Genomic DNA, 144,179 nt, shown 5'->3' with positions numbered 1-144,179 from the left:
GTACCAAACTCGTTGGATTTTTAAATTAATTTTCGGTGGCACTTATTCCACTTCTGCCGGGAGGTTCTCGGAGTTTCACTTGATGACAGCGAAGTTTGACACACGCCTTGCCTGCTTTCAATCTCCGATACGCATCGGCTTTCGCAACGTACGACCGTCAATTAAAAAAATTATTTTTTCGATTTTCTCCAAGTACGTTGTTTTGAAATATTATAACAGCTCTCCTGTCCCCATAATTGCAGTCAAAACAGATGAAATCTCCAAAGATATATTTTTATTATATAAATATATATTAAAATGTACTGTTTTAGGTGTTATATTGTTGCTTTATAATACGTTCTTCATTTTGGTAACTCTCTAAAGCAGATTATTTGGTTAAGTTCAGAGATGGAGAAAGCTTTTGGTTCGTCCAAAACAAAATCAAACGAAGGAAAAAAATTCTTAAATCTTTACACTTAAAGAAATTTACTTTAATTTTAGAATACATTATACTGAGTACACATTTTTTTTATTCGCATGTAAACTTATAAGTTACTAAGCAATGCTCGAAACAAACTTATCTAATCGTGTAGCCTTCTGCTGTAGGATATCAGTCCACTAAGTTGTAAACTTGTCACGATCAAGCTCAACTGAGAAATTGTTAGAAACACAAATACGCAACAGCTGCGGCAACCTTTCTCTAGTTTGAATGAAACAAGATAAACCAGTTACAGTGGCCACAAACTCTAAAGACACGAAACTACATTCCTGGCAGCATCTTAAAGGCAAGTGCGCCAGCAAATCACAATGTTCATTTATTTACAATAGGGACAGCAGTTATGTTAATTCAAGTACGTTTTAAAAAAATGGGGTGTGACTGTGTCATGGACACGGCCGTGTGTTGTACGTGAATACGTGTACGTAACAGTTAATATTTTCTATACAAAATATAATAGAAACTATTTTTCTATTTTAACACCATATATATTCACGGTAACTATTTAACACTATTTTTTATTTATGCAATCGATAGATTTTGATGAGAGCTGACAATTGAAACTCAAACGAACGTCGTAGCTTCTCCAAATAAAAAGTTATACTAAATAGAAATCTCGAAACGCAGCAAAATGACCTCAAAATGGCGGCGCTTCCCCCTCCACCGCGTGCGATGCGCCACAGTCCTCACTTAGTGTAACGAATTCTTCGAACCTTTAGCTATCCAGTGTTGTAATTAAATATCGGATAGAGATGATAGATATGTAGCTGCAACACCAAACTGTATCCCCCGAGTTTTTTACCATTCGTTTTTTGAATTGCCTCCCACCATGGAAGCAATTTTTAAAGACGTATTCACGTCAAAAGTGTTGCAATAAAAAGAAAAATGCTTTTTGCGCGGCATTCTTAGTAATAAATTTAGCTGTGAGAGTGACGAACGCCTCGCCACTTACGATCTTTTTAATTGTTCAACACTAACAGAGAAACTATGAGAAATCAGAAATGCAGGAGGGGGTCCACGGATAAGATAGGCCTATATGTATTGTGTGATTCACATTAAGGCCACTGCCGCACGCCGCGGGCTCGGTATTAGTTGTTTGCCAGTTGAACGGGGACTTCCCTGGTGGGACCACTCTCGTCGCAGGGTTGCTGACTGCCGCGAAGGTAGCAGAGTCTCGGCATGCTGTCTGTTGGTAAGCCAACGGCTGCGGGCTGCTAGATCATTATCCCTGCTGGGGATCCAGCTCTTACGGCAGATAATCAGAGTTAGAGGGTGGCACGAGCTCCCTGGCCCACTGGTTCCGCCATCCTTTCAAATCTGCGTGAAACTTCTGCGCTTAAGAGGCCGTGTCACAAATTTGCGCTCCTATCTATATCAATGTTATTTTAAAAGGCAGTTTTTCTCAAAGTCTATAAGAGGTAGGGGCCGGAAATTTTGCCTACTGAAAGTATACAATACATTTAACATAACCGCTTTTTTCAAATTTAGTTATCATATCATATATTATTTCTGTGATGAAAATAATATTATCAATATTTTGATTTGTCCAGATACATTGAAATTTTGCTTATATTTATAATTATTTAGCAAAAACTGAAAACGCCATTGAAATGTATTGCACATTACCTTCCGATCAGTGTCTTCATGATCATGATGGGTTTATAAACCTGGGTGTAATCAAGTCTTTAACAATTACATGACAACATTTATACTTAATAATTTGGAGATATGCCTTTTCTATCCTCAGCCCCTGAGCTTTTACTATCTGGTCTGGCGACGGACCTGACACTCTTCAACCACCCCAGGGGTCTCCGATTGCACATCTTATCAAAAAAAAAAAAAAGCTGTTCGTTCATTTGTTTTTGTGTTCGAGCGAAGGTTTACTTCTCCATAAGTGCCACAGACTTCACACATTTATGCCAAGGGAATATTCCGCTGATGTGACGCTATACGAATGTATTATTCGCGACCATACAACTTTTTTGTTTGTCATCGGGAAAATGACGCAACAGTTTGATTTTTTGTGGTGATATAAAATAAATTTTCTTGCTAGGGAATGTTCATTTTGAATTGAGCATTTTTAAATGTCAGCGTAGAATATGCTTATCTGCCCATTTTGTTTCTTTCCATAATAATGAGTAAAGTTAACATTGTCATAGACATTTTATTATATTCGTTTGCCGTCCAAGTACAAATGTCTCACTATATCGCACGTAATTCTATTTTTTACTAATTTGTTAGTTGTCATTTTATTTAAGTTATAAATAACAGTAATAAAAATTATTACTTAATAGTCCAGAATAGAGATTGAGTTATTATTCATTTAATAGGAGTTTAAAATATGGTACTACATACATATTTATATTATCTTGTTGTCTTCTTTGTAACTTTACTGGAAGAATGGCATTTGGTATGTATGTTAACTCACAATGAAAATACTTCAGAAGTACTCAATTAACAGTGAACAACCTAGGGCCTATACTAATTTCATTATGTTCATGAAATATAATTGATATTACTAATAATGAACTGTATGTGTTTTGCGTAGAGATATCGTACGAACTGTATGTGGTCCAGACCAACATTAGCTAAGACTCTGTAAATAAGTAATTTCAGTTAATGTGTAGAGAATATTAAAAGTTAGAAATAATGATATATATATAAAACAATGCAGAGTAATCAGCATAAAAATAGAAGTTGTTTTTACGTAGCGCCTACTGGAATGTATATTTTGTGTTGAATTATGTGGTATGATTAGTATTCTCTTATTGTAAGATGTGTTTTGTTAAAATCTTATAAAACATCACTTACTGTTGAAGGATTTTCATTTTTTTTTGTGATGATCTTACTTAAACAAGTTTTAATTATATTACACATGTATATTTTAAAAGCATTTTAATGTATACTTATAGAATTGTAATAGGCTTTATACGGACTCTCACGATGCATGTGAGCATCTATAATTAATAGAGACCGGAAAAATTCGCGGATTCATCTGGACGAATCTCAACCAATTATAAAACACCAACCAAAGAAGGATCGAATCACAGACAAACAAGCTGAGACGACTAACAAGTCAGCAGCAAATGAACTGCCGTTATTTGCCCGAGTGTACAGGGGAATGTGCAGTCTATCCTGAAGGCCGTCGAAACCGCGAATTTTTCCGGTCCCTAATCTACATCAATATTATGGCCGTTTCACAAGATCAAATATTTATTGAATTCAATCTGTTGCATTCATTGTACATGATTTTCGATATGTACATTGAATTCAATACAAATTGAAGATGTTACTCAACTAAGCTTATTCTTATTAACTTATAAGTATTTTGTTTGTTCAGTACATAAAAGTAAAAAATTCGTTATTATTTAAATAATGAGCATCTTTAAGCAATAACGTTTTCAAAATATTTACATAAACATAATGGAATATATTTTTTAAATACTTTATATCTACGATCACATCAACGGCAGTATTATGTAATCAATGAGGTAATGAAATATCCTGAAAGGATATTTTCTTCTCTGTAAAGTAAATTTGTAATGCAGCCCTCTTAATGTTAGTCTTGTGAGTTATTTCGTCTTCTAATATGCTACAGCAATGTATAAAATTAAGTTTTGTTAGTGTTTTAGTCTTGTGTAATGTGATAAATTCAATATTTTTTTTGTATGTTCGTATTCATAAAGGTAGGCTACATATCGTATTAAGATAAATAGTAATATTTGTAAATTTAAATTCTTTGAAACAACGTCGATAAGAGGTTCACCTACCTCTGTTAAACTGTATGATGGTGCATTGTAAAAAATTAGGTAGTCTGACTTAAGTGAGATTGTATTTAGATTGTGTGTGATGCATATGCAATATCTAAGCATATGCATTTATGTTATTATCCTTTTAAAACGTTACATGATGAATTTCGTATACTTTTTAATGTCAACTAACATTATTTTTCACGGACTATTACATCCAGATAAAGAATAATTACCACATGTTTGAAGATTAATTGTATTCCGATACGTTTAAAGTATTAAAATTTTTAGTTTTAGTTTTAGATACGACTCATACTACATTTGTTAAAGTGAGGTTTCTTGATTCTGAATCCCTGCATCTGCAATTTCCTAGTGAGCCGCCGGTCAGATTGTCATCCTCTCAGATTGTCGAGGAACCAGATACATTTTTCGTCGAGTAAACTCGAGCTGTCAACCTTCCCACTAATCATGTGATAAGGGTATAGTAGCTTTATCACGCGCTGCGGCTACAGTTCCTTCGGTTGAAAAAGCCACTAAATCTCACTGTTAAAAGAGAGAACTTCTAGAGCAGAATATTGGAAATAAACATTTACTGACACGGCCTCTTAAATGAAGAGGATGTTCAACTATTGTGTTAAAACGTCGCATGTATAGGCTAGAACATTTACCTAGTAAAATAAATCTCATGAATATGTGTTAATTGAAAGCACTACTGTTACTAAAGTACGTCCATAAAAGAATGTCCCAGTTATAAATTTTAATAGTGTCAACTCTAACCGTTGTGGAGTTTTGGTTCAAGGTTACAATCAATGAGTAACTCAAACAGTTTTAGATAGGCGTATGCACGAGTACTGCTTGGTTGATTTCTCGCTTGCAGCGCCACCTACGCAAAATGGCTGTTAATAGAAGGTGAAGATGTAAACTTTATTTGGCAACAGGATGGCGCCCCTCCCCATTAGAATTACTTTTTTTTTACAATTTTCTTGAACGTTGAAGTCCCTGACCGTTGAATCGGTCGTAATGGTCGAGACGGCAGAGCTCTTTTTCGCTGGCCTCCACGTTCAATCTGACATAACGCCATGAGATTTTTTTACTTTGGGAATTTATAAAAGATCGAGTCTACATTCCGCAGCTATTTAATGATTTTCCAGAATTGAGACACAGAATTGAAGAGGACTTGTTAACAAAAGTGTGAGAATAATTGTACTTTAGGGTAGATGTGTTCCGTATAAATAAATATGCACATATTGAACATTTGTAAGAAAAACTTAGTTACCTTCAATTTGATGTATGATTTGTTGTAAATAGCCAAAATTAAACTGTTATAGAATACTATTGCAACTGTATGGACATTACGTATAATTTTTTTGCACTTTGGCAACGTCGCTCTCTTCTGACAGTACCAAAGATCGCTAGATGTTGATGTGGTTCTTCATTGAAAGCCATTGTTTCTACCCCTGGCAACCCTGGACGTGTGCAATGGTTTCATTGAAGAAACGTAAACCAATCATGAAATGTATATTCTATAGGTTGTCTAGGTCTACGATCGGCAAATTAGAAAATCATCTTCAGCTGCTATTTCGTGGAGTTTTCTTTTCATTTTATGCGCGATTCTTCAGTTTACTCTTCAAACTTGATAGCTATGAGGAAATAAGTATTATTTTTTTAATCCTAAGGGACGAAAAAGATTTAATGATTTTTTTTTGTTTCCCAGTTAACACGGTATTTTCCCTCTGAAAACAAGTAAATTTTTTAATGAATACCATTCACTAGCAACTTCTCATCATTTCCCAAACGGGTCACGGACTGAAAAGGGCGTAGAATATATATATATATATATATATATATATATATATATATATATATATATATATATATACACACACACACACACACACACACACACACACACACACCTATATAAAATATGAGACTGCCCCGTCTCTGGAGTTTAGCTAAAGAGGAACCACAAGAACAAGAGAAAATTGAAACCATGAAAATCGTAAAAGATATTCATACGTGTTTAAAAATATTGACCAAAAAGTTTATTTTGTGTGTGTTTAAATTAAAGCGCGTACCACAGTTTTTTGTTTAGTGCCTAGAAATTGAGACATGATTCACTTCTTTAAAACACAAATCCTTTTACTCAAAGAAGAAGAAAACTTATTTGAATTAATTGAATTCATAATTTTTTTTGTAGAAATTCATTGTTGGTATACCTTCTGTCACATATTATCATTTCATAATCTGATATTTTGTATTTGAACAAATATATTTTCCCAAAAATTTTTCACAAAACAAAAAGCATAATATAATATTATAAAAAGGGTATAATATCAAATTATAAGAACAAAATAATACATTTACTATCTTATAAGTAAACGATGATCTCAACGATCTTGTTCATCTTGACCCACACATTAAAATTCTGTAAAAACTTAATTTATCAATGGGTTATAAATCGTACGCTTGTTTGGACGATTGGACTGAAAGGGGTGAATATTTCCTATCTTTACTGGTTTTTAAAATTCTTGGGATTCTTGCATCGCTCCTGAAGTTTTCATGGCAATTGATTCTGCGGAGGTTCGCCATTGTTTTCCACAGCATGGAGGAGAAGAGACCACACGTCACTTAAATCCTTGACCCGTATGGGAATCCAACCCAGGACTTCTGGCTCGCCAGCTTGCAGTCCAGAACACCAGACACAACGACAAGACCTCGTTACTGAGAACCAATCAAATGTTTTCGAATGACAAGCTTGCCTACGGTATTTCCCGCTCTCTAATAGAAAACGGGCTGAACGTCAAACAACATTTGTAAGAAAAAAAACTAAGTTAGTTCACCTTCAATCTGATGTACGATTTGTTGTAAAGAGTCAAATTAAACTGTTATAGTATACAATTGCAACTGCATGGACATTATGTGTAATTATTTTGCACGTTTTCGAATGGCAAGCTTGCCTACGGTGATGGCTGTTCGGTTTTCGGTTTCAAAAATGCTTTATTAAACGAGACTTGAGTACAGAGGCCGAGGCCAATATTATATACAAAAATAGGTACCATTAAATAGAATATATCACTAACTTAGGCTACCAGCTACACACAGCAATGCCAAACATCGCGTTTCTTCTTGCCAAATGAAAAACAAAAACAAGAACTGGAAAAGATACAAGCAAAAAATACACTAGACAAGGACATAAGCACGAGGGGAAAAATGTCCTTCAACTCTGCAATGTCCTTACAAGGCCGCGGGTCCTTCCAGGTGACTAAGCCGTCGACATAATGCTCGTTAAAGCCGGAGTAGTGGAAGAGGAAGGGGGGGAACCAGTCGTGTGGGAGGATCGGGAGTTTCTACACGGGCACTACGCTTCGGTTAAGCCTCACGTGGGCAGACTGGTGTCGGAGCGGATCCCCGGTGACAAACATATGAACTCTCTCTCCATGCTCAGTCCGCTTGACCTCTTGAGGGAGCGAGACGCTGTTAGGTCTTTCACAACGGGATCACAAACGACTGGCTGTAAGTAGGGTTGCCGGTTCTGTGGTCGTAGCGAGATTACGCACAGGCTTATAAATTACTCCATATTCAGTGCTCAGGCATTCGCACCCACGGGTAACACAGTCTAATAAGCGCGCATGAGTTCGTACACAAGTTATTTTACGTGCAAAATACACTTCAGCTATCGCGCGAAATGTTTGAGTATCATTTGTTTGTTTTCGTGTTTTGATCTTCTAACGACTGAATGCGATGTTTAAGATATTTCTTTCAATCGACATGCATTTATTCTGTTTTATTTCAAGCATGCCGATCAGGATATTAAACAGGAAATAGAAACGATATTACAGCCGTACTTATCGCCAGGATTGATTTTACATGGGCAGTGCGTAAGGAAAACAGTGCACATTACCTGAACAATTGTATCTTTGGCTATCAAGAGTAAGTATCACTGCAAGTGGATTTTTTCCTAGAGAACCGTGTATGCGCGCGATACACCACATCTTCGTGAACATCATTTTTGATGGTAAAGAAATACATCTCATATTTTATGTATATAACACACATGTAATTACCAAGAGAATAAATATTCACGCAAAATAATTACCCTATGTATTCTTTATTTCCGTATTCTTAATAGAAAAACAAATTTTTACACCCCAGACCACTTTCTAAACACTTTTAGAAACGTATTTTTTTTATCAACTTTGAATTTAAATCTTTAAGCACAATTTTTAAAACCAGACCATGTCTATTGAAACTATTAAAGATTCTAATTACTATTATTTATAGTTTTATCGAAGATGGTCTACTCGGTTCATTTTATGATAATGTAATTTTTTATTTAACAAAATTTATTTCAATTCGCACTCAAATAATTTGAATCTAATAGTTTATTTGATAGTCTACAGACACTGGCTCTCTTAAAGTTCGAACAGCGTCGTCGATAACTAAAAGAATGTTTTTTTTTGCGAACATATTTCAAGACTAGTTACGTGTTAAAACACTGTAGCATCGCCCGTGTTTCGTGACTGGTTGAGTTTCTTTCGTGCACTTGTCTCCCGTTGGCACACGTAGCACAGGTACTCCGTGGGGAAGCAAATGCGTACTGAATGGCCTGGCCAAATAAGGCAAGAGCATCTCTTGCAAACGGCCGGCAATTACAGCGAAGAAATCACTGGCGCGCGTATACCTTATTGCAGTGTCATGGATGCTCAGATCTTATCACGCAAAATACATGCCTTTATCGATAACGTAAGCGCAGACAGATTGTTTGTTATAATAACATCCCGTGAGACGTTTTTGGATATTCAGTCTTAAAAAACACCTCCTTTGTCACAACTCCCGAAAGGCACGCTATTTATTTTTTTTCCCCCAACCTCCGATCGTGACTTTCTACCAAAGCATTCACGCTGCAATATTAATATTTCAGCTTAGTGTGAAAGCAATTGTGACAGATATAAAATATATCTTGAGCTGAGTTTAGAAAGTTTACCCGCGTGTCGGAGTGTGAATCAGGTTGTGACGCGGCCAACTAAAAGCAGAAGAAAAATCATCATGACATTTGTTTTATTAAATGGCTGCACACAAACATTTTGTGATTGTATTGTTTCTTAAAATTTATCGAGATGTAGATGTTGGTTTAATAAAATGGCTGTTTGGTGTTAGATGATAATGTTCGTAGATTTCTCAGTTACTTAGCGTAAAACATTGTGCAAAAATATCTATACAATAGTAGTGTACAGTAATAACAATTTTTGTTGTATAAAACTGCAGTCATTTGTAGGATTTTGGAAAGCTGCTTTCGCATATTTATATTCATCTCTGTTTCAGATGTATTTTAAAATATTGTAGTTTGATTTTTTTGTTTGAGTGTAAGGAAAAAGACTAACAGTAGCACCTCCGTAAAAATTACAGGTGAGAAGCAATTATTAAGTTTCTGTTACCCTTCTCCTTCATCCAGTTCCACCATGATAGCGACTCAATGTGAGTAGTTTAATAGCTATAATATCACCCTCTAGCTAGCACGGATTAACTGACACCTGTCAAAGCGTTTCAGAGCAAGACTTCAGAGCATCGGATCGGAATTTTCAAGAGAAAAGACTCATGCGTCGCGGTTGCAGCAAGATTGTCTCTGTTGCGAAAAGAGAAAATATTGTGGCCATGAGCCCATAACAAATGAAAGACGAAATACGTGGATGAAAGCACACAGAAAACAAACGCAGACAAGCAAAACGTCTGGCGTAAGTAGTCAATAAGCTGTGTACCAAATCCCAACACTATTGTTTTTTTTTGTTTCAAATCTCATTGAAAGGATGGAAATAGAAAGGCATACATACAAGTAAAAAATTGATATATGGTTAGTTTTATTGTTTGTTTTGGCATGAAAAGGAGGGGTGGCGTGATTTATATATATAATAAAACACCTTAATTGCATGGTTTTGCGTCACTTGGTTAAGCACAGAAGATGAGAGTAAAGTGTCCTACAAGATAAAAAAAAAAAACCAGCAAGTCTTTCATTACTCGTCAGTGATGTGTAAACATCTAACCTCGCTAACGAGCAAAATCATGAGTTCTCATGCTGAAAATTACCTTATAGGCCTAATACGAAACTCATACACGAAATTTGACATAGAGTTCTTCAAAATAATGCCGAGTGAGGTAAATATACGCGGACGGGGTATCCAACAACATTTCTTGATGCAAATCAAACATTGTTTACGCACCCGCCCATATAATTCCCTGCCAAGGCAGCGACATTCACTATCGCATAATTCAATTTGCTAAGCGAAATATTAAACTATATAATGTAAATCTCCGATGAAAAAAACTTGAAAAGAATACATACTAAGCAACAAATTAAAAAAATATTATTTTTTTAAAATACTGCCCAAAGAGTAAAAATTAAAAAAATATCGAAATTTAATACTCTAATTCTTTCTTTAGCTTAGTAAATTTTGGTTAGGACCATCCACCAAAGATAGCGGCATTGTGGTTAAACATATCCGTACATGCGACTTCCATTCCATTCACAAAAATTCTCTTACCGAATGCTGTATACCAAAAGCTTGGATATTAAATATTAATAATGTGCTTCAATACTTCAAAACACTTGTTTAAAATAGGCTGCACATAAAAATGTGAAAAAAACGCGAACATACCGCACAAGAAAGACAGCAGAACTCATGGCATCGCGGAACCCGAAGGGAAGGGGTGGAAGAGGGTGCTGTGCTAGAACATCACAAAACGAGCTACCGCGCCTCCTTCCTGCACATAGCGGCCCGCTCCCCGCTCCGTACACCGCGGTCACACAAAACATTGCGGGTCCATCATGTTGGAGAGGGGAGGAATGTAGTGCTGGAACATCACGAGAAAAGCTACCGCGCCTCCTTCCTGCACATAGCGGCCCGCTCCCCGCTCCGTACACCGCGGTCACACAAAACATTGCAGGTCCATCATGTTGGAGAGGGGAGGAATGTAGTGCTGGAACATCACGAGACGAGCTACCAAGCCTCCTTCCTGCACATAGCGGCCCGCTCCCCGTTCCGTACACCGCGGTCACACAAAACATTGCGGGTCCATCATGTTGGAGAGGGGAGTAATGTAGTGTTGGAACATCACGAGACGAGCTACCGCGCCTCCTTCCTGCACATAGCGGCCTGCTCCCCGCTCCGTACACCGTGTTCACACAAAACATTGCGGGTCCATCATGTTGGAAAGGGGAGGAATGTAGTTATGGAACATCACGAGACTAGCTACCGCGCCTCCTTCCTGCACATAGCGGCCCGCTCCCCGCTCCGTACACCGTGGTCACACAAAACATTTCGGGTCCATCATGTTGGAGAGGGGAGAAATGTAGTGCTGGAACATCACGAGACGAGCTACCGCGCCTCCTTCCTGCACATAGCGGCCCGCTCCCCGCTCCATACACCGCGGTCACACAAAACATTGCGGGTCCATCATGTTGGAGAGGGGAGGATTGTAGTGCTGGAACATCACGAGACGAGCTACCGCGCCTCCTTCCTGCACATAGCGGCCCGCTCCCCGCTCCGTACACCGCGGTCACACAAAACATTGCGGGTCCATCATGATGGAGAGGGGAGGATTGTAGTGCTGGAACATCACGAGACGAGCTACCGCGCCTCCTTCCTGCACATAGCGGCCCGCTCCCCGCTCCGTACACCGCGGTCACACAAAACATTGCGGGTCCATCATGTTGGAGAGGGGAGGAATAAGGTGCTGGAATATCACGAGACGAGCTACCGCGCCTCCTTCCTGCACATAGCGGGCCGCTCCCCGCTCCGTACACCGCGGTCACACAAAACATTGCGGGTCCATCATGTTGGAGAGGGGAGGAATGTAGTGCTGAAACATCACGAGACGAGCTACCAAGCCTCCTTCCTGCACATAGCAGCCCGCTCCCCGCTCCGTACACCGTGGTCACACAAAACATTGCGGGTCCATCATGTTGGAGAGGGTAGGAATGTAGTGCTGGAACATCACGATCTGAGCTACAGCGCCTCCTTCCTGCACAAAGCGGCCCGCTCCCCGCTCCGTACACCGCGGTCACACAAAACATTGCGGGTCCATAATGTTGTCGAGGGGAGGAATGTAGTGCTGGAACATCACAATCTGAGCTACCGCGCTTCCTTCCTGCACATAGCGGCCCGCTCCCCACTCCGTACACCGCGGTCACACAAAACATTGCGGGTCTATCATGTTGGAGAGGGGAGGAATGCAGTGCTGGAACATCACGAGACGAGCTACCGCGCCTCTTTCCTGCACATAGCCCCCTCCCTGCTCCGTATACCGCAGTCACACAAAACATTGCGGGTCCATCATGTTAGAGAGGGGAGGAATATATTTCTGGAAAATTTCGATCTGAGCTACCGCGCCTCCTTCCTGCACATAGCGGCCCGCTCCCCGCTCCGTACACCGTGGTCACACAAAAAAATTGCGGGTTCATCATGTTGGAGAGGGGAGGAATGTAGTGCTGGAACATCACGAGACGAGCTACCGCGCCTCCTTCCTGCACATAGCGGCCCGCTCCCCGCTCCGTACACCGTGGTCACACAAAATATTGCGGGTCCATCATGTTGGAGAGGGGAGGAATGTAGTGCTGTAACATCACGATCTGAGCTACCGCGCTTCTTTCCTGCACATATGGGCCCGCTCCCCGCTCCGTACACCGCGGTCACACAAAACATTGCGGGTCCATCATGTTGGAGAGGGGAGGAATGTACTGCTGGAACATCACGATCTGAGCTACCGCGCCTCCATCCTGCACATAACGGCCCGCTCCCCGCTCTGTACACCGCGGTCACACAAAACATTGCGGGTCCATCATGTTGGAGAGGGGAGGAATGTAGTGCTGGAACATCACGATCTGAGCTACCGCGCTTCCTTCCTGCACATAGCGGCCCGCTCCCCGCTCCAATACACAGCGGTCACACAAAACATTGCGGGTCCATCATGTTGGAGAGGGGAGGAATGTAGTACTGGAACATCACGAGACGAGCTAGCGCGCCTCCTTCCTGCACATAGCGGCCCGCTCCCCGCTCCGTACACCGCGGTCACACAAAACATTGCGGGTCCATCATGTTGGAGATGGGAGAAACGTAGTGCTGGAACATCACGAGACGAGCTACCGCGCCTCCTTCCTGCACATAGCGGCCCGCTCCCAGCTCCGTACACCGCGGTCACACAAAACATTGCGGGTCCATCATGTTGGAGAGGGGAGGAATGTAGTGCTGGAACATCACGAGACGAGCTACCGCGCCTCCTTCCTGCACATAGCGGCCTGCTCCCCGCTCCGTACACCGCGGTCACACAAAACATTGCGGGTCCATAATGTTGGAGAGGGGAGGAATGTATTGCTGGAACATCACGAGACGAGCTACCGCGCCTCCTTCCTGCACATAGCGGCCCGCTACACACCCCGTACACCGCGGTCACACAAAACATTGCGGGTCCATCATGTTGGAGAGGGGAGGAATGTAGTGCTGGAACATCACGAGACGAGCTACCGCGCCTCCTTCCTGCACAAAGCGGCCCGCTCCCCGCTCCGTACACCGCGGTCACACAAAACATTGCGGGTCCATAATGTTGTCGAGGGGAGGAATGTAGTGCTGGAACATCACAATCTGAGCTACCGCGCTTCCTTCCTGCACATAGCGGCCCGCTCCCCGCTCCGTACACCGCGGTCACACAAAACATTGCGGGTCTATCATGTTGGAGAGGGGAGGAATGTAGTGCTGGAACATCACGAGACGAGCTACCGCGCCTCCTTCCTGCACATAGCCCCCTCCCTGCTCCGTATACCGCAGTCACACAAAACATTGCGGGTCCATCATGTTAGAGAGGGGAGTAATGTATTTCTGGAAAAAAACGATCTGAGCTACCGCGCCTCCTTCCTGCACATAGCGGCCCGCTCCCCGCTCCGTACACCGCGGTCACACAAAAAAATTGCGGGTTCATCATGTTGGAGAGGGGAGGAATGTAGTGCTGGAACATCACGAGACGAGCTACCGCGCCTCCTTCCTGCACATAGCGGCCCGCTCCCCGCTCCGTACACCGCGGTCACACAAAATATTGCGGGTCCATCATGTTGGAGAGGGGAGGAATGTAGTGCTGGAAAATCACGATCTGAGCTACCGCGCTTCTTTCCTGCACATATGGGCCCGCTCCCCGCTCCGTACACCGCGGTCACACAAAACATTGCGGGTCCATCATGTTGGAGAGGGGAGGAATGTACTGCTGGAACATCACGATCTGAGCTACCGCGCCTCCATCCTGCACATAACGGCCCGCTCCCCGCTCTGTACACCGCGGTCACACAAAACATTGCGGGTCCATTATGTTGGAGAGGGGAGGAATGTAGTGCTGGAACATCACGATCTGAGCTACCGCGCTTCCTTCCTGCACAAAGCGGCCCGCTCCCCGCTCCAATACACCGCGGTCACACAAAACATTGCGGGTCCATCATGTTGGAGAGGGGAGGAATGTAGTGCTGGAACATCACGAGACGAGCTACCGCGCCAGCTTCCTGCACATAGCGGCCCGCTCCCCGCTCCGTACACCGCGGTCACATAAAACATTGCGGGTCCATCATGTTGGAGAGGGGAGAAACGTAGTGCTGGAACATCACGAGACGAGCTACCGCGCCTCCTTTCTGCACATAGCGGCCTGCTCCCCGCTCCGTACACCGCGGTCACACAAAACATTGCGGTTCCATAATGTTGGAGAGGGGAGGAATGTAGTGCTGGAACATCACGAGACGAGCTACCGCGCCTCCTTCCTGCACATAGCGGCCCGCTACACACCCCGTACACCGCGGTCACACAAAACATTGCGGGTCCATCATGTTGGAGAGGGGAGGAATGTAGTGCTGGAACATCACGAGACGAGCTACCGCGCCTCCTTCCTGCACATAGCGGCCCGCTCCCCACTCCGTACACCGCGGTCACTCAAAACATTGCGGGTCCATCATGTTGGAGAGGGGAGGAATGTAGTGCTGGGACATCACGATCTGAGCTACCGCGCCTTCTTCCTGCACATAGCGGCCCGCTCCCCGCTCCATACACCGCGGTCACACAAAACATTGCGGGTCCATCATGTTGGAGAGGGGAGGAATGTAGTGCTGGAACATCACGATCTGAGCTACCGCGCCTCCTTCCTGCATATAGCGGCCCGCTCCCCGCTCCGTACACCGCGGTCACACAAAACATTGCGGGTCCATCATGTTGGAGAGGGGAGGAATGTAGTGCTGGAACATCACGAGACGAGCTACCGCGCCTCCTTCCTGCACATAGCGGCCCGCTCCCCGCTCCGTACACCGTGGTCACACAAAACATTGCGGGTCCATCATGTTGAAGAGGGGAGGATTGTAGTGCTGGAACATCACGAGACGTGCTACCGCGCCTCCTTCCTGCACATAGCGGCCCGCTCCCCGCTCCGTTCACCGCGGTCACACAAAACATTGCGGGTCCATCATGTTGGAGAGGGGAGGAATGTAGTGCTGGAACATCACGATCTGAGCTACCGCGCCTCCTTCCTGCACATAGCGGCTCGCTCCCCGCTCCGTACACCGCGGACACACAAAACATTGCGGGTCCATCATGTTGGAGAGGGGAGGAATGTAGTGCTGGAACATCACGAGACGAGCTACCGCGCCTCCTTCCTGCACATAGCGGCCCGCTCCCGGCTCCGTACACCGCGGTCACACAAAACATTGCGGGTCCATCATGTTGGAGAGGGGAGGAATGTAGTGCTGGAACATCACGATCTGAGCTACCGCGCCTCCTTCCTGCGCATAACGGCCCGCTCTTCACTCCGTACACCGCGGTCACACAAAACATTGCGGGTCCATCATGTTGGAGAGGGGAGGAATGTAGTGCTGGAACATCACGATCTGAGCTACCGCGCCTCCTTCCTGCACATAGCGGCCCGCTCCCCGCTCCGTACACCGCGGTCACACAAAACATTGCGGGTCCATCATGTTGGAGAGGGGAGGAATGTAGTGCTGGAACATCACGAGACGAGCTACCGCGCCTCCTTCCTGCACATAGCGGCCCGCTCCCCGCTCCGTACACCGCGGTCACACAAAACATTGCGGGTCCATCATGTTGGAGAGGGGAGGAATGTAGTGCTGGAACATCACGATCTGAGCTACCGCGCCTCCTTCCTGCGCATAGCTGATCGCTTTCCGTTGCGTACACTACGGTCGCACACAGCTTCGCGCACAAGCACATCTTGCTGCGACTATGGAACATGCGGTTTGTTTATGATCACTGATTTTCCGTATTAAGACACGGTAAACATTGAAGGTTGCCGCAAAACCATCTGCGTAATTTCGAACACATCTTTTTTTATTAAACTCAGTCTATTGGTGACGTCCTTACTGTATGTTTCGTAAATTTTCAGTATGGACACACAATTCGGATGATGTTCATCACATCGGTGCTACGTTATGCGTTACGTATGATTTGGTTGTGTGAAGTGAATACGATGTTCACGAACTTATTGAACTTTATTATGTTTTAAATAATATAAGATTTAAATGCCTCGAATTTATTTTTATTACCGATCGTTTTGACTGCTGAGGAGACTAATTTTTTTAAATATGGTTTTTATTTGAATAATATTTGAGGTTAGGATCTGTTACAGCAATATTTTTATGTATGGTTTAATATTTGCTATGTCCACGGTCATGTAGATGGATCTGACAACTTATCTTCATTCTCCGTCGGCTTAGTGAATCTCGCTGTGAACTAACGGCACTAGTAGTAGTTTTAACCATTAATAACGTTGTGTAAATGGGAGTTTCGTATAAAAGTAGGTGTATTTTTAAAAACTCTGTTTAGTGTTACATTTTAGTTACAGTTAAGCATTTTTTAATTTAGAAAAGTGTTTGGGGTTATATTCATTTAATTAACTTGTAACTTTGCCGCAGTTGTCAATTAAAAGTTGGAGTATTGAGAATGCAGATCCCAAACAAACTGGTATCTCCCATAAGCAAGCATGTGTTTTAAATGTGAAGTGCGTAATTAAATCAAGAACTTTCGTTTGCTATATCATTTAATCTACGAGCAAGTGTCATTCATTTAAATTTTTTTCTCAATCCAGTAAGGGTCTGAGTTGCGGCTCACATAGATTTGGCTTAGACTGTGTGAATAGAAGCAGGAAGGTGCCTCCTTCAACGTCCTGATATATTTCGGGTGATTGTGTCCTAGAAAGCGAGAAAAAGCTCTTTAAATATTTTAAAGTATGTGTTTATCTATATGACCATGGCTACGGCAGTACACATGCATTGCAACGTTGATTACACAAATTTATTTTACTCTATCTTTAAATCAAATAATTATCAAACAAACACCGACAGTTTAAATGCCCGAAATAAAAATAAAATCTAAAAAACAGTGAATATAATTGATCAGTGAAATAAATTATTTGTATTTCACTCATTGACGAATTTATTTAACGCACACGTTAATTATTCAGTGGTTGTTGGTCGTTTGGCGTCACTGATTCATTACGTGGCTCACACGTCTCGCGGAAAATAACGAAACACAAACCCCATGTTGGTTCGTGATTACCAAATGCGGCACGTGATTCCGTGGAGCGTGGGGAACAACACTGCGAGTCTCCGCGAGTGTTCGCAGTCAGCCTGAACAGCCACGTTTCCCGCTTTCATCCACGCCGAAACATTGGACCCTCGGTGGTGTGTCGGCGCCGCCATAGAACCAGACGTAGTCGATTTATGTCAGTATTATTTTATTATTTGTGTTATGCTAATAAAAACAGAAGAAAAAAAATTGGTTGTCTGTAAAGTCGGTTTACGGACGATAGTTTAACGTGACAACGTCATAACAAAAAAATTGATGAAATGAATGCATACTTTTATGAATAAAATTGAATAAATTCTATTTTAATAATAAAAGATTAAATACTTGAAATAATACTAGTAATCAGATTTTTAAAATGCAAGAATAATTAACCTTTATTGCCGAAATTGTTGTTGTAATAAGCAATGAAAACCACATTAACTTTGCACTTCACTTTATAAACAGTCGACGAATCATTTCACGTGTAGATGACTTGTAATTAATTTTAAAAACTGGCGTTTGGCTATAAAGTTTAAATATAATTATGAACAAGTTTTCATATAAATATACTGTAATCTAATATCTATAATCAATTATATGAATCACCGTAATTTTTTAGTCAATTTATTAGCGTAACTTTTTCGTGCGTGCAGCCAGCGTTCATAGTTTTATTAGACGTTATCACGTCAAAATGTTATTTCAGGGAGGGGCATATACGTAATATATTTCTGTAAGCTATCGATAATACCAAGTGATAATTAACAAATATTAAACAACAATATGGTACCTATCTTCAATTAATTACAATCCAAATATTTAATGCATTTTTTTATTAAATTAATTAAATTTTGGAAACAGCAAGTTCCTCTGCCATGCCATAATATGTTTTGGTTTCTACCTGTTGGTAGGTTTGATTGTACTAACATTCGTCGGAAATGTGTGTGACTGTTCTAAAATTTAGCGGAAATGTTTGCGCGCAGGGAGCTCAAGGGACCTATTTACTTGCCAGGGTTTACATTTGTGTCCGTTCTGTCCGCCGGAGCTATTTACCAGTTGGTGTGCGAGAGAGACGTGCTACCGTGAGTGAGTGGATGGAGGTCGTTCGTCGGACGAGCGAGTTGTCGGCCCGAGGGGAGGGGGAAGGATACATATTTCACATTAATAACTCGCTCTCCTTCTCAACGTGTTTGACTTGGACCTCGCCTTGCACACACGACTATATATGTCGCATTAAGTGCCGCGCTTGCAATTACCACCGACGCGACTGATTTCTCGAACCGCCTCGGCACTCTGGGAGGCCCCGCCTCCCGCTCCAGATTGCCACCAACGAACGACTGTGAAAGTCGTCTCGTCCGAGCTGTTCCGCGAATCACAGCACGCCTTCCATTCGGGGCCACGCCTTTTCTCAATAATCGTTCAGCGTATCTTTCCTTAGCTTGTGGAATATTAAATACACATGCCAAGAAATATTGACATTATGGATAAAGATCTAAGATCGAGTTTTTATTTTATTTTTAAGAATATTCCCTTTCCAGATAAGGCACTGAACTTAATTTTGCACAAACAAACTAATAAAACAAAACTGCTTCCTAATAAGAACAATAAAATTGCATTGTTAGATGTCAGTATGAATGACTTCTATTTACATAGTAAAGTTAGTTCCTAATATAGATTTTTAAATATTTATATTGTTAACCTTCTCACTTTTATGCAATAGACGTGTGACCAACAAACTAAAATTTGTTTACAGTTACAAATCACGAACTTATGTCGATCTCAGCTAGGGATATGTACGTAGACACTTCCCCAGTTGCATTACGGATTGCGACGCTCATATTCAATTAAACTCAAATGTGAAATGAAGCCTATATAAATGGCTACTTTAAATTGAGAAACCCAGGTGAGTAATTCATTGACCAGTTTTCCTTACCATCGCCATGAAATTGTTTAAGTTGCAGTCGGTTCCACCTTCGTCACCGACTTCCGGTGCATGCTGTTTGTGAGTGATCTTTAGCGTTATTTAATTAATCACACAAGTAACATCCTCCTCATTAATTCTCGGTATTGCTTACTGACATTGTTGGAACGCGCCATTGACTACAAAAACATTAATTTTTTCTATACCCTAATATTTGTGTTTATAATTATAATTTAATTCAATTAAATGGTGTTTTACCTTAACTGAGGAAACGTTTGATTTTTTTAATGTTATGTAAACTAGAGGTTTTAGTAAATTTCATATTTTTCTTTGTCTTTGTTTATCTCATTTTTGCCAGCTATGTTAATCGTTACGTGGGAAAATCTTGAAAAGTTTATCTTAGACGCTTTGTTTTGGAATGTACGGGCCCATCGTATTCAATTCTAAAGCTTTTAGTTGTTCCATCCAGGTGTCTGCTTGCTCGAAGCGTCTCTCTCTCTTTCTCTCTCTCTCTCTCTCTCTCTCTCTCTCTCTTTCTCTCTCTCTCTCTCTCTCTCTCTCTCTTTCTCTCTCTCTCTCTCTCTCTCTCTCTCTTTCTCTCTCTCTCTCTCTCTCTCTCTCTCTCTTCTCTCTCTCTCTCTCTCTCTCTCTCTCTCTCTCTTTCTCTCTCTCTCTCTCTCTCTCTCTCTCTCTCTCTCTCTCTCTCTCTCTCTCACTGAGCGATCGAGGAAGCTGTTTCGCTAGTCGAGACGTGTTACTGCCTGAACCAGGGGACACACACTAGACAGAAGCTTCGAAGCTCTTATTTCAATTAAGTCCTTTGCTATTACCAACCTCTAAATAAAACACCAACCAGGATGATTTAAATGTATAAGTTGTATTCAAGGAATAAGATTAGTTTTTCGATAATATAAAAATCAATCTTTTGCATCTTTATATAAATAATAGTAACAAAGATATTTACTTTTAGTGTATCGATTACTCTGGAACTATTCTAAAGGGAGGTTGCAATATTGAACTTCATTTGGTTTTTGTGGCAGATTTTTTTAGTCTTTTTTGTTGTTATTTTTGTTGTTAGATAACTTGAAAATTCTAATTCACTTCGTTTCTAACATAAAATATGGGCCGAAAAAGATACTGAGTACGAGCTATGAACAAAAACCTTCCCGAAACGAAAAACTACTTAGAAAAAAGTTAGTTAATGTAAGATAAAATTGTATTATAATGCCACCCTGCACGCCATAAATATATTTTGAACATGTAGGTTTAAATAGTATAAATAATACATTAAACATTTAAAACGATAATATTAATTATTGGCGTTAGTGCGCAGGATATAGGGACTACTTCGTATAAAAATGCTTGTTTTCTTACATATTATATGAAAGTTTGGTTTTTCCGTTGAGGTTGGTAAGTATACAGATACCCAGTACCTCCAAAAGAGACTATCCAATAAGGAACTCTCGCCAACATGGGAGTGACGTCTCTGTCTCTCCTTGCTTTCTCTTTGGTCTGAACCAAGCCACGCCCCCCTCCCCCCTAAAAGTGCACTTGGCTAGAGGTTCCTACACATGGAGGGCTATGCTACGTCCTGCCATCTGGAGGTATGGACTGCTGCAGTCTTGTGCGCGGCTGTAGGAACACTAGCTCGCATAGCGCCGCGTTCCGAAGCGCCAGTCTGCGATCTATAATTTAGCTGTCTGGTTTGTTTGGATTAGATTAGATTTGATTAATACATATTGGTAAGCCACATCTTCGGATTATAATGTTTGGTTAGCTGTAAAAAAATTATTACTTTGCCTGTGACCAAAGATTATCTTAAACATATTAATAATTTCGATTATTGGGCTAATCAAAACATTCAAAACAAGCATTTTGTCCATGCTAAACAGATTTGAGGAATGTCATGAACTGAATCGTAAAGTCATATCAGAATACATCTAAACAAGGATTTTGGTTTCCGACTAATCTGAAGTTATGTTACGGTATCAAATAATAGTTTTTTTTTTGTTTATGTGGATTGTATAAATTTGAACAAATAGTTAGACTATATAGAATAATTTTTTTTTGAAATTAAACTATTTTAGTGCGGGTAAGGTAATTCAAGGCGATGACTCATCAGAGCTTAACGAGCAACGCTTAGTAATGATGGACTTGATTACGGAGAGGGGAAGGGGGAATATTGAGCGCCCCAATCCTCACTTCCGGGCAAGCCTTAGTGAAGCGACAGTTTTCGTTACTCTGGAAACGATAAAGAGGTTTGTTTTTTAGGATTGAATTAAATTCACCTAGAATAGTGGAAATTTGTATTAGTATTACCATTACCAATGAATAAGCTAGGGCTACACGTGTTATTTTTGAAAGAAAGAAATAAAAAATATAATTCACCGCCGATAACAGCTTGGTTAACACGTACCTAACCTAAAATAATATACGAATGTGAAGCTCGTCTGGGACACACTCGTCCTGCTGACCGCCGCTCCCTGTAACAGCCCGTCTCCCAGCTGCACAATGAGCAGACGAGATGTTATTTAGTATGCCACGGTGTCATTTATTGTTTAGTAGCGTTCAAGTGGATTATTTAAGTATAATTTTTCACTTTAACGCGTCGGTTGGTCACGCACCCATATAATTTTGTTAAAAAAACTAAGATACTTGTGAATGATACACTTCACGACATGCAGGGACTTCCCAACCATTTTTTTAAAGAACATACGTATTTCGTGAACAGGGATATTTCTTTCAAAACAAAAGAAAAATACTTTGCTTATTAAATGATTATTGATATTTTGACACACATGTAGTAAAATATGAATAGTAGTGGCATATATTAAATGTAGTATAAACTGCGTTTTTGACTATGAACAAACAGCTTGAAACTATTTTTGAATGTTTTATTAGGTATGTGCTTATGCAAACTAATGTTTTGTTTTAAAAAAAACTTTTTTTAACACTCTTCTATCAGCTTTTACTAATTTTGAAAGACTCTCTGCTAATGTTTTTATTTCCTTTACCTTCTGCATTTTGAAAACATGGTGATGACCAACCAGATACCTACACTCTTGAATACATGCACGATTAAGTTACTCATGTTTCACTACATATTTCTACATATAATAACCATTTTCATGTGAAGAGGGTCGCTTAGCGGAGAGTGTGTGCCCTGACAGCGACGCTCCTGTGACTTGTGACATCACAAAACATTGCCGTCATATCTCTCAAACTAGCGATGGGCTAAACAGTTCATCCTGATTAGGGTATTACTTTGTTCCAGTCCCTGAGTTATAACAGTAACTGAAACCATACAATCACCTTTGTATAACTTCAGCATTTGCTTTGTATTTTATTCCATAAATATGCTATAGAATATACAGCATTTTTCTTGTACTTTAACAAAAATGTAACAATGTTTCACACACATATAAAGTAATGAGCTTTTATATGTTCAAAATTCCTGGTCTCTGCGACGCATCGTGTGACTTAATTTATTTACATAAATATAAGACTACGATGCTGGTCTCCCGCACTTAGAGTGTCTTATGCACGCACACTACCTTGAAATCGAAGCAAAGCGATGGTCTATGTACTTACAGTGTCTGCTGGGTAAATATGTGAATATTCACTCAAATATCACCCGTGAAATAAAGAAAGTGTACTTTTTTGTTTCTGCTTGTGGATATGTGTGAAATTAACTAATGTCTTACGGAGTTCCTTTCTCGAGCTTCTCATACCCGTCAAATGGAGTTTCAATTAAATCTGTGAAATTGTTTAGGACAGTATAATTTCTGGACCTAAAGTGTTCAAACCGTTTCTGAATTCTAAAAGGTGTCTGATTACGAATAGTGTTTACGAGCCCCAACACTTTCCTCTGGTAGTTTTGTTTTAAAGAATTTTTTTAGACTACGAGAAATTCTGAAACGTTTTCACTGATTTAATAGGTATGAAACATTTTTTAGACAATATTTTTAGAAGAATTGGAACGTGGTATTCAATCATAAAATCATACAGTCCCTGCTTAAAATTCCTATATAAATGCGAAGAATGCAGAGTGGCTTGCTCGTAGAGGTAAATATGCGTGTATGCGTGGGCTAATGTCACCCTTAGCGTGCCTTTTAAAGCTCGTGCGCTCAACCAGGTAGCCCCCTTCATAAAATTAAAATAATATTGTCATTTTGGTAAGCAAAAGTAACTACTCTACTAAAAAGTTACTATTAAAATCTTAAACTGTCGTGCTTAAAAAAACTCATTATGGTTTTTATAAAAATTTTAACAAAACCTTTTTTAAAAGCGTGACCCAAAACACTTTCGCCTTCAGATTTGCTTCAATTACGTCCCTCGCCTCTGTTTCTGTTTAACTTCTTTGATTTAATACACTAAAGGTGTATGCTATTGCCTGCCTGCAGCAATACTCACTTCTAATACAAGCTCAAATTTCATGACTCTCACAGTCCAACAATCTTCAGAATTTAATCACAGAAAATTTCCAAAATTATATTTATACCGACGAACTATGACGCATGCCCCGACGTTTTTTTTTAAACAAAATTAAATTAAAAGTGATGGCTATTATAATTCTAAATGAGTACTGGGATGAAGTTTTTAAAATTTACTTTGACGTCAGTGTGAAGCATATCCTGTGTTTGTCAGTAAAATTGAAAATATTTGCTATTATCGTCGTAAATAAATTTTATTCAGTGATAAGATGCCACCAAAAGTGTAACAGCCTTTCCGTGTGTTTGATATATGATGCGGTAATAGTTTCCTATCGCCTATATGGAGTACGATCCCTTTAAGGCAATCTCGCGAAGCAAGTATTCTCAGCAAGCTGCGTGAATTTCCTGCACTCGCCAATACATCATTAATGGACCGTTTTGATTATACGTTGTATTTTTTTCCCATTTCCACATAATAAGGCATAATTTACGTTACGTTGAAACCATTTGTAGCGGCAACGTATCTTTCACTCTCCCGGCCATATGTGTGGCTCTGGTTCTTCGTCAGTGACGATACAGAAGAATATACGTCTGCAGCAATCCTCCACTTATTCCTTTCATTCCCACAACCCAAAAACCGTTATACGTGTTTAACATTGATCGAGTTGTATACATTCTGTTTTAAATGTGTTGCAAATGAAAACTATTTTAATTCCAAAATTCAAATAAAGAAATTCCTGGTTGAACTTTTTATAAACATGATTTCATGCGCAATATTCAATAATGACAACAACTTTCCGTTTGGTTTGCTCGAAAGATTAATTGGCTTTATATGTCCTTAAATAAATGCAGCCTTTTTTCTCACTAATTTTATTTTTAATCTTGCTTCACAAAAATAACTCATATTTACATCAGAACTTTTAAATCTGGATACTAAATATTGTGTGCTGTATTTTATTTTAGTCATATAATATCGTCCCATGATATAGCGTAACGACACCAGATAGCAGTTCCCGTGGCACTACAAGTACATAAGGAGGTAGCTGCCAGCTGATATCGTCTTTGGCCGGTTATTCCTGTTAGTCGCCGCGCAAGATAGTGCGATTCCATAAGAGAATACTTGAACAATTGTGCTTACACACTAGTTGTATATATGGCTTCAAATCAACCTCATTTGCTTTCAATTTCAACCAACTCATTTATCTCGAGCATTACGACAGTACAAAGGATACTAGGTAAAAAAAAAAAAAAAAAAAAAAAAAAAACTTTTTCCCTGCTTCGTTTTAAGCTGTAACTTTTGAATCACTCCAAAGATTTTGTTTCCATTTCAGTCTGAAGTGGCCTTAAAGCTCGGTATTCAACGCTTTGAGGTTCATTTCATTTTATCCTTCATTTCTTCATTCTTCATCTATTCTTCATATCATTCTCTTCTGAAGGCTGTTCCTGTAAATTCACCACTAAATTTGTATCTGCCATTTTATATTTCGTCTCAAATTTTCTCAACAGACATTTATTTTCCAAAGCTTATCTAATAGCGGTAAAATAAGTGACGTAAATGTTCGTAATTATGAATGCTTGCGTGTCCTTTTACAGCTTGAAAATACGTATAGGGAGTATCTGGCGAAAAAATTCGTAACCCAAAAACAAACATGTAAGAGATCTAGTGAAATAAACTTCCAGGAAAAGCATTTAGTTAACAGCAATGACAAGAAAGGTAAATAACAGCTCAGCGTGTGACACAAAAGCTTAACATAAAACAAGAAAATTGGAAGGACTGTTTATAATATAAAAAAAAACTGAAATATATCCCTTTATGAACTATAATGGATGCGATTGTTATTTTTTTAAAGTTTATTGCAGTTTTAAATGTATTTCATAACTTAGATGATTTAAAGCCAACATAAACATAAATTTAAGTGCCAAAGTTGGATATTTTGTTTTAATTTCACAGCTTTTTCTGTAGTGCATTTAGAAAACATACCTAAAAATTGTTTTGTAGTTATGATATTAGAATATATAGTATGTATTTACATACAAGATATAGTTATAGTTTAACATTACTCAATTTTTTTTAAAACAATACTAAACTAAATGAAAACAACAGAAATAAAAACAAACAGGGAGATATAATTTATCTACGTCAATGCATTATTAGGTTAAATTTGCTGTGTGGTTGGACCAGAAACACGTTTCACATCGTAACTTCAGACCTAATTCAAATTTGGCCGAACCGTCAACCATTTCTCAGGCAATGAGCCTAAACATTTTTTTCCCGCACGATAGTTAACAGGACATGAAAGCGTTTTGTTTTATAAAGAAAAAAGTTATAAAATATTTAAATTATTTGAAAAAAGTCCCAAAGTTCCGTTTTTATTGCAAATACAAGAAAAATACAAATATTAATTAGAAAATAAAAATATAATTCTGTAAAAATTTATGTTGTGTTTATAATGTATTATATTCATTTAAGTTTCATATTAATAAAGTATGGTTGCAAAACAGCCACGTTATCCATATTTTTATTTCTTACTAAAAATGAAATATCTTTAAAAGTATTTGAATATTTTATTGGCTGTCTTAATGAGAACTTCAACAAAATGTGTTCAATATTGTGAGCCATTTATAAATACTTTAGGATCAACTGAGAAGTGGAATTTGGTAGCACATTCACACCATGTTTAAATGAAACAGTAATTTGGCAACGTCATCTTAAATTACATAATTAATTACTACCTACTCCTACCCAATTCCAATTATTTTTCCTCGTCTGGGGAATGATATATTTCACGAACCAGGGAAAAAGATTTTGTTTCTAGTAATATCTACAAGTTTTTAAAAAAACATTCTACTCTGATTCGCTACACGGTTATATGCACACCATATGGAGTTGCAAACAAAAACGATTCAGGTATATGTGAAGGATTTTTACAACGTGGAGAAACTCGTTTTTAAGAAAGAATACCATTTTACACCAATTAAATTCTTGGTGAAAAAAAAAGTTGTGTTATATAACATAATTGCAGGCATATTGTTTTCATTAAAATAAACAAGAGACCAGCTTCCGTTCATAACCCCTTTTTTTTCACAGTAGTAAAAAATAAAATATAAAAGTAAGCAAGAAGGTTTTTTTAGAAATTATGTAAGTAACCCTCACAAATTATTTTCCATAAAAGATTTTTTTTATTTTCTTAAGTTTATCATATGCAATTATAATTTTATGCCACCGTAAGAGTTAAATTCAGATAACTACAAAATCCCCCCCCCCTATTATTTACCGTTTTTAGCTGAATACGTAGTTGATACTCGTGCATAGGGAAATGTGATTTTTTTTCCCTTAACCTAACTTATTCTAAGTGTACTGGGTTGGGAGGAGTTCAGGTTAGGGAAGACCCTAAGTGCTTACACGTTACCATGCAGGAAGGGTAGCATCATCACGTAGGTACTTTGTTCGGGAATTGGCCAGCCGTGGCAGCGATTGATGCCACGAATTACTCCCCTATCTTAACTCTAGGCTATAACGAGTTAACGTGGGCCTAGGTAAAACCTGCATAAACACAGGGGAAAACCGGGGCTCAGAAATGTGGTATGCAATATGGCATGCATTAGGTGTGCAAGTTAAGTACGGTAGAAAAGAGCATGGTCCAGGAGAATAATTAGTACCGTGCGTTGTTTGGATGGATTGGACCAGGGGCGCAACAACAGGGGGGGAAGGGTATTTTGCCCCCCCCCCCTCCCCCCTCCGAAACCTTGAAGTGGGGGCAAACGGGTGCAAATAAAGTGCTGTATAATAAATTTTTAGGTAATAAAACTGCTTAAATAGCACCATTTTCCACCTTGAAATACAAATTTTCCCGGGGGAGGACCACCGGACCCCCCCGCTTCAATAGGGGGGATCGATGATTATTTATAAAAAGGTATATTATCCCCCCTTTGGAAATTTAGTTGTTGCGCCCCTGGTTTGGACAATAGGTCCGCTTTAGGTTTGCGTCCGCATCTGTATGCGGTACAACCAGGGGTGCATGCGCCGACGTCACGTGGCGGGGATGTGGTCTTGAACAGGGAGGGGGGGGGGACCCTCCCAGGGTAGTCTGCTCGAGGGGTGGGAAACTGCGTGACACGTCTGCGCCCACCTCGAGGAGGCAGTGACAGCCTAATGACACCAGGGCGTGTGGGTGCTGCGAGTGGCGACTGCAAGTATAATCGGAGCGCGTAGGCTAGCCTCAGTTCGCAGTTCCAAAACCGCCGAGGTCCAAACTTGCTACCGACTTCACCACGGACGCCTTAAACCATCTCACGGCTCTCAATGGAAATTATTATTATTTATTCACTTTTGGGTAGTTCGGCGGATATTAGTCGACGTCTCAAGCCAGGAATTCCGATGTGAGACTCGAACACAGGGCCATTCATCAGAGACACCGATTCTTAACGGCATCGAATCCGGCAGAATCGAATCCGGAGCTGATACACGACTTTCGTAAAATGCGTTATTCAAAACAACAACAATTTTTTTTTGAAAGTTCTGCAGTCCCACGGGCTTGGAACAGGGTCCGGATGTCGCTCATCACGAACGTTTCGACACACTTGGCATTCGGCATCTTCAGGTTGGCAAGCAGTACATTTTTTGATGTGTAACATCTTAGCTCTTGGTATACGGCTTTTGGTGGGCGTAATTTCGTGAATAAAACGGAAGACACGTGGAACGGGAGTGTGTAACAACCACGGTGCTGCCATCTGTGGCGTATGGCGCGGAACAAAGTTCACAGAGACAAAGGAAAACTTTAATGTTTAATGAATTTTTAAAAGTTTGGTAGTATTTTAATAAAATCCCTTGCTGAAAATCAGGCTAATCAAAAGATTATGTAATCGACGTAGCTACTCCGGCAGCAGTATCACGTGTGATTCGCGTCCAGAAATGTAGTTGAAACCACAGTTCGCGTGTATTTTAAAAATTCTGATTATAATTTCGTGTACGATTTTTGTATTACAAGTGTAGTTGCAACATGAGAGCACACGAATGTAATCGTTGGTGTGGTGAGCGCAGAATGACTCGCTCACTATCGTCTCGTAGCTAGTCATCGCAGACGGAAACACAAGAGTACACACATGGCAAAGTCTACCGAGGCAGAAATCAGCCATGGCCAATGGTAATAAAAGAAGCATTTCATGGGAAACAATAGAAAACTGAAAGCGATATTTTTGCACTGAGATTCGAACCCCTCTCCTCCGGCACTCGAGTACACTGTCTTACAGTTGCACCAACTCTCTCTCTGTTACGCTTGCTTCGTCTGCTTAGTTGGTAGCCCTGAGCTAGATGGCGGTAGCAGGGCAAATAAACTAATTAATAATCCCGAGTCAGGAACTTGAATAATGCGCGTTCGAACATCGTCGGAGTTCAAGTACAGTATGTCCGTAAAAGAATGTCATAGTTATAAATTTTAACAGTATCAACTGTAAGCGTTCTAGAGTTTTGATTCAAAATCACAATTCAAGCGTACCTCAAACAGTTTTAGATAAGCACCAGCGGAGAACTGCTTTGTTGTTTTCTCGCTTGCAGCGCCACCTACGCAAAATGGCGATTAGAAGAGGACTAAGCTGTAAACATTTTTTTGGCAACAGGATGGAGCCCCTTCCCATTATAATTTTGTTTACGAGATTGCTTAAACGTTGAAGTCCCTGGCCGTTGGCTTGGTAGTAATGGTCGAGACGACAGAGCTGTTTTTCGCTGGCCTCCACGTTCACCTGACATAAGGCCATAAGATTTTTTTTTCTTTAAGGCTTTATAAAAGATCGTGTCTACGTTCCGCCGCTACCTAATAATTTGCCAGATTTGAGACACATAATTTAACAGGCTAATGCTTCTTTTACTCCGGAGAAGTGTGGGAATAATTTGACTTTAGTTTGGATGTGTGCTGTATAACTGAAGGTGCATTATTTGAACCTTTATAAAAAAAGACAAGGTAAGTTTACCTTCAATTTGATGTATTATTTGTTGTAAATAGTCTAATTAAACGGTTATAATATACCATTGAAACTAGGATATTCTTTTATGGACATTCTGTACAATGAAGGTTAGATAAGGCGTGTTACATCAGTAAAATTATCGCAAAAATTGTTCTTAGTTTTGATTCTTCGGGAGGGTTGGTGTGGGACGTTTAGGTTATTGAACCTTAAAAAAATTGATTATATGTAGTCAGTTAATATAAATTATAACGTAAATATTTTTTGGAGAAATAAATTTCTCGTGAAAATTGTTTTTGTGTGTCCAGAAGGGGTAGGTTCACGCACGTCTAGGTGATCATTACTTAAATGAAATGTTGATAAGTTTAAACCTGTTATACTTTAAATACTCTAAAAACCTGAATATGTATGAAATTTCGGAGGTGGTTGTTTAAGTTATACTTCTTTATGCGCGTCATAAAAAAATTTACTTTTACGATACGCGCACAGCATGCAAAAAAAATTTACAGAATGAAAAATGGCTACATAAAAATTAAAGTTATATATGGGCATTTAAATCACATACTTTAGACATTTATTTTTAATACTGACCAAAATATTAAAAAAAATTTATTTATGTTGAATATTAGATAGCGATAAAAATTGTGTACGTAAACATTTTCAAGTGTATTTATAAAAGTGAAGTTATGTTCACGTTTGTATAACGGTGTCAGGTTGCTTGTAAACTTCCATTGTCACTGGTAGGGAGTGTATTTTATGGGAGTGTTCGTTAGTTTATGTTCCCGTATGTATAATTTATTTTAATTATTACATTGTTATTTACAGGATTTATTTAATAATTACTAACAATAAATTATAACAATAATCCAGCAAAAAAAATATTTTCAATATTAAACAAAATTTAACTATATTATTCTACTACATTAAATAATTGATTGTATACGCGTGTGAATATTAAAATTTAATTCTGAGTATTTATTTAAAATTTTAATTTTATTGAATTAGTATATTACCAAACGTATTTGTAACAATTCTCAAGACCTTTTATTATTTTATTTCTATTAATTATTTGCATGCAAAAAATAGTTTTTTATTACGCCAAGGAATTATAACTTCTAACGCGCGTAAGTAAGTACACGCACCCAATTATTTTTTTTTATGCCGACCGCGAAGTTGTGTGAGGGAGCGGCCAAGTTCGGATAGGTCCAGGGACTGATCGGGGTCAGTGATTCGTAGTCATCAGTAGCGTAGCGAGCTCATGTCGTGGGAGAAATGTGACCGAAAAGTCGACCAACCAGGGGAGTCGTAGGATCTCTGAGGCTCAGCAGCACACAGGAGCGTATGCAGAATTTCTCTGCAGACAGGGTCGCGTGTTTTAGGGTGGGAGGGAGGGTGTTTAACCACTTTGCCCACTGTTTGCTTTAAAATTGTTTCCTTTAGTTTTGGAATGATAGAGAATATTTTTTGTTAGATTTTTTAGGATATCGAGGGTGTGTGGTATAAACACCCCCTCCCCAAAAAAATTGTCGAACGCCCTCTGAAGCATACAACATTTTTTTCTGTTATTACAGAACTTTATTGAAAAAATATTTTAGAAAATTGAATATATAGGAAGATTTGATTGGTTAGCTTATAACAGCTTCCGTCAGTTCTCTGACGTAATTTTTTGAGCCAAAATTTTAATTATTAACACTAGCGTAATTTTTGTACAAACAGCAGATAACATTTACGATATATCTGGCACTAAAATTAGCAACACAAATTAATTTGTAATTCTTAATTAAGGAAACACTCATAAGAAATTTCAAAAAATGACTTAAAAATATAATAAATCTTAAGAATAGAAATTTAAAAATATAATAATCAAGCCTTCTAATAATTTTTTTATGATGCAAAAACAACAATTTACAGTTTTAAAGAGCTTGATTAACTTAAAACTTGAAAGTTTTTCCTTCGGCGTAGTAAATAAGTTTTCTTTGTGGCAGAAAGAAGCTAGTGACAGGTGGTATAATAAGCCAAATTCGCAGTTGGACCCGAGCTTCAAGAGAATTCGGTAGCTCGTTCGTCGGCTGTGCAAAGTTTATAATCGATCTAATAGGCTGGTGGTAGGTTACGTGTTAAATGTCGGCAACGTCGGCTTATTGCGTGTGTTTCAGTATACATTCGTTCATTTGTATTTTGATTTGTTTCTGGTATTTTGGCTGAACATCTCCCCCTCTTTATTCTTTGAAAGATGTGCCCAGTTGTTCAAAAACATTTTTTTTTTTAAGTTTAGATTAAATTTACTGATATTTATAATAGTTTTATAGAGAAAATGTACAATACAAGATTTTTGGGCTACGCCCGTTTCCGGTTTTATGTGTTAACCCCCCCCCCCCCCCTCCCACAACACTTCGCGACCGAGCGTTATAATACGGGATCTCTTTTTGCTTCAAAAATGAAACCACGAAGTTGTGGAATATGTCTTCTCTCTCGCTTGAAGTGGTGTTCCTGACTAAGTGACAGTAAAGTATCGGATTTTAAATGGTTTTTCTGAAATGCAGTTAATCTGAACTCTTTTTCTTCTACGAATTCTCGCTTAGTGTTATGATTCAGTCGTGGAGGTGTTTATGAAGTTCCAAGATGTAGTTTGTTGTAACTGGTATGAACATCTAAATTTTAGCTGAACCGCGTGCAGCTGTCAACAGGATTGACTGTAAGAAGTAAAATCAAACATGTTGAAATTAGCTGGAGTACACTATTGTGTTTGATGGCTTGACCCGATCAGGCGCCGGAACTCTCGACTGGAAGTTTAGCCTACTCTGTACTCCGGGCAGTTGGTCCGCTGTTGCCCCAGCCCGTGCATCCACTCCACGGAGTAATGGAGACGTGCTAGGAATGTAGACCTCTAGACGTTTAAATAATCCCGCCCGTTAATAACAAAAGCATTGCCAGGCCCACGCAGATAAATAAAAGTAATGCACCGCCCAGATAAGAAAGTGGAAACGAGTTGGCCGAGGAGACAAGTTTGGCAACGTGGCGTGTGGGACTGGAAGGAAAGAAGGGACAAAATGTTGACATTCCCGCCGGTACGCTATTAAATGGCACTTTTGCTGCCAACATTTAATTAATGCTGATTGTTGACTGCTCTGCAGGTTTCCCGCGGAGCCGTGTCTAGGAGAGAGTGGCTGGTTGGAGGGCTGCCAGCGACTAGCCCGCGGACTGGAAGGCAGAGAGGCCTGCCCACGTACGACCGCCGCTGATTGTTCCTCGCCAGTTGTGGAAGAGAACGTCAGTATTTCAAGCTCACGACAAAATATAGTTACAGCCGTGAACGATACATTATGCAGGCCGTAATAGATCGCGGCCCCCGAGTTCCACCATATTTTTTTTATTACCATCACAGGCAGGCAACTACCGTTCACATCGCACTGTTCTGTGCCCGCGGTAGCCCAGGAGCGCGCTCGCCTACCGCCGAGACGATCAATCTTCGATTTCCGACGGTAGTCAAACCCGGAACACATCCAGGCGGGAGGCGGAGCGGTCGTTTCTGCGAGCAAATGGGTTCCCCCGAGGTGTTTCCGTTCCAACATCCATTCAACCCATCGGTGTTCCAAATTCCATTCCATCGACTGGCGGGACTATAAGTGTGAGGCTCGCTGGTGCTTCTAGCGCGGTGTCGCCTCTAAGCGCAAGGCTGTGAACTGGCGCGCAGTCTTCTCGTCGTGCATGGGGCGACTGTGGGATCAGAGTGGTGACCATAACATTACGAGTATACGGCGGAGAAACGAAGGTATAGATGTAATAAAAGTTACTTGAGTGCTTTCAAGAATATGTACAGGACGTTTCATGCCTGAACGTTATTCTGAAAAGCGCGTTTTGTCCACTAAGAATACAGTATAAAAATGAGATTTGGAAAGAAAACAAATCCTACCCTCCCATCGTATTCTTAAACGATTTTTTTTCTAAAAAAAATACACTACTCTGGTATTTTTATCAGTTTTTAAATCACGCGTTTTTGTTTCTGAAGCTCTGCACACAGTATGTATACCCGAGTAGGATTGGCTCTTAAATAACTTGGTGTATAAGATAAGTACATATAGATTTCGTTCTATCATTCATTGATTCTTTTTATCTTAGTTCCAATGGAAATATATAAAACCATGCACAAGAAAAAACTCAAAACAATTTCCATAAAGAGAATGGTATCATCTACCAACAATGGTCCGTTGCATCTCTTCTCTGCTGCCTACTGATTCCCTCTTGCCTGATCCGCGCGCATGCGCAGTGCAGCCGGCAGGAGCGTGTCAGCGGTCACTCCGCCTTGCAGGAAGCGAGGCGCCTGCCCGCCCCGGCAGATGTCGCCAGCGCTCGGAGAGCCTCGCGCCTGGGGAGCTGGCTGATAGGCCACCCGCCGAGCAGCGCGCCTCGGCAGGAACTCCGCCAACAGGCGCGGGGACGAGACGCGCAGCAGGACCCGAGACAGCATCGCTCAACCGATACGCTGACAGGAATAACTCACATTCATTTCTCCTTCTATCCTGCCGAGGGTGTTGCCTGATCTAGAGGGAGAAACAGCATAACTCTGTAGGAATCTTACGACACCCTGCACAATAACTTTGTACTCGTGCGCAGTTAGCAAGAGGGAAAAATAAAATCCTCGGTAGTCCTAAAACACTCATAAAAATACTAACAGCGTTAATATAAAAACTCTCAAATCGAACAAATTTATAAAAGTAATAACATAACATCTAAAACTCATGTAAGGATTTTATTTCTCAACTCCAGTAATGAAGTCACCTATAAAAATTTTTCCCGTGTCTAACAATGCCTTTAAAGAGCCCTCCTAGTTCCATTTTGGAAACTTTTTTTCATAAACATGTAGTAACATAAAATATAACAAACCTATATGGTTTATGAAGGTGAGATTTAAACGGAGAATGACTATTGTAGGTTTAAATATTTGTATCATGGTAGCAGCTATGCTCATAACTAGTGTTATTTATAGCGTGTTTTTGAAGACAGCTAAAACTAAAGACTATAATACTACGTAAAATTACATTTAAATGTTACCTGTGTTTCAGGATGGCTGCTAGACTATCGTGTTGCTTACATTTTCTTCGTGTCATGGGCCGTTCTGTGTGAAAAGGACATTTGAGTGAAGGCGAATAGTTGTACGAATGTAAATAACGGTATACTTTTTTATAGTTCATACATAACAATGAATGTCATCACTATGAGAATCGTAAGGGGGTTTTGTAACATAACTAACAAATCTCCACGAATACAAGAACTGTGTTTATGTTTATTAAAAATATTTTTTTTATCTACCTATATTTTAACTATCTTTTTACCTGTCACAGTTTGGGCATGCGCGTGTTCGAATGCAACGTCGTGTCATAATTTCAAAAGCAATCGGAGAACTTTCGGGGATTTAAGATTTAGAACGAACAATTACATTTTTATTTATATAAAATTTTGACATAATTATATAAGTACGAATATTTTATGTATTGAAAAGAGGTCTACAATTCAAGGGTTGCAGGCTTCCGCAGCCATTCTCAGAAGATGATTGTCTTCCCGGCCTCCCGGGTTCTAGCCGCGTCGCTCCGACCGACCTTGCAGTCGCCACCAAGTGCTACCCTGAAGACGGCGACTGCAAGGTCGACTGGAGAGCCGGCGGAGTCTTCACCTGCGACACGCCAAGCCACAGGGGCCGGCGCGGGGCCACGCTGTGGACGAGCCTGTGTCGGGCTCAGTGACGGTAGCACGGCCCCCACACGGGTGGGGCTGGGTGGACCCCTGGGTCCAGGGCCCGGGCCTGGACTGTGTGAAATAAATAAATACTCGCTGTGATTATTTAAAATATATATATATAAAGTTTAGTTTGGACTTATAAAATAGTAACCATAATTATACCCTGTATCTTAAGGTTAAATAACATTCTAAAAAGAGTGTAGGTAAGAAATAATAATTTAATTATAATGTAGCACGTAACTGTAAAATTGGGGGGGAGGGGACCGTCTCCGATCCTGGGCCCAGGGCTTGGAATCGAATGTGGGGGCCCATGGGCGGTAGCCACCCTGGACTTGGGGCTCCGGGCTTTTTTTTTTACTTTTGTAGAGACTTTCCCCAGGAACACTTGAAATATCAACCCCTTTCACACACAATTTTAAGACGACATGGAACTTAAATTTCGAGTGTGATTTCACTAATTGATCTTATAAGAAATTTTGATATTCTTTCCTGACATTCCGGTCAATTTTTTTAAATGCTAACAATATAATTCTGGTGGAATTGCATAATTAACCGTGGCAATACACCCTTTACATATATTTTTTTTCCAACATGAAGCCATAAATTGGAACTGTTCAGCCCTTTAGTTTACGTGCTAATAATTTTTTTTCTTTTTTTTCTTCTTTTCCCATTAATGTCCATATTTTTAGCAGGAGCAGTAGCGGATCCAGAGGGGGTGCTAAGGGGCTCAAGCCCCCTCCAAAAACATCTGGGTCCACTATTGTTTTAGTTTTTGCCTTGATAAAGCCTTGCCTCAGCTGGGTCAAGCCCCTTCCAAACCAAAATCCTAGATCCGCCACTGCGCAATACGAACAAGTAAAATGAAAATAGTAGCGAGACCCTCTGCCCTGGAGCCGCGCCTGGTCAATGGCGACTCGGCCGCGACTGTACCTGCGGCGCGTGTTGCGTCCTGACGGAAAGACGTCTCCTTGTATAGCTTATCTGGCCGGCCGCGCCTCTCCGTCGTCGACACGCGAGGGTGCTCGGGCGGAATGGGCAGCAACCTTCCTTATTCGGGCTGTTTTGGGGTGACCCCGCCTTAATCTCATAACCATTACAGGATGATCTGCTTCTTCCTTTCCCCCCCCCCCTTTTCTTGTTTGTATGTATTCCACCGCATCCGCGCCCGACACCTGCCCTCGCCGCGCCTCCGCAGCGCGCGGTTACGTAACTGGGCCCGGGAGTCCCTGCAGGGGTGGCCAGCGCTGCTCTCGTGGCGTGTCAAGATGGCGTCCAACTCCTGCTCGGCTTCTGGGTCAAGTGGTGCGCCCGCCGGTCCTGCTGACAACTGTCTACGATCAGTCCAGGTCAGGGGCGCAACAACAGGGGGGGGGGGGGGGAAGAGTATTTTGCCCCCCCTCTGAAACCTTGAAGTGGGGGCAAATGGGGGCAAAGAAAGTGCTGTGTAATCAATTTTTAGATAATAAAACTGCTTAAATAGCACCATTTTCCACCTTGAAATACAAATTTTCCCGGGGGAGCACCACCGGACCCCCCGCTTCAATAGGGGGGATCGATGATTCTTTATAAAAAGGTATATTGCTCCCCCTTTGTTCGTTATTGTTAGTTGTTGCGCCCCTGGTCCAGGTGCTCAGTTCAAAATGACAATTTGAACTGAACTGAAACCCTTCCCCACACACCATCAGTCTTGTGGTTGCTGTTGCAGTTGGATGTATCATTTCATCTTGGAATACGGAAGAGACTTTTGGATGTTGCAATTGCATTTGCACTTTTGAGTTAGAAAAAAAAAAGGGGGGGGGGGGGGGAATAGCAAAGCAATCAGAGTATGAAGAAAGATGTCTGCCTCGACATTCAGGTGACGGGCTAGTGGACTGATTTTCTAGACTGACATGACGGTGCGGACTGGCGAGACGCTGTTCCCACACACAGCAGTTCGTACTGAGTGCTCTCGAGCCCACGGTATGACTCGATGGGGTGCCGTCAGTTCGGATTGATCTGTACACCACACTTGCTCACACACTACAGTTCCGACCGTGCATTTATTTCCAACCGATCTGTCCGAACTGATAGTTAGGACTGATCGTGTGTGGGGAACTTAACAGCTGTTAATCGCCCTTGAAGATAGATGCCACAAGGCATGTCGTCATTTACATGGACATTGCCTCAAGACGAACATTGTGAATCTGGCAACGAAATCCTACGATCTAAGTAGCCGATATGATGGCATCTACTATTTAAGTGCGGTATTCGAAGACGTTCGGGTAAGGTAGCGAATAATCACTGCCATGTTGGGATACAACTGTAATCAAGCGTGTCCAAACCGAATCCCAGTAAGGAAACAAATAGACAACCGTTATAGTAAACGATACCCTGCGTGAGGCTAAAAATTGGTTTCAACGCATTCTAGCGGACATTTTGCAACCTTCCATACAAATGTTGCAGCAAAAATTCTAGAGATAGCAAGATCATCGCACAAAAATAAAACTTTTTTTCTAATTTTCTTAAGTAGGCCTACTTTTTAAGCTGCGATTATTTTTTTTTATGAGCATTAAAATGTACAGAATGTATTCCAGGATAGTTTCGCTCTTAGGTATAAGGTGTCATTTGGCACACCAACACACTTGGTTCTTCCCTTTATCATCATAAAAGACTATACGAGTTAACGGCGCCAGTCGCGGGTTTGCCATCTGGATGAAATCAATGGATAGGTAAGCTCTGCGCATGCAATTTGGGCAACAGATCGACAATGGATAGGAAACCAAAATCCGTTTCCTAAAAATAAGGGTCTGGCTGTGTCCTATCGTGCACTAGGAATACAATTAGGGTACAGGTGTAGCAAATTCAGTACCAAAACTCTTATATTTTGAGTCTTGGAATACCGGCCTAAGAACGTGTCGGAAAGTTTATTTCTCTTTCATTTGATGTATGAATTATAATTAAATTTGGAGGGTTAAAGTTGGTTTACTTGCAGTGCCGAATCATGAAAATGCCGTAGGGCCACAAGTTATGTATTCATCTCAACTTCAAAACCATAAACTGCCAAAGTCACCACAGCTTGAAGTGCCATTGCTGCACGCAACACCAAGACTTCATGCCTGCTTGCTGCACTTTGTGAGGAGTCGATGAAGCCCTTACTTAGTATTTCCTCTCTTCTTATTACAAAATCAAGCCCATTAAATAGCACGTAAAAGATCACAATAATCATGACGTGAAAGAAAAAATTTAGAGCTTCATTTAATCCAATTACTTGAGTATTATAAATTTCTAAATAAAGAAAATACTGAAACTGTAGAACACAGGTTACTATATTGTTCTGGTTAAAAAAAAAATATATGACCTCTAAAATAAAAATAATATGTTTTGAAAATACATTACTCATTCAGAAAACATTTAATTATAATACATACTCAAACATTTCAGGTAATGTTCACTTAATGTTTGCATTCAAATTGCATGAAGTTCATACATAAATTATATTAGACTGTCATAATGGAATGAATACAAAAAAATAGTCAGTAAGGAAATTTACTTTCTTAATAACTAACCACATATAGCACCAACCGAGTGACAAATGCCAATGGGCACAGAATGTAGATTACACTAACTTTAAAAGATGACAGTGACTTGCAGTTAGTCAATTGCATGCAATTGCATGAAAGCATTCAGGGGTCATAAACTCCAGAGTACATTGTGCACATGTTAACACTACTTCCTCTATCTCCTTTATCAGTAGCATATAGATTATAGCTTCATTAAGTTTGATCAGTTAAGCCCAGAGCCGATCCAGGTTAACATAAATTTTGTATGTAAAAGACAACGCAATCTTACGGGAGAGAAAAAACAGCGTGGAAAGTGCAAAAAAAGTACTACTGGTTGGACAAATCTAGACCAGGACTTCGTTGATAAGCTGAAATAATTTTCTGCCTTGCATTCCTACATGCTTCTATCAGCTTTATAAGTTAAGCTTCAACACTTCGCTGTTAAAAATGTTAACGAATGCACATTGATTACCAGAATCGAGGGACACAAGCATATAGTTCAGTGTACACCGCTACTGTTTTATAAAAGCGATCATAGGCATTTGTAGTTAAGAAAAACACTGCGCTGTAATGACAAAACACATTCATTAACACACACTGTGCATTTTAGTGTGAGAAACATGTGAATTTTTGAAAGCCATCGGGAGTTATTTGTTTGTCTAGCAAGTTGAAACGAGCGAAATTGAAAAACCTTCTTGTTGTGCCTACAAACAGCGTCATTTATACAGTTTTTTGAGCGCTGTCTACTGGCGAACCTCCCCAGCAGATGTGAGAAATGTGACATGTGTTAAGATAAAAAGGGGTTGTTGGCGATTAGTCGTAGTAGGAGGAAGTGGCTACTTAATTTCTTTTCTTTCTTCTCTCACATTGCTCACATTGCATTTGCTATGTGTCACACGCTGGAAAAGTTGGAATGTGGAGAGAAAGGTCGAGTAGAGTTCTTTCGCGATGAAATAAATATTTTAAGGCCTTGCTAAATTTTTTCACTCAAGAATTTTTGAAGTATTTTTCCAGCATAAATACCCCTTTGTGACTAACAAAGTGTACCTGGTTCATGTTTTTGCAAAAATTTTATGTGTGATGCCTTAATATTTTATACAGTATATATTAACAGTAATTGGTTGTCACCTGAACATTAAAAATAGTCATTTTACCAGGAATGGACTATTATACAACAGTGTGTGGTGTTCTATCTTCTATGGGGAGGAGGGGGTAGGAAGAAGAATCTTGACAGTTTCTCACCTGGAGGTTTATCAATGGGGAAAGTTTAAATTTCAGAAGGGGGGAGACAAGATGGTCTGTGTCTTTGGGAGGGATGCTACCCAGGGGAAGGTGCAGTAAGCCATATGACATAATGAAGCCGCCGCCAGCTGGCCGAAGGCGCTTTGTGCGCCTACCTACGTCACAGTAGCTGATGCCACATTTTTATATGGAATGTCACACTTTTCTGTTCTTCTTATAGGAACATGACAGACAGTATTAAATCCCACAAAAAAAAAAAGTTTATAAACTTTTATTGTAATTTTTTAAATTTTTTTTGCTTATTTATATTTTGGTGTCAAAAATTCAGATTTTTCGACAGTTCCTGAGAATGTACTCGTAAAATTACTGCTTCGTTAAAGCCCGATTTCGTAAAATTGGGGTTCCAGATTATATCACCATTACAAAGTATATAAAATCCTAGGTTTCTCCAGGTTTGTATCAGTGAGATTTCACTTATGTTTTACTGTTTCCCTAGATCAAACTATATGTTTAATACTGTACATTTTATGAAAATTGCAGCTATTTAACCGTCAAAAATTTATTTTTATTTTTTATTCTTTTAATAAGTTTTCCTGCTTAAGAAAGAAGCACATTTTGTTTAGCTTTTCATTTAGTTTGTGTCTGTGAGATATTATTTCAGTAAACAAATCAACAGTAACATTTCTTTGGAATAAACATCATTTTCAGTGCCCAATTTATTTCAGCACGTGTTAATGGAAAAAAAAGTTGACACCTAGGCAAATGCATTTGCTAGTCTGGTGGTCTGGGGTGTGACTAACTGAGAAAAATTATTGCCACTAAAAAAACAAACTATATTTCTGTCTAACAGGACGGTACAATTGGTTGTAAAAATAAGTACTTACTGTGTTTTATCACATAATCGTTGCACATTTTATACTAAAATAATGTTTGAAAAGTAGGGGTGAGACTTTTATGTGGAAAAAGCATTTTATGTTAGGTAAAGTTATTCATAAAAACAAAACCTATTCATAGAAACTATGTTTATTTAAAAAAATAGAGTATATAAAAGTACACCAAACAATTTAAATTAATAAGTCATGCAAAAAAAAAAAAAAACAATTTTGTTCAACTTTAAATATAAAAACGAAAACCGTGACCTGAACATGAGCCGAAACTAACACATAATTGAAGTACACACCACGAAAGAGTACAGGCTATTAAATGTAGTTTACTCGACTCTAGACAGAACACGTGTGTTGCATATAATTGGCGAGATACCAATATCGATATTCGACTACATGCGCGGGCTCTATACGGGAATCAACATAACCAAACATAAATGATGTCAACTGGCGTGAGGTACATTTTTATAAGTGGTACACAGGCGACGAAGATGAACAGATAAAGGTTGCAATGTTTGAAAAGGTCTTTAAAAGAAAATTTACACATCAGACAACTTCATATATATGATAATTAAATAAATAAGCAGTAATATCCAAATGAATATTAGATTTAAACTTTAAAATACACGGTTTTAGTACACAATTGCTCAGAATCTAACGGCGTGACTAAAGACATCATGCAATGTTTATGGGAGAATTTTTTCTTTTCCAAATTTTAATGCCCTAAATAATGGTGCAGTGATTATGCGATAAAACAAGGTATAAAACCTATTTCAGCATTGGTTCTTTGGTAATTTTTGCTTATGGATACACTTTTAAGATGGAGTTATTTTAAAATCATAATATGACTGTAACTTTTGAAGTATTAATTTTAGGAAAACATTGTAAACATTTTCCCACATTTTCGCACCTGTGTTTCCGTACCATGTGCGTCTCTGCCTGAGGACGGGAGCAGATAGCAGTTCCCGAAACGTCGCTTGTTTCTGTTTAGGTAAAACTATTGTATTTGTTTGTTTTTTCGTTTTGTCATGTTTTTTGTCTCGCTTCAACTGTTGTGCTGAATTATTTTGGGTTTCAATATTTTTGTGTTGTCATCATTTGTGGGGATTTTTTCGTTCTCTTAGTACATTTTTCTTTGTTTTTTCTTTGTTTGCTGACCATATTCCTGTTTCGGAATATTTTGTGGTGTTCATATCCTTGTTGACAACAGCAATTGTTTTGCTTAATTTTGTGTGTTTTTTGTATCTTTTTTGAGTATTTTTATTTTTATTTATTTATTTTATTTATTAGTTTTTCTTCAACAGAAAAAGTTCTTAGCAATGGCGTATGTCCAAAAACTTACATCAAGTCATGCACTCCCATTGCACAAATCTTTTAAAGATAACATTTTCCCACTATTTAAAACTCAACTATAATTATATTTAACAAAATGGTTATTTTCTATATAATAAAAAAAATTCAGGAAGGAATGTGTATTTAGGTACACATTGTTTGACGGTACACTTCTACTATTGCATTACTAAAATATTGACCTGAAACATTTTAAAACACATATTGTAACACTAAGTATATGTATGCATATTTGTTTTTGCTTAAATAATAGAAATCAGAACATAAATACTTTATACATAGGTACAAACCTTAACCTTACTGTGCTGATTCAACAATTTAGTTTTACCAGTAAAAACTTCATCACGTAGTTCAATACAAAATATTTGGACAAAGTAATTGTAAAAATTAATAAAATTATATTATCATGATCCAATAATCAATTTATTACTGCCTAATAGTTAGTTTACCGATTCCTGAATGTACATAAATACATTAATGTTTACCAATTAAATTTCTGCTATGTAAATTTTCCCCAGATATACATAATAAAATAATAAATATTATCTTATTTTAAATGCATTTTGCATAGAAAACCTAAAATAATTTTTTTTTTGCAACATATGACATGTGTTGAATACTGCAACATATTCACAAACAGAATTCTTAATAAATAAAACCAATAACACCCAAATCTCAAATTTTAGAAACACAATTAAGGTATTAATAAATATGATAAAATGTTGCCTTTATTAAGGAGGTAAGAAAAGTGAGGAAAGTATTACATTCATACGTTATATATACATCATTTAGTAAAGCCTTCACATGGCCATATCCAGGACATTGGCCAGGGACTTGGGGAACCAAGTGGTCCCGTTGTCGCTGGCGAACACCACGTTGCGGTCTATGTATATCTGTATCTTGCCGCAGCGGTAGACCTGCTTGCCCTCGCGGTACCGGTTGGGCAGCGGCACAAACAGCAGCCCCCGCTCCTCGCAGCGCTTCTGGATCAGCTCCCGGAAGCCCTGCGGGATCTGGCTGGCGGAGCGGACCGCCTCGGCCAGGAGCTAAGGCAAGGCACAGCACAGCACAAGTCAGTAAACTGCACCATTTTTTTTTTTAAATTTTATTTCAAGACCCTATGTAACCTATAAGGTACATTTTATAATGAAAGATCAAAAATTTGTCTCATTACATAATACATAGAGGCACTGGAAAATCGTAAAAATGATATAGGCGCGAATAAAAGCGACAAAATGGTTTACAGACGAATAAACACTACAATCCCGTTTTTAGAAGTAATTATTAAAATTTCAAGTAATATTAAAATTTCCAGTAAATTTTAGGTTTACCTAATATTTTTACATAAACCATTTCTTATTATTAATGGCCTAACCTCATACAATAAAGAACATTCTTTATTTTATGCATCTTCTTAACCATGTTTGAAGCTTACCTAATAAACGGTGACGATGGCGAGCCATGTAAACAATCAACACTATCTATGAATCTTGCAAATAACACGAAACACAATTTAAATATGCATAGGCTCGCGCGGAAACTTTGTTAACGGCAAACATAACGTATGACCCAAACAAATGTAAACGATTAAAAAGAGAGACTTTTATTTACGTGCATGAATATTTTCACGGAAAAGAAAGTGAAAACATTGAAGCGGCCATGTTTGCCAACGTGTGCGTGCGTACGTGCTTGTGTGATATTAAGACAAGTACTCAAATTATTTTCTGTTAAATGACAACAATTAAAATATAAAAATGCATTAATTTAAGTTTTCAACACACGCAGCTTATATTTGGCAACTACAAAAAAAATTACGAAACTCTACTTCAGTCAAATTCGTTAGCACTTTAACGAGAAAAAAAGATGGCAGCAATGTAGCTCTTTGCTTTTGTCGCTCATTTGTTGAACGTACCTAGTGTTTTCCTAATTTCCTAACCCGAAAAACAAACGGTAATCTGTGAAACTGAAATATTGCGCTGCTATTCACAATAAAATTAAGGTTATTAAAATATTAACCAGTGTTGATGTTGAACGGTTGTTTAGCAAATATAATTTAATTGTCACAGATCGAAGAACCAGCATGACTGAAAATACTGTTGAAACATGCTCAATGCTGTCTTTTAATTTTTGTTAGTGGCATATGTGTTTGGTAAAGTTACATTTTATTTAAGAACTCTGTGAAAATTATTTTTGATATTCGGCTTTGTGAAAGTGATTTTGGACACTTATGTTTGTTACTTGAACAACATTGACTGTTTTTTGCATTGATATTTTAACATCTCAGTTGCAAATTTTTATTTTCAGTGTTAATTGATGTAGGATACTTTACAAATGTGATATTTAAACTTTTATGTTACATGTTATTAAGGGGCAATTTTATATTATATGGACAGCTATACCATGGTGAATTGTGTATGTATATAGAAAATTTTCAAAACAGTTTTGAAAATATGGAATAATGAATAATAGAATCACGTAAGAATTTTCTAGTCTATTAAAATTAAAGCTTTATAAATGCTATATGGTAAAATACAAATGCTAAGAACAGCCATTATAAACGCTATTTTCCAGTGCCTCTAATAATACACCATTTAATTTTTTCAAACATATTTTAACCTTTAAATTCTTTACAAATAATTCAAAGGTAAAAAATTAATTATAAATTATAAGAGACTTTGTTTAGAAGTTTTGTTTTATCTAGAAGCTTTACCAGCCTTAATTTTGTAATATATATATTTAAAAATTTTAATTATTTAATAATTTCTACAAATTTCTGGATAAACCGACCATAAATAATATATTTCCTAGCTTTCATATCCCATTGGTTCTTGATTATTATTGACAGCTTAATGTCTGGAGACATCGAAAGAAAATGACATTAATTCATCATCTCATGAGAACATCTACAACTGCCATAGTTAACATACCGGTGTTGACATCAATACAAGCCCAAAGCTAAGTTGTATGCATCATAAAATATGATATAACAGCTTTCTGAAATGTGGTGCTTAAAACCAAGAGGGTAGAGACTAATTCTTCTTAATTTAAAAACATATCCTAGGCCCCCACAAAATCTAAATTTTGGCAAGCAACTTCAAAAATGTAATAATAAATAAAACATTAAATAAATAAGAATCCATTCAGTAATACTAAATGTGTGTTTCTTTTTCAAGCAGGCATAATGTGAGGAACTTCACTGTGTAAAGGAGATATTGATTTTGTGTACCTCATAGAAAGACAGAAATTACCCAATCATGTCAATGAAGAGGAAGCATGAATTAGTTGATGCTACGACTGACCCAGTGGTGGTTCTGTTTGTATGGGACCTGTGTTGTTTATGCCAGAAGAATTCAAAAGAGCGTTTAATCATTCCAAAGTACGAATGTTATTTAACAATGGAGAAGAATCTTGCAATTTTTGCTGAACATGGTGAGCTTCCAAGTGCTGTAAGAAATTTGGATCAGTTGGATGATGGAATTGGTCTTTCACAAACACTAGTAACCCATGCAGCACAATAACACAAATCTTGCAGGAACAAATGACAGTCAAAAGGCAAAAATACTACAGTAAAACCTCAGTATAACAAACTTAAAGGGACTGATTTCGGGTGTGTTTGTTATAGTGAGGTTTCTTTATAACGAGGTGAATTCAAAACTACAAGTGATATGTATACAAAAAATAAATTAAAAAGAATTAAATGCATGACGCTAAGGGCCGCTTGGAGAGTAAGGTAAGTAAATCCAAGCAAAAACTTTGACCGTTAAATGAAATGGAGAAATACTTTATTTTGCATCTAAGTGACAACTATGCAAGCCTGTATAATTTTTTTTTACTAAGACAAACTTTTTTGCCTCCCTAACCAACACCATAGGCTACGTACAGAATTTTTAATTTTGTGTTAAAATATATTGCATTCTTTTTTTTTAATCCATTATTGTAAACAACAAATAATTATAGCACCGAATGAAGTTAAAATGTGTTGTAATCATCACACATGGTTTTGTGCATCCATAACCTAATTTGTATATAAACAAAAGTAATTCATCAAAGCTAACCTCCAAACAACAAAATATACTACATATATTGCCTTCTTTTTTAAAATCCATTATTGTAAACAAAAAATAACTATAGCACCGAAAGAAGTTAAAATGCGTCATAATCATCGTACATGGTTTTGTGCATCCATAACCTAATTTGTATGTATACAAAAGTAATTTATCAAAGCTAACCTCCAAACAATAAAATACTCTAAGTTGAATTTATTTTACCACAATTAGAAAACAACTCTTTGACTCCTGCAAATTTTAGATAAGTAAAACTTCCACAGAATCTAAAATAAATATCAGCATTCATGACAACAAACGAACGAATACATATTTCCACAGAAAAGACGTTACTTTTGTAGGTGGGATTTGTGACAAATTTTCTTGGCGAAGTTCGGAACATTGATTAATTGAATTGAATTTTTTTCCCGCTAGTGGTGGTGCAATGTGTTAGCTTCGAAGTGCGTTTCAGTACGTCAATAGTTCTATGGTCAAAGTCAGCCAATATTATAAGATGCGGGAATATTTGTGTTTGTTTACCGAAACGTAATATTAACGAAGCAAATTGTATAAATATAAAAATTCTAAGGAAATTTTTTGAAAATTTTTAATTGTGCTTTTGCTGTAGCTCGTGGAAATATGAAAAAATACTTCGTTATTTTGAGGTACAAATACATAGGGTTATATGGCGTTTTGGTGGGACCAAACAACTGATTTGTTATAATGAGGATTTCGTTATAAAAGAGGTTTTACTGTATCTGGTGATTGCTCAGACCAAACTCCATCTACATCAAAATTAGCAAGTTCATTATTATTTTGTTCAGATGTGAAAAAGGTGTGTGTGTTTGGTGATGAAGGAGAAGGTAGAGACATACTTGTGACTGCATCCTAGCTGGGTATTGGGCCTAAAATTCAAAGTCATGCTCTACAATTACAAGTTGAAAAACTCTTGAAGTTATCGTCAACAGATTTGGTAGCATTAGAAGCCAAGTATCACAAACTAAGCTATACTCGCTTTCTAACACGTGAAATTGCTGCTGAACATTCTCGAAGGCCAGATTACCATAATCTAATCCTGAAGTTGTTTCTGGTACAGTTATAATGGAATTGGTTCAATACATGCAGATCCTGTACTCGTACAGCAGTACTTCTCCAGTGTTTAAACTTTCTTATTTTACAAAAATAGTGTCTCAGTGCATGATGAACGTGAGAATACAAACGACAAAAAGAATATCAATAGAACAAGTCTAAAGGAACCACTATTACCATTTTAACCTGGTCTGAGAGCAGATAAGTCAGGACGTGAAATTATTTTCAGTTTCGAAGGAGATGTTGGCGATGGCATTCATGATGCCTGTGCATTTAATGACTTTAGTGCCTGGGAAAGGCAGTAGGTTTATACGAAGATATCTCTTTCAAGATTTTCATAAATTTAAAGGATCTTTTAAGAAAGCATTTACTGCTTCCACATCTATACCTGCTGTTCTTCTCCATTTTGTACATATGTTATTAGAGAGCCCCAATATTGACTTGCATGACTCATCATAAATACCTGAACATAATGCAGGATTGTCAATAGTCCAACTGATAAAATATAATAGCATTAAGCATTACAGAAAAGAACATGTTCAGAGTGTACATCACTCTCTGGAGAGAGAAAGACCACTCCCAATATATGTAGGTCTCATGATTCAAGCTATCACTAAGAAGAAGAATATTATAGATGAACTGTGTCGACTGGGTTTGAGTGTTCTATACAATTGAGGGCAAGAAGTATCAGTCAAAGTTACAAATGTGTTGTGTAAACAATATATGGATGGTGTTTACCTGCCAAACTTGTGTCTCACTGTGTTTGTAACATCAGCAATAGATAATATTGCAACGCCAGCAATGGTACGTCATATGATGGATATCATAGTAATGGTTACAACAAAAATAAATGGAAATCAAACACCTGTGATTACATGTATTGCAGTATTAATTTGATAGAGAATGAAAGTGAGATTATAAATATTGATGAAACTCACTAGGCTTCAATTCAATTCAATTTTTCTTTTTTTAAATACAGTAAGTCCTCTATTTACGTCGTACCGATTTACGTCGTTTCGGATTAACGTCGCTAATGTTTGAGTACTCATGTTTCAATTTAAGTTGTCGCCGATTCACAATAACGTCGTTTACAATGACCATAAATCTTTATTTTAACCAAAACACCGTATTGTTACGATCGCGCTCGGCTGCAGTGCATGGCATCGCCGCACTCGTTCGGCCTGTCTGCGCCCCCTTCCACCCGCATCCTCTCCCTGGTATCTCGTGTCATACTATCTCGCTACATCCTGACCGTCGCAGCGCGCACCTGCCTCAGATCGGGTTACTTAAAAGAGGCCGCACTGCGGAATAAAATGACTCAGACGCCTTTATTGGCGTTCTTAGAGCAGCCACCGCGTCCTTCGAGGACTCACGATGCGTTTCTGGGCATTTCGACGGCGAAGGTCGCGCGATATCTCGGAGACATGCCCGATTGTTCTGGATGGGAACCTAAGGGCTATTTAAGGAGGTTGGGCCGACCTTCGAGTCAGTGAGAGAGAGAGTCTGAGTGGGGAGTTCTCCCGCGGCGGAGTTTCCGGGCGATAGTGCCGCGGGTGCGGCAGAGTGGCGAAGTCCTTGGACGAAGGTTCCAGGGCAGGGAGTGAGTTCAGTGGAGTCGGGAGTTTCCGGGCGATAGAGTCGCGGGCGCGGCGGAGTCCCGAGTGAAGTTGCGGGCGAGTCGTCGTGTGGGATCTCGGCGAAGGGTGTGACGGCGGCGGCGGCGGAGTGTGGCGACGGAGTCCCGCGGCGGAGACCCACGAGGGGTGCTGCGGCGAGAGTTGCGCCGGAAGTGCGGTCCAGCGAGGTGTGTGAAACGAGTGACTGGGGAATTGACCTTTTTTAGTGTAATTAATTATCTACCAATTTAGAAGATTATTTGTAAGTGACAAGTAGTAGTAATAAATAAAACTGTGTGTGTGAAATAAAATCTATTTATTGGGCTATCCTTTACGAACCCCCGCAGGTAAATCGTAACAGTATATAATTCGTTTATAATTCTTTGTTTCCTTCGGTAGTTAATTTATGCTATGTAGCGTAAGCTACACGTTCACCGCCTTATCTTATCATACATCATGAGGGACGCTTCTTGCTCTTACGTACAGTATGTACTATATATCTGTTTTTATATTTCAATCAATAAAGGTAATAAAGCAGCTTGTTAAATAACCATTCTATAAAGCTGAGAAGTACTAGTTGGACTTGTTTCCCACGCTGTCGGTTGTCATTTGCTGATAAAATTGCCCGTTGTCACGTCTGTATGCCAGCGCTTCCGGCCGACCTTGGGCCGTGGCCGGCCGGTGGCATGAAACATGGCTCATTTTGCGTCGTTTCTATTTACGTCGCGGTTTTCAGGAACATAACCCCGACGTAAACCGAGGACTTACTGTATATTTACACTTTGGCTGTTATATAAAACAAAATTTTTCATCCAATTTCCATATAATTAAACTCAAAAATAATTTTCTCCTGACTGAAGAGTAAAATGTTGGCCTCATCTTGCATTAGTGTCATCATCTATTTGGGTAAAAATTATAATTATCAGAATTTATTGTACCATCTAATGATGGGTCAGTTTGATTACAACAGCTACCAATTTTTCGATTACAGAATTTCAGTGGTAGAATTAAAAATTATAAACGACTTATCTTCATTCTCAACTTTATCCTGCTCTAAAACCACCTCAAATGTAAGCCAACCGCCATTATTATACTTTATAACAACTCATATACGAAACCTACAAGATAATGACTATGAAATGTATGTCGTGTCCAGATAAATATCAATCATGCACCATGTTTCCCATTAGGCAAGGGATTACGAGAGTGAAGGTGGTGAGGGAGTGAGTGCTGGGAGCAGCAGACAAGAAGGTCTGTTACCTCCAGACGAGACTCGCGCTCTTTGATGTGGGCCTGCTGCTGCGTCTGCTCTATGTTGGTGAGGTAGGACACCGACTCTATGGCGCCCGGCTGCTGGCAGATGGCCTGACCCCCGCAGCTCACCGCCCTGTTCATCAGCTCCAGCGCCCTGTGGAACTGCTCTGCAACACCAGACAAACACCACCCTAGCTGCATGCTCACACCTCTCAAATGCTCTCAGCAGATGGTGCAAACGGTAAATCACTGGACTTCCATTCAGAATGACCAGGGTTCCAATCCTCATTCATCTATTCTGACTTTGGTATCCCATGGATTCCCGAAATCATTCCAGGCAAATGCTGGGATATCTTCTTACCGTAGACAATGGTCGGTTCCTTCCCTCATAACAATTAACAATGATGTTGAGTGTACCCATCTCTAATGACCTCAATGTCAAAAAAACAACAACAACAACAAAAATACAAAACACAATTTAAGAGTAAATAAAATAATAAAGGCAGGTATTTATGCAGCTCAAATGTGCATAGAGGTATAATAGACCAGGGCTGAAGCCTTTGAAAATTGTAAAAAGTGAAAAAAAAAATAATAATAGTAGGATGAAACCCATTGGAAAAGGAAGAGAATATAACAAAAATGAAAGGAAAAATAATTTACGGGCGATCTGAGGTCGGGAAGTGGAAGGGGGTGAGTTTTTAAGGGTAAAAAACTGGTTATCTCGATTTCTGGCAAAACTACAAGTCCTATGAAAAAAAGTTAAATAGCAAAGTTTTAGGTAATAAAAACATCTACAACTTTTGTATTTACACGTTTTTCACATAACCTCAAAATTTATGAGAAAAATTCAAATAACCAAGTTTTTGGTTTTTTATTTTTATCTTTTACAAAAAAAATTTTTTTTCACAAAATTTTTTATGTCCCAAACACACTGTAAATTTTTTGATTTAAGATACATATTTATTTTTTCACCTTATTTTGACTTAATATCGAAAAAGCACCCTAATTTTCAATCAAAAATTCTCATGTCAAACTATCAGCTTTTTAAAATCAGTTGGTGGGCTTTTTGTTTGTTGGAATCTCTACTCTCTGATGGTGTAAAAAAAAAAACATAACTATGGTAAATGTTCTCAGAAAATGCAAAAAAACGAAAATACTCTAATTGGAATTTTTTTAAAAAATCATTATGTAAAATTTTGAGCTATTTATTAAAATTTACACTTTAATTACTTGAAAAACGTAAGATTCCATTTTAAATTGATAAAAAATATTACAAATCCATAAAAATAAAGATTGCAAAAAACATGCGAAATTAGTTCTATATATTAAAGATAGGATTTAAAGGGGATTTCATCTAAGAAATGTAACTGCTGCAATTTTTTTTCAGTAAAAAAGTTGACTTATTACATTAAATGCAGAAATGCAATGATATTTTTGAAGGATTTATATTTGAAACTATTAGACGTAAAAAATAGATACATATTTTACATTTAGAGAACCTGGCTTGAGAAAATAAATGTCATGAATATTTGAATTTAATTGATTCAAAAGGACCAAAAGATCAATATCCACAACAATGACAGTTTTATTAGTATCTCTGGCAATTTCTATCGAGGTATTTCCATGTGAATCATCTGTTCATTTCTGTTCCGGTATCTAATGACAAATATATTCCCGCTATAACAACCAACAGCATCAGACATAAACTTTTGATAGTCCTTATTTTACTTGAAATGTTTTTACTAACACTGTCTAATAAATATATATTTTTTTTTACATTTTAACTTACTTTACTGTGGCAGTTAAAATTGAAAGAGGATATAAATAAGTTTGAGTCAAACTTATCTCTGAAAAAACTGTGCCATGGATTAGGTATTTAGGCACGTTTTATTTAAAATTTTGTTATCTAAAATATTTTTGGAAATTTATTTATTTTTTTACTCCTCTTATATCTTTACCACCAGGCCCTCAGCCTCTGTTCTCAGAGGTGAGCTGATTTTTTTTTGCCAGCTTAATGCTAGGTTAGCAGTCTGGCTAATATTCCACTCGCCTATAGGCACGTCGGAGGCCGGTAACTTAATTTCTCCGCATGACTAAATTTGCATACAGCAGCTTCAGGAGCAGTGCTGAGCCCTGCTAACTCTGTCACGAATCGGTATAAGGTTCACTAGCAGCAAGACATGACAGAAGGATCCCGTGGGCCTTGCGTCCCACAGACCATGCGTTTTTTCAAGCCATTTCCCCACTGCTACCCCACCCTTTTCTTCTCAGAATTGAAGCCAGGAGCAATGACCACTTGTGAACTGCTGGGGACGGTAACCGAATTCAAGGCCATCTCAGGCTTGACAGCCGCAGATACGATTCTGGTCTTTAACGACATCTAGCGACGGCTATGGTCACTAACGCCACTCGTGGGCGTCGGCAGCGACGACACTAGCGCGTTCGCACGGAGGTAACGACAACCTTTCTCCCCCTTATGTCTCGGGCTGCTAGGTGGCAACACTGGTTGCTCCATAAGCCCCTAGCAGTGACACTCTCTTTGGCCACAAGTCGATTTCTTAGTACTGCTTCTCGCCACCAAAAGGTAGCGCCTCAGTCGCGCAGTCACTCCAGTAAGTCCTAATATATTTTATGCCGGACACCTTCGGGTGGGCTTGGTAATTTTCGGCTCAGAGCCTAACCCCCTCCAAGTCTCTAGAGATCCCGCGCTTATGAGATACTGATAATATCCCGCGCTGGAGGGACTTCGGTGCGCGCCTCCTTGCTGACTGGTACCTCTTGTAGCTGCGATCTTTGGCGAATTATCGGCATCGCATCTTGTTTTATGTAGTAGTAGGGATGAAGTCCCTATCTGAAAATTTAGATAAACCAGTCAGTAGATAAGTAAAAAGTAGAGAAACTTAGTTTTTTTATAAATTTTTTCTCTCATATTATGGAGACTTCCGCGTCTACCGCACATCGTGGTTCGGGTTTTACGAAACGAGATGCCTTCTCCTGAGCGCCAGGACCAACACCCTGTTCTGGTAAGTCTTGACGTCATCCCCCCTTTAATTTCCCTCTATTGGCATATTGCACCATATAAGTATACTGTCTGGAAACAGGTCTGATTCTTTGGAATTTGAACTTCTGTTTCAGACAGGGTTCCAAGTTTGGGGCAACCAAAATCCTCTGCCAGAACCTCTAGAGTCGGATTCTGGGCAGAATCCACCATCTTCAGGTCTACTACCTCGATCACCGTCAATCTACAGCCCCGGGTGATAACCGCATCATTAAATCATTTTCTTTACAAACTCAAAAATAGTCTAACCGAGTTAAGGCAGCGGACAGTTAAAGCAGTTTGAGGAGAGGAAATTCATATGATGTTTTGCAAAGACTATATGTACAACCTTTAAAGTTAGCGATGTTAATTTCATTCATTTATTTAATATTGTAATTTTTGTTAAATATTTAGGGCCGACCCTCTCGTAAATAAAGTTAAAGAATATAATTTAATAAGTGTAATTGTAAGGAGTTTTATGTAAGATCACTTATCAATGAAAAACAGATGTTACAAAGGAAAATTTAATGAATTAAAAAAGAAAAGAAAGAACAATTATTAATAAAATAAGGAAGTCTATAAAAGTAACTGTTGTTTTTATTTAATTAATCTATAATAACGATCCTTTTTCTCCCAAGTGTTCATAGGGAGTCACTAAATTTTCTTTGTTTACTCCTAGTGTCGCCTCTGTTGTTGACTTTTGATAGCTATTAAATGAGGGGCACAGTGTTAGGAGTTTCCAAATCTTTTTACCTACTTATTTATTATTTCTTAAGACACTTGGGGTATTACAAAACTAAGTGTAGGTGTTCATCGCACTACCTTTTATGCCTGGCTGCATCAACAGCTTCTCCGAGAACATCTTCTTCCAGCCCATGTACCAGTTAGTGATCTCGTCGTAGTTGGGGGCGTGGCTGAGCCACAGGGTGAGGATCTGCAGCCACTTGGGGAAGAAGTTCTTCTCGAGGAGCGAAGCGAATATGTGCACGGGCAACAGGTCTTCCCACTCCATCACCCACGTCCACTGATCTACACATTCACAAACACCACACACTGTTCACACTGCAATAAACACTAAAAGCCAGCTCACGTACTACGTAACTGCCAAATTCAAGTTAAATGGTTAATAAAATAAAACTTGCTCAAGCAACAAAATAATTAACCAAAGTTAATAAACAAAAGATAATTTCATCTTTTTTTTTGGAAATTAAAAATAAAATGTTATTAATCTTATTTCTAAAATAGTTTAAGAAGTTATCTGAACAATATATATTGCCATAAGTGGAATATTCTGGTAAATCAAGAGCCATGTAAAAATTGAGAGAATATTCCAGGTTATCTTGCGTAGCAGTGGAAGATTATTCAGCATTTATTCTTCCACTTATGTAACACGTATGTTTCTGCACTTACCTATCAGATAACCTACTTAAGGCTCACTTTTAACCTCCATGTTGGGTTGTTGTGTTGGTTACTGTATATTAATTTGTCTGGAATCACCATGATGTAAAAATGACGTTAAACATCAATTCACTAATTTAATGTTAAAGTTATTATAGTTTTATTTTTTTCTACAAATGTTTTGCTATATAAAGTTTCAAATATAAAATTACTAAGTATCTTATTGTTGGTTTTTGCACCAGATACATTTTACTCATTAAATGGTTTTTGTAAAGTCAGGCAAACATTCATAACGGAAATATTTGCCTTAAATATGAACTTGTGTATCATTTAAATTAATTTTCTCCACAGCTGGATAATGCATACAAGTAGCCCTGTGCAAATATCAGTTTTTTTTTTTAGTTTGAATTGAATACAAATACCAAAATATTATTGAATACGAATATAAAATTTGAATACGTAGTAAGAATGAGAAAACTTGGAATCAACTAAAATTTATTATTATTATTATTTTTTTATTTTTTTTCACTTTTGCATTACACATGGTAAATTAGAAAAAAATAATTTAAGAAAAAATTTGGTTTGATTCAATCAGCTACAATACAATAGTAATATGGAATATTTTTGATAAATTATTTCTGAAAATAGGTTTCTCCTTTTTCAGCTAACAAATATAACAAGTCATCATTCATGATATTTCCCAGAAGATGCTAGTCTACATAATGATCCAGGAAATATTAGCAAACCTTCAAACAGCGCGAAATCCGAACCATTTCACGAAAAACACAGTCTTCCCGAAATAGTGTGGAAATGAGATCATATTTACATATACACTCTAGTTATTCACCTTAATTCGTTATTAATGGCAGCTTGTTAAACTGCATTTTAGTTATGCAATGAAGGGGGTCACTCTATTAGCAAATCTTAGTTCCACATTTTTTTATAGGGTTTTTAAGTCTTCTAAGAAATTTAATAAAATATTACTACTGCACGGTAACGTATCGTACAGCATATGCTGAAAATTTTGATATTATAACTCTGTCAGTATATTTTTATCTTTGGCTATAGAATAGACTTATAACTTATAATACTGTGCTAAGCTGCTAATACTTGTACACCTATCCCTCACTTGGCACACCTAATGTGTTCCAAAAATGCTCGTGTTATTCAAAATTGCATATTTTGAAGCATTAGTTTCCATAAATAGCAAGGCTAAATTATTTAATGTGTTCCAAAATTGTGTAGGAAAATTAACGTTAAATATGTCATACCATTATTCTTTATATATGTATCTCCCATTGCACGTTGTATGGCAAATACGACACCGCATAACGGGAGATACTTGGTGATGTACTTTATTGTCAGTCAGCTGGCGGACTTTCCTGCCTGGGTGTCACCTTCAACTCACGTCGCGTACCTTTATAAACCATTCTTTACTGACAGTGAAACCGATATAACCGTCAGGATAATTACATTTCAATTTTTAAAAAATTAAAGTGCTTATTTGCATATCACCACCTGGTTCACACCAATCCTGTCAGACCAATGATTATTTTTTTCATTGCAACATTCATTTAACAACCTTTTCCACGTGAATTATCTGTTCATTTCTGTTCCGGTATCTAATGACAAATATATTCCCGCTATTACAACCAACAGCATCAGACATAAATTTTTGATAGTTCTTAGTTCGTACGATTGTGCGCACAGTTGACTTGCTTAAAACTAAAGTACGACAAACATAAGTGTGGCCTTCATGACAATCTGCATGTCGTAATACTTCTAGTTTTGTCTCAAATACTTTAACACGATGCTTTATATTATCACTTGGAAGCCTGATTCCACTATGATTCCTACTGCAGGTGATTGCGCACATACAGTTACCGGCAAATGAATGGGCCGACGTTGCTTTTGTTTGTGTGAATTCCCTGCCACTGGCTAGACTGAGTTCACGGCCTGGTCTGTGGCTAGGCAACAACGGTACGGCACTGCGTTAAATGCTCGGATGTAAAAAAATTTGGCCCTTTACACTCCATAGCTGCAACTTAACTTGCTATAGCTGATGTTTGTACAACAGCCCATAGTGTAGTTAGACTTGCATGTGCATCTCTTCTCCCCCCCTCTCTTAATCCTAACTGCATGCCACGGCACATCTGTTGTTTACAGAAGTTGAAACAGACTTAGTGGTGTCATGCACCACTTTTTTTTTGCCTGCGGAGATTTCGCGCTAACTGAAATTTGCAGACGTGCTATTCAAGACTGGGGCAGTAATATTAACATCGCGCTAAAAGAATTAGTGCAATCTGAAGATGTGCTAAGTGAGAGATAGGTGTACCTTAAAAGGTTAGGTAATATTTCTAATAATAGAAAAGTTAAGCTTAAGCTGTTTTGATTCTTATTAGTAGAGCCAAGATTTTACGGTTTTATTTTTTGGGAAATTTCGCCCTAAAGATTTTGAGATTTCGTCTATATCATTATAAAAATTCAGATTTTTTTGGTATCGCCTTTATGATTTATATATGAGATTTAAGATGAATAATAGTAAATGTAATTGTAACCCTTTTTATTAATATTTACGATTTTTGCTCAAAGTAAATGAAAACATTGTTCAAAGTAAATAAATATTAACGGTGTAGATTGTGTATTAGAGGAAAGTATAAAAACATTATGAACATAACTAAGGACCTCATAATTTTGGCATTATTCTTCCCATATTTGGGGAATGTGCATTTATATACAGGTGTCAGTATTTTATTTTGGTGAACATTATTCATGATTCATGAGAAAGCAATCATAGTTAGAAGTTCAGCATTCTCAGGCAAAAGAGATCTTCTCCGGTCACTGACAATGACAGAATACTTTGAAAATGACTATTCAGTGTCAACATTTGATGTTGGTATCCACATTAATTTGAGTGCAGCTGCAGCAAACTCAGGAAAGTCACATTTTAGTTGACACAAGAGGTTCCCTATGTCTACACTGACTGTGTGTGGTGTTTGTAGTTCACTGTTTACAAGCTTTTGAAGGGTTATATAACCTGCTGCTATTGCAGTTCTTGGCACATTTTGTAGGAAAGGTAGAGTATCAACCATTTTTGAGAACTTTTTGTCTTCTATGCTGACATTCCCAATATTTTTGGGGTTCAGCAGGGCATCAGTATCACGAAAAAGTGCATGAGAAGGATTACTTGAGACAAAATCATGTAGCTTTAGTAAGCTAAGCTGTGATGACTGTTTGAACTGTTCTTTCAAGGCTGCAGACTGAACACTTTTCATTTTTCTCAGTAACTTTTCAACAGCCTCTGGAAAAATTCCTTTTGTTAGAACTTCCAATGAAATTTGAAGCTTATGAAGCTTTGAATAGAGGAGGTGGGCAGTTGGGTAGGAGGATCCCTCCAAAAAGTTTATTGTGTCAACAAAGCATGCACAATTTTCAGTGACAAACACACACTGAGCTTCAAGGGCTTGTATCTCAGTTTCTTGCAGTCCCTTTATGAATTTCACACAAGCATTATTTTCTTCACTCAATTGTTCGAAGAAGCTAACAATTTATGCAGGTGATCAGCCAGGTTGAAAACAGCATGAAACCACGTTGTACCGATACACGGCCCACATATAAATATATATTGTCAATAGAGCTTATTTAATTAAATATAAACTGTGTTTGAAGGGACCTAGTCAACAATGGTCCGCGGCAGTAGTAAATATTCGACTTTCGAAGTGCCAGTGTGACGGCGCATGCGCGCCAGCGCCAGGAGAATTAGCGGCAATCGGCAACCGACTGAACTTAAAAACGAGCCAATAGGAGAGGCCGCTGGGGACGCTCGGCGGAAGTATAAAAGAGCCTCCTGGCGATTTCTCGGGGAGTCGGTCCGCTGCACTGAGTCGAAGCACGTATCGCTCCGCTTAAGAAATTTTCGCTACCCGCGATTCCGGGCTGCGGAATCACGATTTGAAGTTGAACGTTCGGTATTATCAACCTTTGGGACGGTAATTATCGAATTCATCAACACGTCCGCGGTCCGGGAAACGACTTCGTGCGCGCCGGAACTTCGCCTGTGTGAGTGCTCTGAAAAGTGTGTGATGCCTACTGGTGCATCTCAACGCACTTCCTGGGACAGCCTTCACGCAGTCTGGAGACCGTGGAGCCAGCGCAGCATTCTCAAGGTAAGGCGCGGTCGCCTTGAGTCGGCGCCAGCCCATTGTTGAACTGCAAACTCCCCTCATCTTGCGCGGTGATTCCAGCTACGAGACGTTATCGCAGAGACTGTGCCTCCTAATAGTAAATGTACGCGGTCCCCCCAGAGGTCCTGGGGGTAGAAATAGCCTACCGACAGAGTTTAGCCCGGAGCAAACCCCACCCTTATTGAATGTGTAGGCGGCTTCTACGTGTTGTGTCGGATGTCAACAATAGAGACTGAACTTGAATTGGACTTTTGTCGAGCTGGGTGCCCTTCGTAACGTCCTGCAGTTTCAATAACATTATTATTTTTGCTAGTCACATTGTGCCTCAGAGAACTTTAGCCATTGTCCAATATAAGTCCAATGTTATGTTATTGTTTTGCCTCAAATTCATCAATATTATTAAAATTTCTTTTAAAATCATATATTGTTTATTTGTATTACAGGTTAGTCTCCTTGATAATATTTAAAAGTTATGGCAAACAGGGCCAAGTAATGTTAGGCACTCGTGTATTGACAAATATCATCTACCATTCAGTCAGTCCTGTGTTTGTAAACAAACGAGGTGTTTGTTTACGTTTGGGTCACTCCAATCCAGCATAAGTTGTCTGTCGTATTATTATTAGTGTGTTACAGTACAACGTGTTCCATTGTCACAAGGGGCACTGGAAACATCTTCACGTTATCTTTTCCATTCTTGTCCCTCAAAAAGTTGAGGTAGGCATGCGGTCTCTTTCATGTGTTCAAAAAAGCATTTTTTACATTGATCAACAAAGAGGTTTAAATCCTCCAAACTGTTCTGCCAGATCTGCACTACCAGATTGATTTTATGTGCCCAGCACTGCACGTGGTACACATGTTCACCAAATATACCTTTCAAAGGGCTTGCAGATCTGGTCATATATCTAGCACCGTCAGTTACATATGGAACTTTGTTTTCTTTGATTTCATACTTGGTGCATATGTCAATCACAGCTTTCGAGCAGTTGACATCATTAGCAGCTTCAAGTACACATGATGCTCCAAGTAAAATGCTATGTTCTGCCCCTGGTTGCAATATCTGGAAAAGAATATTGAACACAAAGTTATTTGCTTTATCTGTGGTTTGATCTGCCACTTTTTCTCTGATCTCTGCCTCTTTCTCTTCCCTTAAAAAAGGAATATATTTTTTATACCCAGTCTGCACTAGGTATATGGTATATCACCAGCACCACTGACATGTTTTGCTAGCCATACCGTAAGTTTGTAGTTGTCCAGTTTCTCAACAGGAATTCCAGCCGCAATAAATATTTCAACTATTTCCAGTACAAATTCATCTTTTTGTTCCTTGGCTCGTTTTAGCACTGGCCCTGCCTCATCAATTGAAAGCTGCCGTTTGAAGTTTGTTTCTTTTGCTTCCCATTTTTGTGTGTCTCTGACTGAATGTGTTTGTTTAATGTATCTTTCCTTTCAAAATCTAAATGACAGTCACAAAATTTACACATCAATATTTTACTACCTCTCACATAAAACCCTTCTTTTGAAAATTCTGCTGCACGTGCAGCCACTGTTGGTTTATTTTTAGGCATTATTTGGTTTGTTAACACAATGTTGCTAACCTTTTCTAAGACAGCAACGCAGAAAAAAAATCCACAGAAACTTAACGAACGTAAAAAGTTTTAAAATGTATTGAAAATATAACTCAATTTATGTTGCAGCACGGTAAATACGTCACCGATGCTGTAAAATGCATTTTTTTTTATGTTAAGTGTTTACAAAAATAATGTTGTTTGATGCAATCATGCCAATACACGAAACATTAATTTTCTTTTTTCTTAGCACATGCGATGCGTGCTGCACTTCATCAATATTTTAAAGTTTCGGGTGCTGCGGTACACTTATTTAGTCAGAAAACGATAAATTTTTTCCTGGCTTTTAAATTACGTTATGAAACACGCACGCGGAAAATTATTATGCTCAACACAGTGCGTTTGCGTCGTGTTGGCTAACGGTGTCTATTTAAAATCTTTGCATAATGACAGCACTGTTTTTATAACATGTGTATATAACCAAAATGAAAAAAATTATTATCTGTGTAAAAACTATGAAATATTTAAGTCTTCTGTTAGATTTATATATTGCAAAAGTGTGTTTGAAATGCCTACAAAGATAGTTGTTCCAAGAAACGACATAAACAAGAATTTTTCATCTAACTGGCGATATTATTATGTATTTCGTGTTCATATGGTACGTAATATATTTTTCGCATTTTGGTGGCGTTAACACTCAATATCGTTTTATTTCACGTTATTTTGCGTGCGCGAAAAAATCGTGGCTCTACTTATTAAGACTGACATATATCTTCATTATTGTTTTGTCTCAGAAATGTCTTGAGTGTAGTGAAGGGATTTTCGATACTTCGATACCTCGATACCTTCGATACTTGACGGTATCGCAAAGTATCGAGTATCGAAACTGTAAGTTTGATACATTTTTTCGATACCGGAATGCTTGTTCATTTGTATTGAATTAAGTTTTGAGTTGCCATCGTACAAAATACAAATACAGTAGAACCTCAATGATACGTTCCCATTTCATACATTTTCCCGTGTCATACGCCGATTAATTTTGGTCCTGCCGAAAGCACTATATTTACAATGGTTTACTTTCCCAAAACATACACTTATAAAATCATTAATTTCCCGTTTCATACATTTTTACGAAGCGGAAAAGTCCTAAAATTCACAAATTTTTTGTTACATATATTCCTCCTGATAAATTACGTTTTAATTAATGCTTTTATTTTGAAAAACGTTCATTGTTTACCTTTGCAAACGTAAGAAAAAAACTTTATCGCACCATAGATATGGATAGTATCAGGAAGACTGTGAACTTCGCTAGTAGCATCTATGGCCAGCACAAAGCGAGACTAGTGGCGCAAACTAGCAATGATTATGAAAATGGTGCACGCGCTTTACCAAGGCACGGATCTCATATTTTGTGCATTCATTAATCTTTGAACTGAATATACCAGTTTGTTATTGTTTTCTTACGATCGGATTGTTTTTTATTTTACGTTTCTCAAGTTAAAATTTTATTGAAAATTGTTCTGTTGCATAAATTTGTTTGTAAAATGAAACAAACAAGCAAAAATTTCTGATTTTCTTTTTACAATAGTCAAATTTTTTATTTCTAATTTAGGCTCGGTGACTTTTTCCCCCTTTCAAGAAAGGACTTCAAACATTTTGAAAGGCCACTGTTTCTCATGTCAGCTTTACTTGATTATGGACTGTATTTTACATTTCTGGTGGTTTTATTATATGTATATATAATGATGTTGACATCGTCCCAGGTGCTCCCGTGGCTCGCACAGGTCGTTATGCCACCTCGGTGCCTCACCGGTCATCGTGTGTGGTCGGTGGTAGTGTCTCGAACGGGTGGAGGTCGATTGTCATGGAGAGCGGAGATCGACTCGAGCCCTAACGGGACCTGCCAGGACGCGCCAGTTGGCCTTCACCCATCGGCGCGAGCAGTCGTGTGCGACTCGCGGAGTTCGGCGATCGGTGTTCGTGTGCGGACCGGACAGTCGTGTGCGTGCCGACAACGTTAGTCGTGTGTGTGGTCCAACCACTCCTGCCTGCCACGTGGCGACGTCACGACCACCGAGAGACGGAGTCTCGTGCTGTGAACTAGCCCACAGCAACCACCCCTGTTAAAGGTTAGTTGGCGCCCTCAGACACCACCCAACCACGCATCAACATCGACAGGACGACAAATGGCGCCCATCTAGGTGGCTCATCAAAATTGCAAACAATTCAGGCAAAGAAAAACCGTCAAAATTCCCGTCAAAACTACGGCAAAGTAGTCGAAAAGCGAGCCAGGACAAAGGGGAGGAAAACGTGCGCGCAGGACAAAGGGCGCGTCTGACCAGCGCCCTTAACGGGACCCAAGGGCAAACGAGATCACCCCACCCCCACCCCAGCAACGTGCGCGCTAGAAAGGAGCACCGGCCACCACTTTCCCCTCTCCGCCCGCCGTGCGCGCACGTGCACCAAAGAAGCCAACTCCGGCCGTTCGGCACCCGAGCCTAACCGAGTGGAACCGAAGGCAGCCGAATCGGCACACTCGACCGCGGACCGCGTCCACGGACACATCCCGTCTCCCGGGGCGGCCAGCCACGTTCCACGAGGATGCAGAGAGATCCGGACATAGCCATCGACATGGAGGGATTGTGTGAGGGCTGTTTTAGACCCTTTCCGGAGTCACTCGTAAATAACGAGAGTGCTCAGTGTCAGTGTGCATGCGGCCGCGTCCGCGTCAAAGAGGAGCAGCCGGGAAGCGCCGCAAGGGGTACAACAAACACCTTGTGCACAGCCGCGCGCTGCCGCGCGCAGCCAGGCGAGACGGCCCGATGCCTACAGTGCGGGGTCACAAAACACCGCGCGTGCGCTGAAGTACGTGAGTCCGTGCATTTTCGTGATAGGTTGTTCCTCTGCGTCACCTGCGAGAGCACAATGATGAAAGCGTACCACGCACAGCTTACCCCCGCGCCGCGCGCCGCGAGTGGGCCGATCGTACTGCCGGAGTTCGCGGGTCACGCCCACGAGGACCCAGCCATGTTCTTGCGGGTATGCAAGGAAAAATTAGCACGCCATCACATCGCACCAGAGGAGTGGACAGAACGCGCCAGCAGCCAGTTGCGCGGCGACGCCCGAACCTGGTGGTCTCAGACAGGCGATTACAACACCGCGTGGACTGATTTTGCACGACGCCTGGAGGCACGCTTTGATGACTCGCGCGCACGGGCCTGTTGCATGAACGAGTTGTTCTGCCGAGCCCAGTCTAGCGGGGAAGGAGTAGAAGCATTTGTGCACGGGAAGCTGCGGCTCTACCGACGTCTAACACCCCGCGGTAGGATACAGGATGTGCTACCGAACATAGTCGAGCTCTTGACGCCCGAGGTACGGCCCTTCGTGCGTACTGCAGTGGAGAAGGGACTAGACGCTTTCCTCGCCCTCGCAAGGGAAGTAGAACAGGACCTCAAGGCAGCACGAGACGCCCGGAGCGTCACGACGCCCCAAGTCCCACAGGCGAGGCCTACAAGACGCCTGGAGGACACCCTGGCCGTGGTGCGATATGTGCAACCCCCCCCACCAAGGGAATCCCAACCCCAGTCCAACTTGCTACAGGAGGGGGGAGAGGCATCGCGTCCGAATCAGGGCGGCCAGGCGGCGCGACAAGCACGGGCAGGCAGCCAACGTGGCGGCCCTTCCAGTGAACGTGACGATCATCCGCCACGCTGCCAATACTGCCCGACGCCCGAACACCACTGGCATAGAGTGTGCCCGACCAGAGAGGCGCGGTGGATGGCGTCAAGGGGAGGATCCGCGCCGTCGGGAAACTGCAACTAGGGGGCGACGACGCAGTTGGCCGCCGTCCCCGGACCTCACGCCCTGCCTCCGCCGACACACCGCCTCACCTACCACTCGCCAGTGGAGGCGGCCCACCGCACCCGATGACGGACAGCCCCACGTCGCCAGCGAGCGACACCATTCACCAGGCGTCGCCGGTGACCCGACCCACAGCTAGGGGGGTGAGAGACGCACCGTCTCACCTACCACTCGCCAGTGGAGGCGGCCCACCGCACCCGATGACGGACAGCCCCACGTCGCCAGCGAGCGACACCATTCACCAGGCGTCGCCGGTGACCCGACCCACAGCTAGGGGGGTGAGAGACGCACCGTCTCACCTACCACTCGCCAGTGGAGGCGGCCCACCGCACCCGATGACGGACAGCCCCACGTCGCCAGCGAGCGACACCATTCACCAGGCGTCGCCGGTGACCCGACCCACAGCTAGGGGGGTGAGAGACGCACCGTCTCACCTACCACTCGCCAGTGAAGGCGGCCCACCGCACCCGATGACGGACAGCCCCACGTCGCCAGCGAGCGACACCATTCACCAGGCGTCGCCAGTGACCCGACCCACAGCTGGGGGGTCGAGAGACGCACCGTCTCACCTACCGTATCACCTACCGTATCACCTACCCCTCGCCAGTGGAGGCGGCCCACCGCACCCGATGACGGACAGCCCCACGTCGCCAGCGAGCGACACCATTCACCAGGCGTCGCCGGTGACCCGGCCTACAGCTGGGGGGTCGAGAGACGCACCGTCTCACCTACCACTCGCCAGTGGAGGCGGCCCACAGCACCCGACAACGGACAGCCCCACGTCGCCAGCGAGCGACACCATTCACCAGGCATCGCCGGTGACCCGACCCACAGCTGGGGACCCCAGCCAAGCACCACCGCGCCTGGGGCGGATGGGACCGAAGGCTGGAAACCTCATCCGCATCCCTGTCTCGCTAGATGGGAGGCCGGTGGAGGCGTTGGTGGACACCGCGGCGACTCACACCTACGTTGCGGCCCACCTTGTCCCTGATGCTGAAGTGACACCTGAGGCAGACACCATTCAGCTCGCAACAAAGGGATCTAGCACGGTCACGACTGGGCGTGTGGAGGTGAGTGTCGGCATAAGGGACTATGTGACCAGGACGTGCGCACTCGTAGTGCAGGACCTCAGGGATGAGCTCATCCTAGGGTTACCCTGGCTAGTCCAGGAGGATGCTAACATAGAAGTCGGGGCAGGTAGAATACATGTCGGGACCCAGGGGCGCTGGACCGTGTATGGGTTGTCACATCGCCGCCCACCTACCTGGACGGATCCTACCCAGCTGATAGACCTACGCCACGGCGTACCACCAGACTATTGTGCCCTTCTAGACAGAGCCCTCAGGCAGCAACCACAGGTGTTCGCGTCAGCTGACCGGCTGCGCCGTACGAATATTACAGAACATTGTATACCCATGGTACCCCATGTTCCTCCATTCGCCAAGCCAGGGGGTTTCGGTCCCCGCGAGCTCACTGCCATCCAGGAACAAATCACAGAAATGCTGGGGGATGGGGTAATGGAGCCCAGCACGTCACCATACAACTGTCGCATAGTCATGGCCAGTAAGAAAGACGGCTCCCTGCGTTTCTGCATCAATTTTAAGCCAATTAATGACCTAACCATCCCGGCACCACCCCCACTCATAAATCTTACAGAAGCGCTCACCAGCATGGGCGATGCCCAGGTGTTTACGTCACTAGACCTGAAGTCCGGCTACTGGCAGGTGCCAGTTCGGCCTGAGGACCGCCCCAAGACAGCCTTCACTGCACCCGATGGGCGCAGGTTTCAGTTTTGTGCCATGCCGTTCGGGCTGATGGATGCCCCTGCGACCTTCCAGACCATGATGGTCCGCGTCTTGGACGGCTACATTGGCAAGTATGCTGCGGCCTACCTCGACGACGTGATCATATGGTCACGATCGTGGGAGGATCATGCACATCACCTCGCATTGGTCCTCGAACGGCTAGCCACGCACGGACTGACGTGTGCGCCGCGCAAGTGCCATGTCGGCGCAAAGGAACTGGAGTTCTTGGGGCACCTCGTGAGCGCGGATGGGTGTCGACCCCTGCCAGATCAGCTGGCCCTGATAGAGGGGAAAGAGCCTCCCCGTACCAGAAAACCATTGCAGAAGCTAATGGGACTTTTAAACTGGCTCAGGTCATTCATCCCGAACTTCGCCACCATCACCGCACCAATGACGGACCTCTTGCCACCCAAGAGCAGGTTTCGATGGACGGACGCGGCAGAGCAGGCCCTCGCCTGTGTCAAGCAGCAGTTCAGGGAGTGTCACACTCTGTCACGGCTAGTGCCCGATATTCCCCTATTCGTCCAGACAGACGCGAGCCAGGAGGGTATGGGGGCAGTAATCTACCAACAAAGAGCTGGAGAAGAGAGGCGGGTGATCGAGTACGCCAGTGCCAAGTTTGGCCCTGCAGAGCGGCGGTACCACGTCAACGAGCAGGAGTGCCTTGCGGTGGTGTGGGCACTCAGGCGATACCGACACCACCTCGAGGGGAGACGCTTCACGCTCTGCACTGACAGCCAGTGCCTGCAGTGGCTGAACTCCGCCCAGGGAGGCAAATCCAAGTTCACGCGGTGGGCACTGATGCTCCAGAACTTCGCTTTTCGCGTGGAGCACGTCCCTGGGTGGGAGAACCAGCTGGCGGACGAGCTCTCCCGTCACCCGGATGCCAACACTGTGTTCAAGGATGATCAGGGATGGGACAACTTACTTCCCCCCTGCAACCCCCAGACGGGGTCTACAAGTGAGCCCCCGCCAGCAACACTATACGCCACTACGGCCGAGAGGCCCCGCGACCCTGCGCCAGCTACCCTAGCCAACCTCATGGAGATCGTCTGTCTCGCACAGAGCCAGGACTTGGTCAGTCAAGCAGACCTCGCTAAATGCAGAGAACAGGAGATTCCCCACCTACGTAGTCTTGACGGGGTACTCCAGAGCCGTGTGCCCGGAGACATGAGCTCGTGGCGCACGCACGTGCCGCCGGCCGGACGGAAGGCTGCCTTGCATTTTTATCATGATCACGACCTAGCGGGACACCCGGGGGCCGACCAGACCCAGCGGGCACTGCGGCAATGGTTCCACTGGCCGGGCGTTGCAGGTGACATCCGCGATTATGTGCGAGACTGCCAACCATGCCAACAGCGCAAGGCCCGTCGGCCTGACGGGGTAGAGCAACAGTGCCCCAGGAGGCCCCATGACCCATTTCACACCGTGGCTCTCGACGTAATGGGCCCATACCCCCGCACATTCCGCGGGAAGCGATTCTTGGTTGTAATCACGGATACTTTCACACGCTGGGCAGAAGCGTTCGCCGTCACCAATGTACGAGCTGAGACCATCGCCACTCTCCTCGATGCCGAAGTATTCCCACGATATGGGTTTCCCCGAGTGCTACTCACAGATAATGGCACACAATTCAAAGGCCGGCGCTGGAAGGCCGATTGTAAGCGCTGGGAGGTGGAGCACCACACGACACCCACGTACCACCCAAGAGCAAACCCGACAGAACTCCGCAACCAGGACATCAAAGTCCAGTTGCGGCTACGTCTGGGGGACGACCACACCCAGTGGGATGTGCTCCTCCCCAAGATATTGTACTGCCTCCGTCGCCGCCGAAACGTGGTAACCGGCTACTCCCCTGCGGAGTTGCTTCAGGGACGGGATCTCGCCCTCCCAGGGGAACTCCGGGTAGCGGGCGCTGCTGAACGAGTGCTTCAAATGCCTGTCGCCGAAAGACGGGAGGATGCACGCCGGAATCAGGCACAGTTTGGAGCCACTCATACCCCTCAGACCACTCACCCACCCCTGCCATTGGAGCCGGGGCAACAGGTGTACGTCCGATGTCACCACCTTTCCTCCAGAGGCAAGAAGTTTTGCGCAAGCCTGGCCCCTAAATGGTCCGAACCCCGTGAGGTAGTGAAGCGACTCGGGCCTACCACCTACGCGGTCACAACACGGAGTGGAAGAGCCGCCAAGGTTCACCGAGATGATCTCCGGTTAGTCCACCCTAAGGTTGGTCCGGGACACCTACACAAAGGTCCACAGAGGACAAGAAGGACATCAGACAAACATCAATTCCCCCCATCACCTCTCGCGGCGACATCAGACACAGATCATGCAACCATAGTATCACCAAGCCCAATGACACCAGCCACAGGTCAATTCCTCCTGTCACAGGCCATGCAGACGGCGAATGCGCAATATACTTGCTCGTCGCCCGAGCCCCAGGCAAGCAGGGCCACGATGCCCGAGCCCCAGGCAAGCAGGGTCACGATGCCCGAGCTGGAGCACATGATGAGGCGCTTGGGTTACTGGGACTATCTGGGGTTAACGGCATCTGCCGTTACCCAGGGCATGTCCCCCCCTAAATGGCCAGCGGATGCGAGTCTGGAGAGATCGACATTTTCAGTGCGGGTTGACGAGCCTGAGTCCACAGGGGCAGACCAGCGAGGCGACGGGCAACCCAGCCAGGAGGATGGAGGAGTGACCATCGTCCCTCTCGTTGAGGCCGACGACACAGGGAAAGCACCGCCTGTACCCAACCAAGCTGAGCCAGACGCCACGTCACAAACTCAGGTGGTGCGGCGATCGACCCGGCCTCATGTCCCCCCTGTCAGGTTCGGGATAAATGAGGGGTACCAACCACCCCTAAGGGCCCGTGCTGGAGGCCGCACCAGCCCTAGACAGGACCTTTCCCCGGATGCACACCACTGCTCAGTGATGAGGTTGCTACCGCATATCGCCCAGCCCAACTCCACTACATCTACCAACACCTCTCAGACACATTGCACTCCAGAGAACTTACAGTGTACCTACAAAGGAAATGCCCCGAGGCAATGCGTGTGATGGAGGCTTCGAGGGGGCATAACGGCCTCGGTGAGGAGGGGGCATTTGACATCGTCCCAGGTGCTCCCGTGGCTCGCACAGGTCGTTATGCCACCTCGGTGCCTCACCGGTCAGCGTGTGTGGTCGGTGGTAGTGTCTCGAACGGGTGGAGGTCGATTGTCATGGAGAGCGGAGATCGACTCGAGCCCTAACGGGACCTGCCAGGACGCGCCAGTTGGCCTTCACCCCTCGGCGCGAGCAGTCGTGTGCGACTCGCGGAGTTCGGCGATCGGTGTTCGTGTGCGGACCGGACAGTCGTGTGCGTGCCGACAACGTTAGTCGTGTGTGTGGTCCAACCACTCCTGCCTGCCACGTGGCGACGTCACGACCACCGAGAGACGGAGTCTCGTGCTGTGAATTAGCCCACAGCAACCACCCCTGTTAAAGGTTAGTTGGCGCCCTCAGACACCACCCAACCACGCATCAACATCGGCAGGACGACAATGTATTCATATTTTTCATTAATATAATGCAATTATGTACACATTATGTATTTAAGTTTAATCTGACATTGTGCTGGTATGATAGATTGAATTTATATAGTTTAAAACTAATTTATGTTATTTGTAATAATTGTTACTTAATGGGAAAATATTTTTCCCTGGAGTATCGAAAGTATCAAAAGTATCAAAAGTATCGAAAGTATCGAAGTATTGAACTGAAAAAAACAATACAGAATCGAGTATCGAAAGTGTGGTATCGTCCCACCTCTACTTGAGTGCCTACTTAGGAATGCTTTGCCCAAGCCTTATTATGTCAATATTGTGATACGTGAAAATTTTAAACTAAATTTTAGGTTGTTTAGTTTCAAAATGTTATTAAAAATTTATTTAAATGTACTTTAAATGTATTTTGTAGACATATTTAAACTGTAAAAGACACACTTACCTATTGGAAAACCAATTATTTTGATTAACATGCACTCTTATGGGAAAAACATATTTGATCAGTGCTGTTTTAATTAGTATTCTGTTTTCCAAGAACAAATTAGCGTGTTACTACGAGGGGCGGGTATCTTGCATTATATTTAATGACATGTAAATGGGACTTAAAGAAAAAATTTTTAACTGCAGTAAAACTTAAATACAGAGAACGCATATACACAATTTCACTATAATGGTTTGCTTTCAAGAACAAAATGTTATAGTCAGTATTTTCAATTGTCCACGCAACTTTTTCTACTAATGTTCCTTTTAGACAGTAGTGAAAAAACTTTGAATAGTTGTGCGTTCAAAATGCAGAATATAGCTTATGTTGTTGATTGTGTGGTCAGTCCCGTTAAAACAGTTAACATTGATATACGACAGACTCAACAGTTATACTACAGTAAGTCCTCGGTTTACGTCGGGGTTACGTTCCTGAAAACCGCGACGTAAATAGAAACGACGCAAAATGAGCCATGTTTAATGCCACCGGCCGACCACGGCCCAAGGTCGGCCGGAAGCGCTGGCATACAGACGTGACAACGGGCAATTTTATCAGCAAATTACAACCGACAGCATGGGAAACAAGTCCAACTAGTACTTCTCAGCTTTATAGAATGGTTATTTAACCAGCTGCTTTATTACCTTTATTGATTGAAATATAAAAACAGATATATAGTCGTTTGGAAGACATCTTATGAAGAAAAAATCATAAATTGCAGTGAGCTGATACTGTAGGCCTACTACAAACGCATTTAATCACGATAAAGTTAACAACGGCACGTTTAAAACTCCGGCCAACTCAATGATATCATAGCGACTGAAGTGTAGAGCTGTAGCAAACCGTATGTATTCGTTACTGAGTAACGGGTGCGGCATCTAGTAACAAGTAACGAAACGTTACGCACGAATGCATTTCGTTACTCGCATTTTTCGTATGTTTTACGCATGCGCGCGCTTATTCGTTACAAAGAACGATGTTTGTTTATTAAGAAAAGTATAATTTGGAAATTCGTCATCCAAGTTTTTTACTGTTTATTAAAGGTATTGTGTGTGTAGACAAAGTTTGAGATTGGAACAGAAACAACGTAAGAAAGTATTTTTTACAAATTATAAATATGTATGTTTTTGTTTTTTATTATCACGTATTTTCACGTTTTTTGTTCTTATCTTAAAAGAGATATTATAATAAAGCTGCTCTAGAGATTTTATTGTTTCTTGGTTAACAAAAGCTGTTAATTATCAAATACTTTTCATTGTTTATATTTGATTTATTAATATTTACGCGACGTCATACTGTACGCGTACGAAATACGACTCGATTCGTTGCTGTTACATAACATAGCATGTTATGCGGTATCAGAAGTAACGAGTAACGATACGATAGTAACGAGTGCTAATTGTTATAGTAACGAATACATACGGGTACACTTTTTTTAGTTACTTTTACACCTCTACTGAAGTGCCAAGGAGTTGGACGAAAAGGGGTAGGAGAAAATGCTGTGTCGTTGCGGGAAGTAGATAACACTTCTACGTGCGAGATACGTGGGTGGCCGAGCGGGCGGGCTGGTAGTATTGCATCACCGCGCGGAGAGCAGCGGAGAGCAGGAAGCGTCCCTCATGATGTATGATAAGATAAGGCGGTGAACGTGTAGCTTACGCTACATAGCATAAATTAACTACCGAAGGAAACAAAGAATTATAAACGAATTATATACGGTGTTTTGGTTAAAATAAAGATTTACGGTCATTGTAAACGACGTTATTGTGAATCGGCGACAACTTAAATTGAAACATGAGTACTCAAACATTAACGACGTTAATCCGAAACGACGTAAATCGGTACGACGTAAATAGAGGACTTACTGTACGTCAAATATACGTAATTAAATAAAATTTCATTATTTGAAAGTGTTAGTATTCAAAGTCAAGTGAATATAAACAATAAACTATTCGTATTCAAAAATTTAAATATTCGCACACGCCTGCATGTAATTCCAATTTCCAAATATTTCTTCATAGATAAATGGAATCAGCAAGAAACCAACAATCCAGCAGTGAGTGAAGCTGGGAGTAAAAGAGTCCCAGAAGTAGCGGATGGTCGGGGGGTCGCCTCACCCAAGTGCTGCTCGTGAGGGTTGATAACGAACTCCTGCAGGGCCAGCTGCAGTTTCGGAACAATGTTCTTCACCAGGAAGGCGTCCATCTCGCCCTTGATGAACACCTTGTGCCAGGGCAGCAGCATCAGCCGAGCCGAGCGATCCGAGGGGTGCCAGCTGGTGAGCGCCTTGCTCAGCTTGTGCCGTATCACCGGGAACACCACCGTTTCCAAGCGGTTACCTGGGCACGCACACAAAACAATTATAATGTCCCACCAAAAAACTTACAATCATTAATTGTTATTTTTGTCAAAATAATGATTATATTAGTCATTTACCTATTAAACATGTCAATACAACATATAAAACCAGAATGAAAGTTAACACACCATTTAGCACTGAAATGTAACTAAAAACACAAAATCAACCAGCAGTTTGACAGAACTTAAATTTCAAAAAATGTTACAATTCATCATGGTAAATTCATTGAATGCAATTTATTTCAGAATGAATTTTGTACCCAAATGTACTAAATGTATTGGAAATAATTAGTATTACAATGTGTTATTTAGGGATTGGCATTTTGATTCTTTCAATTCTTCGAGTCCTCAAATTCCTCAGGCCGCCCAATAAAAAGTTCTAAATACATGACAACGTAAAATTTGTTTCTTTTCTTTCTATTTAAATAAAATGGATAGTTTTATTTTAAACTTGGTAAAATGTTCCAAAAAAAATTGACATTGGACAAAAAAAGAGATGAAAATGACAACACCAGAGATGCCCGAGCTAGAATCCGCAACGGAGGGGGACGACCCACCGAGGAAGGACAGCCAGGGGTGCGTCCAGGCGTGGATGGGCACGGTGTCCGTCATGGGGTTCCACTCCTCCACCTCCCGCTGCAACTTGGGCAGCACCAGCTGCTCCCGGATGTTGTCCAGGATCCAGGGGGGCACCCACGCCGCCCACGCCTTCAGGAAGTCCACCAGCGGCTCGCTCACCCTGCAGTTCCACGTGCTGCAAGCAACCACCACCACCACGTCAGCCCCTCAGTCGAGTCCCAGCAACTCCGTGATAGTGGCTCAGTGACAGAGGCTCCGGCTCACACACCAGATTGATTACATCCTTCTTTTTTTTTTTTGTCATTTGTATTATTTAAAGGCTTTTACTGAAATTTTTATCAGGATGTTATTCATCTAAAAATTTTCACAAACTATATTTACTAAAGATTATGTTAAGACAGTAAAAATTCATGGAAGTATTAATAACTATACTAATTTGTGTGACATTTTAGAGCTTTAAAATAATGTTTAGTAGACATATACTCAGAAAATTTCTAACACAACAATAAAAGCATTAAAGCTGGAGAAAATTTATAGGAAAATCCCCCAATAAATATGGTCAAGAAAATGAAATAACCAATTTGGCATCCAAGATAAAGCCTTAAGGTACTAATATGATGCATACTAACAATAGTATAGCCATTAAGAGACACAGGAACATGAAAAACACCAGACAAAAACAACACAAAAAACAATACAAGAAAAAATCACTCAAAATTTTGATCTCATGGTGGCCTTCATTGTTGAAGACACTGTATACGTGCGTTCTCTGCTCTTGTAATCGAAAATTGGAGTGAATTTTGTAGTTCTATGTTTTGTTTTGTTTGGTGTTTTTCATGTCCTATCTCTTTTAATGTCTCTACTATTGTTACAATATATAAGTTCCTACTTATGTTTTCCTGCTTGGAATGTTAAATTGATTTTACAATTAACCTATAAAAATAATGCAATTTTAAAATGTGAATAAGCAAACTGTATTATAATGTTTCACTACCTTTTGCATACCTGTGATGTAAATTAATGTTAGTCCCAGTGCTGATCTTGTGTAATATACAAGATGTCACTGTATTCTAGATACTGTAAATGTGACTCCTGTAACTTGCATGTATAAGGCAGTATTACTGTTTCATTGTATGTATGCTCATGGCAATAAAGCACGGACGAATATTTTAAGGAATCATTGGTTCACCTACTTTCAGGAGGGATAAAATGCCCTTTTAATTATCTTCTGAATCTGTTATTTGAATACAGTATTTCAGTAGAATTACTAGTTTTCAAACAGATACACATAATTTTTAAGATTGCATTCTTTCTTCGCTCATCTCTTGTAAATGCCACGGGCAATGTCTGTTGTCTGCTTCCTACACTGAAATTCAAAGCTCGACTATCTTTGTGTATAACAAATGTACCCAAAGCCATGCCACACAGCCAGACTGGGGAACCAGACCAGCGCTTCGCTTTCTTTTCTTCAAAAATAAAAGCGTGAGTAAATCGAATCAGTCTGTTGTTAAAGACTGGCATGTATAAATATTGATTTTATTAAACTTATTAAATCGAACTTCTTTAACATCCTGAATAAAAAAAATGGATTGTTGAATTGTAGTAAAATGTGAACTTGTCCCTCAGAAGGTCTAGGCCATACAATTCATACACTGCAAGAGGACCAATGGCTGGCTTTGCTTCCACCAGGTATCCAAGCAGAAGAGAGAAAATCAGGGAGGAAACATGGAGTGCGTGCAGGCAGGAGGGAGAGAGATAAAAGACATTCGGCCAGTGCAGCTATGGCTGTGTGTTTGAAATGTTTCTCTCTAAATCTAATGGAAGTAAAACATTTAAAAATAATTTTTTTTTAACTTTAAGTGTTTGATCAGTCCTTTATACATCACACCATTTACTAACGCTAAATTGAAAATACTGTAACAATCCAAACCTCCGGCTAGCTCGAATTGGTCCGACTGTTACACGCATAACATATAACAGTTCGTTATATACAAATATAAAAATATGTTAAGCGCCAATTGTAGTTTTTGTTTTATTTTTCAAAGTACAATGCCGCACTGCTAAATTCACTTTCAAAATCTTTCTCACTCATTCAACTTGTACATCCGCCTGTCGAGAATTGCTCGCAGCTCGGGCGATGAGTATTAACGAAAAATAGCGTAGGTCAAGTCCTTCAGTAACATTTTACTGTAAGTACACTAAATCAGTGCGGCCTCAAACGTGGCCGCACCCAGCGAAAATGAATTTCGCCACGAGCCAAAACGCCGACGTCTGTAGCCACAATTTCTAATTAAAAATGTCCAAAAGTTCCAAAAACAACAAATGATTAAATTCCTATCTTCGGCATGGCTCTAGCTACCGACGTTAAATTTTCTATTCCACAATTACTAAATGTTTCGTGAGAAGCCACCGAACGCGCCATCCTGGTGCAGCGATCGACAGACGACTGGTGAGATCATGGCACTATGTCCTTCACGCAAGGAGGGCAGTCACATGACCTCACCGACAATCACACACACGCTTCATTCACACTACAAATCACAAGCCAATAGGAATACGCGACATACATTGAAAACAGTTTTCTATACACAGAGCCAGGGACTTTACATTCTCGTTCTCTCTCCCACACCGTGAGACAGCAGTTATCACTCAGTTCCCACGACCAGTGGGGAATCCCAGCTTTTGTCTCTGATGGCAGGGAATCCCAGTGTCTGTCTCACTCTTACTTACAAATCTCATATCCCTCTTTCTCTCTATTTACATCCGCCACAGACACAGTTCCTTGTTCTAGAACTATTATGCAACACATTAATGAAAGTTAAAAACAGCAATCATTATACAAATTACTTGAAAAAATTCAACTTATTTAGAAAAACATGAAAAAGTAGGCCAAAACAGGCAACAAATCCAGTACAACGGCTTATTTGTGAACAATTACATAAAAAAATAGTAATGATTTAAAATGTCTGTTAAAATACAAAGTACAATCTTAAAACATACAGCAAGTGCAAATATCAAACCTGAAATACATAAAAACGGTAAAAATATTCTTAGCAAGACTTTTTTAAGAAATATTTACATGCATGAAAACAGTTTAAAAGAAAAATATTTAGCTAGGAAGGCAGGGGTTTGCAACGTTACATTACCCCCCCCCCCCCCCGAAACTTTTCAATTAAATTAACACTACATTTAATTGAAAAGTTACAAAAGTGAAAAACTAATCTGTACCAAATAAATACAAAAACATTCGGGAAATAAATGCATCCAGTCATTACAACCCTTGTTTATATAGAAATTCAAAAAACTGTTACTTAAAAATTGCAATAACATCAATTGTTTGTAAAAAAACCTAAAAATTCGAAAACATATCTCTTACTACCAAGTGTCAACAACTCTTCACAAAAGGTCATCTCCCTCTCATTAGTGCATAATACAAGTCACTTTGAAACTGGTTTCTCTACAAGCTTCAAGCAGAAACTCCCTGGTCTACGATGAATCTTCAACAACAAAAAACTCTGAACAACTTACTTTGACAGCCGTGGAAACCTCAAAACAAGCTGCAATAAACTCCAGGAATTACGTCTCCATGAACACCTCAACGACGACGACAAATCAACTTCTTCAAGAACCTCAAAACAAATTATCTCCTTTAAGGGGCCTCCTTAGTAAAAGTAAAAAATTTTTAGCGCGTTGGGCCACTGGCCACGTGCTACAGCCAGTGGTTGGGCGGGGCGATATACCTGAGCCTGTCGCCTGCGCCGTGGCGGAGGGGGGAGACGGCTTTTCAGCGACGGGGGGGGCGGAATAATGGGAGGGTTGGAGGGGAAGGCTCTTTTGTCATTGTGTGGAGTCCATTTGCTGCTCATACCTGCGTTATCTGCGAACAAGATCGTGGCAAGAAAGGTGACTGTTTTTCCCTTTCGCTACAGTCAACCAAGAGGATAATGTTCTCGCATTGCCATGGGCGTATATAAAAAGTGGGGGGGGGGGAGGGGGGGTGTTAAGGGGGTCCGGACCCCCCCCCCCCCCCCCCTTAGCATACGAAATAATTAATAATTAAAATTAGCAGAATATTGATGACGGATAACATAATCTGTGCCACAAAATATGAGTACGCGTCACAACAATGAACAATCTATATATGCTACGTGGACAAAAAATCAGTAAAGATCATGAAAAATCGGTACTGTCAAGACAATTTGTTTTGGGTCCTTCAGAAATGTTATAGCAAGGTTGAGTGCTGCCATTACTCCACACAAGAATGAGCAGAACACCATGACCAGAGCATACGTACTCAACTGCGATCCTCACGCTCGGCATCCAGGCAGACCAGAGCAGCTTGTGGTAGGGGCTCTGCGACGCAGACAGGGACGAGAGGGTGTGTGCGTCGTCGCCTTGCAGGATCTCCTGCCACTGCCTGAACAAGGCCAGCGGCTCATCTGGCCTCTGCAGCGGGTTCCAGCGCACCAGCTGCTCGCATATCAGCGGGTCCACCAGCGTCACCGCCAGGTCTCCGATCTCGAACAGCCTGTACTCCTCGTAGTACTTGGTCTGCTCAAACAAACAATTACGCATTACATTACACGTTATTACCACTCCATGCAGCATTGACCACAAATGATTTATCAACTAATATATACTAATTGATTGTGCTGATACAATTACTTGGACACACTCCATTGCAGTTTCGCACTGTTTGTCATGGAAAAAAATTCATAAATGCAAAGAAATAAAAACATAAACCCACAGAAAACATGCCCAAAACAGCTGCTGTCAAACAGGTAACCCTAATGATGAACATAAACAGGCATTATCGGCAACACAACGCAGGGGTGACCCGCACGCAGGAGTGACCCTTATAGTGAAAATGTGAGATTTGTTTTTTGTTAAGAATTAAGGGTGCGACCCATACAAATGGGCTACTCTTCTGCAGGTAAATACAATAAGTTAAAAATTAGAAAAATTTTTTGGTTTGTCAGTTATGCAATAAGTTATAACTATGTCCCCTAACCACCTAAATATTATACAAAACAATGCCTGGAGGAACACCTATATTCCTTACTCCAAGCATGTGTGTGATATTTACTATCAAAATGTTACAGGATTAAGAATTTTTTGATACTTATCACATACTGACAATGACATTATTTCCCTTTACAGAAACATGGCTCAATCAATACAGTATTAACTCTCACTACTTCAATGACAATCACCAAATTTTTAGAATAGAAATATATCCAGCTCTGAAAATGGATAGACTTCATTTAACACAAAAAAATTTAAAACTGTATTGCCAATAAACAGTGTTTCCTGCAACCTTTGCATCAGGGGACTATCCAGAACTTTAAGAAGAAATGACAGGACTAGTCTCACTTCTTACTTGATTTGTCAGATCGAGTTTAAAAATGAGGCAAACTTGAAGTGGAATATTTTGGATGCAATGAAAAATGTTGTAATGACATGGGATGTATTTACACCTGTTACCATTTCAAATTGCTTCTGGAAAGCTGGTATTGGTGCCAGTGAAGTTCAGGATCAAGAAGAGAGAGAGGATTGCAATGTGGAAGAGTGGGACCTACTTGAAGATCACTTACATTTCAAGAGCCATTTAGTAAAATGTGGTAACAAGTTAGTGAGTATGTGCGAGTTGATGACAATGTGGCAACAATTGCAGCACCAGTGGACGATGAGCTGATGTGTCACAACAAGGCTCGGTCTTTTGTTGTGCAGGCAAGTTATGAAGAAACTGGAAGTGAGGAAAATGAAGATGATTAAGTGTGTTCATCATTACCACTTAAGAAGGATGCCATCAGTGCTTTAGCCACATTGGAAATTTGCTCTCAAATATTAATGTTGGTACTGAAACACATCTGGCCTTTGATAAACTTTGTTATGTGGTAAACAATTCCTATAAAAAAAAAATAGCGCAAACCAAAATTGACACATTTTTTTTAAACCGAAGGTTTGTACAGAAAATGTGTAGAGGCACTGGAAAATCGTAAAAACGATATAGGCGCGAATAAAAGCGACAAAATGGTTTACTGACGAATAAACGCTACAATCCCGTTGTTAGAAGTAATTATTAAAATTTCAAGTAATATTATTATTTCCAGTAAATGTTAAGGTTTACCTAATATTTTTAAATAAACCATTTCTTATTATTAGGGATGGTGATTTTTGGTTTTCGCGAAATAGATGTGAAAATATGCTAAATTAAATTTTTTCCGCTATAAAATGTGAAATCTACACTATTCCGAGATAAATGCGAAATCAAGGTAAAAATGTAAAACGTAGATTCGTCTTCACTCTACACAAATTATTTACCGATTGTATTTCGTTTCAGTTCAGTATCAAAAGAAACCATTGTTTTATGGCGTATTCAGCACAAGTATCTTATTGTCACGTCATTTACAACACTATTGTTCGTAAATATTGAATGAAAAATGGCCATCCGTGACTCGCGATTGTAAACAAAGCAAAGAACAACTAGCTGGAAGAGTGTCCGTCATCTTGCAGAGTACAAGCTTTTAGGCCACCATACTGCAACATCTCTGCTTCGCCGCGCCCATTTTCTGTCTTTGTTTCACGTGAAAGCTGTGTTCTTGTGTAATCTGTGGAAGGTGGTGTGTTTACAGATACGTGCATACTCGTGAATGTGTTGTATACTGTTATTTCTCGTGGTAAAAATGGGACGAAACGTAATTTCCATTCGCGATCGCATAAATGAATACAAAAATGAAAAGTTCTACGAAAGTGATACGAATATTTTAATGTGCAATTTATGTAATCACCGTCTGGAGTGGAAAAAAAAGATGTACTTGAAAAGCACATTAAATCTGAGCGACGTCAGGCTGCAAAAAAAAGATTCACCGATAAATCGGATGAAGGAAAAAAAGTCGGTAAAACGGCAAGCAACGGTTTCTGGCATGATCGAAAACCAAAAGAAGGCGAAAATTGAAAAAACGAGTTTCAATAACATTATTTGTGCACTCTACATCAACTATGGCCATGAACACGGCTAAAAAATATTTATTGTAATTTTAAGTATTCAATTTATTGCACTCATAAGTGCTAAAAAGTTGTTTGGAAACCTGCCAAGATAGGATATCTTTGTAGTTGTGCTAGATCATTATTTCTGTGGTTGTTAAGGGCCCCGCCTCGTAAGGGGTGTATGTGTGTTAGTGAGGCGGAATGATAAGTGCGACGCTCTATGGTATTTCTAGCGCGGTATCGCTTCCAAGCGCAAGGCTATGAATTGACGCGTAGTCTTCTCGTCATCACAGGATAACTGTGAAATTTGAGCGGTGACCGCAACATTATATGGCCGATAAATGAAGATAAAGGTGTAATGGAAGTCCCTTAAGTGCTTTTAATAATCTGTACTGGTTGTTTTACGCCTAAAAATTACTCTCAAAACATGCGTTTTAGCCATTTTAACTCTTCTAGAAATATAGTTTAAAAACATGATTCAAAATTAAAAGTACTTTTCGGGCCTCAGAGAACTCTTAAATGCTTTTCGTAGACATACCCCACTCGGATATTTTTAGTAGTTTTGAAATCGCGTTGTTTTTGCTGAAGCTCTGCACACCGTCTGTGTGACCAGGTAGGCGGGCCCCTTAATAATTAACATGTGTATTATTTAATGCTTTTTAAAAATATACTTTTCTTCAGTAATGTAAAATGAGAGAATTGGCTAAATTTTGTTTTTAAAAATGCTACAAAATGCTAAATTTCAAATTCAAAATGCTAAATGTTATTATTTTAAATGCTATAAATCACCATCTCTACTTATTATTAATGGCCTAACCTCATACAAATAAGAACATTCTTTATTTTATGCATCTTCTTACCGTGTTTGAAGATTACCTAATAAACGGTGACGATGGTGAGCCATGTAAACAATCAACACAATCTATGAATCTTGTAAATAACACTAAACAATTTAAATACGCATAGGCTCGCACGGAAACTTGGTTAACAGCAAAAGTAACGTACGATCCAAACAAATGTAAACGATTAAAGAGACGTTTTTTTACGTGCATGAATATTTTCACAGGAAAGAAAGTGGAAACATTAAAGCGGCCATGTTTGCCAACGTGTGCGTGCGTGATATTAACACAAGCAATCAAATTATTTACTGTTAAATGACAAAATATAAAAATGCATTAATTTAAGTTTAAAACACACGCAGATTATATTTGGCATCTACAAAAAAAAATTACGAAAATCTACTTCAGTCAAATTCGTTAGCACTTTAACAGGAAAAAAGATGGCAGCAATGTAGCTCTCTGCTTTTGTCGCTTATTTGTTGAACGTTCCTAGTGTTTTCCTAATTTCCTAACCCGAAAAACAAACGGTAATCTGTGAAACTAAAATATTGCGCTGCTATTCACAATAAAATTAAGGTTATTAAAGTTGGTTTTCTGTATCGCGTTCGCGTGCAATGCAGTTAAAACTATAAAATATATTTTTTTTTATCATTATGGGACGGACAAAATCTGTTAACGTGCATTCATGTGCAGTGTGCAGAGCAATACAAGTTGCACCATTTCTATGTTAGTGACACGAACATACTTATGTGCAAAGCTTGCAACATCCGCAGAAACTGGGAGAAGAATTAAAATTAAAGCTATATAAATGCTATATGGCAAAATATAAATACTACGAACAGCCATTATAAACGCTATTTTTCAGTGCCTCTAAAAATGTGTTATCTCATCAAGTACTGTGTAACTTTGTATGCAAGTTTTTTGAAGTTTATGATTGTATCACAGGTACTTCTGTAGGTACTGCGCTGAGTTTATTTTATACAGTATTTACAAAGAGTAATGCATGTAGTGAAGCCAGCTTATATTACAAACAGTGTATATAATTTTCTTTATGGTCGTGATTATAGGCATTAGAAGTTAAATCACATTTTTTGTCATGATGATTTGCAATAGTTTGGTTAATAAAAACCTTATTATTACAAAGTGCTAAAATTATGGTCCCTCCAGGTGTGCAAGAATGGGGTTTAACTGTATAGTTTCCAATTTTTCGTGCATTTTATTATTTTTATTATTCTCAACAGTCGATTTCAAAAATGATGTGATAAGCCTGAATTGTCTGTATGCATACATTAACAGGTAAAAACAAAAATAATTTCTCTGAACCCATGTATTTTAATAACAAACTGCTTCTTACCTGCAGTTCCTTGAAAGCTGTGGCGGCACTGTCCAGCGTAAGTGGATCTGTCTCGTTGGTGCTGCAGTTGATCATGTCCTGGACGATGTCAAGGACCGTCTCCAGCGTCTTGATATGCTGCTTCTCCTGGTTGACCATGGTCGACAGGTTGGCCTCCTCGTGCTCTAGGGTCACCATGCGGTCACTCGAGTAGCGCAGCTTCTGGTCGTTGTGGATGATGTCCTGGCCAGGGAACAGGAGACATTCTACACATCTGTGCCGGCAAGCTAAAAAAGAATGAATGAATCAACTACGGCTTATCATTTCAATGGCATTTAGGTCATTTGTAGAGACCTGACTTTATGGTTTTATTTTAACATCGATTAAATTTTCAAACAGAAGATTTTGGTGTTATTGTTTTTATTTTTAACATTGTCTTTATTAATAAAAATAATGTATTACTTAACAAATATTGAACTAAAATTAGTACTTATTTATATTTTACTAAATAGTCTCAATTTGAGTGACACGGTCATGATGCTCTTATACAAAATAATAATAAGTAATAACAATAAGCATGTCTAGATCAGAACTAATCAAAAATATATCAGCCACTTTTTGTCTATTAGAAAATTGTGCCAATGTCATTAATGTAAAAAAAATGTTATTAATAAAAAAAATGCAAGATCAAACAATGTAATATTATATATTTTTTGGTCACATTTCAAGGTTAAATGGTGTATTAAAAGGTATTTCAGTGTTACATGGTGTAAGGACATGTTTTGTGATGTTATTTAAGTTTTATGGCAAATCACCATATAATCATGTACTTAGTGAGTGTGAGTGTGTGAGAGTGAGTGTGTGAGTGTGAGAGTGTGAGAGTGTGAGAGTGTGAGAATGAGTGAGTGAGAGAGAGAGAGAGAGAGAGAGAGAGAGAGAAGAGGGGTGGAAATAGGCAGCCCTACCTGCTCGCACATGTCCATCAGCAGGTTGATGTTGTGGAGCAGTTCCGGGAGGGCGAAGTTGGAGAACTTCTTGTCCTTCCTTATCTCCCACTCGTCGGTCGGCCTCTGCTGGCCAGAGATGGCGTGGTAGCCGCTGAGGACCCTCTGCTCCGGCCCCGTCATGTCGATCACCTTTACCTTGCTCAGCTGACTGCAGCACACACACACACACACACAGTACAGTTCTGTTTAGTCAAGTCTGGGTTACTACAGACGGGGAAGACATTAAAAATGAGTGCGTGGATTCCCCAGAAAATTATCAAATCATATAGGTATGTAATTACAAAACTCAATCACAACTTTTTATGAAAGTATGTTCCCTCAATGTCTTGAAACCAGTACGTATTTTAATCATAAATTTATACGCAGTATATAATCCATATGTTTTAATCTACTTAGGTAAAATGTAAGCAACACAATCAAATATACACTGACTTTGAAGCATGATCAAATATTCATTGTCATTAGCCTGATCACAATCAATAAAATTACGTACCAAATAAAGTCACGTTCTTTTCCAGACAGGTAATTTTGGTTAAGAGTATGTTGAGCATCAAAATATTAAATTCTCAATAATGTATGTTATGTTTTTTGTTAAAATGTTTTTATAAGTATGTGTATTTTAATACATTATCTTGCAAGATAAATGAGACAGAAAAAAATGAGATAGTGGTGCCAAAGCACCACCGAGGTACTGCTACAAGCAGTTAGATCTGCAATATGCCACTGGCATTGAGCCAAAACAATCATAAACGTTTTAGGATAGCCTAGGTCTACATTTGCAAATTTATTGAAAATGTCAGGGTGTGATCCTATCACTGAGGATAAGAAAATGTCTATTCAGTGTGGACTAAAACATACATGACAGATGACACTGTATAATTATTTGTTACATTTAGAAATATTTAAGAGAGATTAGTATGTAATGAATTGCTCAACTGCAAAACAAAATATTTCAAAAAAATTTAAAGAAATGTTTGTTTAATATTCTTTGAAATATTCTGTACTATTCAAACACTGCAGATAAGGATAACATATGTTTTTTTTTTGAAGGAGAAGAATGCAGTGGTCACCTGTGGTCCCTCCTGACTGGCTGGAACTTGCCCTGTTCCAGAACATCATCCACACTCTTGTACACGTATCGCACTTTCTTCTTATTCCCTATGTCGGCCTTCCTCCACTGTGACAGCTTCTCTACAAAGTCTTTAGCTTCCTCTTCATCTGAATCTCCTTTAACATCTGTTATTTTAGCAACCTTCTCTGGGCCATACGCACCTGTGCACAAAACAAATTTTACTTTAATTCAATTTTTCAAAATGATGACTGAAATTTTTTTTCTTAAATGACTTTAAAATTAAAAAAAAATTTATATAGTGGCCAAATTTGTTCATGCACAAATAAATAATATTACAAAGTTAAGATACATTTTAATTAATCCATTAACTTCTATTATCATAGCTAATAGATAGGGACAGAATTATATGGTGAATAGCGGCAAAACCGAAAAGGATGTCAATACAGAGCATAACACGGAAATGAACGTTAATAACACCCAAATACAAGTTATATCATGGAATTAAGCAGCATTTAACCCAAAACTTTATTCAAATCACAAAAAAAAATAATGTTTCAATTTTGAAATTCAAGGAATATCTTTATTTCTGGACAAAAATTGTACCAAAGTGCATTAATCAGAAAATCAGTTAGTGAGGCATTTGCACGTCTCCAGACTGCGTTTATCACGGATGGAGCAGCAATCTGAATTGTGACCACATCCAGCTATTATTCGTCAGTGGATATGGGTCTTGGCCGCACGGAAATGATTTAAGACATCTAAATAGCTTACTTTAACCGAAATGTTTAAGGAATCATAAGTACTGATTATGTTTATGTAAGTACTATACATTACGAAATGTAAACAACAACTTTTTTGTTACTAAAATAAATAAAGTATGTACATTTTTAATCTACATATTCAGTAAAATTATTTGATTTTTTTTTACAGCAATTCCTACCTATTTGCCATTCATATCTAATTATTCAGATATTTGGTTATCCAGATTAGGTGCAGTCCCAATTAATCCGGATAGGTGTTATACTGTATTGGCATTTTCACAGGAGGAACCAATAACAGTTTATTTATTTACGTACAGATTAATGTTAAACTAAAGTTTAACTATCAGTGAAACAGTGACATTGACACTTGATATAAAGGTGAGTAAATACAAAGTTAAGAATTCTTACAAAACGTGTTACTTGGTTATTTGCCTTTTGAATGGAGTTACTAAATGAAAATGGCCAAAGTATACCCTGAAATCATCCACTCACTGAAAGTAAAACTTAAAACTGCATGGAAACCTATCCTTCCAAATAACTACATTTTATTCCTGTATTTTGATAACACTCTAATTCAAAAGAAAAGTTATTTTCAAGACTTTTGATTGAATGAGCACATGCTTAAAAAAAAAATTGTACTAAATGCATCAACAACCAACAGGAGAAATACACAAGTAAAAAAATCTTACCAATAAAACTAAAGTTATGAACATAATGAAGTGATGAAACATTTCATAGATAGACTGTTCTCAGAATTCTTGCAGAAGTACACTGCATCTAAAGAATACAATGAAAAGGCTGAATATGATTAAGGGCAAAAATGAGATGCATTCTAGACTAAATGCAAAAATATTTTGCTTATTTTCATATTCAAAATTAAAACTCAAAGTTCGTTACCAATAGCTCCTCGCCCTTTCCTGAGATGTGCTTCTACAGGTGCTTGAATACCCTGTAATTCTCTTCCTAAACCTTTTCCTGGCTGGAAACCCATCTGAAATACACAAAAAAAAATTGCAAGATGTCATACACACCTTTAAATAACTTATATTTACAGTAATTTTCATTAATATTTGACTAAAATTACTTTAAGAAATTGATAGCTAAAATAATTTGAACTCGAATGTTTAGGTTAGATTTAGAAAAAACGAACCCTAAAGCAGAATTTAATTATTTATGATGACATTTCGTATTTTTATTGGAGATCCTTTACTTCTCTGCATGGCACCGGACTTTTTAATTGTTGATGCCTTCTGCGTATCCATGGCAATTTATCATGATGTGTGAGTAGTATTGGACAATTACCTGTATCTTATGACAGTTCCTCTTTTCTATGGTCCGAATACTAATGGTAGCAGCCCAGTAGGGAGAGAGAGATAAAGATGGTTAGAGAATATAGAGATAGTGTGACATAGTGAGATAGAGAAATAGAGAGAGATAGAAAGACATACAAAAATAGAGGTAGAGATATAGAGGGAGAGATACCGTGTTTTCTCGCATAATCGTCGCACATTTTATACTAAAATCAAGTTTGAAAAGTAGGGGTGTGACGATTAGGCGGGAAAATTTTTTTTTTGTTGGGTAAAGTTATTCATAAAAACAAAACCAGTTCATGGAAAGTACATTTATTTAAAAAAAAGTGGAGTATACAAGAGCACGCCAAACAAATTATATTAATAATTCATGCAACAAAAATCTTTCTTCAACTTTAAATAGAAAAACAAAATCTGTGACCCGAACGCAAGCCACTTGAATATGTGACGTGAACTAAAGCGTAACTATCGTCGTAGTACACATTTACCACGAAAGAGTGCGGGCCATCAAATGTAGTTAACTCAGCACTCGACAGAGAGCGCGCATTGCATCCAATCGGCAAGATATTGATATTTGACTACGTGTGCGCGCTCTATACGGGAAGCAACATAACCAAACATGAATGATGCCAACTAGCGCAAGCTACATTTTTATAAGCGGTACACAGCGGCGACACAGACGAACAGATAAAGCTTATAACGTTTAAAAAAGTCTTTAATAGAAAATTTACACATCAGACAGTTTCGAATTTCCGTTAATTAAATAAGTAAAACAGTTAATTTCCGAACAAATATTATATTTCTACTTTAAAATACACAGTTTTATACGGAAAAGATACTTACACAAAGCGCTCGGAATCTAATAGCGGGACCAAAAACATCATGCGACGTTTACGCGAGAAGTTTTTTTTTCTTCATTTTTTTAACGCCCTAAAATATGAATGCGACGATTATGAGAGTGCGACAATTATGCGATAAAAGAGGGTATTTGGGGAGAGATGAAGATATAGAGGATAGAGAGCGATAGTACTATAGACAGATATAAAGATAGAGATATTGTTAGAGATTTGGAGAGATGTATACAGGGAGAGTTAGAGTGATATAGAAAGAGACATAGAGATATATATAGGGAGGTATAGAAAGTGATACAGAGTTGCTTTGTGTATGTGTACCTACTTAAAACTAATTACAAAAAAAATTGAAGGCATTGCAATGCATGCCAAGCATTAGCTAGTTATATATAAAAAATAATATTTTTATTTTAAATCAAACACAACATTTCTATAGGCATTCGTCACATGTTTGAAAATTTTTTGATTTCCCCCACTGCCCCTACCCCATGGTATTTACAAGCTGATTTCTCTGTATATTCTAACAGCAAATATGAATAATATTCATAAATACTGAATTCAGAACTGTTTAAATTAAAAAATAAACTGTGAGCTGAGCAGCCTGTATTATTACTCACATTTTGAAAGTGATCTAAGTGCAAAATACAAAAAAAAGTAGACTAACTGAATATTTATTATTAAGAAGTAAAGAACTTACCTGTAACAAAAGCTTGGCACCAATGCCTTTAGTGTGCTTTTCCCAACCTCCGACACCTTGGTTAATTAAGACTGGATTCAACGGGATCTTTTTCTTACGCAAGCCAGCAATTTCTTCAGTGATGAAAGTGAAAGGTTTGTTCTTACTTTGCTGCTGTGACTGTGAAGCAACTTCATCTTCATCTTCCTCATCACTAAAAATAAAACATCACGAAAAATGCTCAGCCCGTTAAGTGTCGTTATATAGTTTACACTGTGTATATATATTTTTTTTATTTCATCCATGCATGATAGGAAAGGGGTGAGAAGTTCATGACTAAAGTTTTATTAAGTCTAAGCATGAGAGAGAAGAAATTTTATATGTATTATTGATATTCAAAGTAAAAATTAAATATTTTACAAATTTTCTAAAATTTTATTTCTAATAAGGACAAAATTGTTTGATTTATAGCCAGATTAAAAAACATTAAAAAGTGTAAGACAGCATATTCCACATAAAAAATTTAATATGCATGTGTGTTACCCATTGTTCAAAATTTTATTCCCAATACAGTAGAAAGAATGAGTGTGATTTATCAAAATTTAATATATGTATATATATACTAACCAAGAAAAATGAAAATTTCTCATGTAATCACCATTACAATAAAGAGTCAAGTATACTGTTATGAACACAAGAGACAAGACCGTGATGCGCGCCAGGTTCGGAGCGGGCTGGCAGCCACTGACATCACGCACAGTCCATTGACGTAAGGCATGCCAAGACTGGCCGGATTACGAGGGTCCTCGCTACCCACCCCCCTCTGCTCAGCCGTGCACCGTCGCACCTTGAGCCATTGACACTGTAAGCGGCCTGGGAGTTCTGCGGGTTTCCCGAGGTCGCCGCGTGGAGTGGTGCGAATAAATGCTGCCTTTCTGAACTTTCCAGGCGTCGGGTTGGCCCGGGATGATGCGACACGTCACAGCCGCGCTCATCCCTTCAAGAAGGACGCCATGGGGATATAAGCTAAGACGCAGGCCTTCACGGGAGTGTCGAGCCAGTTCAGAAAGTTCCGGGAGTGAATGGAAGTGCGACATCGGCAAAGAGGGTGAGAGACCCTCTCAAGAGTAGCACGACGCGGAGCAACGGGATAGAGAGAGTGAGACTGCGTGGCGCGAGACTGTGTGTGTGTGGACAGGCGCGAGGTAAGGGGCGAACTGTGGAACTTGACACACATTGAGTGACTTGCAAATAATTTTTTTTTAAGTGTGAGTGATTGGTGATAAGACATTTTTAAGTACAATCATTTATTAGTAACGTAAATATTAGAAATTAATAAAATTGTAATAAAACTAAATTAGGTTATCCCTTACAAACCCAGTTCTGCCCACATTAGTTCGTAACAATATATTGTCAATTTCAAAATTCTAAGTTAGAATGGTTTTGTAATAATTCAAACCTAAAATAGTTACTTGTTTCCACATATCTTGTTTTTTTTTTGTTTTTTTTTAATGTTTGGGATTAATCACATACTTTTCTAAAAGTGTTACAAAATTTGTGCTAGGGAAGGTGTGAGTGGTAAGTAAACCATGTACAAAAAAAATTATAATAATAATAAAATTAATTCAAGCATTGCAATCTCAGAAACTTCACTAAAACATTTATATTCTGTCAATTTGTGGCTAACTTTACTTAGTGCCTACAAGAACACACAACCGTGACAAGACCATGCTGTTTTTAATAAATTAAGCAATTATAAGACAAGATTTTTATGAAGGTTTGTTAAAAAAAAAAGCTCAATTAACAGTGATCGAACTATAGTTTGTGACCAAACATAGACGTAATGTGTTTGACAGTAAAACTAGCAACACCTGGAGAGAAACAGCGAGTTGTCCCTTATGCCTTTCTTGCTGAAGGGGAAGCGGGAGCGCGAGCCCTCGGCGTCTGCGTCTGCGTCCTCCTTGCCGCCGGCGCTGTCCTTGGCCTCCTCCTCCTCCTGTTTCCTCTTCTTGCCCGCCTGCTGCACGCCGCCGGCCACGAAGCTGACCGGCGCAGTGTAGTTGTGGCGTGCCTTCCCCCGCTGGCCTCCGAAGCCCGCCCTTGGCCGTTCAGGGGCGTCATCTTCGTCGCCGCTGTCCTCCGCCCAGATGCCTGGCCAACACGTGGAGAAACAGGACGGAAATGATAACACCGAGCAAGGATGCCAACTTTCAAGAAAGGTGATTTAGTAATCGGTGAAGATAGTCTGTAAAAATATCATCAAAAACACTGCAACATTGCAAGACCCATGCCCTCCCCAACTTTGCAGTCTGCAGTAGATCAGGTGATTATACGGTTCAAGGTCATAATGACATTTTTTTTTCATACTTGCATTTTTTCCTTATGAATATTCTTGTATGTAACATTTATAGTTCATTAATTTAATTAGAAAATATTTTTAAGTATGTTTTTACTGGTTTCCACTTTGTTGGCCAGGTAATAATTATTTATGTAAGTTTAATCTTTGAATATTTTAAAAATTTAGTTTTTTACGTATGTGGTTCATAGTGTGTTGGTGACGTTTTTATAATGTAGGACAGCGGTGTCTGTGAAAGAAAGAAAGATGTAAGATGCCAAGGCGCCGAAATGATATATGATAGTTTATCACATCCCCTGTTAGAGAGACCGAGACATACATCAGTGCCCTGGGAAAGCTTTCTGACCGGGGAATTACCAAATAGTAGATGTGAGAACAATATGTGTACGAAAGCAGGTTTTCCAGGGAAGTCTCCACTTTTTACTGTTCTGTATGATTTTGTACTGTGCTTTGTTTTGTCAGTCGTTGTTTGTGGGCTGGGCTAAGAGGTAGCATCGTTTTGGCGGCTCGGCAATTGTACTTTTATGAGAATAGAAAGATTAAAATCATTTCATCTCCTTTAAGTTGGGAATTATTGTCAACAATTTTGAGCCATCTAACTATTAAGAGATACTTTATGCTCAACTACCTGCAACAGTCGTCAAAACATTCATTAAGTGTCTATGTATGTGCAATTCAAGCCATAGCTGGCCGGTGAGGTCTCGATTGTCACAACACAATTCTAAAACATTATAGAAACTTTTTATCCCATACTACAGAAAATTTGCACAAATCACGGTTGAACCCTAAATTTTAGGCTGCTCATTTTCTTAAAATAAGCAGAAACACTTCTGGTTATTGCACAATTAGATGCAATCAGCACACACAATACAAATCTCCAATGTGCGAGTAGCTAGTGTAGCCACTTTTCTTCTTGAAGAAGTACAAAACCAATATAAACTAGTATGAATAAAATTGCCAACTACTTCTGAAGGGAATTCATTGCAGCTAAAATCACGCACTGTTCTTGACTTATAACAAATTTAAAATATTTGCCAAAACTTATCTTCAATCATAATTCTTTACATATTTGTGAAAGCATAACAGTGAAGGAAATTTTTATAAATATTATGACTGAACCGTAATTGTTAGCACATCTGAACAATGTACGCAAGTTTAATCTGCATCCTCATTCACCTAGAAACTTACTAGTTTCATGTCACCCTGCACGGTGTCAACTATGTGATAGAGTTGTCTGCGAGTAAAACCATCACATGGAGGCTACTGCAAGTAGCTTGGTGTTGCTTTAAACGCAAACAAAATAATTAAATAACTGATATTTCCACTGACTTATATTATGAAATAATAAATTAATGGACGGTTTAAAGCTGCAATAAAAATGTCCTTTCTTTTTTTTTTTACCGAATTAGAAAGACTCTACAAATAAGAAATAAGCATAAAACTCAATTCAGTCTCAATATGAACCCAGAAAAGTAATTAATATAAAGAAAACTTTGTGCTGTAACATGGTTGGAAATTATTAATAATCATTTAAATAAAAAATTAAAAGAATATTCTTCTGTCACCATTCATTATTTAACTTTGTTGTATGTAGCAAAAGTTATTTGTGTTTTAAAATCTGGAGATGTATTGTAATTGAGTGTCCTGAGAGTGCTCAGTTCACCTTGAAATCCAAACGAGCAACTAACATGTGACCGATAAATGGTAACCTGTCAGCAATATACAGTATGCACTCAAATAGCTATACATACTTTGACAACAGAGCTAGCACACAACGAAATCAAAGAGTTTTATAACTCGAAAATATCACAATAAAAAAAATACAAAATTACTTTCAAAAATCTTTCCAAATGATTTATTCTTCATAGAAAAGTGACGTACCATAAATCTGTTGATTTTTGCTAGTCTTGCGTGTAGGACGGTTTATGTTGAACTCATTGTCTAAATCATAATCTGTGATTTCAAATTTCATTACCTCTTCATCAGCCATGATTAGTTAGTTGATCTGAAAGAACAAAAAATACATTAAGTAACAGCATTATTTAATTACTTGCAGATTGTTAATATTGCCTGTGTGCCTGTGCATATGTGTGTGTGTATGTGTGAATGTAAATATATTTAAACATGGTTAATTGATTTACCAGATGTCAAATCTACATGTTCTATATACACATAAAAGGTCCTAATTTTGAGAGTTTCATTTAATATGTCTAATTTTTGTACAAAATAAAGTTTCAATAAACAATTAATTAATTAATCAAATAAACAAATATCTGCAAAATAATATGGCACTAAAATTACTGTTTCTCCCAAATTAAAATTACAAAAACATAGTAAGTGTATTTTCTTGCCTACAATTACAATGGTGTAGAAAGGAGACAAATCTGGTACGACTGATGCCACAAAATAGCTCTTATGTTCTGCCATATATTAAACTTACATTATACACACTTCTTTAAAGATCAAAAGAAAAACACTTCTTGATCTGTCCATTAAATTTGTTGCCTTTTCTTCTCTTGCTTACATGCAAGGGCCTATGTAGGGGAGAAAGGGGGAGGTTGTAATTTCCATTAAATACTAAATAATCTATCATTCCTACCAACAAATAGAAAGACACTCACTGCAGAACCAGTGGCTGTTTTACAAATTTAAAAATGAGAAGAAAAATTTGTTTATTTGCCATCACTGTATGATAGTATTTACTATTTTTGTATTAAGCTTAACATACTTGACAACTGAGGTATTATTACCAATTAGCATTTTTTTAATTTCCAATAGATTCTAGACAACACAGTAGTCATGTAGTGCTTTGAAGTCGAGGAAAACTGTGTGCGGTAGTTTAATAAAGCAAAAACGAGTAGTAATAGTAGAAATTAATTTAAATAGTTAACATTAAATACTTATATTGAATTGAATAATGTTAGCATTTACATTTTCTCCTTTTTTAAGATTCTAAACCCGCAATTTCCCTCAACTTTATCACACTCAGACTATTAAGTGTTTTCTTAGAATCCAGTACAAATTTAAGTAAAAAATTGTTTTGTATGATAGTTTTATTACAGAAAAGTTGCTACTTTACAGACTTAGCATTGCTTATTGCCTTTCATTGTTAATATAAAATTATAGTGATAATAGTGTATAATAAAATTATAGTGATAAAATTATAGTAATACATTTCGAAAATGTTTTCTTAGTTATTCGAATAACTTTTGGGGTTCTGTAAATACAGTACCTATTGCATTATTGCAATTTATTATTTTAATAACTTAGAAAAAAAAAATTCTTTAAATTTGTATAGCTCAATTAGTATCTTAGTGATGCCATGATGAACACGCTACATTCTTTGATTTCACCAATAAATAGTTATTTCCTACACATAAATGTGAACATTTTGAGAGTGAAAGTTGGTTAAGACAGAAATATTTAAAATTCTGTTAAATTGTTTGTTATGTTGTCTAGGTAAAATCAGCAACATTTTGAACGTTGTTACATTGCCGAAATTGATGTTATGTTAGGTCAGTAACATTTAAAATACTGTAAGATTTTATGAAAGGTGGATTGGTATTATCAGCAATATTCAAATATTTAAGAATCTAGCAAGAATTTCAAGCACTGTTTCGAAGGATGGTGAAGAACATTAGTAACTTAAAATAATCAATTCCAGATTCTTTTTTTGGTTCTCTAATGAAGTTATGAGGTAATACCTTATAATAGCTGCTTTTGGGAAATAAGATAAATAGTAAGTGAAAGGTTGGTTAGTTTAAATCAGCTACACTAATATCATATAAAGTCAATGTAAAAATATTTCAATTCTACAACTTTTATGTATTATTAATGCAGCCAACTTAAATTTACCAACCTTTCCCTTTAGACATTATTCACCTTAATTCCTAGAAGCCGCTTCTGAGCTATTATCCATTGGGTCAAAGTTTAAAAATAGTAAATATAGACAGTCCACAGGTAAGCTTGTTGTGACCACAGTAATTTCTTAAAGTGGCAACTGGATCACTTGGGGAATAACAAACATTACACTTTTAAGGTCTGACCAAATTTTTCCTTGTTATTTCATTAACTTACAATCACTTAAATTTTAAAAGTAAAGTAGCCTATGTAAAAGATCATTTACAATATCCCTAATCACGTATTGAATAATTTTGGGCTACTGTATAAAACCCTTTAACTTACCAAGACTCTCACCTAATGAGCTGCCACTAATTAGGTGCTCCTTGCAGTGACCTGTGTACGTTCAAGTAATAACCAATTCACAATACAACTGTGTACTGAAAGCAGTAATTAATACACTACACAATCATTTATTCATTTTTTGTGAAAAGGGGGAGAGGGAATTACATAATTCTAAAGCAAAGCAACTATTTGGAAAAAAATTAATTAATTAATTTTCTAACGTACATTGGTTTACTTTCTGACATTTATGTAAAACCTTTAGAATCAGGGGCATAAGGTGGGGAGGGAAGCAGAATATACTCCCATTCCCCGAAAAAAAAGAAAAAAATAAAGGTATCATTCCCATCAACAAAGAAAAAAAACACAATTTGAAAGTAGACTGCCGGCAAACTGATTCAATGCCCACCACTGGTGACACAACCTCAAACTGAAATTCTGTGAATTCTCCGGGTGTGAACAGATGGATAGGTTCAGTTAGATACATAAAAAAATTCTGTATGTAAAACGTACAGGTCACGGTCTTTCTGTAAAAAAACTTACAAAATCCTAAATGTTGGGTTTTTGAAAATTTCTGAAGTTCTACTAATTACCTACCCTGAAAACAGTGTTACCAAATTCCTAATGGTTTCTGAAAAATTACCATTTATAGGTAACATTTGGTAGCCAGTGCAGTGAATCAGCCCCCACCATTGTACTTAACACAGCTGAAACTGTTTTTCACGAGTGATTAACCTGATTGTTGTCGCTGCCATACCGTTTTCTTGATACTATCCAGTGACGCAGCTGTCGCCATGTTGTGCTTTATTAGTGTAGCCATGATTGTTTTTGAGAGACTGGCCTGATGGTTGTTGCCACCATACTATTTACTCGATACTAGCTGATCCTGTGGTTCTCCAAATATAGTTAGGAATACAACATAGCCGAGTCTGTTTTCCACCCTAATTAGAACACTATGGTGGAAAACCAATTAGGGTGGAAAACACATCAACATTAAACATCACTCTCTTTTACAAACCAGCATTGGCTACGCTATATCCCTAAAGATCTCTGAAGAACCACAGGATCAAGTTGCAGCTTGTATCAAATAATCAGTAGGGCTAAGTTAATAAAGCACAACATGGTGATGACTAAGTCACTGCATAGGCTACCTATAGTAACCTTTAAAAATTAATTTTTTGAACCATTAGAAAATTTTAAATGCTGTTTGCAGGGTACATAGAAAAATGTTTGTAGTGTAAATAAAAATGTTTAGAATATTATTATATAATTTTTTACAGATAAATTGTAACCCTTACAATTCACCACTCTCAAAAATTGTGTGAAAGGTTTGTTAGTTAGATGTGCTTAGTTAAAATTACTATACATAATATAGGTACATGAACAGTTGGTTAGGTTAGGTTAGCTACATAAATAACTATTAATGCCATATCAAACCATCTATCCTAAATCACCACACTTTATATCTAAATTAAAAATCACCTAACAAATCGTTAATACAATTTAACAGTATTTATGATGTGGCGGCGTAACCCCATGTTGACAATTTCACTTGGCAATTTTTGATGTAGCTAACTTAACCTAACTAATCGTTAAAATAGTAAATAAGAAGTATCCGAACACCCTCTTACAAAATAATTCGAAAACACATCATAAAGCTAAAGCATTGATTTTTAGTTGTTTTTTTATGTAAACGTTACAATGCTCTAAAATATATCAAAATTAAGAGTTATATAGGTGAATACTTACAAAAATACAGAGAATTATTAGAGCATTTGTCTAAATACCAATATTAACATTTTAAATCTTCTCTTCATGATATATCACAAAACAAATGTACATCACTCGAACGTGTTTACAGTATATATTGAACAAAAAGTAAACAAATACTGTGTATTAATCTATGATGAATATCAAGTCATATACAATGTCATTAATATGTACAGATATGTGTTTTCTGATTGGGGAGTGGGAAGCCTACAACTCACATAGTTTCGGTTCCCTGGAAGAATTTCCGAAGATTTCCGAAGTTTTGCTTTTTGGTATTAACGCCACTTAAGCCACTAAATCAGAAGTTTCCAATGAAAACAAGCATGTTGTGACTGATTTAACCTAACCTAACCCTTCGATTTTTTTAATTTCAATTTTTGAGAGAAATACGAAGTTACACGAACGTGGTAGGGAACCGAAACTATGTGAGTTGTAAGCTACCGTTGGGGGGAAGTATGGTACAGGGAAAGTTTCCGCACCTAGGTACTCTGGCGCTGAAACGGAGGACATTCTTACCATATTTATGGTATGAACTGTAACCAGTACAACTGTTTACAGTTATATTATTATTGTAACATTAATTGTATATTTCATAAGCCGATCTTATGTATTTAATTATTTTATTGTAATGAGGACAACCAAAGTTAACCTATATAACACATCTACGTGGCCAGCTACGATCGGCCACGACGTTTGGTGAGACCGATCCAAATTAAAACAGACTTTTTAGGACGAGAGGGAAGTCGATTCTTCAGCCAGACCCCCGGCTACATCAGATCTTCTGTAGTTCGCCAATTACAGCTTCCAGCGTCCCGTGTAGCAGCGTCGCAGCAGACCACCTGGAGGTCCTAGGAAGAGAGCCTCAAGCCTCCGACAGATTATAGCTAGATCCGGCATGGTACGTAGTCGATGTGTTCCTGTGACGTCATTTACATCTACTTACTGACACCTAGATCTGAACAAAATGATGACATACACAGTAAATTATTTTGGTTGTTCCTCTCGCTGAATTACATGTTAACAGTAACTTCACGTCAATATTTAAGAACCCATTAAAATCGTATGTTTTTCCAGCTATTGTTATTTCATTAACAGTAAATATCAGTTACGTATAAAACAGACCGGGTCATGGGTAATGCAAATTTCCACTAGTCACACAACACTATCTAATTTATTTTTAATAATTACTCTCCTGCCAGTAATACAATGCAGTGATGTGCTAGCTGGATTAGCAGTCTGGGTAATCGATACGGCAGCAGCGTTCCTGAGATCTACTGCAGAGAGAATAGGCGCCAAAACCCCGCAAGAACAATAATTATTTACAGTTGACCATATAATACATATTTTCAATTAGAGTGGCACCCATTATCGTGGGGCTTGTACAGTGTGGCCACACATTACAATTAGAGAACGAGCAAAAAATACTTGGTCAACTGATTTTTCTTTCCCAGATATTGTTATGAACAGCCCTTAAAGGAAGAATTATATGAATATTAGAACATTCATGTTTCCGGAATATTTTGGCAAGGTAGTGTAATTAAGTAAAAAAAGTATTTAGCTTTTGTTTTTTATAATGTCTACCGATACACGGCCCATATATATATATATATATGGTCAGTAGGGCGTGTTTAAGGACATATAAACAGTGTTTGATGGGGCCTAGTCAACAATGGTCCGCGGTGTTGATAAATATTCGGACGGTGCTGAGAGCCTACTTTCGAAGTGATAGTGTGACGGCGCATGCGCGGCAGCGCCATACCGCCCTCTTTCCCGCCGCTTGCCGCCAGATTATGAATGTTGATATTTATTTAAAGTATTTAAATTACAGTGAAACTTATATTCAATTTACAATCCCACGCATTTTGGACGTTATGAACTACGGAACTCCCGTTAAGAAATTGAGTTGAGTATTAGCGGCAATCGGTAACCGCCTGAACTTAAAAATGGGCCAATAGGAGAGACCGTTGGTGACGCTCGGCGGAGGTATAAAAGAGCCGCCCGGCGTTTTCTCGGGGAGTCGGTCTGCTGTGCAGAGTCGGAGCTCGTGTCGCTTCGCGTGGGAAGTTTTCGCTACCTGCGATTCCTGGCTGCGGAATCGCGACAAACATGTTGAACTTTCGGTGTTATTAATACTGCCAGCTGAACTGGAACTGTATTTATCGAATTTGCCAACGCGTCGGCGGTCCGGGAAATAACGATGCGCGCGCCGGAACTTACGCCTCGTGTGAGTGCTCTGGTGACCTAAAGTGTGTGGTGCATACTGGTGCATCTCAACGCACTCCTTGGGACCGCCGTCACGCAGACTGGAGACTGCTGATTCAGCGCAGCATTCACAAGGTAAGGCGTGGTTGCCTTGAGTCGGCGCCAGTGCATTGTTGGACTGCAAACTCCCCTCATCTTACACGGTGATTCCTGCTACGAGACGTTTTATAGCAGAGACTATGCAAGCTAAGAGTAACTGTCCGCGGTCCCCCCAGAGGTCCTGGGGGTATAAATAGCCTACCGACAGAGTTTTAGCCCGGAGCAAACCCCACCATTATTTAATGTGTAGACGGCATCTATGTGTTGTGTTGGAGACCAAAAATAGAGAATGAATTTTGAATTGGACTGTTGTCGAGCCGGGTGCCCATTGTAACGTCCTGAATTTTCAATAACATTTTGCTAGTCACATTGTGCCTGTAGAGATTCAGAGAACTTTAGCCATTGTCATAACCTGCCAGTTTAAATGTAATTCCAATGTTATGTTGTTGATTTGCCTTCATTTTCTTAATATTATTAAAATCTCTTGGAAAATCACCCATTGTTATTGTTTATTTGTACTACAGGTCAGTCTCCATACTTATGTTTTAAATTCATGGCAAACAGGGCAAAGTAGTGTTAGGAACCAAAGTATTTACTTTTGCACTCGTGTGTTGACAACTATTGTTTGCCATTATGCAGTCTTGTGTTTGTAAACAAACAAAGTGTTTGTTTACGTTTGGGTCCCATCAGTCTAGCATAACATGGTCGTTTGTTGGTTGGATACAGGACCTACATTTACTAACTCCATTTTCTTGTACATTTAAATAACATTTATGGTAAATTATGAAAGTAATTCTTATTTTGCTTTAGTAAAATAACTAATTAGGTAAAGTTATCATTGAATTCCAGCTTTGGTTTGGAATCCATAACATAATTATAGTAAAGTATGACAAATCTCGGGTAAGAATGAGAACCGCTATGTGAAAAATGACATCGGTAAAAAAAAGATCGCCTTTATTGGAATATTTTGATATAAACAGTGATGATCAAGATTTTGCTGTTTGTTGGTTAAGCAATGTTAGAAATCCTCGTGGCAGAGAAAGAAAAAAAAGCATGTATGTACCAAACAAAATGAGCTTAACTTTTTGTTTTCGTTTTTTTATAACTTCATGCAGGTACCTACATTGCCATCACCCGGCCTCTGTAGAAGGCCCGGGAAGTACCTAACTGGCGCTACGGGCATCGCGGTGATGCTGTAGTCCTGTGGAGGGGGGGGGGGGGGAGGGCAGTCTAGTTGGACACTAGGCCGTTGGTTGTTGGTTTGTGGGTACTCTGCCCCCACGTGCCCCGCCAGGTACACAGCTGGAAATCTACCCTGAAACTCCCGACATGGCTGTGAGGCCGCTCGGCCGCGTGGAGGACGGAATGGTGCGGAATAATCGTAGACGACACAGTTTACATTAAATTGGCTTTACTCCACAGACTTCTCCGGTGGTACTCATGGGTACGTTGTAATCCCTACACATACACTTTGCGGTGGCCGAACTGCTACAAAAGTTATGATAATGCGCTGTGCGGCGTCTGAGCTGTTGTACAATAACACTAACACATGCTGATTACAAAACAAAACACGACACTAACATAAAACTGTGAATTTGCCGCTGCAGTCTTGCGGGGACGCGAATACTAGTTCGCCAGAGACGGCCAGCGCCGAAAGTTAATTGTCTTACAAGGGCTCAATGAGCGTGATCCTAAATTCTATTCTACACTTACGTGAGGTTGTAGCCGGCAGGCGTATACGCGGCGATCTTAACGAAAACGAGTTGGCTGGAGTCGGCCAGTGCCATAAATAGCTTGGTCCGCGACGCGGTGCGAAATCACCAAGGAAATGGTCGAGATAAGCCCAGGTCCACGAAATACACGCCGAGTCTATGTGAGCAGCAATGAATTAAAAAGGTTTGGTTATTAAATCAAGTGCAGAGTGAACGATCTGTGGAACAAAATTAAAGGCTGCTCACGGACACACGTCTTGACCCGGCGCGGGGTGATTGGAGACTGCCAAACATGGCCGCCTCGCAAGGGAGGGAAACTTTCACCTCCTTTATGAGTCGGCGCCAAAAACTTATATCAACTTAATTTGCTCTATTATAAGCTAAAAACACGTTCCAGGTGCTCAATTAAAGGGTAGCATCTATTATTGGGTGCTTAAGGCTTAACATCTGTTTTATAGTTGACGCCAACGGCCAGTGCTCCCTCTGGATCGCACAGGCTGTTACGTCCCAACAACACTTACTTTTAAGTGCATCGAACACGCCCGAGTGTGATGTCCGCCGAGTGAGTGAAAGTGCGCCGCGACGAACACCAAGTCGACTACAGCGCCCGGCCGGGTGTGGCAATGCGCTAATGTATAATTAAATCAGTAATTATTCTTTTTAAAACAACCAAATTAATAACAATTAAAAGATACTGTAATAATGTGAAAATTATGTGCAATTGTTAAATAATCATGTAATGTCAAATATATAATTTAATTCCAAAACTGGTCGGGGCTGTTTTCCCGCGCTTCACGCATCTTGGCGCGAGGTCGCGGGGCGCCCTCGCGCCAGTTGCATTCGGGAGCTCACAGGGGTCGGTCGCTCCGCGCCACATCCAGTTCATCGCAATAGTTCTAAGTTTATCAAATCTTTTTCATTTAGCTCTGCGCCCGACCCCACTCAGTCGTACGTCTTTACATGCAGCTCTTAGCATAATTCATTTTAATCCCAACAGGGATATTTCAACATTCTACGTAATTTTTCACGTCTTAAGCATTAGGACGGCGGACTTGGTTCATACGCAGTTTCTAGGCTTCGACACCAGTGAATCGGTGTTTGTTAAGGGCTTCTAGCCAGCCTCGAATGTTATGTACGAACTCTTTAATATACGTGTCTTCAATCTTGCTGATTTTAAGTGTGTCATATACGTATTTGCAATCTAACCAAATTATAACTTGTTAACCTGTAAGAAGTGACTGTGACTCTCATATGTTTTATCTAGCCGGGCTTACGCACATTTTGAAGCATTCGCATTTGTAGTGGGTTAGATTGCAATCACCTGTAGGAACTTTAATTATATATTGCCGTTATTCTATGTTTACCGTCATTCACCACATATACAGATGCAGTATATCAAATCCGCATTAGTTTGCCGCAGCATTTATCTTAACCACGGTAACAGAATAAATCATTAGACACGAGTTTGCAACCTATCCTGTTCGCGCGCAACGTCAAGGTATCGAGCCTATCGTGAAGCGACGATCTGACAACAGACACGGCCAGGCATTGGACAAGCAAGTGTAACAGTCATAATAAAGTGCAGTATCTTTCCAGTCGGTTTTCCATTTATTTTCAAGGCGTCCTGGTTGGCCTGAACAGCCCAGGTAGTTTAAAAACCGCGACACACTCCTGCCTGCAGTCACGAGGTCGAATCCCCGTTTTGCCCCCTGAGATCATTTTCAAATTAAAATTCACTCAAGACTTAATCAGGCAGCAGGAGTGGCATCATAGTATTTAGTTTTTTGAATTGTGGCATCAAGTTGGTGACTGTAAATTTATTAACATATTTTCTCACTGTGAACTGGTTTAGATGGATTTCTCCTAATCTGACTCGATCATTGTCACGGGCACTTTAATTAAGGCCAGTGGCCACGGTGACTGGTAATGAGGTTTGTTGTCTAATCCGTGTGTGCGGTGCTTGCACGGCTATGACACACTTGTTTATGCCTGTGAATTAATAATTGTGTCCTAATGTCTTGTTCCTTAATTGTTATATGGGGTAGAGCCCCCGGGGTTTCATGCCCTGAAGTTTATTTGAGTCTAGTGGGGTCACGCCCGAGGCGCTCGCCTGACTCATTCCCGCTGGGCTAGGGGTGCGCTCCGAAAACAGGATCTGGTACTAGCAGTGCGGAGCACGGGCTTAGAGGCCATGGTCGGGAAGACGTCAACATAATATGTAAAAATATGATTCAAGAATATTTTATTAATGTTATTGGTGGTCATTTTATATGCTTTTATGTAAAACATAGTTTTTGAATAGACTTCTGACCCATCAAGTTAATATGGTTACAACAAAATCATTTACACCGAGTTTACGATTTTTAGTTACTTTTTGTAAGGCAAGTTTTTAGCAGAGTTTTGTTGACTATTTTCTATTTTTTCTAGATACAACTGCCATGAAAAATCATATTAAAACAAAACATACAGATGAATTCCATGCACTGAATAAAGATCCAGCAACTGTCGTTCCTACTACAATGCCTTTAGCCATCCCAGTATCGGCAAAAGAACAATGTGCTATTACAGAATCGTTCGAAAGGAAATTGCTTTGGGACCTAAATGATGCAAAAGCCAAGAAGTGCCATTATTTAATAGCGAAAATGACTGCACTAGACAAGGAGCCATTTTTCACAGTAGAAAGAAACGGATTCACCAGACTCCTAAAACAAGCTGTACCCTGCTATAAATTACCAAGCACCCTACAGCAACATTTGCAGTGAAATACTTTTTTTTCGCAAGTTGGGTGTGTCTACGAAGACAAGCGAAACAATTTGTTGGCTCTTATTGCAGATAAATTGCTATTCATTCACTGTAATTTGCCCTTACTGCAGTAGGAGTACTATTTCGTTGTTGTTGTAAAATGAAAATAAGGTGATTATATTTCTTATGGGGATCAAATAAAGTATGGTACCTAAATTTTATATATTTTTTTTTAAATCCAGTATCTGGCCTGATATTTGCTTATCATCCAATGTTTGCCGGAATCCGTTTCATCACTAATAATTATTCTTTAAATATTGTTTTTACCTGCTGCATTTTACTGCTGCGTGCTGTATTCTGCCACTTGAAGCATGGCTACCGTGTTTACCTGCAAAAGGGTCGCCCCTGCATATTGGTTGCACATTAATTAGCGGCATAAAAATCTAACACTTTCACCATAAGGGTCAGGCCATATATCTGATGGCTTCACTAGAGTTCCATGAATACAAGTGAATCAAAGCTGGCGTAAGAAATAGAAGACTGGTGTTGACCCTCCGTTCTTCTTTGCCTGTTTAATACAGAAGGGTGAAAGACAGTCCACTTCTCTCTCCTCCCGCCCCCCATCACAACCCCAATATTTTCTACCCCCTAATTCCCTGTACTACCTAACAAAAAAAGGAAGGAGAAGACTACTCATTTCTATATCCTGGTTTATCTTCCATCAATTTTTTTGATTTTTACGTATCTGCTTGCAGCAAAGAGAGAAGAGACAGCAAGCTACTCTTTGCCAGTTCCTTAAATAAAAACTAGCACTCACACATTACCACCAAACATGTGTGGATCTGGAAGAATATAAAAGGTGCACTTATAAACACCAACGATGGCTGCAGTTCTATTGTGGAATGTTCATTTGAAAGCATGGGAAAACTCATGCAAAAACAATAGTGATTGGGTACAGTTGCATCGTAAACACCTGTCAAGATAGACAAATTAATTGTGTGGGTGCTAGTTCAACAGACATTTCCATCAATGAGAGGGAGGGAGAATCGCCAACACTGCCACATGCCGCCTTCCCTCCCTATCGCCAAGCACACACACCGATATGGGACCAGTGTAGTGAACGAGGACCACAGCTTTAAGTCGCATGGTGAGGAGCACATAAAAAACAACAGTGACGATTGCTATAACTATAACAATGCGATGGTGCAATTTTTCTTGTATTTTACACACCATAATGAATTAAAAATTAAATTTTTTTAAAGTTTGCAATTCTGAGTGGATTTAATATATTATGCGAGGACCACAATTTTGCCAACCGTAGCATGGACCTTGTAATCCCAGGGCCAGGAAATGTAGTGGTCATTTTACACTGAGAAGGAATTGGTGTAGTTGAAGTTACGAGGACAGACCAAGCTTATACCTCGAACACGATTTTCTTCACACAGAACCACTGCTTGCCTGGACGACAGACTGCTCCCTAACCGAGCAAGCATCGTGGGTTGCAAGACCACGAGCATCGAGTACACATTCTCACTAAATAATAACACAGGTAAACCAAGGGAGAGGGCACAACATCACTTTGATCTAATTTTTTTCCGAACAACTTAACTACAGTCGTTAATGACAGCAGACTAGAACAGCTGATACAAAATATAAACAAACATCCGCCATATTGGTATGTGAAAATCAGAAGAAAAAAAAACGGGGAAAAAAACGGCATCACACCTGACGGCTAATGCTCCATCTGTATCCTTTACTAATCTCTGGACAAAAGCCACATTTTCCGCCTCTCCCATAACTATGGCGATCACTTTAGCGAATTCAAATTACCAGACACTGCAGATAAGAAAAAAAATGGGTGCGTGTACTTATGTACGCGCGTGAGAAGTTATACTTCTTTGGCATAATTAAAAAATAGTTTTTTAATTGCATGCAAATAATTTATTGCAATAAAACAATAAAAGGGCTGGAAAAAGATAGTCAACACAGTCAATAAAGTTTAGTTTAAATTTGAAAAATTAAATAAATGAAATTTAGAGAATAATAAATATATAATATAATTTGTACCAAATATTATAAGATTCTTAATTTTAAATATTTATTATTGATTATTTAATATTTTAAAAGAAAATAAATCAATTTAATAATAAATTCGAAAATTTAATTTAAATTTAATATTTTTTTAAATATTTATTATTTTCTGAATTGAATATTCACTTTTCGTTTTTATCAAAAAGTTTTCATTAAATTTGTTTATTTATTTTTATAAATAATTATTATTTATTTAATTTTATAAAAATATTAAAAATGAATATTTTAATTTGATGTTCGATTTTAATTTTTATCACAAATTTTTTATTAGATGTTTTATTAAATTTATTTCTTTATTTTGTAAATATTAAATAACAAATAATAAATATTTAACATTAATAATTTAATAATATTTAGTATTAATTATATTAAATAATAATATTTTAATTTATATCAATAAATAATACATACGGATAGTTAATCTCAATTATATTGCAGCACTTGAAAAAGAATATATGCACAATTTTTTTTACTAATATTTACGAATAGTAAATAATATTAATCAAAATATTCAATTTAAATCACTACTGAATATAATTTATTAGCACATATATAATTCGCACTTGTATGAAACTAAAACACGTGTTGGGAATGTATAAACTAGAAACATGTGGATAAATATTATAAATATGAAAACAGTGATCAGAGGCGACGAGCGTGCCAACATGCGCGACTAATAGAGGTTCTATTTCTATTTTGTTGGTAGCTTTTTTTTAGACTTAGGCCTAATGAGGGGTTTAGCGGGCAGCTTCAACCTATTAATTTTGTGTTACAGTGATGCACGCGCATCTTAAAATTCCACTCTCATCATTTTTTCATAACGCTCCTAAAAAAGTAGGTATGACTTCAAAAAAGTTACAGTTCCTCATACAAATTCAATACTCCACTTTTGATAAAAATGCTATTTTCAGTATCAATTAAAAAAAAGTATAACTATAATAAATATTGTGATGCCAAAGACTATGCAAATATGAAATTCAAATATATTAAATTAATAAAAAAAATTGTATTTAACTTAAAAATAGTGGTGACAATATATTTTTAACCTATATGTACCAATTACTTATACTTAATGTGCTAGTAATGTAATTTATTAATGACAACTAAATAATAATTGAGTTTTATACCCTGCCACATTGAAATCAATAACATTAGTTATGATAAGGGAAGAAGCCAGAAGTAAAAATAAATAAACACATTTATTGGTTTAATTTTAACATAAAATTTTACTTTGATTTTTAAGTTAATCAGCTTTGTAATTAAGAGAAAAAAACATAGTTAAGTATTAAAATTTGGAATTTTCCCCCTCCCTTTTTACCGCCCCTAATATGTTGTTGCCCTAGGCAGTCGCCTGACTCTTCTAGTGAGTTCGTTGGGCCTGGTCTTGTGTTACTGTGTGTACCGACTTCGCTGCCAATAAGAAGATAAAGCCCAAATAAAAGAAAAATAAAAAAAATGAAACAATAAATTTTTTCGAGTGGACTGTATTTTTGTAAGTCTCCAGGGAATTATTAATAACTAGCTGCAGTACCCAGCGTTGCCCGGGCTGAACACAGGGTGAAGGGGAACTGTTTAGAGATCAGATGTAGTTAGTAATTGTCTTCTTAATTTGAATGTCAAGTGTGCAAAATAATTTATATCACTTTCAGATCCAGACAGACGTTGTTCTGCCAGTTTATAGTTATTTACCTGGTCTGTATGTAATCTTGACTCTATAAAGCAATATAGAAAAAAAATCTGACTAATAAGGGATTACTAATATTGAAAAGATTCCATTATCTAGCTAATGCTCGGCATGCATTGCAATGCCTTATTCAGTTTTGTTTTGTAATATGTTTGAAGTAGTTACACATATACAAATAATCTATCCATGTCTCTAAATATATATTTATCTCTATCTACATCTATAGTCCTATATATCTATGTATCTCTATATCTGTATTTATCTCTTTATATATACATATATACCTCACACTATCTCTATGTATTCTATATGAGGGTACTGATTGCTTCGTTGTTAATATCACACGGGTGTTTTTTACTTGTATTGGAAAATTAAGAATGATAAGGCATTTAGTGCGTGGCAACAATGTTAATAGGCAATAATAAACTTCTAACACCTGCGGCATTGTCAACACACACTTCGTAAGTGTACTGCATGTTGTATCTAACCCCCTCCAACGCATTTGATTCTAAATTGGACTCTTATTAAGGATCCCTAATGTTATTGATAATATAATATAACATATAGCCTTCCTCGATAAATGTACTATCCAACACTGAAGGAATTTTTCAAATCGGACCAGTGATTCCTGAGATTAGCGCGTTCAAACAAATAAACAAACAAAGAAAGAAACTCTTCAGCTTTATAATATTAGTATAGATATAGATTATATTAGAAACAAAGTAGTTCCGAGTTATGTGTCAGGAATTGTCTGATTAATTTCAAATTATAATACGAAATATTCATTGTCTTTAATACTTAACACCCCCTGCCATGTAATTGAAGACTAGATATTTCATTATCGCCAACAAATAATCAAACTATTTATTCTTACTCTCCTCGCTCTTCCATGGAAATGTGTAACTACGGTGCTGCCATCTGTGGCGGATGGCGCCAACCAAAGTTCACTAAGCCAAAGGGAATCTATAGAGTAATAACTTTTTCATGAGTTTTAACTAGATGGACATTATTTTAATAAATATCTGGTCGACAATTCGGTCTAACGCCGGGTTTATTATTCTTTTAAGTAGTTTTCATTTTATCAGAGCCGTTTCATTCAATAGTTAACATTTTTTTGCCTGTAAATCAAATGACTCGATAGTTGACGTAGATGCTCCGGCAGTGAATTCTAGCGGGGGCGCGGAAACTACGTGTGATTTGCGTCCAGAAATGAAGTTGAAAACACAATTTGGGTTGAAGCGTTAGGATCGCCGCTTCTTTCAAACACCGCGCGTCTGCGCGGGCGGCGGCTCGTCGTCCCCTCCTTCCTTCCCCCTCCTAGTGTATGCCTGTTTGCTTCTCGCCTCCCCTCTCCTCCTCCGTTCGGCGCATGCGCGCTGCGCGGCACATATGTTATATAAACAGACGTTTTCAATTTATTCGGTCTTGTTCTTCTAGTATCAATTAGCTCGTCAGACCTATTTTAGTCTCTTGTGAGAGCTCGAGTAATTGTTAGCCAGCATGTAGTCAGTCAGTTAGACTTTAACTTTGTACGACGTGCGCGACCTCAGGCGAAAGAAAATGTAAGTTGGAGTAAGGCGGTGGCCCTTGCCATAATGTAAACGTTTATTGAATTTTGTATGTTTTGTCTAAATTCCCTTTCGATCGCCACCTGGAAAATTACTTTTGGAAATCATGTAATTTAATTTAACTTCACTTGTTTGTAACTGTTCTCCCCTGAGTCGTCGACGTACGTAAAACGTAACGTAATTTTCATTTTAAGATAATGTAACTTACTTTTGTAACGCACGTAATGCGCATAAGGCAGTGGGTTTTCCCTGCATTTTGGCAATCTAGTAATTTGGCAGTTTCAAATGCGTCTACCTTGTGACGCCCTCTTTCGAGGCCCCTTAATGGGACCGCGCATGTTTTGTACCACGTTGCGCCGGCGTAAAATCTAACCTTTTGTAGCCTTGATAATGGCTCGTTCACTTTTGCTGTGTATGTTAAACTCTTGTTACATAATGATCACCTTGTTATTTATTTTTGTTAAGTTTTATTAAAACTTTATTGTTGTTTAAAAATTGTTGTTGTGTTACAAATACCCGTTCACAATCCTTGCAATGCTATGGCGTCCCACCCCGTCCTTATGCCTGTAGGCATTACAGGGTATATTTACCATGTTTGGCTTAAATTTAAATATTTCTGCGTTAAATTTCATGTCAGAGTTTAGTATTATGAGTGTATTTCCAACACTATAACACGTGCATTCGCACAGTACCGAGTTTCATGTTTACACATCTCTGACAAGTACTGAAAGAATCGCAAAAATATTTTTGTAACTATTTTATAGGCAAGCATTTGCTGTAATAGTGCAATGCACGCACATCGATTGACATTCCTAATCAATAATCTGCAACGTCGAACTTGAGAATGTAATCCCACTACAGCCAGATATACATATCTCAAAAAGGAGCTGTTTCTGATTTAGACTAGCACTAGAGCAAGCATTATGTAGGTATAACCTATAGTTATGAATATTTGACTGGCTCTTTTGGAAATTTCTGAAGTAGACCAAGGTAATGTCATTTGCTTAACCATTTGTATCTACAGAGCTTTTAACCCATGGATCAATAGTTATAATCAATATTCTTACCAACACTAATACAAGAACATTCATATAACCTTTGATCAATAACACTCAAAACGTACACAATATAAGTACTATTAAATAACAAAACGACTGGTCAATACCCAGGTGGTTCAGAAAGCACATGCAAATTACAATAGTATCTACGAAAGTTTATGGGCGTGGAGCTATCGAGGCGATCCTCTTCTAGGTTGTCGTTCTTTTTCCCCCCTCCATTATCGCATCTGACTGATGTCACGTGGAGGAGGCTAGCCTAGCTTTTCGCTTGATAAGCCGTAAACAGCATCAAAATAAACTCGTCATTGTGAAGAAACTAATAAACCAAACTCCACGTAATATTTAAGTTTTATTTCTTAATGTACATACCCGTCAATGGTTCAGTTCTTACCACTCCAAAAACTTTAATACAGAATAAAAAATAAAAATAAATCACGAGGTATTTTTAAGGTCTATGAAATGTTTTAGTAAAATTTTCGTTACGAAATGATATTTTTGTTCCTTAATACCCTAGCTAGGTAATGTATGGGTACCAAATGTGCATTAAAGGTCAAATATAAAATCAACGTTTACTACTAAATATTGATAAATATTTATTTCTTCGCAATCGCCTTGCATGTTTTCAGGATTACGCGCGCTGCGCATATGCACAATGGAAATGGCCATCGAAACTTTGTCTATAAAAATGCCCATTTGTTTCAATTTTGATATAACTTTAACATCGTCGGGTATTTATATGAGTGGCTGTGCCAAATAATATGTTTATTTCCAAGCAACCAATCGTTTACGATTTGGTCACGAACATTTTTATACTTTTTGGCAAGATAGTCCTTTGTAAACATAACGTTTTGAAATAATTTTTAAATAATAGGTAGTGATCAACGACAATTTTGTTTTTAAATTTCTGTAAAATAGGTTTGGGAAAACTTATTGCTAGTGTACGGAAAAAAAAAGGGGGTTAAGATTTAATAACAGCTGCAAAAATTGACGTCTTAAATGGTAGTTAAGTACATATTTGTCTAAAGTTATACTTAAGATATTTTCGGAAGATTTCAACAATGAAACAAAAATTAAAAATATATATTGTATTGTTAAAATCCATACAAGTTAACAAAACATTTTAAATTTGATTATTACTTTTTCAATGATGTTACATTTTGGAAATCCATACTGTTCTGCACCTCCCTTTGTTACACTAATAATTCTATCTCTCTCTTTCTTTAATTTATTGTTGAAGTAGGGAGAGAAGGCAGTACAGGGTGGAGGAAAAAAGTGTAGGTACTGTGTTGTTGATACCTTCGTAAACTTAATAATATAACATTGCATAAAAACCTTAGAAACAATGCTCTAACAAATAAACAATAGTAGACGGTAACAACTGACGAATCCAATCTGTAGTTTACTATGGAAATATATAGTATTTTAATTATGGAGTAAGAAATTTGTATATTATGTGGATAGGAAATTGATTATTTAAAGAGTGGTGAAAAATCTGAAGTTTAATAGTTTGAACCATAGATAGTAAACATAACACAGCAACACTTTCAATAATAAACATACACTGACATACATAACCTGAACCTGACTCTTGATACATATGAAAATTAACAATATTATTCAACGATATAATTAGGAATCTTTTGTAAGTTTGAAAATATTATAAGAAATGTATATATTCATCCTTTCCAAGTGTGTATAAGAATTTAAGGTTGGTGGAGTTATAACAATTTTAATACTCAACAATAAAATATGAATTTACTTAAAAATTCTTAATTTATATTGTGACAAATCTTTCCTGGAGATTATTTGCAGTTCAAATGTCTTAGGATGTATGTTGGCACAGATCACACCCAAAAGTTCAAAAGTGATTTAATTAAGTCCAGTAGTTGTTTCAAAATTTATATCGTTCATAAATCAAATGATTTCAAAGTGAGTTAAAAATTAGAGAGTTTAATATCAAATTAAATTCTATTTTAAATAGAATTACACGGCTTTAGTTCAGCGGGAGTACGATTATCTTAAAAGTAGGACTTCTGGGTGTCTAAGTAGAATTACTTCTCTTTATATTATGTTATATACACAATCTAATTGAAGTTCAGTTTTATCAACTTTTGCAACAATATAGTTTGTTTGGCTAGAAATCTCACGTATTTATAAGCATGTAAGCAAATTTATACTGGCCGCTTAAGCCTTGAACAATGGCGACACTGCTTAATTATGGCGTCCCTAGCTAAGCAATTCTTAAATTGGCTTATACTTGACATAACTGCTTTAAATCCAAGTAAATATTACTTACAGTTCGTTAAGATATTTAGTTGTAACAATTTCATTAATGTACACAACCGACGATACCCTAAACTCATATTTTTAATAATTTTAATTGTTCAGGCGTCAGGCCTTAGCCTACACGTAGTAACGCCAAAAATCACACTTTTTTAAGTTACTTCCTGTTCCTGTGTGGCTGAGATACGTGTATACCCAATATATATGGTTCATAACATCCTTTCATGGCCTTTGGTTACAACAATACGGTAAGGAACTAGAATAAAATTAATTGAATTTACAAATTAAACAGATGGTCAGAATAAAAAAATAAACGGTAAAAAAAAATTAACGAAAATTACAACAATGCAGATGAAAGAAAAAAAAATATTAATATTATTAAAGTTCCACAGATGAAAAGTTTATGGTTGTCATAAGGCGAAATATTTACTAAACATTCATAGCAGATATCTTAATAAACACGAAGATGTCTGTGCTATTACCATGTAATAGTACAGATGCTGTCCCATGGGATAATCATAAAACGAAGCGAGCACAAAGCATAAGATCGCCGGTTTATTATTAACCCATCTGTCTCTCTCACACACAGCAGGTGCGACCGTTACTCGAAGCGACGGTTGAGAATTGGCAAGGAGGTGGGGGTTGGGTGGCGCGCTAATCAGCGATCAACCGGCGGCCGAGGCGTGGCGTGACTGTTCAGTCTCGTGTCAGCCGTCTCGCAGTAGACACCTCGCTGCTTCGCGCTCCGTAAATGGCGCGAGAACTCCGTCGTCTCGTAGTCGTGCTGTTGATAGGGTGTTGGGATGGTGAAGAACATCAAGCAGGAACATAGCACTGGTAGGTTTACTTACAGTTGAGTGTAGTGCTCGGCTAGGTAGTGTCAGGTGCACCAATACTAACACTCAGTGGTTCTCCCGGATTCACCACAGCGTCGTGGTGTGCTGCCACACACCTGGGCAGGCGATAACGATACCTCCACGCCACCGCAGGGGGGTGTCGGCTACTGATCACGGCAACAGGATGTACCGTGTCGGGTGACCTGCGCTCGTGAGAACTAGTGGCTGACAGTGGCGGGTCCTGACGATGTCCGCTACAGTGCCGGGCTCGGCTCTCCAGGTGGCCCGTGGGCTGTCCCAGCCCTTGACCAGGGATGGTATCAACGGGGAATAGACGGAGGTCTCATGCTGACGCCGCTGTGTCAGCATACGTGGCGTCAACCTAATGTCTAGTAGGAGCAAGGCCAGCTCCGTCATCGCACCGCTAAGTATATTTCCGTGTTCTACACTCGTGGTTATTTCCGCACTATGCACACGACAGGTGTGTATCTAGTATATCGCGTTTCCATAACTCACTTTAACAGTAAACATAACAATGTTCTGTGCTGACTGGTTGCTGCTTGAAGTCGCTCTCACAGTAGGATTGGTGTAAATAACCAGGAAAGATTTAATCACTTTTACGAAAATTAATTACTTAATCAAAAAAAAATTATATTCGTTACGAGAAATAGGAAATTGTTTAAAGAAAATAAATTCTAGTTGTCATTATTGACGTATTAATAATATACTATACATTGCAACAATAAGATAAAATCTTATTAATTATTCAACATCAAAGTAATGCTATAATTGTGGATTATCATAGGAACACAATATTTACACAATTGTACTGCTAGTTTACTTATTGGTTGACTAGTCTGTCAGTGGTATAACCTTATATTAGTTTTCTGGTTTTGTTTACAACTTGTAATTACCATATCAATAATTATCAGTGTTGATTTACACCATTTTTTTTTTTTTTTTGTAATTATCCTCATTAGATATCATGATAATGTAGCATACAATTGCTATTCAGCCTATTTTACTGCTACATAACAGTATTATGATTGGAATTTTATTCCACAAAAAAAAATATTATTCATATTTACAATGGTTTCAACACAGCATTTAACCTGTGATTTACTGAGTAAATTAGTTGACTACTAATGCAATTATCAGTATTATTACAATTTCTTACAACATATTAAGAGATTATTAAATAACATAACACAAGAAAAATATTTACACACAAGATTAACCAGTTGAAAAATTATATACATAATTAAAGTTATACATAATTGAATATCATCATTTCTTATGATGCAACAGTCATTATTATTTTACAGTTTGTTACACATATTTCATAACCTTATCAGTTCTTATGATATCTTGACAGATATTATTATTATCCAAGCCTAAAATTATTACATAGTGTTCTACAGATGAATAATAATTCAGATGCAGTCTTGGACAATTTCAGTGTTTTTTCTTGAGTATGGTGAGGTTTTCAGCTGGTGGTTTACAGTCTCTCACTATCTTACTCTGGACACAGCTGCACAGTAGATTACTTGCAGAATGCTGTTGTCTTGTTAGGTAGGCTGTCAGCTACTGGCTGATGCGGAGTCTCATATCATTTCAAGAATGTTCATGATCTTCCAGTCAGGTGTTACACCTATTTACCCTGACATATAAAAATTTCTTGCACTTTTATACATTTGTCACAATTCTGTTACAGTGACTTCCTTCAACAACTGGGCAGCATAAGAGCGGACTTTCTCTCGCAACACCAGTGTTCCTTGCTACTGTGGATAACAACTCAGAAGACAATCACATCATCATGTGCTGCTGAACAACAGTGACGTCACTCGCGTGACAGTGTGATCCTCAAGATGACAGTGCTTCGAATTATGTGTTACACATCAAAATAATATTCGGAGTTCATAAAATTAATTTGTGCCCATAATTTATAAAATCAAATTCCAAAATAAATTAGTTCCAGTGCAGTTTTTTTTTCTCTTCATTCTGATAGAGCAAAATAAATCACACAAATTTCTTCATATCAAGCTTCCATAATTTTTTTTTTTTTTAAATTGCAAAATATTATTAAATATTTTTTTTTTTTTTTTTAAATAAGATAGCTTTGTGGGTGATCCAACAACAAGCTAAGGCTCAGAGTGCTACGAGAAGGAGTATCATATCTGCAGGTAACTAGCAGTTAGAGTGTGCATGGCTTAGTAGTTGCAAGTGTTCTTGTGCTTGTAGTACGCAATGTGCATGTACTGCTTAGGAGTCACACAGCTGGTCGGCGAAAAAAAAATTAACACATAGTAGTCACTCTTGTTAGGTTGGTTAGCTCACACTATAGTGGATCAGTAGGTTTTTTTTTTTCTTCAGAGTAAACAACATGATTACACTGTTAGTAGACATCTAGTCCTGCTCACATGTGTCACCGAAGCTTCATACCCATTTAGGTTATGCCATAGCCATACATTACGGTACCATAATAACCCTAGGTTAGTGCTGTACAACAAATCCCAGTGCGGCAGAGCCTTAGTCTTAGACCGTCACGAGACAACACACTGGTTTTAAGCTCATCAGGCAACCAGACTAGTGCATTTCCTTACACTAACAAATACAGCATACCGTACAACCTTGGCTAGCACAGGTCCTGACTTGGACACAAAACATTTAGCTTCACACACTTACAGTGCTTGATGTGCAATTCCTTGATTACATAGGACTGCGCAGTGTAGGTAACATGTGCACTTATATTGTTACTTAATTCCCCAAGAAAAAAAAACCATTAAACACTATTGTAGTAGCTGACACAAACAAATAACACTTGTTACTGTGGGACCATAGGCTTGTGGTAGGCCCTTAGCTGGGTTAGGTTATACCTGCCTATGCTGTGGTTGGTGGCAGGGTCTGCCAACTCATAGCAGTTGTTATGTATCCTGTCTGTGACCACATAGGGTCCCTTGAACAGCAAGAACAACTTCTTGGTGACTTTGTCCCATTTCTTGCTCACACTTGCACTCCTGCATAATACGAGCTCTCCTATGTTAAATTGCTTGACTTTCGAAGCCTTCTTCCTTCTTTGCCTTGCTTGTGCCTCAGACTGTAGGCGACTGTTGATCAGATGTTCTACCTCACTGCCTGTGGGTAGTTCTTCGTAATCGGTTTCTTTGTCAAATTTGGGCATATAGAGCGGGTCGATCGCCACCGATCTATCCAGATACAGAGCTTCATAAGGGGTGACATGTAGGCTCTGGATAGCGGGTATGAGTTCGGGGCGATGCAAACCTGACCCGTTCTAGTTTAACACTCTATCCTGGTTGTTCTGGCTGCACTGCTGGGCAGCTGAACCTGCTGGGTTAGGCCCTGTCCAATTACTTGGACCATTAGCAGCCCTGTTTACTGCTGCCTGAAACTCTGCAGCAACAGGATTCACTGGTGCGTTACGTTGAAAATAGCCTTGTTGTGGCTGGAACTGTTCTTGTGATGAGAATGAGGGTGGTGGATATGCAAAATGAGTTTGTATGCCGCCAGACGAGCTGTGATGACTCGGTGGTCTGCCGCTTCTGTCTGGGCTGGCGGGGTTCTTGAGATGTGGCTGGCGGAAGTCATGTTTACCCCTAGTATAGTCAGCGTAAAATTGGCGTTGACTCTGGTGACGGTAGTCAGCCTCACCATCTGAATCTGCATAACGATGGGGGTACGTGACCTTCCTGGGGGGCCGTTCAACAGATGTTTTACCCAAGCGCTGGCCGTGGTGGCCATCCTCACCATCACTACAGGCATGTTTGTTCGACCACCAGATAGTCTTGTTGTAGGGCTTGTTATGCCTATTCTTATGGGTATACTTGCCCTTTTGTTTCTTAGCGAGATGCCCTTGGTTGTGGTCCTCATCACTCTTGACTGTACTCTCCCACGTCAAGGTGTGCACGTTTGCCTGCTGGTCCTGTTTGGTCCTGTTCTGCCAGTAATTGTGCACTGGCACATTCTTACTGGGTGGTTGGTGAGGTGTTCTTTCAGATTCCTCTCTAGCACCTTGACCTCGCTGTAATCTCTGTAGTTTGTCTACAGCCAGAACATGGTCCCTAAACTCAGTAACATCTTTGTAGGTATGTCCCGACATTTGTATTTGGTAGGCGATAGGGAGTTGTGTCAGCATGGTTGCGATGAATTCATCGTCTGACATGGTAATGTCTAAATATCTGGTGCGCTCATACATTGATGAAAGGTGCGCCTCCAGACTGCTCCCTTTCCTACTGTCGAATCTGTCGGAGTGTAGCTGGGCCCTCAAATTCCCTTGTACCTTTAGATTCCAAAACTGGGATCTAAATTTTTCTTTGAATTGTTCGTAGGATTTGATGTGCAGGCTTTGCAACTCCCACCAGAAAAAGGCAGTACTTTTAAGGGCTACGTTCAAACACTTCAATTTATCATTGTCACTTAGTACAAAGGTTCGGGCATATTCCTCAAATTTGTTGAGGAACCTAACTGGATTTTCTAAGGATTTGCCAGAGAACGTAGGCATAGCCTCAGCCCAATGTTTGGCTGGGTGATGTATCAGAGCCACCTGATCAAGATGTGAAGTACTGCAAGATGGGGTCTGATGAGGTGGTGTGGCATTTGAGGTAACCACTGGGGCTGGTGGTGAAGGGTAACTGGCAGTCACGGTAGGCTGTAGGTTGGGTAGCTCTGTCCTGGAGGAGTTGGCAGTTGTCATCCGATTATGTAATTCCTCCCCTCTCAGTTGCCTCTGTTCTTGTAGTGAGCTGGTGCATGCTTGAGCAGCTTGTTCAGCGGCTGATCTTGCCCCTGACTCTACTGTTTCCATTCGTGACTGCAGAGTGACTGCTGTCTCCTCTATATGTGCGAGTCTCTGCTGGAGTAGCTGTGACTGGTCTCGCCCCTCTATTCTTACCAGTTCCATTGATCGAATCATGGAGGTAGTGTGTGACTCCAAGTTCTCAACTCTTTCTTGTTGTGTCAGTACCTGGTTGGCCAGCTGTCCCACCGACTGACATTGTTCCTGTAATCTGGCATCCAAACGTCCCTCCAGGTCACTGAGGCCTGTTTGCAGCTGATGATCTAGAACCTCTATTCTGGTGTTGAGTTCACTCTTCAACTCGCAAAGGTTTGCGTCCAGCTGACCTCTGACTCCGTCAATCTTCTCAGTAAGCTGCGTCACGTTCTGTGCGTTGTTATCCAAACGGTTGGTGATAGCTGCCATGTTCTGTGCGTTGTCCAGAGCGTTGGCGTCCAAACGGGTGGTGATAGCTGCCACGTTGTCGTCCAACCGGTTTGTTATAGTTGCCACGTTCTGTAATAACAACATAATGCTAGACCACTCAGTTGACTGCAGGTTCTCGGTCGGTGTGGTGGTGTGAGTCATGTTCGCTGCTTGCTCATCTTCAGCTGCAGCTGTAGGTGTGGCTGTAGCTGTCCCACTCTCTCTGTGACATTCATTTCTTTCTGGTGTGCTGGGTTCAGGCTGTACCTCCATTACCAGTTGATATACAGGCTCATATCCTTCCTGTATACTGTCGTGTTCTGAGAGATCTTCCAGGTTGTTGCTGAGCTCTGACCGACTCCTCAATTCATAGGTCTTATTAACAGACATCTTGTGTTTTTACCTTGGAGAGGTAGTCTACTTAGGGATTCTCTTCGAGCCCCACACGTTGCGGCGCCACTTCCTCTGTTCTGCACCTCCCTTTGTTACACTAATAATTCTATCTCTCTCTTTCTTTAATTTATTGTTGAAGTAGGGAGAGAAGGCAGTACAGGGTGGAGGAAAAAAGTGTAGGTACTGTGTTGTTGATACCTTCGTAAACTTAATAATATAACATTGCATAAAAACCTTAGAAACAATGCTCTAACAAATAAACAATAGTAGACGGTAACAACTGACGAATCCAATCTGTAGTTTACTATGGAAATATATAGTATTTTAATTATGGAGTAAGAAATTTGTATATTATGTGGATAGGAAATTGATTATTTAAAGAGTGGTGAAAAATCTGAAGTTTAATAGTTTGAACCATAGATAGTAAACATAACACAGCAACACTTTCAATAATAAACATACACTGACATACATAACCTGAACCTGACTCTTGATACATATGAAAATTAACAATATTATTCAACGATATAATTAGGAATCTTTTGTAAGTTTGAAAATATTATAAGAAATGTATATATTCATCCTTTCCAAGTGTGTATAAGAATTTAAGGTTGGTGGAGTTATAACAATTTTAATACTCAACAATAAAATATGAATTTACTTAAAAATTCTTAATTTATATTGTGACAAATCTTTCCTGGAGATTATTTGCAGTTCAAATGTCTTAGGATGTATGTTGGCACAGATCACACCCAAAAGTTCAAAAGTGATTTAATTAAGTCCAGTAGTTGTTTCAAAATTTATATCGTTCATAAATCAAATGATTTCAAAGTGAGTTAAAAATTAGAGAGTTTAATATCAAATTAAATTCTATTTTAAATAGAATTACACGGCTTTAGTTCAGCGGGAGTACGATTATCTTAAAAGTAGGACTTCTGGGTGTCTAAGTAGAATTACTTCTCTTTATATTATGTTATATACACAATCTAATTGAAGTTCAGTTTTATCAACTTTTGCAACAATATAGTTTGTTTGGCTAGAAATCTCACGTATTTATAAGCATGTAAGCAAATTTATACTGGCCGCTTAAGCCTTGAACAATGGCGACACTGCTTAATTATGGCGTCCCTAGCTAAGCAATTCTTAAATTGGCTTATACTTGACATAACTGCTTTAAATCCAAGTAAATATTACTTACAGTTCGTTAAGATATTTAGTTGTAACAATTTCATTAATGTACACAACCGACGATACCCTAAACTCATATTTTTAATAATTTTAATTGTTCAGGCGTCAGGCCTTAGCCTACACGTAGTAACGCCAAAAATCACACTTTTTTAAGTTACTTCCTGTTCCTGTGTGGCTGAGATACGTGTATACCCAATATATATGGTTCATAACATCCTTTCATGGCCTTTGGTTACAACAATACGGTAAGGAACTAGAATAAAATTAATTGAATTTACAAATTAAACAGATGGTCAGAATAAAAAAATAAACGGTAAAAAAAAATTAACGAAAATTACAACAATGCAGATGAAAGAAAAAAAAATATTAATATTATTAAAGTTCCACAGATGAAAAGTTTATGGTTGTCATAAGGCGAAATATTTACTAAACATTCATAGCAGATATCTTAATAAACACGAAGATGTCTGTGCTATTACCATGTAATAGTACAATACAAAGTACAACTTGAGTGCATTATTTTCATCGGCAGCATGCCTTTGAGAAAATTTAAGTTTGTACTGTGCCATGATTTCATTTTCCTAGCATGAAGGAGGTTTGTGGATTAATAATATCAATATTATTTGTTTGTTGTGATAGACAATAGTTATGTACGTTATTTGTATACGTTCGCTTGCAGTCCAAGCAACGTCCCCGCCGGTATTGTTTGGCGATTATAATGAAACGTGTGCGATGTTGTGCGCGTCAAAATTCGTGCAAAAATGATATGGGTGCGTGTTTACGCTTGATTATATTCATAGCTGACACGGAACGAGTTCTGTTTTGCAGAAAATTTATAAACGCTATAAATTTTACGTAGTTTAGTTTATTGTTTATGTTTATAATTTGATCAAATATGTTTCATTATGATTTCAACAATGCAACATTTAAAATTTATTAACTAAATTTTAAATTTTATTGCCTTATTAAATTCATAAAATTCATGCAAAATTATTTTTAAATGGCAATGATTTAAAATACCATTTATAAATTATTCTGTATATAAGCCATTACTAGTTCACTGGTTCATTTGTTAAGCAGATTTTACAATGAAATCCTGCAAGATTAAATACCCTTACAATATATTTTCATTATCAACTTACTTTAGAGAAAAATAAAATAATGTTTTATTTTATTGTGACCTGCAATGTTCGAATTCTTTCTAATAGTACTGACAGCAAATACAATTCTAAAACTTATAAATGTGACTTAAATGCAGTGAAAGTGTTTCACCTATTGGAAAATATATGTTTATCATTTTACATATAACGATATTAATTTCCTAAAGCTTTTTTTTATTTCACTCTTGAATATCATGTACATATTGTAATTAGAATTTAAGATAGTAATCTTCGCGTAACTCGTTGATAATAAGTGTTCCAAAAAGATTTCAACCAAAACCGGGCCATTCATTTCTTACCCAGGATTCCAACCCAATTCGAACACCCTTGCACATAAGTATCCGCTTCTATTAATTGCAACATAGATGTCGACTACGGATTATGTAATATATGAAAAGTTCTACTAATTGTCAACTAACATTTGGTATTATGCGCATTAATTGAAAACATTTTTGAAATGACTAGATTTATAATTTTTATCAAAATAAGCCAAGTTGGCTTTTATAATTAGTTATCAAAACAGAATAAATTGTTCAAATGATGGACACATATATATAATCATTATTTCTATAGGTTAAATTGTATATTTTTTCTATTTTATATTGATGCTGTAAGTACATGTTACTTTATCGCTGATTACATAATTCTTTGTTTCCAAATTTAAATTATGCTAGCCATTTAACATAATTTGTTTTTCTTAAGTGTGCATTGCAAAGTGTCTAAATATAAAATACCATTACTATCTGTTAACCGGTAGGGTAAAACCCCCATTTAAAATTATGCATAAATACCATCTAAAAGTAAAAAAAAAAAGATTTTTTTGAAGCAAAATTGAAATCAGACACATTTTATCTGTTAATTTTTTTTTGAAACGCTGAATACTTCAGCAAGTTATTGCTGACTTTGTCGACCAGGGCAAACTTAAAATTTTGGTGTTTTTTGCATTAATTTTGACCAAATATTCAAAAGTAAAATACAAAAAATTAAATCTCATAAATATAAAATTTAATATAAAATATAATACAGGAGAAAAGTTGATAAAGTAACACGCATATATATACATATAGGTATATATGCATACGTATCTGTGCATGTACGTACAGATGCATACATGTACAAAAACCTAAATACAATCAAGTATGTAGATCATCTGCTAAGCATATATATATATTAAGAAGTTGGCTAAAAACCAACATTTTTGGAGACAGTTTTTCTGAAGCAATTACCATTCATTGTACAAGTGCGAGCGCGGGCAGAACCCGAAAATGCACGATTCTGAGCGAACGACCAGATCCACCAACGATTGGTGAACGTATTTTTGATATTTGATCCTTAATGTACATTTAATATGCTTACATTACCTTTCTAGTATCATTAGCAAAGAAATATCCTTCGATAACAAACATTGTATTAAATCACCTGCAAAACCTTAAAATCATTGTGTGATATAATAATTGTTTTCTGCCGTAATAAAGGGAATTAGGTATTTAAAACTTAACCAGTAGATGCTATGTACATTAAGAAATAAAACGTAAAAAAGTTGGTTAGTTTGAATGTTTAGTTTCTTCACAATGACGAGTTATTTTATCTCGGCGTGCTGCTGCTTCCAGCCCGCTCACAATTCTCCAAGTGACGTCAAACGTTTTCAGCCAATGAATGCGCAGTGAGCGGGAATCGCTTACTTTATATTCTCTAATTACCTTGGGACTATCGCTCTTAATCTCAAGTTGTATTAGGATTTAGTGTTCAGAAAATTTTATTTAACCTTACATATGGTTCCAAAATATGTATATCAGTAGTTATTTTGTGTACTTCGCTATCTTTCACACGGTATTGCAAGATAACTACACTCAGGACCGCTGAATTTAGTAGATTATAACGAATTAAAATATTCGATCCTAAATTTGGACTTACTATCACATACAGTCTCATCAAATATCATGTATAATACAATTGAAATTTGTGTGTCAAGTAGTTTGAAAATATCATCAATTCCCATATTAAGTTTTTAAGTAAACGAATAATAGGTGAGTTCAGTCAATTTACACAATAACTAACAGTTTACATTATACAATTTTACAGTATTTGATGTTAGCAAGCTTGTAATTAAAGTTATTCTTATAACATCATACATATTAAAGTGTTACACTTCATAAGTATAATTCAATTAAAATGGTATCTGAAACCAATGGTGATTGAAAATTCAATTATATTTACTTGAACTTCAGTTATATCACGATTTATTATTAATTGTGTCAACAGTATTCTGAAATTTTTTCCATTATTTCATTTTAATTTGAAACAAAAATTGATTTCTAGAATATTTTCAATTGACTATATCCCTCTTAGTTACTCATAACTGCATTAAATCCTAATAAAACATAATTGTTCGTGTCTGAGTAATATAATTTAGCAACAGCAGTTGAATTAAAGTTATATAACTCAATATTAGTGTTCCTAAACAGCAGAAATAAATAAAATATGTAAACTGTATGCTTGTAGCCGTACACTGTATATATTATTTATTATGGACTAGTATTTTCATACAATTGTAACAGAATGTGATGTCACAACAAAGATAATTAAATAAATGAAGGAATTAGTGTTTAACGTCTCGCCGATGTCAAGCTCATTAGAGACGATGACGATGATGAGACATAATGGACCATTGGCGGAATGAATGGCTAGGGGAAACGGGGGTATCCCAAGCAAGCCTAATGGCTCATGGCAACGTCCGTCACGCTTCTCAGCCAGGTCAGCTTGGCGCGGGATGAGCAGTTTGAACTGTCTGAGCTGTCTAAGCAGTCTGAGCAGTCTGAGAAGTCTGAGCAGTCTAAGCAGTCTGAGCATTCGACCACCGCCGCCCAGCCACAATCTGGCCTTTATTACATACGGCGAATTTAAAACCAACTCTTAAGTGAAAAAAATCTCTCGTCCACGCTTTAAGGGGCCCATCTAGTCAGGATGTATCGGTGTTAGTGATGCGGGATGATAAGTGCGACGCTCGCTGGTGCTTCCAACGCGGTGTCGCATCTGAACTGGCGCGCAGTCTTCTCATGCATAGGACACTTCTGAAATTTGAGCAGTGACGGTAAAATTGTATGCAGAGATATGGAGATAAAGGTGCATTGCAAGTCACTTAAGATCTTTCAAGAATCTACCGGTTTTATTGTGCCTAAAAATTACTCTGAAAACACGCCTTTTAACCATTTTAACTCTTCTAAAAATACAGTTTTAAAACTTAATCTGAAAAAAAAAAAAAATCTGTATCGGCCCTCAGAGAATTCTTAAATGATTTTCGTAAGCAGCCCCACTGGGATATCTTAAGTTGTTTTCAAATCGCGTTGTTTTTTCCTGAAGCTCTTCACACAGTATGTGTGTCCAGGTAGACGGGGGCGTTGTCGTTAGCTTATAGCGAGTGCCAGTTACACAGTCCGTGTCAAACTTTCTTATTTCCTCGCAAGCAATTTCACGGAAGGTGGTTCATTGTATATTTTAAATGTATAGTTTTAAAGTTATTTAAAATAAAAAAATAACCAAATAACATTTTCTTTTTCATTATTCTCGTAGAGTCAAGAATTTTTTTAGAAACATTCGTTTACAAGCTAGGAGCGATAAAATAAATATATATCAAATTCACGCACTAAGCAAGGCGAGCAGGAATTAACTCTTCAGCGTGCTTGCAGTAAGCATGTTTGGCAAGGAAAAAAAAAAAGAATTTCAAACAATTTTCTTAGCTACCTACTTGTGAATTCGCAAAACACGGTGGTTATATAAGTATTGGGTCACGTGGTTTTAGTGAAAAAAGTTAAAGATTTGTAACTATTTCTCACTACTTGCTTGCCGTTGCTGTGTTTATATTTGTAATAATAAATTAAAAAATAGTGGTTTTATAAATTTAACTATCCATGTAAAACAACCTGTCTAAAAGTAAAGAAATATCAAGCCTCATTTAATTGAGGGGGTTTATTCACTACTCGCCAGCAAATCCATTCATCATTAACCAATCTCTCAATATGATGACGCGGTTTTAATAACACACCACTTGCGAGAGTCATTCACCGTTCTACATTTTACTTGCTAATAGCTTGCAAGTTCAGTGATTTAAATGACCGTTGAAGATTCGATAGAAAGTAAAAATATGTTTTAAGTCAAAAATAAATATATCGTAATTATTCACAATTTTTTTTAAAATTAAATATTACAAAAATAACGTAACTATAGGACACAAAGCAAACATTCCAATTGTGATATATACACTAGAGTTAGCAATATCAAAATAAATAAAGATTTTTTTCAGCGAGAAATGTAGAGGCTAGTTTACACTAGGCCAGTAATTTAGTCAAGAGGCGAGTAATTCAATAGACTTACGGTGTGTGAACATTATTGGGCGGCGCACACCAGTATAGACTGGCTACACCGCTGATCGGCATGAACAAGTTATAGCTTCAGCCATCACGCTGAAGGCCGCACACCAGTTATTACCCCGGCCACTACGCTGATGGAGGCACACCAGTTATATACGCACCACCACGCTAATGTGCAGTCACCAGTCATAGCCCCGGCCACCACGCTGATTTGCAAGTTCCAGTTACCTGGTAACTGTTCTTCATAGGTAGGAAACGCGATTAAAGATCGTATCTTTATTTGTTTTAATAAAATGTTTTTTATAATATAGTTAATTATATTTTAGTTCTGTTTTAATTTCAATAGTTGATTTAACCATGTAATTTTAATTAATTTGTTTTTTAATTTTCTAATATTATTTGCGGTTGTCCCGCACGTTTGCCAATCTCTTCTTTGGTGGTTTTCTGTGCGAGTCCCTATTGGTGCCAATGACCAAGCATGAATCAAGTGAATGGCGGTCGGCCGTCGACGCGAGTACTTGTGGTATCGCTGCCGACATCAGCAGCGTAGTCGAATGCAACACCGGCGTACGGTGCGATTGCTTCTGGTTTGGAGTCCCGGGTTAGCATGCGTGTAAAATTGACTGCTCATGAGATGATATTGAGATTGCATTTCAGAATAATGACGCTAAGGCCGCGAGCTTCGAGCTGAGGGCCACCCCCCCCCTCATAAAAAATATATATATTTCGCCGGCAACGAGAGCGGTGGTCCAAGCTGTCTGCGCCCGGAGAGGACAGCGTGGAACTCCTGGCATGAGATTCGGCACACGCCACTGGACTACAGCGTCGCCGAACAAAGCAAGGTTGTCGAAACACAAATAGCTTCAAGCTGTTGGGGGCGAAAACTTGCAAATTTGGAGGACAAATTAGTGTGTCACGGACTACCTGTGAATTTGAATTGTACGGCAAAGAGCTGTATCACTAAATATACTAGTACCAGATTTTTGTTATAAACTGATAAAATTAAAATTTCGATTTCCCGTTATATTGCGAGGAACGTTTATTTAATTCATGCTGTTGCCATCTGATGAATTCAATACGATATTGTGAAGAAAGAGAGAGGTGGTTAATACGGAGTTAATCCTGCCTTCTTGCCTGCGATATTGCTGTTATCATGGACAGTAATCTCGACTTAACGTAACGTTCGTGATTAAAGTAACTAAATGTGCGGGGAATAGTAATATGGGCAAGAGTGCATGAACTTTCGGGATGATTATAAATGGCCACCACGCCGATGTGCTAAAAATAAGAATCAAGTAATAAACACAATAATTAATATTAATAAAACAAAAGCGTGGGATGCTCTCTTCTTTCATTTCCATTACGACTGTATCCTAACGAATATACATTAGTGATATAAAATTTACGACTATATCTGTTTTATTAAAATTGTTTTGTTTGTTAATTGATTCTTATTTTAAGCTTATTATAAAAATTACCGTATATAGAGTTGTATGTCATTCGGTTGCTTTAAACAAATTACTTTTTAATTTTTTATTTCTTACAAAAATCAAAGGATGTTTTTGAGTTTTCTAAATGTTATTTATTTAAGAACAATACCATCAATTCATTTTCCGTGTTTCGTATTTTAAGTTTATTTGCAACACGAGAACGATGAATTCGCTTTTACCGAGGTTAGATATTTACGCATCACTGGCGGGTACTGAAAGTGTCGCTTACACGACTCGCACCTGCTTGAAACAGGCCCCGGCCGCAGGCGACACTGTCCGAGGTGTTCCTTGCAGCCGGGGCCTGTGCGCGCCGGGCTGTCGACTAGGACGGACGCAGGCATGGGTCGCGTCACCCACTCCGGCTCGACGAGCAGTGCATCAGCTGAAGGTGAGCTTAACAACGCCTAATCCCCAACGACCAACAAGCACACACGTACGACTCCTTTTTTGACGTGACAACGTCTAATAAATCGATGAACGCCGGCTGAACGCAGGAAAAAAGTGTCCCGTTACGCACATTGTTCCGTTACGATGTGTCCCGTTACGCTCATTGTTCCGTTACGCTGTGTCCCGTTACAATCATTGTTCCGTTACGCTGTCGGCAAGTGCAGTAATAATAGGTTATGTTACAAATAACTAAAAAATTATGGTGATTCTGATGATAGATATTTGATTACAATTTATTTATATGAAAACTTGTTCATAATTATATTTAAACTTTATAGCTAAACGAAAGTTCTTACAATTAATTACAAGTCATCTACACGTGAACTGTTTCGTCGACCGTTTATAAAGTGAAGTGAAAAGTTAATGTGGTTTTCATTGCTTATTACAACAACAATTTCGGCAATAATGGTTAATTATTCTTGCATTTTAAAAATCTGATAACTAGTATAATTTCAAGTATTTATTCTTTTATTATTAATAAAATAAAAATGATTCAATTTTATTCATAAAAGTAGGTATGCAATCATTTCATCGATGTTTTGTTATGACGTTGTCACGTTAAACTATCGTCCGTAAACCGACTTTACAGACAACCAATTTTTTTTTCAATGCAATGAGATTGCTATCACACCGATATTGCGCGAGCGAAGCCACGGGTTTTAAGCCAGTACAATACATAATAGGCATAATAGTTGTGGGTTGCTGGCGTCAGCGGTAAAGGCTGTTCCAGTGGTCTGCTTCAGAACGACTTCAAACTTGATACATCACTCACGGTAGCATAAAAACTGATCGCTGAACGTCCCAAGAGCTCGGTATATGACTCGGAATCGCGCCGCTTGGCGCGCAGTTGCGAGAAGGCCTACCAAGAAGGGACGTTGTGTTGCTCGGCTCATGAACAGCGGGAGGGCGACGCACGTAAGAAAATGGACCATGTCGCTCCAAGCGTACGGATAGATGATGATTGTTTTAGTTCAGGAAACGAAGACATAAAAAAAGACCCAAGCACGTGAACAATTTTGTCCAAAGCTGAAATGAATTGTTACACAGAGGCAGAGTCGACAATGCTTAACAACATACTTTACCGCTGTAGACCTTGTGCGTATCACCGAAAACGAGCAGTTAAGTCCTAGATAACAGCGAATTACAGCAGTCCATTAAAATGCTTCCCATTTATGCAGTTTTTAAAGAAGATTCTCCATTAAAAATAATCTAGCAACTCTAATTTACACATTGACGTAAACAAAAATATCCCGAGTTTAAATATTTAAAGATAATATTTAAATCTATTAAAATATGAAATATTTTTTTTTCTTTTTATCTCTGATACCCAAATAACAAGTTTTACACAAAAATGAAAAGCCTAATGTGAAAAGTTTCTGCATAAATGTTTTTGCGTATTCTTTTAGATTTACGACAGAAAATTTATAAAGAGTCTAGTGGGATAAGTTGGCTCACTAGAGCGACCAAAACGCCACAGGGTGTATCGAAATGTGGCGGTTCTAAGCTCTCACGGCCGGCGCGACAATATGACACTCATTATTGCATTTGATCTTATCTAGGGATGATTAGAAATATATGCAATTCATATAATAGGGTATATTTAAGCTACATCTATCAAGATATATTTTCTATTTATTCTTCTATTTATACGACTTTTGATTCAATATGAAAATAACACTAAATGATTTCTGCTTGGAATTTATAAATCTAAAACTGTACGAGAACTTTGGTTTTCTATCTGTGGTTAAATAATTTGTTACAAAAGTTGTAATTTTTTTAGTTTGAAAAATAATTAAATAACAAATATATATTTTATGCATCATTTTATTTTTGATTAGAAAAATGCAAAATTTTAACTAAGCCTATATTTTAAAATATTTTAAGAAAAATAATTTTTCTAAATAAGTTTACTACATAAAAAAATGACGCAAATGTTACATCGTTAAGTACTAAGTCAAATATTTTATTTTTTTATAATATTATTACTAAACATTATTTTAAAAATAAAACAAGAGTGCTGTTACAAATTATTTAGCATAAAATATTTTTTTTTAAGTTGATATATTTGTGTGCTGAATAGCTGACTTCGTTTAATCCCTAGATTGGCAGAGAGCTGTGTGGAAGTTTTTGCAAGGGCTTGACCATCGTTTATGACCCTAGCGTGAGAGGATGTCTGTCCCAGAAGTAATAACGGTTAAGGAAACTAGCCTTTCTCTTTAGTCACGTACGGATCTGCTGCTCGCGCAATAACATCTAGTCAGTTTATCAAAACTTTGAGGGGAATTCGATCATTTCTGGGTTAGCTCTGTTTTACCACAGAAACGGAACAAATATGGTAGGTAGTGGTTTCATGTTCTTATTACCGTAGCAGTATCGCGTGTGAAGAAAAAAATAAACTAAGTTTGCTGTACATTACATAAATAAATGTGCGCTCATTTCGAACGAAATCGCTAGTTCATTAATACTGTACGTCAAAATGTTGTCCAAGGCTCGTTGTGAAAATTTACACTAAAATATTTTTAATGTTGTCCCTTGAAATAACGCTATTGGTCACAGTGATGTTTGCATTATTTATGATTTTTATTTAGTAATATTATAGAAATTATAGATTGAATCATAGTAAAACACAATTTTACTTCAGAAAATCATATCCAGCAAGTTTTATTTTTATCTAGGTTTGTAGTTATACACTTGTGACATGTAACTAGGAAATGTTTATTCTGCCACTGTACAAAAGTTACAGCTTTGTGATAATTTTCGAAACATTAAACATCTTTGTTTTTTATGAGCGAAAATCGTCCCGGTGCGAGTGATTTCAGCACCGCCGCAGGAAAGTACACCCTAACAGCTCCGAATGCTTCAGCGATCAGATCGATTGTACCAGACTCTCAAACGTTACAGAAATTTAAAGCGGAATAAATATACAACAACGTTTATTAAGGCGATTTTTTCGCTGGGCTCTTTGTATTTGTGTAATATGTGTTTAATTTTCAATAACATTGAAGAAAAAAAATGGTTTTCTTAACTTTAATGATTAAAATGTTTATTAGGTGACATATTAAAACTGCGTACCTTTTATCATTATTACCACGTAGGGAAATGTTTCTAGATTAATTCTAGTATTCATACTTGAAGTCTACTACACAAATTTCGTTTAAGAAGAGCATTTTTGTGGATTGTTGCAAGCAATTATCATTTAATAGGACATAACTACAAGTTTTTAGTGTGATGCACAAGGTTTGCGACGGTAAACGTTTGATATGTTACTAAGAAACGCTGATTCTGCCACTGTACGAATTTCAGCTTTGGGATAATCTTAGATTTATTAAAAATCTCTATATCTTAAGAGCGAAAATCGTTCTGGCACAATAAAGTACTCACTACGTAGCTCGGAACTGTCAGCTCTCTTGTACCAGACTCTCAGACATGTACCAATTTAAAGATCAAGAAATATACAAGTACGCATGTTGAAATGATTTTAACACCTGGCTCTTCATGTTTCTGTAATATGTTTTAAGTATTCTTAAATTTGAAAAAAAAAAAAACTCTTTTGACCTAATATTATTGAATATATTGCGCATTTTTTGTAATTTTTTAAAATTTTTATCACTTATAAAGGTTTTTGTAGTTAATTATTGTTTAGTTTACTGAATGTCTATTATAATAATGTTTTAGGAATGTAATATTGTGGAACGTTCAAGATTCTTTTATATTTAGGTCTCAAACTACATGTTTTCGTGGTAACTCACAATGCTTGCGGATGCACTCTCTTCACATGTTACTATAAAACGTTGATACTACCACTGTACTATAATTCAGTTTAAAGATAATTTTCCTGATATTAAAAAATCTTGATTTCGTGGGAGCAAAAGTCGCCCTAGCGCTTGCGGCTGTAGCACTATCGCAGTACGTATACTACACCGCTACGCTCGAATCGCCCTAGCGACCCAGTTTATTAAGCTAGCTTCTTGTAAAGTATGTATGTATAAATTAATCGATCTATTTCTTAACTTTAATATTCATAATCGGAACTTTTTTCACTGATAATATAAATAACAGTGTTTCTAGAATATTTTAATAATTTTATGGAGAGTATACGTTAAGAACTGCTAAAAGGGGAAGCATTTTAATGGACTGCTGTAAGTCACTGTCGTCCAGGATTTGACTGCACGTTTTCGGTGATAGCGCAAAAGGTCTGCAGCGGCAATCTTTCGGTATGTTGTTAAGGTTAGTTGGCTTGGTTCACAGGTTGAAACCTTTGTTTGCTGGGCTGTGTGTAGGCTGGCAGCAGGTTGACGCTTGGCTAGTGATTTAGGAAGAGGGGGGGGATTGGGAGGGAAGAGACACAGCTCGGCTCTGCAGGTTGACGTGGTGTCGCAGGGGGTGGTAGGTGGGCAGAAGAGAGACAGCTCCTCGTAGTCGTATTCGCCTCGCCTGCCCGCCCTGCTCTCTCGTCTTCACACGTGGTCGCGGCTACACAGACAACGGCGTACTTCCACGGCGAATATTGTTGCTGCCATTTACCATCCATTCTCGATTCTCTTTAACTTGTTGATTCATTCACATGCGGACACTGCGTAGCTATCACACATGTACTCAAACTGTGCGATATAATAAGCATAAACAAATAATTTATATAGGCGTGAATTATTTCTTAGCTTTTTGTCCGCATTCAAAGTTAAAGTAAATCAAAATGCATCTAGATTGCAGAATGAGTGCGGAAACAAAATTTTTATAGCTCTCAAACCTTTTTTTGGTATATGATATTGCATTTTATTAGCCAAGACAAAAACCTGTCTTAGTGCATATATTAATAAAAAAACTGGCACATTTGTCTAAAAAGGCTTGGTAGATTAAACCGTTTCATTATATCTGAATTAATAATTGATCGAAGACTGAAATTACACGGATCACCATTAGGCTATTTCTGCATCAAATTACTTTATTAAGACGTTCTTAATTATTATCACCAGAAAACTCATTACGCTATTCAAAATTACACACATCATGAAACCTGCATGCATAAAATAACAATGATTAGATTCAGCATTCGTTGATAAATATTTCTAAAACTAAAAAAAAAAATACTTTTATCGTCCTCATGTTCTCAAACCAAGCAGAAGAATCAACGAAATTCCGGCGAGGAACCGAACCTGCGTTGGTTCGAGACTCATCTCTCGCAAGACAGTAATTTACTAACACCGAGTCTGTCCCGTAGTTCGGAACCCACTGTAATCTTGGAAGTCCCGTCACATTTAGCCTAGAAGAGAGGTGTGACGCTAATACTTAACTTATAACTTTTTATGGCTTTTATTCATTGTTTTGAATTATGGACCTATAATATTACTCGTCTTGTGGAATAAAGTTTTTCAGACTGCACGCCTCATGTTACGGCGGCCACATGATGTCAGCCAGATGTGCACCTGCACGTGTCGCGGCCTTGCTCACGTTCGTAACAATATATTTCTCATAAAAGATGTTAAATGTTTTATTTTACGTATTAAAACTGCACTTTGAAATGAAGTAAATTTACTGACTTAACTCGAATAAACGATGATTTATTCATAATTTCAAATAACTAAATCTTCGTCGAAACTACGCCATATTTTATCATTCTCGTTCTATATATCGTTCTAAACCAAGACAAGCGTGGACAAAAGGAGAGTGTTCTTACTGTACAATTAACCAGTTTTGAAATTTTTTGGTAATATACCACTAACATTCTTTTAGATTCAAGTTCAAAGTAAGTGAACTCAGTGTCCGTAAATTTACAAAAATTGCCGCAAATTTACAAATATTCCTGGATAATATCAGTTTGATGACAACTTTCCCTCGGAATCAAATCCCAGGCAATGTCCTGCGTATCCTGCCTTCAATATTCTTCCATCGATTTATTCCCAAAATATGGATATTTTCGTAATCTTCAATTGAATTTTCCGTCGACTTGACTATTTAAAGCACAATACTGACAAGAGCGCAAATAAACTTCATAAAAAAAGCAATCGCAGAAGTACAGTAGAATTCCACGCGAATAACGGATATTTTTGTTTATCAGCGCATGCGCGAAATCAGCGACGGTTTAGAAAAAAATAGCCGATAACCAAACACCTGGCGAAGGCGCCAAAATTGCGAACATAGCGAACATAGCGAACACAGCTTTGTGTAGCCAATGACACCCACGATGCAGATGGCTATGTTTTACTCGCGTAGCGAACATCGCGAACATAGCGAGCATAGCGCTCTGTGAGGCCATAGCTTTACGCGCGATTGTCACGAAATGGTTAATGCGGCATAAAACATTAAAGTCTCGTGACACACCAAGACTAGGACCGGGATACCTCACGGGAAAGGAATAGGCCCGTAGATTATATATATGTATATAACATTCATCGAGCCTTTCAGTATTCGCCAGTGATGTGTAACATCTAACCTCAGTAACAAGAAAATTCATTTGGTCTCATTTTACAAACACACTTATAATACGAAACTCAGACACGAAATTGAACGTAGAATTATTTAAATAAATACGGAGCGTAATAAATATATAATCAAATTGTGTTTTCAACTACTCGAATCGCACGTAGTTGCACCCGCCGCTGGAATTCGTTGGAGGAGCAGCTACGTTGACTATAGAATCATATTATTCGATTAGCAGACCGAAAATTTAACTATATAATAAATTTACTCTTATAAACAAAAAAGTTTTTAACAATACTAAACCCTGGCTTTATAGACATATTTTTCGACAATGAATTTTATTTTAATATTGCTCATCTGATTAAAATGCACTAAACAGTTAATACTATAAAAAATAACTTTGGCTATTTGTGAACCATGGTTCACGCCATCCGCCCCAGATGGCAGCACCGTGGTTACACATTTCCGTTCCATGCGACTTCCCGTTCCATTCACGAAATTACTCCTAACAAAAATACCGTATGCCGAGAGTTAAGGTGCTACGCATAAAAGCAATCTGAACATTTTGGATGGAGTGATTAAGGGAAACGATGAGGAAACCTAGATCGGATAAGTCGGGATCCGAAACCGTGACTCTGGGGTGCGAGTCCGCTGCGTGACTTCTTTCCGTCGCACTGGACACCGAGCGGGCCGTTGTTCGTTCATGATGAGGGGGAAAAAAAAATATTCGTGTACGCTTAACAAAGTAGAAATATAAACACACGTATTCTGGTGTCATGGTTTAAAACCTGTTTCGTGTCATGAACGATTTGCTTCTTGATTTAAGTCATGTGGTAAGTCCGATATATTATTTCACTGCGTTTGCGAGAAGCCATTTGCTAATGTGGAGTAGATACAGGCTGAGAGAAGAAAAGTTGTTTTGTATTTTAGAAGTGGTGATTTCATGAAGTGTTGAAATGAAAGTAAATATAAGAGTAATAATTTAAAGAAAAAGAAAGAGAATTTGTATGGAAATTTTGGAAGTCTTACGAAACCGCCGTCTGATTAGAGTTTTATTGGTTGAATTAAAACAAAGTCATTACGCTTGAACGTTCATATTTTTTTTATTTTAATGATTTGTACTTGTTTTCAAGATGTCGTGCTTGCAGCCTCGGGTATAAAGAAAGAGTATGCTAACTGCTCGTCAGAAAAACAGGAGAAAAATATAAATATTTATGAGTGATGTATGAGATTGTTGTTAACCGCTCAGAAAATATTAGAATAGGTTTCCTGAGATACGATATGTTTGACTCTGAATAAGTAAACTTTCTAAAGTTGCTACTATTTATGATAATGTTTGATTTAAAATAATTTTATTTTCTAGATTATGTGCTCTTCTCGAAACATTTAAACAGTTAGACAAAATAAATGACTAAATAAATCAGTTAAATAATTAAAATAATAATCTGAAGGTAGAATTTTCGAGTTCCTCTTATTTTATTGTATAGTTCTCTTTAAGAGCATTGCGAAATTTCAAGTGTTGAAACGTTTTAACAGTTTGTAAGGTCCATAATTTCATTAAATAAAAAATTGGTTGTCTGTAAAGTCGGTTTATGGAAGATAGTTTAACGTGACAACGTCATAACAAAACATTGATAAAATGATTGCATACTTTTATGAATAAAATTGAATCATTTTTATTGAATTATTACTATTTTGTATGGATACAAAGGAGTGAAATGAAATCTACATTTTAATTGATAAATTTATTTTTATTTGCACTCATTAATTCAAATATGTGTAGGCTTATTACTTTAACGAAGAGATTATTTTAACTATAAATTTTATACATGTTTGCTATTTAACTTCTTCCAATCTGTGTTATTTTGTTAAGGATAGGACGACGATAGGAAAAGTAGAAAACGAATGGGAGTGTTTCAAGGATGATGTGAAGAAAAATGGCTTACCCAACACCAAGATGCAGTGAAAAATAATATATTTGCGCCACGGACTCTGCAGCAATGATAGGAGGAACGGGTTAGCAAAGAGCAATGAAAATGTTACATTGAAATGCATGAAAACAGAATTACGCCACGGACTCGGTCGCAATGCTAGGATGTTCAGGTTAGCAAAGAGCAATATAAAATGAGCGTAACGGGACACCACGAAACGGGACAATGTGCGTAATGGGACACTTGTTCGTGCGTGCAGCCGGCGTTCATCGATTTATTAGACGTTGTCACGTCAAAATTACGTTCAAAACGTATGACCGGTCATTTAGGTTAGGTTAGTTGAATTAAAATAATTTAATATCGTTTGTATGGTTCGTTAGGTAAGCTACAATTAATTTAAATTAATTTTTATGACAATTCCTACTCGAATATAACGTTTGGAATTATTATTATTGAAGAATATACTAAAATTTTGCCAATACTATTTAAATTTTAAGAACATAAGTAATAATTTCTTTAAGATACACCAATAAAATCACGGTGATGGTAAGCGATATGCGAGAAAAAAAATACTGATTTCAAACTTTACTAGGTAGTGCAAAGTGAGCTGCGAGTAAATATGATAAATATAATTGTTCACTAGATGTGCCTTGGCAAGCAAGCAGAGTTAACTAACTACCCCAGTGCAGTATATGCTTTTGATTGATTTACGTGACCTACGTAACGAAATATAAGAAGGCCAATGTATTCTTAAAATGTCTTAAGACCACCGTATGCATGTCACGTATTACGATTTCCTCTTTGGGGTCAAGTTAAAAACACGATACCGTTCATTACAGATGTTGTATTTCAAAGGACAAACTGTAGGGGAAATGTGTGACATCACGGAAGTAGGAAAATGAAAGTGAGACTATTGAGTTAATGTAATGATTGTTATATTGGTCTCAGTAAAGGAGTTAATAATATTGATTCGTTGGTATTTCAACATGAAAGTTTTTCTAAAGGTAAGGAATAGTCGTGTAACGAGTTGTGAAGAAATAACAAATATAAGTGTAAGAACAGGAAAAGGGTGGCCTAAAATATGTATGGTTTAGGTGTAAGCGATGTAAGACGTGGCGTTTGATATATGGGGTAATATCGAGTAAATGTAAGTGAAATCATGTCAAAAAAAATTACCAAAGTTTCAGTTTTCATAAATAATATCTTATTGGTAGGCGTTGGTACGTTGTTCAGGTGAATGAAAGTGTGGTTGTGATTTAATTGTGACGAGAGAAGTTACGGTTCGTGTGAAAAAAAGTCAGACATGTTTTTTAATAGACTCATCAGAGTTATCTCTTTATACTTATCTATTAATTTGATTATTATAAAATTGAGCAATGTGACGCAGTGGTAAGACCAATGACTCGTATTCCAAAGTACTCGGGATGAAATATTGGTCCAGTTATCTTATTCCAGTTTCCCATGTTTTAACAAAATCACTTCAGGAAAATATAGGACAATTCCTTCTTTTAACTTCCTGAATTGTGTCGTTGAGTGTAACTGTATCTAGAACCACGTCAATGACCAAACATAAAGCCCAAATTAAATATTCTCTAAACGGGCTGCCGAGCAGGCCTGAACTATGGTTTACCTATGTTAAAATTCCAACACATCTATGCTAGTCTATGTTTTCCGTGGCTTTTCGGAATCACCTCAGGAGAATGCTGGCATAATATTATTACTGTGGCTGATCCCTACCTTAATTGGTCTTATTTCTAAAAATGATGCCCATATCTAATGACGTCATTGTCAAGAGCTGTAATAAAAATCTTAACAGTCTTGACTAATTTTATGCTAAAGGTGTAGGCCAGCAATGGCACAAAATAATATATTAAATAAATATAGTTTAAAAAACTAAAGAAACATGCTTTTAAAGATTATCAAACTAAAAAGTAAAAAATAATTTTAAAATTAAATTTATGACAATAGTATATAAGCAATACTAGTATAAATGAGAAAAAAGCTTGAGGCGCTTTGTGCCATATTTTTTGAATATTAAGCGCCCCATGCTTTTTTCTCATTTATACTAGTATTGCTTATATACTATTGTCATAAATTTAATTTTAAAATTATTTTTTACTTTTTAGTTTGATAATCTTTAAAAGCATGTTTCTTTAGTTTTTTAAACTATATTTATTTTTAACTTTTTAGTTTGATATTCTTTAAAAGCATGTTTTTTAGTTTTTTAAACTATATTTATTTTTAACTTTTTAGTTTGATATTCTTTAAAAGCATGTTTTTTTTAGTTTTTTAAAATATAGGCCTATTTATGTATAATTATCATAGGGAAATGAGTTACCGACACTACCTATTACCATCTGAGATAACTATTTGGAGTTGCAACATCACAAAGAAATGGTAAAGTCTCTACGAATCATTTGCAGTTAGATGTATGGATATAATATTAGAATTTACTGGGAAAAAAAAAAACATTTTTTTTTTCGGCGTGGCCGGGAGTAGAACCCACGATCGCTGAATCCGAAAGCTGACGTCTCAGAAGTCGCGCGCCTTAGACCGCTCGGCTAACGAACGTAATGAAATGGATGGGACATTTTACAATGATGAAGCACTCACTCTTAGTCGAAAGAGTTACAGACGGACAGAGTTACAGACGGACAGACAAACATACAGGTGAAGCTAATATAAAGCATGTAAAAATTAACTGTTTCTCGCAAACATAACACAAATGAAGGGAACATTCATTATTAGTTTATTGTATTTATGATAAATAAAATTCAACCGAATAAAAAAAAGAGGTGCTCAACTTTAGAAGATTTTACAGAATGTTTGAGCTCTTCCAGTACCTTAAATTGAAATAAACTAAAAATATACAAAACTATTTTAGTCACACAGTCTATTTGCACACGAAGCACATGAGCTCTGAATGATGGATTCTAGCTTTTAGTGATATATTACATCTTAAGAAAAAGTGAAAGTGTCGAATAAGATCTCCCTATAATGTTTTGTGGGTTACTTAGCGGAGTAGGTGAGGACTATGAATTATACAGGTTGAGCACAAAAGAAGTATACAAAATCAAAATTCATAAAATCTAAACGGTACAACATACAGGCTTCGAACCTTATATAGTTCATAGAGAAATCTGGAAGTTTTTTTTTAACATATAACAGGGACTTGATGTGTGCTCCTCTTGTCACACGGAAAACGTCGTTTTTGCTAACTGCAGGACACACCAGCTCTTCTGTTGCGGTGTAGGAGCCATTTTCTACGCTAATACTGTCTGGCGGCAGCAGTCTTCAACAAAAGAAGTGCGTCTATACGTCAAAAAACTTCCAGAGATTCACTATGAACTATATAAGGTTTGAAGCCGGTATGTTGTACCGTTTAGATTTTATGAATTTTTGAATTTGTATACTTCTTTTGTGCTCATTCTGTATATTATAATATATAAGGAAATATACATATATGCTAATAGATGAAAACTGATTTACAAAAATTGTAACGAATTTAAAACAGCGATATTTAAATAAGATCTTAATCAGGATTCCCGAAAATGTTCATTTGTGTATGAACCAGCTAGTGTTACTTAAATGTACTGATGCACCCTTTTCCGGATCCTTTTCTGTAAATATAAAAAAAAAAGAGCTAGTCTTTTAGTTTTCGCCAGTGATGTGTAAAACTTAATATCGGTAACGAGAAAATTCGTGTGTTCTCATTTTGCAAATACACTTACAATAATAAACTCGGGCACGAATTTTAAGGTTCAATTCTGTAAAGAAGGCCGATCGCGATAAATAAAAGCTTCAGCAAAATTTATGAACGTTTTGTTTCCGCACCCACCGCTTGAATTCGTTTTCAGAGCAGCTACGTAACGTTGCCAATAGAATTATTCTAGTTGCAGACAGAAATTTAAAACCATATAATGAAACGGCTCCGATAAAAACGAAAAAGTCTTGTAAAAATACTAAACCCCAGCTTTGGACCTGATTTTCGAATAATTGTTTTATTATATTACTGCCCATATTTTTAAAATGCACTAAAAAGTTAATACTATAAAGTTTTTTTCCTTTGTGAACATTGGTCCGAGCCATCCGCTGTAGATAACAGCCCCATCTGTTACTAATTTCCGTTCCTTTACTTCCTTCGCATTCACGAAATTACTCAAATCAAATGCCATATAGAAAGAAATAAGATGTTACACATAAAAAGTGTTAGGACACTGAAACTGTACGAGATAATACGGCAATACGGCTGTGTGATATGGCTGACAACACTTTAATGACACAGGGAGAAAATAAAGGAAGCTCATAATCTCAAAATTGCAACTACCAACATTTTACCACAGTTACTTTAGCTCTGCACGAAAGATGAACAACGTACACGAGCTGTTAAATGGAGCCCCTTGATTAGGCCGTATCAGAGAGTACATAAACCCTGGAACAATTTATTTCTTACACACAAACCCTTCGCCCGCGCAACATTTCCTTCCAAATGGCCACCATTATGTGTGAAGTATGTGCGATATAAATGTGTCTTCCGATTCCATTTCAGTTGTTAGCGTCTCTAGCCCGAGGCCGTAACTTTGTAACACACCACGGGAGTACGTGAACCTGCAAGTAACCACCGTGTTAAAATAATTTAGTATGCCTTCGCCAGGCATGTTGCTAACCACAAACAAAAGAAAGAAAATGGAGAAAACCATTGTACGACTTGCGGCCTGGAACTGGATCAACACATGTGAATGAAGTTGTTACTCAGGGAAGCCTACCATTCACAAACACTTTTAAACATGCCCTAATAATTACCTTCGTGTAACTTGGTGTCTGCGGTTCCGAATTTTACCAAAGTTCGCCGCTCCCTCATGCCATCTCGGTAGCACCAATTAATAATTACAGTTGGATACAATAAAAATGCTAACATCTTATAAATAGTTGGTTAGGTATAGTTAGTTACATTACATTTACTATAAAATACTATGCCAATTAAGTTATCTACATTAAATGTGTAATTTTAACCACAACATTTCAAATGCATCTAACTTAAAAAAAAAAAAAACCAACCGCCCACAATATCAAAAGTATTTTGACTCTTACTTACTTAACCTAACCGATCATTCTCACGAGAGACCTATCACAAAGTTACACGAAGCGTACCGAATATTCTTTGTGAAATATAGGTTTCCCGTTGCACTCACTCATGCTGTTTCTGGTCAACACGAGGAAGGCACGCATGTTGTATTGAACAAACAGAGGTGACACGATTACCTGAACTGCCAGGTGCACAATGGTCCTTCTTGATTGTCAGCTCGTAGATTGTAAAATGTGGGAGGATAGGAAAGTTTTTTTTAGTGGCATTGCAGTAAACAAAATTACTAGCGTTAACGTTTTACGTCATTCAAACATGCATTTTTCATAATGATACATATATTGAAACACAAAACTTTCTTCATTCCAATTTTTCAATTCGAAGATTAAGTATCATATCAAATAAGAAATAATTTTCGATATTCTTACACATTTCGTAAAAATGATTTCTTACCATAAATTGTGTTTAATTACTTATAATTTTTGTTGGCAAGATAAAGAACATTTCGCTATTTCTCACACTTATACCGTGTAACATATTTTAACACCCATCTGACTGCACAAACACTATTTATTTTTCTCAATACATTATACCAGGAGCTCTAGTTAAAACACATTACCTAATAAAGTGCTGCCGCCATCTTGTTTTCAGTAATTGATGCAAGGAGCGCTAGTGTTACAATCTGTCACAGTGCGTTGCCCTCATATTAGTTTAATTTTTATCCTCTAGAGTGCAAGAATAATTTATTCCAGGGCACCTACTATCTTGTCGGCCGTCTTGGGCGCAATGTTGAAATTCTTTCATTATTAAGCTAAAAATTAGGGAAAAATAAAAAAAAATCATAAAAAAAACAATTTTAAAATAATGATGGATTCAATCACTTCAGTTGGATCCTTGACAGATGCTTAAATAGATAATTGAGTAAAAATTACTAACAAAGTGACAGGTTTAGGAAATATAAATATAAAAAAAAATACAAATTAAAAATTAATTACAAAATTTCTGCAAGTACAAGAACAATGAAATTCTAATGTTTTTCGATATATACAGTCTTAGAGTATGAAGCAAGTCCTTTATATGTCTTGACATGTCTTTTCAGAGCAGTTCCACATGACAGTTGATTACCACATTTTTCACACAGCACAGAGTTCTCAATTTCATTAAAAGGACATAGATATATTATATAATACCTTACATGTTTTATGCATACATAATTTCTTGCCACAGAATAAGGATTTTGATTCCGATGAATACGCAACCAGTCTGCCACAATTTATGATGCGTCTTTTTGATCTTACGTAGTGTATAAACTGCCTAAAACACATTTTATACTAATATTAAATGCGTTCACCGTTATTAATACAAATGCGTATTACCTAATCATGACTTTTCAAGTTTTTGATGCTGTCACAATATGTACAGTCAGGTGTTGGAACACCGTTAGTTGCAGCATCCTTTATAGATTTCACTGTTGACATCCATTTTACTACTGCTGAAGACACGGCAGATGTTAATATCTCCTGCTCTGCTGGAACAGTAGGCGCAACTGTTGATTTCTTTGCCAACAGGATCTGCTTCGTCGTCTCTGCCATCGTTGCCATCGAATTCTCTGGCCTTATCAGCAACGTTGCCATCGGGGTCTACCTTCCATCTAGGTTGACGTAAATGATGGTAATGATGCCACCGAGTTCTCAACAAATCCCAGATACCGGACTAATATGTGAGATGAGTCAAACAAGTCTATCCACACTGGTCAGTTACTTTGACTAACATCTTGAAATTCAGTAATTATTAAGCTAGAAATTCGAAAAAAAAAAAATCCTAAAAATTACTAAAAAAATTATCTATTAATATGCTATATTTTTACGAGTATAATTTGAGAAAAATGGTTAAGTAAGGTATAGCCTAATTAATTTGTTCATTTTTATTTATTACTAATGTATATTCCATAAATTTAATTAATGCACTCAAGATCTCTGTCCACAACAAATAGTCTTACACCGTTCATTGAAACATTAATACTCTCCACTGGAGCTTGGCCTGACAGTGGCTCGCTCTTCTGTCCGCCTCTGTCCGCTTCCTTCGCACACTCACGCACGCCCCGCCGCAGCACAGTCCCCAACTATCACTCGTCGCCAGGCCTGCACTCGCAGGTATCGCCTCCAGATGGATCCGGTTCGCTCAGCAAGGGCCACTTGCCCTCTTCACCTCTCGCTGGTCGCACGGGTATCGCCAGCATCACTCACCGAGAGGGAGACACTCTCCGCTGCTCCGCTCTTCGCTCGGAACTCTCGCGGGGGTCGACATCGCTGCTTTTATAATCTTGGAAGACTTTCTGAAACTGTCTTGGGTGGGCGGGGAGGGGGGAGGGTTTGGAAGTCTTGCGTCACCTTGGGCCGACCCGATGCCCTAAACGTCCAGAAAGGCGGTGTTTATTCGCGCCACTATGCGCGGCCGCCTCGGGAAACCCGCAGAACTCCCAGGCCGCTAAAAGGGTCATTGAAAATGGCCTGAGCTGTGAGGGGTGTTGATGGGGGGAGTGGGGTAGCGACTACCATTGTAATCCGGGCAGGCACGCGTGGAATGTCTTACGCCAGTGGACGGCGCGTGACACAAGTGGCCGTGCGGGGCCGCCAGCCAGCTCCGAACTTAGCGCGCGCCGAGTTCCTGTATGTGTTTGTAACAATATTAATTCATTCGGTCGATTTTAGTTCTGGTTTCAACCCTTGATCGATGCGATAATTAATTTATGCTCTTAAATATTTAATTGATCATCCTCACTGCCAACGAGGACTCCTACCGGCTGAATAAATATGTTACTCGATATCACATTGCTTATAATGAAGGCTCTATTCTATGTGCCTACCTATGACTACTAGATTTTCAAAGGCTAGCATATAGGCTAAGTGCTTCCGAACCATGATGCCAGGTAATTTACAATGTCAGGCACTTAGACGAAGCGAATCCGAATCATGAGACTTTCTGGCTTGTACTAGAACTCTATCTTTGCTCAACAATGAGAAGTTCACAAGCTAGCAGAATGTTTGAATTTTTTTTCGTTTTTATTTTTTATTAATTTTTTTTTGTATTTTAATGATATCAAAGAAAACTTGTGGCGGTTTTCTCCGTGTGCTCCTGATTATTCTTGCCAATATTATGATGGTTTTCTCTGTGTGCTCCTGATTATTCTTATCTATATTTTGATGGTTAATCCGTGTGCTTGCGATCATTCCTGCGGTTTCGGTCAAAGGTCAAGGTCACACCCATCCAATATGGTCGCTGTGACGTCGTAATCCAAGATTGTGGACCGTGAGAAATCTGAGAATCACTAGCAGGAAGGACGAACTTTTTTCTCCTTGGATACTATCG

The 144,179-nt window shown here is 38.6% G+C and overlaps 1 protein-coding gene across 2 annotated transcripts; it reads right to left on the bottom strand.

Annotated features, from left to right (window-relative positions):
- Window positions 1-43,589: 43,589 nt before the first annotated feature.
- Window positions 43,590-112,378, bottom strand: LOC134531699 (tuftelin-interacting protein 11). 2 transcript variants are annotated; one of them, XM_063367512.1, is made up of 14 exons: window positions 112,294-112,378; window positions 92,771-92,894; window positions 90,405-90,684; window positions 88,555-88,747; window positions 86,594-86,687; window positions 84,934-85,135; window positions 83,822-84,011; window positions 82,878-83,099; window positions 77,989-78,245; window positions 73,673-73,869; window positions 72,875-73,096; window positions 54,741-54,947; window positions 50,888-51,048; window positions 43,590-43,925 (listed from the first exon to the last, which is right to left on the bottom strand). In XM_063367512.1, exons 2-14 carry the CDS (start codon window positions 92,877-92,879, stop codon window positions 43,680-43,682), a joined length of 2,580 nt encoding a protein of 859 aa, XP_063223582.1. In that variant the 5' UTR covers window positions 92,880-92,894; window positions 112,294-112,378; the 3' UTR covers window positions 43,590-43,679. The 2 variants fall into 2 exon arrangements, with proteins under 2 accessions (XP_063223582.1, XP_063223581.1); XM_063367511.1 differs by lacking the exon at window positions 112,294-112,378 and adding an exon at window positions 96,821-97,034.
- Between the last annotated feature and the right edge of the window lie 31,801 nt (window positions 112,379-144,179).

Source organism: Bacillus rossius, chromosome 5, assembly GCF_032445375.1.
Source record: "Bacillus rossius redtenbacheri isolate Brsri chromosome 5, Brsri_v3, whole genome shotgun sequence".
Lineage (NCBI taxonomy): Eukaryota > Metazoa > Arthropoda > Insecta > Phasmatodea > Bacillidae > Bacillus > Bacillus rossius.
This window is presented reverse-complemented; position numbering and strand designations above follow the sequence as displayed.

Excerpts from the sequence above, each read along its gene's own strand:
- LOC134531699 (XM_063367512.1), bottom strand. The coding sequence starts at position 92,879 with ATGGCTGATGAAGAGGTAATGAAATTTGAAATCACAGATTATGATTTA. Across the intron at positions 88,748-90,404 it reads AACTCGCTGTTTCTCTCCAG|TGATGAGGAAGATGAAGATG; the intron begins GTGTTGCTAGTT and ends TTTTATTTTTAG. Across the intron at positions 85,136-86,593 it reads GAAAGGGCGAGGAGCTATTG|GTGCGTATGGCCCAGAGAAG; the intron begins GTAACGAACTTT and ends TTTTGTGCACAG.